General features: G+C 38.1%; 1 protein-coding gene across 18 annotated transcripts; it reads right to left on the bottom strand.

The window, feature by feature from the left end:
* Positions 1–7,224: 7,224 nt before the first annotated feature.
* LOC127637681 (protein phosphatase 1 regulatory subunit 12A-like) lies at positions 7,225–109,967 on the bottom strand. 18 transcript variants are annotated; one of them, XM_052118869.1, is made up of 28 exons: positions 109,637–109,967; positions 66,034–66,164; positions 51,295–51,413; positions 39,847–40,006; positions 38,850–38,994; positions 38,648–38,722; positions 38,486–38,577; positions 36,567–36,727; positions 36,286–36,410; positions 32,503–32,610; positions 29,915–30,136; positions 29,280–29,359; positions 28,476–28,592; positions 27,541–27,687; positions 25,323–25,436; positions 25,100–25,240; positions 23,659–23,749; positions 23,128–23,307; positions 22,762–22,933; positions 22,318–22,445; positions 21,469–21,534; positions 19,637–19,653; positions 19,125–19,218; positions 18,930–19,034; positions 17,470–17,523; positions 15,194–15,244; positions 13,142–13,342; positions 7,225–8,939 (listed from the first exon to the last, which is right to left on the bottom strand). In XM_052118869.1, the coding sequence occupies exons 1-27, from the start codon at positions 109,871–109,873 to the stop codon at positions 13,208–13,210; spliced, it is 3,267 nt and encodes a 1,088-aa protein (XP_051974829.1). In that variant the 5' UTR covers positions 109,874–109,967; the 3' UTR covers positions 7,225–8,939; positions 13,142–13,207. The 18 variants fall into 18 exon arrangements, with proteins under 18 accessions (XP_051974829.1, XP_051974840.1, XP_051974832.1 ...); XM_052118880.1 differs by lacking the exon at positions 13,142–13,342 and adding an exon at positions 15,986–16,022 and having other exon boundaries at positions 17,476–17,523; XM_052118872.1 differs by having other exon boundaries at positions 17,476–17,523.
* Positions 109,968–121,896: the final 11,929 nt, after the last annotated feature.

Genomic DNA, 121,896 nt, shown 5'->3' with positions numbered 1-121,896 from the left:
CACTCTAATTATTTGTTTCCTAAGGAATTATATTACTCCAAATTTTAGGCAATCTTCACAGGACATATTTAAGAGAACTACAGACCTAGACTAGCAAGAAATTTGTTGTTTAATGCCAGGAACACATATTAATGGAATTTTCTAATAGCTTGCCAGAAAATGGATTGATGAGTCATTGGCTCATTTTAGTCAAATCTAGTATCTTATACAATCCAAACCAATTTGTCAGACCAGTAAATAGTGCTTCGTCGTCATCCAACGATGGCAAGGAATTGCCCTTATGTCAGTGATACACAGCCAGTCAAAAGTTTGGACACTACTACACATTCTTACTATTTCTTCACATTTTGACATAATAGGAAAGTCATTCAAACTATTCAAAAACACACATGGAAGTATGGGAATTATGATATTAAATGTAAATTATTTCAGAATAATATTTTGGGGGGAGGATTTTCCCTCAAGTGAAATAATCCTAAAGCGTACAGGGCCATTGTAAATGCCATTTCCTTCTATGGTGCCATGTCTATCTGCTTGGTCTTCCTGATATACTCTGACAGAGATGATTGAGAAGAATCAGTAGGGAAAACAATAAGGCATCTGCTCTATAAATAGCCACTGATGTAGAGACTGAGGTCATTCTAAAGCATTTTTGGGATTTTTCAGCCTGCTTTTGGGAAACTGACTTACAGAGCAAACACTCTCATGTGTCACTCGTTGCTTTGGCTCTGACTCTAGCATAAACATTGCTTCCCTTTAAAGCAAATTCCACTTAACATTCTAATAACGCTTTCTCCAAAAGAGCAGATGAGTTGAGTTACTCCGAACTATTATTATTTTATTTTTTTGGATCCTGCTTTGAATACACAAGATTTTCCATGAAGAATATTTAAAAGAAAATCACAGCCATTCGACCATATATGGCTCTGCACAACAAATGGAACTGGCTCCTTGTCACTTTTGCCATATTTGTGTTACATTTCAACCCACCTATTGGCTTATATTAGACTGGAAATAATGGCTTTGTCATCGACAGAACAGTCACAGTGACAGACATTTTCACTAAGCCCTAAAATTACTTCCACATTTCAATTTGGAACTGAGAATCATACAGGACTAACATGACAATCAAAAGTTGTATGCCTACCAAATTCAGCTTTTACTTCAGGTGAACTTTTAATATAGTTTCATATAGGCACATTTATATTTGTACTTCTCTTTAAATGGAATAAAGCAATAAAGTAGATGTTAATGAAAAGGTTGATGCCAACCATAGATTTGAGTCCTGTCTTTAAAAGATAGCACAAACACACTTTTCTCACACCTGTTGGGGTTTTACTGATAAAACAATATATAAATTGTACAAAATGAAGACATAACTTATTTGAGTGTTTCTTAAAGGGATAGTTCACCAAAAAATGAAAATTCTATCATCATTTACTCACCCTCATGCAATCCTAGATGTGTATGACTTTCTGTCTTCTGCAGAACACAAAGATTTTTAGAAGAATATCTCAGCTCTGTAGGTCCATAAGTGAATGGTGGGCAGAAGTTTGAAGGTCCAAAATGCATATAAAGGCAGCATAAAGTAAACCATACGAATCCAGTGGTCCTTCAGAAGTGTTATGATAGGTGTGGGTGAGAAAAAGATCCATATTTAAGTCCTTTTTCACTATACAATTTACTCCTCTTTCACTTTCACATTCTTCTTTTGTTTTGGGCGATTCACCTTTTTCATGCATATCGCCACCAACTGGGCAGGGGGGGAGAATTTATAGCAAAAGGACTTAAATATTGATCTGTTTCTTACCCACACCTATCATATCACTTCTGAAGACATGGATTTAACCACTGGAGTTGCATGGATTACTTTTATGCTGCCTTTATGTGCTTTTTGGAGCTTCAAAACACTGGCCACAATTCACTTGCATGGTGTGGACCTACAGAACATTATAAGTCATCTTATAATGTAAAATAATTAACAGAGCATATGATTCATTGCATCACTATCTACTGGTGGACATTGACCATTCATATGATCGCTAAATAAATGTTGCTTAGTAACAATTTTGTAACTGACAAATGAGGATACATACAGTAGCATATTGCAACATTCTGCACACTATGAACATTTATCTTCAAACAGAATGCAACTGTTAGCCTTCTTGTATAAATTTTGTTCATTATAACATCTGGTTATGGACTCCCAACACCCTTGTAATCAGTATAAAAGCAAAGGCATGGTGGTTAGATTCCCTCTTTCTCCACTCTAATGGTAGACCATAACAATACCATCTGCTGAGATGGGTGAGGGGTGGTCGACAAAATGGGCCACTCAGCTTGTTCTGTGTGCCGCCCATATTTTAACTGGTTTGATCTGTCTGCACCGGGGGTAACTTTGTGTGGCTAAACATCATAGATGTTCTCTTAATCAGTATGTTAAACTCTTATCAGCATGTTTACTGGTTGAACCAAGGCATGGGAATGATTTAAAAATTACAACATATTAAAAAGAACCAGCTGTACTCTATATACACCCGAATGTCAATAGTACATAATTAGGACTTCCTCACAAACAACAGAACATAACTGAAACTTTAGCAAAGAATTCTTTCAGATAGGCTACTTTTCTTGATGTTCCAACACACAATTACGCACTCCTCAGGGTGACCATGTGATATTAGTCATAAAGCTGAAATTATTAGATCACTAAATGCTTCAATCAAGCATAATAACAGATGCCTTGACATTTTTCAGTAGTGTGACAGAAGCTCAGCTATTTTCACTATAGTGTAGCTTTTCCAGAACAAGCTACATTTGTCAATGATTAGCCTAGCGCTTTAGCATCACAAAACACAACTTTTGTCACAGTGTATTGCCAACGCAGCAATGGAGCCATGGAGTAATCAAACACACTCACTCACACTCAGTGAATCGGTTCTTTTGGATAGTTCATGTAAATGAATCATTTAAAATAAATGATTCCCTTAAAACAAAAGCTGTGTCCCAAATGACGCACTATACACTTACAGAATACCTTCTGCACTCAGCCATATAGTGTTTGAATTTTCAAAGTTTAGTATCGTCCCAAATGGAGCACTGAAGGTGTGTCCCACACCGCACACGTCACTATTTTATGTCATTTTGAAGTGTAAATTGTGCGAGTGTTTACACTGAAAATGCAACAAAAGAGGTGAACTACCGGATAATGCACTTTTCCAGCCGTCAAAATGGAGTATGTTGACACTTTTGTTTTATTGTAAAGGCAATATGTTGACACTTCATGCACTCAGCGCAGGTGGCTTGCCGTAGGCTACATAGTGAAAGGGGCAGAGTTAGCGGCAGCAATGGTGATCTGGCAAAACTATTAAAAATAATTGAGCGAAACTTTTGTGAAGACAGCACCTTACAAAAGTGAGTTTAATGCTTTACCATCATACCATGCTGTGTGAATGTATATTATTGAGATATAAGTGATGAACTGAGGGTGGATAGTGTGCTAAAGCTAGCGGTACTACACAGAAGCATGTGCTGTTTAACTGACAGAAGTGACGTTTCAAATGCATGTAATGTGTTAGCTTTAGCGTGTTAGCCAATCTCAGTTCAACACTTGTATCTCAAAGAACGTACATATTCACTCAGCATGGGCTGATGGGAAAACATTCAAATCACATTTGTAAGTTGCTGTCTCTACTGAAGTTTCCTAGTTGCTATATTCTCCATTATGTACAATTGTTTTGTCAGACCAGCAATGCAGCCAGGTAACTCCGCCCCTTCCACAACGTGCAGCAAGCCGCGAGCGCTGAGTGCATGAAATGTCCAACATTCCACACGGTCGAAGAATGGCATCATTTGGGCACTCCTAGGACACTTCCTTTTGTTACATTTTCAGTGTAACATACCTACAACTCGCACTACTTACACTTCAAAATGGCACAGATTTGTGTAGAAGTGTGCGGTTTGGGATGACTTTTAGCATAGGGAAATCCAATTAATTTGAGTGGTCTTTTGGAGGTTCTGTAAATGAACTATTTCACATAAATGATTCACTGATTCACTTGAGTCATGTGTGCAGTAATTTTGCCTTTGTTTAAAGCAGTTAATGTAGTAATCATGACTGTAGTAACACTTTAATTATTTGTGCATTAACTATGATTTTGATACAATTAACCATGGTGGAACAACAGTAATAATATCCATAATAATCATGATTTTGTTATTATATATTTTTTGTAAGGGAATGTCACATCAGTTTTTATGATATAATAAAAGTGGTTTTGTTTATCCGAGTGGTATAAGACGGTGACTTTTCCCTCACTAGCCTTCTGAACACACACACACACACACACACACACACACACAAATTTGGACTTTATCCTAGAAGTCTAAATGATCGTAAAAAAAAAAAAAAAACCTTTGCTGTTCGCAGTCAAAATTGACCGCCCATAGAAAATAAATGGGAAGCACTAAAAAACATAATTATTTTTATTTGTCAAATAAAATATATAAATCAGCCACAATGCAGAAAAAAAACACAGAAATGAAGTGAGATTTTACAACATGCAGAATGCAAAACAAACACAAAATGCTTATTTTGTGTCTTCTCTTTGTAACACCAGATTATGTTTGACTGCAAGCAAAATGTGACATTGCAAAAGATAAATAAATAAAAGCTAAACTTAGACAAATAACAGTTTGATACATTTTAAATATATATTTATATGCATAACTTGTGATAAATGTAGAATTGCTACACAGTGGGTGGCTGTATAGAACACTGCAGCCATCTACTGGCTATTATTGTCATAACATCATTTATGTTATTTTTACACTAGATGGCATAAATCTGTCCTCAATACAGGACACTTCTCATCTGTTCTTCATGCTTCAACTAGGGATTTGATGCAGTGATGTTTCATAAATTTGCATATGCAAATGAGGTTAAATCAATAAATGCATATGTAAATAAGATCTTAAAAAAAAAAAAATCCCAATAGAAGAGCATAATTGTATTGTTTTTACTTCAGAAAATAAATCTATATATTTTTTAAATATATAAAATCAGCACACAGCAAAGTGGCTCCTCTTGATCAGAATAGGAGGGTTAGGTTAGGTGACTGAACAATGATAAATGCCTGAAAATCCACATTACAAGACACTGAAGTCACCTAAAAGGCAAAAGGATTTTATCAATAGAAATCATATCAGCCTTATGCAAGTTTAGCCAATCACTCAGTAATGTATCAGGCCTAATAGTGAGGTAATATAAGCAGTCACAAACATCTTATGCATAAAATCCTTAGAGTAAGCCTACTAATACTGCAATAGTGCTACTAATAGTGCAACACCAAAAAGGTTTCATTGCAATTATTTTCATAATTTTATCAATTTTGTCCTTGTAAATTCATGCAATACTTTTGTTTCTATAATTATCTTTGAATTACATATTTTTCCCCTGTGTACTAGGTAACAATCCAACAATTTTTTTTTTTTACACATTTGTTTTGGTAATGATCTGATTAGACTAGTGAGCTTTGAGCTAGAACTGAAGAAATGTGGCGGACACCGAAAGACTCCAAGAGGGAAATGGAAAAATGCAATTACTGCCAATACCACCATTTATCCCCAAAGCATTATTTGAGCTGTTCATGCTTAAAAACCACAATGAAAACATGCAACGTTCTCTGCCAAGCTCATTTATTATGTAGTGCCATAAGAGAAGTTTGCAAATAACTTTGCTATTGTGGTGCAATATAGAAGAGCTAAAAACATTAGTTGAGATAAAATAATGTTGTTTTTTTTATGCCTTTGCATGAGAATGCCAATGTAATTTCAACCCCCAAAGGAAGGGGCAAGTAAACATTAGCAGACCTCACATACGGAAATGCAAGACTTATGTAAGACCAGCAAAAGTAAACTCAACTCTCATCAGGCAACATTTTCCTGCATTTCCTTTGAACAAAAGAATGCCAGGTTGAGAGCTGATTGGAGCAGAGCATCTGGTGCGACACTGTTGGAGTCTGTCATGCGCCCTCTAGTGACACTGATGCCACTGTCAACCTGGCATCAGTACTCGAACTCTGTAACAACTTCACTGTATTAGATGTCAAATGTCGATTTTTTTTTCCCGCAAATATTTTTGTTTAGGAAAAATAAATAAACTGCACACCAAGAAAACAAACAAAAAAAAAAGGTTTGAGTACAAGATATATAAAATAATAAAATAAAAAAAAACATTTGTACAATTGCATGAATGACATCACAGATCTTACTCAGTCTTGAGTTACTAGAAAAATATGTAGATCAAAAACAAATAAAGAAAAATAAGAAATGTATCATAAATATAATAATTTATGAAAATACTAATAAAATAAGGGGTCCAAGATCCAAAATTGTATTTATCTTGGACACCTCATTTTTTATATTTTCTTTATTTGTTTTTTATCTAAATATTAAAATCAACTTACACTGATTTCACCTTTAGGGTTAATCGCATGCCTTTAAATTTAATTCATGCATTCAAAAATAGTGACAAAGAAACCAAGTAGAATTTACATAATCACAGATTTTAGCCTTGCAGCCTTAATTCTTTAAGTTACTAGAAATATATACATATACACAGATACATACACACATACAATTATATAAAAACACCTTCAGGTTTTTCCTCATACATTTTTAATTCACAGGTTAAAAAAAAAAAGTCAAACTTTGACTGAAACCTTGTTTCTTTGAATTAAGTTCCTACAAATTGGTGTCTGTTGATTAAATATATAGTATATAGAAAAGCTTAATTTCTATTAATTATAATTTAGTATGCCATGATATTTTATAATTATTAAATATAATTAGTATATAATAGTTTTTGGCAACACTATTTTACAGTGTCTGTTACACATATTCTACATCACTATTAATTACTGTAGTAATAACAACAGCAATATGAAAGAACAAGCAGCACAATGAAATAATTACACAGTAAATACATGTAGTTTTATTCAGTAAATATCTATGTAAATACACAGTAACATGAACACTGTAAAATAAAATGTGACCTAGTTGGTTTTTTTTTTTTTGAGGGGGGCACAAAACAAGTTTACTTTTATTTTTCAAATAACATTTAACACCATGAAAATCCCCCCCAAAACGTATCGACTTCTCATATTTAAATACACCAAAATCTTCAGAGAAACCAAAAAACAAACAGGACACAAAAGGCGAAGAGATTTTTACAATGTACAAGTTTATTTTAATGAACTCTCAGTGGTTTGGTAGTCACAGCACAGCTTGCACGGATGAAGCCACACATCTATTGTACAAGATGATGGGAAGTTTAAAAAGGAAAACAAAACAAATCAATTTAAAACCTAAACCAAAGAGGAGACTGCTGACAGTCCAACTACAGCGACATCTTTTTTTTTTTTTCCCCCGACTACAGTATTTTAATTAAAAAGGCCACTGAAATGCATAAAACATGTTTCAGGTGCTTGGACTTCATCTTACGTGGTGGCAAAAAAGTTCGCTAAACCGGACAGCACGACTCCTGACATGGCATTGACAGTGCATGTAGACATTGTAAAAAGGACTGGGTTAGCAATATCTAGGCTTTTCTTTTAGTGACAACACCTTGGCTAATACTACAGCTTAAAAAAAAGAAAAAAAAAAGAGGGGGACAAAAAAGTGGGGGGAGGGGGGGATGAACAGCACTCTTCCAAAGATACTGAATAAAATGAGTGAAATGTAGTGAAACAATTATATTATTATCATCATCGCACAATTACCGTGAACACTTTTAAAACTGAAAAGAATGCACTGAACACCTGCGGCACCGTCCCTTCCAAGAGGGCGGGGCTCTATTGTTATTCAATGACTATTTAGACTATAAAAGAAGAAAATTGTTAAAACACACTTTGTTGTCCTCTGGAGTTGGTATATTTCAATAGTAACAGACAGGTAACCATAAACGCATGCCATGTGCCGTCTCAAACAATACATACAGGTATATACAACTTCACTCAGTACCTGCTAAAACAACGTGAGGAATACAAGATATAAACCAACGACTACACAACAAACTTAAAGAAACGGGAGAAAAGGAGAAGGGAAAGGAAGGAAATCGGGGTGAGCCATGGAAGTGGTCAGGAAGTGAACATTTACTAGTGATGGACTCATTCTTAAAGCATTTTTAGAAGAAATAAATGCGTATATTGCACATACAAGTGAAAGCTTAGATTCCACAAGGTCCACCTGTTCTGTAGAGCCAGAAGTCCATTGACTCGCTCGGACTGAGACGCCGAGCGAGACGAAAGTGTATAGTGTGTGTGCGCGTGCACGAGAGGAGAGTAAATGGGATTTGTGCGCCAACATTGAATGCTGGGAAGTCTTCTGCTGAGAGACAGTGCCTCCGACTCGGGAGCCGGACTTCGAGCGCAATGGGGAGGTCGGTCAGGAAGTAGGAAATAGAGGGCGAGAGCTGCACATTGTATACCACATCTATACAGGAAGAGAGATTAAAGAGCAGAGCAACAACAAAAAAAAAGTGTGGCACAAATAAAATCAGGTGTTCCGTGACAGCCAAGAGAAATTGATGCAAGTGACGTATGTACAACTAAGGCTTATTGGTTAAATAGTTTTTTCAGGCATTCACCGCCAGCAAAGGTTCAATGCCATTCACTCGTCTAGCGCTTTTCCTTAGTTCTGTAAACGCAGTGGTTCTGTGTGGGCCGTCAGGCGTTCGATGGAGCAGAGAAGCGTGGAAAAGCGAGGGACTGAGAAACAGAAGTTGCGACGGAGCCTTCTTGTTGCTGTTGTCTCGTATTAATATCTAGATGTGCAACTGGAGAGCTTCTTTTCTATTTGGAAAGCTTGCTAATAACTCGGATCAGCGCACCGTTTTCGTCCTTTAGTCTCTGGTTGTCTGCTTTCAAGTCTGGTAGCGTCTGAAAGAGAAGGAGAGAAAGATGGTTAGATTAACCGGACACAGGACAAGTGTTGTGTCATTAGCCCGGCTTTAGACATTGACGTTTGTTAATTGCCACCTCCCCACGTCCTTTAATCAGCACTTCCTGTCCAAAACAAGCCCCTTTTCCACCGACAGGTTGATAATGCATGATCTGGAACCATTGTGTGTATTTTCACTATAGAACAGGCAGTTCTGATGGCCGTAATTTTAACGGATAAAGAATGTAACATTGCTGAAGTAAAAACCTTGTTCTTTAGATGTTTTTACAAAAAACGAGGTTCTACTGAGACACTTACAATGGAAGTGAATAGGGCCAGTTTTTGGAGGGTTTAAGGGCAGAAAAGTGAAGCATATGATTTTATAAAAGCACTTGCATTAATTCTTCTGTAAAAACTCATTGATGTATCATATGAGCTGTAAAATTGCTTAAATCATCGTTTTTACATTTGTTTAAGGTTTACAGCGTTCCGTTATCATGTCATAAAATTTGATATAACTTAAAAGAGAACATTTTAGCAAGTTATTTGATCACACTACAATCATGCTAACGTGCATATTGTTTACATCTTGTGGCAACACTAAAAATAGTGAGAATTGTAATGTTTACGGATTGGCCCCGTCAACTCCCATTGTGAACGTCTCACTGGAACCCAGATTTTTCCGCACTGCTGGTGTGCAAAAGCCTGCTGGTCTCGAACCAAGAAATCGGTTAGCATGCTTACTAACGCTTTTGCATGTTGACTCTAAACTTGGTATGTCTCTTTGCCATTGCAAAGACATTTCAACTGCATGTTGCGGTATGTAAATCTCTGGAATAGCACCTCAAAGTTTGGGCGTTTGAATCGCCAAATTGAGTGTGGTTTTTAAAATTGTACGTCAGCTGACCTGCGAGTCTCCACATTAGGCTTACTACAATATAAGCCATACTTTACTGCATAATCCATACTTGCTTTCAAAACAACTTTTTTCAACATTTCAGGTGGCACCCTGGACTAGGACACCAAAGGTTGAGGTGTCGTTTGCGAGGTTAGTGACATAAAATCTTTTACATTTTTTCAGAGTTTCATTTGAGGCATGTAGCAGCACGTAAAACACGGCAAATTCTGCTTTGTTTTATTAGAATTTTCCTGTGTTTTCTGTGCAATCGCTAACGGAGACTGCCGCGCCATAATTTAAATAATGTTTTGCCCAACACAGGTCTTTTATTACGGTACAATATGTTTCAGGTACCCCCGCCTCTAAACAGCAGCTTAAGACAAAACCGACTGAGAGATTTATAGTTTTACTTGTCGTTTAATAGACAAATTTGGAACAACAACATTGGATGTGCATGTCAAGTACGTGTGTGTGCGGAGGATACATGCATTTGTATAACTCGAGTCTGAAGAATATAAAGACATCTTTATTTGTTTAAACTCCTGAGAAATACACCGCCTGTGTACGCGCACACGGTCAAATTAATTATAATTTGACAGGTTCGTGTTCGACTGTATGCAGACACTAAGGGTTTGCGTCAAAACCTAAGTATACTTTGCACTTAGATGATTTATACTGGGTGCCTGGGTAGCTCAGCGAGTATTGACACTGACTACCAGCACTGGAGTCACGAGTTCCAACCCAGGGTGTGCTGAGTCCTCCAAGACTAGTGGCCGTATAATACATGCACCAAGTTTAGATTTAAAAATAAATGGCAAGACAAAGGCAAAACTGAATTAATGTGGCATTGTGAGACACAATGTTCAACTCGCATTCAATGTACCGTGTGTCTTGATGCACACTTTATTTTCTAGGTCTAAAGTGATGTACAAATATCATGTGTGAATTGTTTGCAATGAATAATATTTGTTTTAACTTCTGACCATTGCAATCAAAGGTAACTCGTGAGAGGATTAAGCAAATTACTTGAGATGTTAAAATGTTCTCAAGACTTGTAAACAAAGACTGAGGTGACATATTTGTTTACGGGGAGGTGATGTAGTCACACATCAGTTGAACTAGCACTATCAGTGGAACTGTGGGTCGCTTCTGAAAAGAAGTTTGCAGATCCCCCAGGCCAAGCATCAGCTCTAGCATCATTTGATGGAAAAGGGGCCACAGACCCACACACACACACACACACACACACACACACACACACACACACAGCTAGCAGGCACACTGTTGTTCAATCGAAAACGGTAGCCATGCAACTCTCCACCGCAGTTCTCAGATACAGAGGTAAGATAAGGACGGTGCTAAGGCCAGGCAGTCCACTCTCTCTGAACACAGAGTCCCTTTGTGTGACCTCCAGTGGATGGAATAAAGGGGCTAGAAAACAAGAGTTGTCTGTATGAACTGCTATCAGTGGCACTTGTTACCAGACCCAATTCAATCTTCAGGTTAAAGTGTTTAGGTACTGCACTGCTGCTTAGATTTTGTGAAGGAGTCTGACCCACTGTCAACAGACTGATCATTTTAGTGATATCCGAGTGGAAAGTAACAACCTGGAAACAGTTTGTTCCTAATTGGACATAGACCCATGTAAACACATTATACACATAATTTAAAAGGGCAGATCATATACAATAAACTAACTTCCTTAACTTTAATGTAATAGATTATCGTGTTCAATGTTCACCCTTATGCTGGTCCAAACCAAGTCACGCATGAAACACAGAGTTAAAGTTGCTTTTTTTCTGGACAAAAAAAAGGTGGATGGTGACTGAGGCTGTTAAACTCCAAAAATGACACAAAAAAACCCATATAAGTAGTTCAAGTGACTTGTGCGCTACATCTAAAGTCTTCTAAAGCATGCAATAATTTCGTATGAGGATCCAACCGAAATTGTAATTGTTATTCACTGATAATCTACTCTCCAATCTCTTTTGTATGCATACATTCAAATTTGCCACTTCAAGACGTGTCTTGGCAGGTTTGCCATCAATGATACCATACGGCATGGATTCTTATGTGTTGTAACAAATCATAAGATATATGCAGAAAAGTGAATGAACGCTACAGTGGAGGGGAAGCTTTTCAGTGAATGGCTGCTGTAATATCAATAGTTTGTTCTTCACAAAAGGTTGTCATGGACTTAGAAGACTTATAGGTTACTTTTATAGTATTTCTCCAGGAACACAAAGAAACAACTTTTCTGTTATAGGATAGTAGCTGAACTAGCCATTGACAACTACATTTAACAATCTACTCATGCCTCCCCAGAGAGAGATTTACAGTCAGTAAGCACTGCAGTTATAGACGGGAAATATCCATTAAAAAAAAAATGGTGCTAAAATAAGACCAAAACAACAGAATTTTAAAAGGAACAGAACCAAAAAAAGCTCTTTATAAAAAAATAAAAAAAAACCATTGCAGCAGTTTAGTGTTTAGGATTGTTAGAAAACAGACAGCATCAAAATAATAATAAAGAGAGAGAAACTAGTTCTCATTTCTATTCAGTATATGTTGCCTTTGATTGCACAAGAGAAGCTCTGAATGTAATTGTGTTGCCAGCGACAATCTGTACATTAAAATGCATGAATTTCCAGAAGCCATGCAATCCAGATTAGCCTCAGGCAGAGCATACATGGCACTTCAGCACCAGAAATAAAATCTGAACTGGGATTGGGGGAAAGGGGGACATCTTCAAAGAAATAATTAAGCTGAAAAACTGTTTAATAAGAGAAAGAAAAACAAAAAGGCAAGCACCTCATGCAGGATCTCAGAACCATCCAAAATCTGCACTTCAAAGCAACATTTTAAAACTAGGGGCTGAAAAAAATAATTCACAAACTCATAAACAGTACAATTTATTGCTTAGAAATAGTTTATAAATAGTATGAACTGTGCGCAATGGATATGAGCAATATTTCATGAAAATGTGTTTTTTTTTAGGTGTCACGTTATTTGTAAAATTGATTCAATGTTATTGTAACAATTACAATAAATATAAAGTCATTTTTAATGTATGTTGCAAAAATGTATATTCTTGCTATTCAAAAAATTGTCAATAGTAGAAGTCTTTTTTTTTTTTTTAAGTACATATCAAAACATGGCATATTTTGTAGCTGTTTTGTTTTAGCAATAATTGTATTGCGTGAAAAATACAATAAAAAAAAAAGCCCCAAAATCCTCCCTTTAAGAAAAGGAGGGAGCATTAAGAGAGCCAGAGCATCAGCTCAGACACAGGCTGGCACCTGCCTTATATGGCCGTAGGTGGAGATGAATGGAGCATGAGGAGGGATGCAAGGGGAGGTGGGGGCGGGTCTACAGGTCTGCGGCAGGCAGGTGGCTGCAGCCCTGCGAGAGTTTGGAGAGCACGCGGGCCAGCGCCCTGTTCTCTGCCTGCAAACGCTCGTTATACTGACGCAGAGATTGTATCTGCTTTACCTGAGGAAGATTCTACAGAGAGAGACACAACACACAAAGAAAGAAAGAAAGAAAAGGAAGAGAAACAAAAGAAAACAGGAAAGAAAATGTAAGAAAGAAAGATTAAAAAGGAAAAAAGAAAAGGAGAAAGGAGAGAGTGAAATAAATAAAAAGGAAATAAAGAAAAAAGAGCGAGAGAAAAAGTATGAATAGAGGAAACAAAGAAAGAAAAAAAGAAAGAAAATGGAATGAGAGTGAATGAAAAAGAAAAAAGAAAGAGAAGAAAAAGGAAAAAACAACAAGGAAAGAAAAAAAGAGGAAGAAAAAAAAGGGAGAGATAGAAGAAAATGGAAAAAAGAGAATGAAAGAAAAAGACAAGAAAAAAGAGAAGAAATGAAAAAGAAATAAAGAGAGAGAAAGAGAAGGAAGAACAAGAAAGAAATAAAGAGAGAGAAAGGGAGGGATGAGCAACATCAGGTAAACAAAATAAAAGAGAAACGGAAGAATGTAGAAGAGTGTAAATGACAGATCGTAGACAGTCATAAAATGCAGATATGGGACCATCAAATTAATCAAAAAACAAAACCAAAAAAAAACAATAACAAGAGATAAAGAACAAATTTGGCCTGTCAATCAATTAAAATGACATTATATGCAGATTCATTAATAAAAAATTATTGCAATTAAGGCCCCAAATAAATACTGTAATATTCTTATAATTGAAATAATTATAATATAATAAAAATATTAAATACAATTATTCAAATACAATCACATTATTGTGGCAGATGAATTAAGCATTGATAAGACTACACAAAACGTGACATTAGAAGTAAATATATTGTTTGTTTTATTTCTATATCATTGAACACAAGCATATTATTGTCCTACTCTAAAAAGCAATTCATTTTCAGTTCAGTTCGTCAATCTCTCAAAAGGACACGCCCACTCAGCTCTATTTGAAATGCTTTTCTATCCATGTGGTCATGCATCAGACAGACACAATTGCAGCATCTCACTTTGGTTGTGTCACGTTTCACCGCCTCGTGCCTTTAACGTCGCGTTTAAGAACATTGTGTCAACTTAAAAAGTAGGCTGAAACTTTAAAAACTTGCTTGAGATCCATGATTCTACTGTGCTCTGTTCATGCTCATTCATTTTATGCTGCCTGCTCTCGCCGGTCTGACTAAGCGCGTTGCCTGTACAGCTGAGGTTGCGCTGACTGCCCCCTGCTGACTGCAGAACGCAAATATATCAAAGCTTATTACAGAATTTATGGACTGGTCAGGGGGCATGATTAAGGGGGTACATTTTTAAAATGCATTATTTGAACATATAAAAAGATACAAAGACCTTGTTCCAATACTTTAAATGAACACATGTTAATAAACTAAAACGCAAAAGGACTATGCAATAACATCCCACTCCACAGCACAAAAAAGCCAACTCATCTTCAGATAATCGAGAGAATAAAGAGATTCCAAACAGCTTGCACAAAACACGCCATATGTATACTTGTAGCTCTGTCAAACTCACTTTGGCTCAGACATAACAATGACAGGCTCTTTATAAAAAGCTGAATATGAAAGAGAATGACAGACTTTCCTAGTGGTTATTATGGTCTATTTATAGTCAGAGCAGCAGTTTTATTTGATGAAATGGTATTGTACTGTTAGCAGTAAAGCAGACTTCAAACCAAATAAAGGTAAACTCTTTTATTCTCGTCTAATATTGAGAGACCTTTGAAGTTCAAATAAAACATGTCAAACTAGGCTTGAATGTCAAAACAATTGTTCTCAATTACATATTGATTTTATATGCGGAAAAGGTGAAGTATGCACACAATACACACAAACACACATTTGAAAGCACAAACAAAAATACCTTCAGTTCCTCCTCCATCTCAGAGATCTTCCTTTCCAGAGCTCTTCTTTCCTGCAGACACACACAGACACACAAGTTAACACACATACCCATAAAACACACACATTAAGAACTGCATGATCCACTGCAACCAAAGATACACACACACACACACACACACACACACACACACACAAACACATAGAAAGAGGATGCATTAAATGAAAGGATGACAAAATTGAGAGAATATTGTGAAGAGAAACAAACTGCTTGGTGCCACAGGTAAAAACTAGAAACCTTGTCTAGTAGGTTATGAAAATGAGTAACTCACTGAGTGTAGTTGTATCCAATTGGTCGGTGTTATTGAGATTAATAAGTGATGAGACATTTAGAATGGGGGCAGATTACTGAGAGTGAGTTAACACATATAACATTCAATCCTTTTGAAACAATAGCTATTGTAATGTTTATGGGCTGGCCGCATTTGCTTCCACTGTAAGTGCCTTAATGTAACCACAAGTTTTCCTTCACTTGTATTGAACATTCCTTTAACAGAAGACTGCACACAAAGATATCTTCAAACGCATGCATATACAATACTTGAAAGAGAAATCACACAATAAGTGTAGAAAAATATTCGCTATTACAAATTTGAAAAGTGACCATGTGTTGCATTAGTGACTCAAACACAAATCGTGAAAGAGGGCTGTTGTGATTGGCTGACGGGGTTGTTCCACCCCCTGCGGCTGTGGCAGGCATGTGATTCAGCCAATAGCAGAGCTGTAAACACGTTAAACTCAGGTTAGACGTTACCCATAGCACTCAGGTGGGAATGAGACCTGCCTGCAACCTTCAGACATAAACCAATGGGCAACAGTTACCAACCACTTGGCGATGCAGGCCTGGATCAGGGTCATACTACACTGCCTGGCCAAAGAAAAGCTGCATACACTAATATTTTGTCAAATGGCCTTTAGCTTTGATTACGGTGTGCATTCATTGTGGCATGGTTTTGATAATCTTATGCAATGTCACAACATTTATATCCATCCAGTTGCATTCATTTTTGGCAGAGATCTTGTATTGAAGACGGGAGAGTCGAAACACTCCGTAAAGACTTCTCCAGCACATCACAAAGACTTTCAATGAGGTTAAGGTGAGGATTCTGTGGTGGCCAATTCATGTGTGAAAATGATTCCTCGTGATCCCTGAACCAGTGTTTCACAATTTGAGCCTGGTGAATCTTGGCATTGTCCTCCTGGAATATGCCCGTGCCATTAGGGAAGAAAAAATAAATTGATGGGATAACCGGTTCATTCAGGTATTCAGCTGACTTAATTTTACTGCCACATAATGTTGCTGAGTTAAGACCTGACCAACTGAACCAACCACAGATCATAACACTGCCTCCAGAGGCTTGTACAGTGAGCACTATGCATGATGGGTATATCGCTTCATGCGCTTCCTTTCTTAACCGCACCCATCGCTTTGGAATAGGGTAAATCTGGACTCAGACCACATGACCTTTATCCATTGCTCAACAGTCCAATCTTTATGCTCGCTAGCAAATTGAAGTAGTTTTTTCCGATTAGCCTCACTAACAAGTGGCTTTCTTGTGGCCACACAGATGTTTAGTCCCAATCCTGTAAGTTCTCGTCACATTGTGCATGTGGAAATACTCTTACTTCCACTATTAAACATAGATGCGAGTTCTACTGTTGATTTTTTACGATGTGACTTCAAGCATATTTGTGATCTCCAAACACAAGATTTTTTTGCAGACCACATTTCTTCCGCAGTGCTGACGGTTCACCACTATCCTTCCAGGTTATAAGGCGTTGGACAGTTCTTAACCCAATTCCAGGGATTTCAGTAATCTCCTTAGTTCACAGTAACATATTTTCCACAACCATGGGATACGTCTTCCGACATGGTTGTTTAAGAAATGAGAAGCTAACACTGCATCAGTTAAGGTTAAAAGAAATGCGGCCAGCTGAAACATTAATTATTGCAATAACAATCCAATCATAGGCTCTTAAATATCTACTTATCTAAATCCAAACGGCAACTTTTTTTAGGCTAGGCAGTGTACAATTGCATTGGGATCTTAGAGAACCTTGATTTCTAACCCTATCTAAACACAGCTAAAATCTCAACATTTGAGCAGATATGTTTTATGGATACAATGGCCCATGACTGAGACTGTGATCGATTGACTGAGATTGATGGTTGATACATAATAAAAAAACAAAACCACAAATGTTTCATGAGATATGAAATTAAGGTAATGATATTACTTTTACCCTTTTCTCCATTTCCAGCTGTGATCGGTCAGCAAAGCGCTCCTGCCTCTGTAAAAAAAAAAAAAAAATACAACAAGTGAGTTTGCTATCAACAGCAATAAGGCATGTTTGGCTCCGATCAGGGTTTCCACATGTTTTGAACACTGGATATGCATGTCTTTTCAAGTCATTTGTGATTACTGGATTTGAAGGGGAAAAAAAAAATCATAATTTTATAAATATTGCACTCACAGAGCAATTTGTAGCCTTTTAAATACTTTTGAGCTAAAAATGTAAACTTTCAGGGAAATTCTTTAAAACTACATTTTCATGACTTTTCCATTCCTGGAAATCACAATTTTAAAATTCCCTGACATTTCCAGGTTTTCCATGACTGTAGGAATCCTGTCAGATCCAACTAAACATATTTCACAAATTATTTTCAGATTAAAGAATAACAGTAACCACTCAACAATAAAAATAAATACATTTTGAAACCAACTTCGACAAAGAATTCCTCATTCTTTGGAAAAAATTAAAAACAAAGGGACCCACTTAATATTAGGTGTCTTTAACTACTATGTACTTAAGCATTTGATGCAATGTACTTAATATGTATATATGCGTTGATGCATTGTACTTACATTTTAAGTACCAGCATTTAATAACATCTGTAATTGCACTGTCAACCTTACCCCTAACCCAACCCTTATCCTAACCCTACTTCTAAACCTACCCGTACTTCAACCTGAGGAGCAGCAAATATGTATTACGTGAGAATTTTGCAGAACAACATGTAGTTACACAGTAAATACATTGTATTGTATGAAATTTAATGTTAGTGCATAGTAGTTAAAGACACCTAATATAAAGTGGGACCAAAAAAAAATGGTTGGTGAGTTTAAGGCACAATAATGAATTAAAACAAAGGACTATTGAGGTACACATTTTTGGGGACTCAGAGTAAAGGCCTTCATAAAGATTCATCTTACAGTTTTACAATCTTGTTGCGAATTTAATTCCCAAAACATGGACTTCCGAAAGAAGAGGGGGCCTGGGTAGTTCAGTGAGTATTGACGCTGACTACCACCTCTGGAGTCGCGAGTTCAAATCCAGGGTGTGCTGGGTCTCTAAAGCAACCAAATTGGCCCGGTTGCTAGGGAGGGTAGAGTCACATGGGGTAACCTCCTCGTGGTCACAATCGTGGAGAGTAGCATGAGTCTCCACATGCTGTGAGTCTCCGCGGTGTCATGCACAATGAAAAAGATGCATGGGCTGACTATCTCAGAAGCGGAGGCAACTGAGACTTGTTGTCTGGCACCCGGATTGAGGTGAGTAACCGCACCATCATGAGGATCTAGTAAGCAGTGGGAATCGGGCATGCCAAATTGGGGAGAAAAGGGGATAAAAAAAAAAAAAAAACAGTCAGAAAGAAGAACTGTACCAGGATTTTCTGGAAAGGAACCCCGACTCACCTGTGTGGCCTTCTCCAACTGCAGCTTCAGGTCAGACAGCTCCAGTTCTGTATCACGTAACTGAGCTTTCAACTTTTCGTTCTCAGCTAAGATCTGCTCATAAAGCTGCAAGTGGAGAAAAAGTGTCGAGTAAACGCTGCACTGTAAGAAAACTATTATTTTTCAGGGTGTAAGCATATAGGGATGTGTTTGTACCTTTTTATAGTCAGTGGTGTCATCTCTGTCGAGACGCAAGTACGGCCGACGGCTCTCATAGCGGTCGTAAGTGCTAGTAGAGACAGGGTCATTCCTGAGGCAAAAAGGGAAGGTCATTTAAAGTACCCACTAGTTTTCTAAAATCTCTTATAACTAGGGCTGTCAATTTAACAAGTTAATTCAGTGTAAATTATGTGAAAAAATGCTGATTATGACGCAACGCAACGCAAGTGATATGCTCCAAAAGCATCCGTCTGAGGCACGTGTATATAGACGTGTCCTACCTTGGACAGATGGACGAGTTGAATTTCAAAACGAATTGCTGTGGACTGTAGGCCAGTGATTTAATGATAGGCTTATGTTCACATGATTAAAAGTCAATACGGCTTGCCATACATTAACTAGTATTAAAGTGATGTCTTGGTGGAATAACCATCAACAATGAGTTAAAGGACTCCTACAATGTGGAATAAACTCTTATACAGTAAAAAGTGTATTAGTTGGGAACATACCTGGATAGTCTGTCGCTCTGTGAATGTGAAAAGAGAGAGAGAGAGAGAGAGAGAGAGAGAGAGAGAAAGGAGGTTGATACACTTGTTTACTTGTCGTTAATCAATCACATGCTCATAATGCCTTTACTGTCTCAGTTTTGCAGCGGTCAAGACTATTAGTGTGTCTAGAATGCAGATTATCAATTAGTTCAGGATGGATTGCGAAGCTCTTGTTCCCAACTCTGATGTCCTGCTTAATTCTGCTACTTAATGAGAATCTGTGCAGGTCAGCAATCAATCATTTCCCGTTCATCAAACATTAAACACATCTACGGACGTGTTTAAAGACATTAGGTGTAATCCTTTTTATTTTGTTCCTGCAACAATAAGAATTACATCTCAAAAACCTAGATTCAACTTCATCACATTAACCAAGGACGTACTGTCGAAAAGGAAGTAAAAGGATGCCTTCGTTTCCTCTTTCCTTATTCTTTGAGACCTTTCAGTTCGTATGCTAGAATTCCAGTCCACATATAGTTGCAACTGAAGCCTCAGTGCTGAGATAAGTGAACGAGCTCAGGGCATGGGACATTCGAATCTACAGCCCACTTACTGTAGCTGATTGCCCAGGAGGCGTACAGCAGCACTTAGCTTTGTGTCAGAACTTCCTCCATTCCTTTTCAAAGCAGCAAAGCTCACCGAGTGGAAATGTGTGCTATTCATCAAACAAAAAAGCAGCTGTCTCCTGAAGAACCTAGAACATCCATTAAACTTGATTTAACATTTGCAACTACCCAAACAGGAACTGATATTTAGCTCTATGGGACCATATGTAAGCTGATAACTGCATTTGAAAAAGTATTGAAATAAGAAGCCAACGTGAGCTGTCTGCTGGTATCTCTTCCTCTGCATACACACAAGGATAAAGGGCACTTCCTGTTCTTCTTCAGCTGACCCAGCCCTTAACAACAAAGCTACATTGTACTCTTTTGTTTTCTCAATCCTGCTCAATTTTTCTGACTCTCCCAGTTTAATTCTGTAACTTATTAGTCATTCCCAGTTTTCCACCCAAAACGTGTGATCTCGTTCCAGGAAAATGTTGGCACAGGATATCCGGGATATTGTCATATCCTCACAGTGACTCCTAGTATCGCCACTGAACAAGAACACTGAGCGAATCGGCACAATAACAGGCAATCAGAACATACATTTGATCTTTAGTAAACAGCTAAATTGTAAAGGATCTTGGTCCAATCAGATTTCACTGTGGGCGGGGCTTCCCTGCACAGCGTGATAAAATGTCCCGTTGCTTGTCACGTCACCCAGTTTATTTGGAAGAGGTAACCTTACAGTGTCAAACTGCAATTAGACTTCATTTTTGCTATCTGTTTATACTAGTGGTCAACTTTTGCGATATTTCTTACTCTTTCTTTACTACCCCATGTGACTACCTCCCTAGCAACCGGGCCAATTTGGTTGCTTAGGAGACCTGGCTGGAGTCACTCAGCATACTCTGGGATTCGAACTAGCAGACTCCAGGGGTGGTAGCCAGCGTCTTTACCACGAGCTACCCAGGCCCCCTACCCAGGACTTTTAAGCAAAAACTACACTGAAACACACTGGGAACTCTTATTTTGAAATTACGAAAAATCTATCGGCAACTATAGGCATAGATTTTTTCCGATAACCGATAGTTCCAAAAAAAATTGATCTGTAAAAACCGATATATCTGTCTACCTCTAGTATAGCCCATGAAAGTTGTAACTTTAAATACATTAAAGAAAGTTTCTTATCAGGCAGTAGTCATTCAGTACTACTCTCTGCAGGTAAATTGTGGGTGGACTGACATTCACCTGTGACTCTCCTTTAGTGCTGCCATCTTCTGAATCTGACGGCTGATCCGGATCATTCTCGTCACTCTGTAACACACAAAAACAGACATTCTTGATACAAAAACACAATTCAAATTACACACTTGACTGTTTTGGTTCAATCCAGTTTTTGCATTATCAAAAAGTCACAAAGTGACTGGGTTGTTCTTACTAATAATGCTCCAACAATGTCCAGGAGTAACAATCGGCAAACGATGGCTTTTATCTTTAGGAGTAGGGTTTGGATTGGTCTGTAGTAATTAAATATATTTATTACACAGCTCTCTGGAATACTCTATTTTGATTGGTCAATGGTGCCATCTAGTGGTCTGATATCTCTGAGAAACAACCGCACAGCCACAAATCAGACCACTCATCCGGGTATTGTGAGCAATCTTTCCTGCTTCTCGGATCACAGTGCTATCTCTACAAATTATTAAATATTTACTAAACAATGTTTCATGAGCATTTATTTTGTTATTTTGCAAGTAGTCTTGTAATAAACTGTATAATGAGCAGTCAGGCATTCCTTAATTACAAAATAAACCAACAGAACTCCGGAGGTGGATTTCAACTGTTCAGCAGTTGATTTCTTCTCGCATAATAACATAATTTTTATGCAAATCGATGTTTCATGTCCATTTGTTTGTTTGTTTATTTGGCAAGTAGTCTTGTAATAAGTTGCATAATGAGTCAGGTGGACATTTTCACAGAATAAAAACCAACAGAACTATGATGCAAACCGTCTGATCACCCTGTCTCGGTTTATTTTGCGATAACAAGCGGCATATAGAGAACTTGGTGTGTGTATTTGTAGTATGTTTTTATTACATCCTGGGTCCAGAAGGATACTCCAGTGGAACGTCTTTTCTCTCGTGGTCGTCTGCGGTCTCGTATGGAGCGAGGTTGAGACTTGTCCTCTCCGTCCTTGTCCTCATCCTTTTCTATTTTATCAGACCCTGTTTAGAAAACCGAAACATGGTGCTTTGAGTACAAAAATCTGTATAGTGTGACATGAGTTTTCCTTCAACTCTGAATGTCTGCTATTTTGTCAACTTTTACAGTACACTAGCTTATAGACGGCTTCAAAACTAATAGACATGTACTAATTTTTTGAATGTCAGTGCAAAAGGTCTTAAAAAAAGGCTTCTTTTTCTTTAAGCAACAATTTCCTATTTGCTTCTTGATTTTGGAGTGAAATATGACCTGGATATTTCTTCATAAGATTCTTCCATACAACTTTAGGACTGTAGTATGCGTGTTAGCATGCAGTACCTCTTTCAATGTCACGTGTGGAGAGGCTGTAGGTGGAGGTAAGGCCAGTTAGGCTGTTGGGCCTGTTCACAGAGGAGGTGCTGTAGAGAGAAGAGGTGCTGCTGGTCGAGGAGGAGGGCAGGGTGGAGGAAGCCGTGGTGGTGGATGTTAAGGAGGAAGTGCTACGATACTTCTGGAGGGACAAGAAATATGTTTGGTCAGAATTTTTCATTTGCGATAAAAAAACAAAAAGTAAAGCCATTTATTTAATTGCTGTAAAAACGAGGGAATATCATCAAATGAAATTCCACAAACTGTCATCCCTACTAAAAAAACCAATCCAGCTAAAACCAGCTTCTGATGGCAGCTGGTTTCACATGGTTTCACCTCCTCAAAGCTGCGGTATCGTGACCTGTAGTCATCCTCCTTGGTCTCAGTCTCTTTCTTCTCCTCCTGTTTCTCTTTATCCTGTTTCTCCTTTTCTTCCTTCTCGTCTTCTCGAGGCCGCGTGGGGCGAGGGTGACTGATGGTCTTCTTTGCCTCTTGGAGATCAGTCAGGGTCACACCCTGAAAAAGTCAAAGGATCAAAAGAGATGCTCTGCCATTCATTTCAGAGACTGGTAAATGATCCCACTTCCTAGAGAGACTTTCAAGATGTGGTTTCCAGAGTTGGGAAGTAACTAACATACTAGTAACTAAAAAGCATTTAAACCCAAGTCACAACCAAAGAGAAAACATGGCCTTGTTTAAGAGAGGAAACGCTACATTTTCTCTATATACTGCTGAAAAACTGATGCGTTTAAAGAAAACACAAAGCAATGAAAGCACCCAAAAGAAATCCTATGTAAACACCACTGTTTTTTCTCTCTGTTACTAGAGAATTCTTGCAGAGGTGTTTGGAGGAGAGTCTAGACTTGCCTGTGTGGACCTCCTGGACTGCCGCGCCTGTTTGGATCTAGCTTTCCTCTGAGACTCGGACTCTTCGTCACGCACAGGGGTGAGGTATGATCTGCAGACACAACACAAATGCACAAAAGCTCTTAATCCAGTGTAGTCATACCAGCTGCTGAAGAAACATGTTCTTGCCTGTTGTTGTTCATTAATCAGTAAATTCAGATTAATTTGTATAAAACACAAATGTATGTTTTTTTTTTAACACTTTTATTGTCAATATTTCTTGACACGGGATAGGTAAAGACTATGTTATAAATACTGCATAGTTTTGTCAAGATCATAAAAAAAAATAAAACAATTGTAGCTATATATTTGATATAATTAAGAGAAATAATTATTTAAATAAAATTGTTCCATCCATTGTCTTAACAGGTCAATTTTGACCCCGTATAGGAAGACCCAGCTGTGACCTTTCACCTTCAGAATTTCTGGATGTTATCCAGAATAGACAAAAATATTTCAAATTAAGCTCCTAGCCCCACTGTACCAAACATATTTGCAAAGTTTTACACACACTGTGTGTGTGTGTGTGTGTGTGTGTGTGTGTGTGTGTGTGTGTGTGTGTGGTCATCTCACTCCTTTGAGTTTGTGCATTTAGCATTGTGACTGATTTACAGTTTTATTTTGTTTTTTTAATAAAATAGTTTCACCAGTTCTGTCTGTGTGTGTGTGTGTGTGTGTGTTCACATACCATGCAAATAAAATTTTCAGCTCAAATTGCTCGCGCGACTTTGACCGTTGGATTTTAAATGTGTTTACACTTGCGTTCGTGCGAGTAACGTGATCCCGCGAGTATTTCCCTTCTCTTCCGGAAAAGGTCAGGAGGTGGGGCTTCTACGACTTGGTTCATACTAAAGTACAACCAATAGCTGGAATCAAGTAGACGTGCATATTTACAGAACTTCCTCGCTCACTTTCCTCCAAGCGATGTCTTTTTTCGTTCGGTCTCTGTACATGTATGACGTTGTGTCATACAATTCCGGGTGCCCACACACGGCCCAAATTCACGTATATTCGCATCTTTGCATTGACTTTGTATGTAATCATGCTTCGCGTTGTATGTGAATGCACCATACGTTTTTTTGTGGGTATGTGAGAGGGTGTGTATGTTTTGCACTGAAGATGTTTAAGAGTCTCACCCTCAGTTTTTTTTTTTTGTCCGATTTATTGATTGAGAAAATAAAGTTTTTTTTGGTCTCTCTCATTCATTTGTCTTAACGCTCCTTACCATATGAGGGCTAAGACAATAAGAAGGTTACATTATTTTAGACCAGTGAGACTTGTCTGAGGGTGGAGCCACATAATAAAACGTCTTGTCATGCTATATTCTATCAAGTCACATTTAACTTGAGAGATGTGATCACTGGCACCCATTGTGACATTGTTATGTTGTGTATTTGTGTACCTGCGTCTTTCTCGTCCATCAGAGCCCAGTACAGTTCCAGTAGTGGAGGTGGTAGTGGTGGTGGCTGCAGTGTTGATTGTGGGGAGGATTGTGGCAGACTCCTTCTCTTTCTCCTTGTCCGCACTCTCCTCTGCCCAATATCTGTGACATATTCACATTTGTCACTTACAAATCCTATTATGAATCACTTTTCCTACAGTCCGAAAAGTGTGTGTGTGTGTACCTGGACAACAGGCTGCGGTGTCCTGTGGGTGAGGTTACAGAGGAGGTGGAGGTTGTCGTCGTCGTGGAGGAGGTGGAACTTAAAGCATCGTCATGCCTCCTTCCATAGGAGCTACTATAACAACATAAGAAACAGTCAGAGTATGGGACACAGAGAAGAGAAAAAAAGAAAAGGGAGAAAGAGATGTTGAAGACCTCAGCAAGGTTCTTAACGCACAAATAAAAAAAATACCTACATTTACAGGTACAATTGTAAACAGTATAAGGAAAACAAATGACATAATACAATTCCAAATCAACCCAGGTTGATAAATTAGGGCTGGCTGATATACAGAATTTACAAAACTGATATCTTGTTTTCAGCCTTTAATTAATATACATATGGATATTTACTGGCATAACAGCGTTCATCAGATTACAGTAGGGCTGGGTAAATATATCTATTTTCTGATGCATCGCAATCTTTGTTTGAAAAACCTCAATATCGATTCTTAAATCCATATTTACACATTTTAGCAATACTTCTGAAACAGTGTGTATTATTTTATGATCTTGCCCCATTCACTTCCATTGTAAATGGCTAACTGAAATGTTTTTTTTTTATTAATGTGGGGCAAGTCAAAATTATTTTTTGTATTAATCAACATCATACCACAAATGCTGTCGATTTAGCTTAACTATTCAGAACCCAAAGTACAGAAAAAAAAAAGTTGCTACAAAAATTAAAGAATTTCCCACTCGTTTTATTTTTCTTTCATAGTAACAACTATCAATATTTAATTTGTTAAACTGGTAACACTTTACAATATGGTTCCAATTGTTTACATTAGTTAACATGAACAATACTTCCTTACATTTACCAAGATTAATAAATGCTGTAGGTGTGTTCACACTTATAGTTCGGTTCGGACCAAAATTTAAAATGATGCATTTAGTCCTGGTTCGCTTAGCGTTCACGCTGGCATTTTTAACACTGAACCTAACGATACAACACCAAAGGCATCAGGGAAAAGTCACAACCTGATTGGACCGCTTTTTTGATGTATATTTTTTGACAGAACTTACCGAACATCCAAAATAATGCTGGCTGCTGGGCGAAATGCACTCGTTGGATGTATATATGTATATATGGTGGTATTTTTACCAGCTGAGAACAAACAAAGAGCTAATAAAATGTGTAAAGTAGTCAAAACAGCACCAGGAATTCCTCCATTGCACACACAAACAAAGATATGCTGCAAGGACGGCTGACGCGGTTCCGACGCCAGTACCAAACTATAATGGGAAACATAGCTCCTATGATGAGAACCAGGTATGCTTGAGGTCAGTATTAGGGAAATTACTTCCTGTTTTTGGCTCGTTTAGACGTCTTTGGTCCACGTTGCATTCATATATCAATCAAACCACACCAGAATACGCTTGGAAGTGGACCGAGACCCACTTTTCAGGTGGTATCGGTTCGTTTGTTTGGTGCACATCAAGGTTCGTGTGACAGCGTTCACACTTGTTCAAATGAACCGCACAAACAGAGCAATCGCACCAGAGTTCATTTTAATCTAAACAAACCTGCCAAGTGTGAACACACTCTTAATTTAAATATATAGTAATACATTTTTTAAACCAAATGTTGTATTAGTTGCACTATGAACTAGCATGAACAATGAGAAATTGCATTTTATTAACTAACATTATGATTAATAAATGCAGTAAAAATATGTTTTTCATTGTTAGTTCATGATACCTAATGCATTAACACATTTTAATGAATGGCACCTTATTGTAAAGAGTTACCATTAAATCAAATCAAAAGGACAACAAAATGGCCCACTGGAAATTCTGTGTACACTTTTGAGTGATTATGCAAATAAAAACTTTTAACTGATTCACTGTTCTAAAGAATTGATTTGTGGAAATGTGTTAATATTCCCATATCAGAAAGTTGCAAAAGATAGGGTGTTTCTCAAGATCTCTCCATTTTTTACAATGTGTTTTAATTCTATATAGGCAACAAAATCATTGCTAAAGTATTGTAAATATAAGCATATCGCACAACCCAAAAATAAATACCTTCTTGTTTAATTAAAAACTGCATAAACCCCCAGAAGCCCTCAGACAAAAAAATAGGACAGTGAGAATGACAGGAATGCATGTGGAACACAAAGACACATGAAGGTCGTGTAGTGTGTGTGTGTTTGGCTGGGCAGAAGACAGGCAGGTACCTGTGGTGAATGCTGTAAGCCTGGTAGTAGGAAGAAGGCTGCTGCCAGGCTTTAGAGTTGTTAGGTTCCAGACTGGAGGCAGAAGGCGATTTGGCAGGCAGGTCGCGAGAGCTAGACGTGCGGCCTAATGCTAGCGTGTGAGACGTACTGCCGCGCAAGCGTGGCAGGGTGAGAGAGGCGAGTTAGCAGGGAGCGGACACACACACACACACACACATTAAACATGAACACACACACAGACAAAACGTTACACACATGTTTAAAACACTGACTTGCATGAGGTGGACTTGTTTTCTTATGAGGTCATATTTTGCAATCGTCAAAATATTTAAACGGCAAGCACAACTTGACTGCAGGAAAAACTACTTTTCTATAAATCATATTCATGCTTAATGAAAAAGGGAGCAACTATTAGCAACATAATAATGACTTTTGTACCAAAGAGTCTGAAACCAAGCAAAGTGTCACAAGTGCAGTCATGCAAATTCATCGTTAAACTATGACAGATAAGCACTTTTGCATGGTTACTTGGAAGCTTTTATTTATTAGACAAGCGCATGCATACTATCACCTATCAACTTCAAAGATTTATATAAACCAAAGTAGGAAAATACTGAGCAATGAATAATTGTGCATATCTAGAAGTCTACTAAAGTTAGCTGATAGTTGGTTTTGCACCTACCCTGCGGCATAAATGGTTATGAGGGTTAAGATGGTTGGAATAAAGATCAAAGCATCCGGTACTTAAACGTAAGCAAATACAAGCAAGCTACTCAAAACACTTCACAGTAAGACAAAGGGGGCTAGATGCACCTCAGAAGGTAGCAACAGTGACTGACCTTTGAAATGCACTTTGTAGAATTGTTTGTACTGTTAGCAGTTTTTTAAAGTAGTTCAGCAGTAAAACGGAACTAGTTACTGAAATAAAAGCTAACCTGCGCTGATAGCTGGAGGTTCGGTTTAGCAAGCCCGTTCCATCGCTGTTCTTCAGATCATCTTCATAGCGCCTCCTGGTGTAGGAGCTGCAACGTAGCAGACTAGCAGCTGAATCCCTGAGAACCACAAGCTTCAAATAGTATCTCCGATTCCAGAGAACAAATACTCATACATTTCTTTGGGGCGCAATTTTTTAATTGTTGGTCTATGCAAACGTGCCAAGATGAGATTCCAGCGACAAGCTTTTCATCTGAAATAAACCTGTCTGAAAGTTATGCACGATGTGGCACGATCACAGCCAACAGGAAGACATTTGATGCTAAACATATTGCTATATAGAGTGGGATTTTGTCCCAAAGAAAGTTTGCAATGGGCACTGCAAAAAAACAAATAATGTTTTGATCACGTCGCTCGACAGTGTTAAAAAAACACATCTCACAAACACTGCGCTTCATTTCACTGCACTTAAAGCTGTTTTTGAACGCAAGAACGTGTTCTTTGTGAACAGCCTCCTAATCTGCCAAAAAAAAAAAGCTTTTACCTACTGAAATACTGTCGATAGTAGTTCAAACGAAGGAATACAAATAAACATCTTTAAGACTTTTGCTCTAAATTATTTAAAATGCTTGTATTTATTGGACACCGTTTAACCAACTTAAATTTTATTCCACCAAAATCAATACGGGGCAAGTACAAAAAAACATGCCGCACTGGAGCTTGCGCTTCTCACACTGCAACACACAACATGGAGCAACAGGAGGCACTCTCAGCAACGCATATCAGAATTAGCATATTTTGCTCACCCGTTTTCTTTGTCGTCGATGTCTGATGTGCTAACGTGTCTCCTCGGGATGGGTGCAACCAAACGCGTCTTCTCCTCCTTCTGTTGTAAATACAATGAAATGGACACGTCAACTGACATCGCTGCAGCTCCAGAAAGATTTATCATTTGGACAGGATAAGGATGAAATGCAAACAGCTTCAAGGGTCACTATTCATTGACTGCTTTTTTGTTCGACAATATATAAATGCTCCCGTTTCTTCTTTAAACGATGTTTCTGAGAGCACTATGAAAATTACGTTGTTCATTTTGAGCAACCCACTTAGCCCCGCCCTAACAATTTTACTCAACCAATGGCGTGAGTTGTGGGTGGGACTATCTCTTTGTTTGACCAATAGCAGATGGGAAGCATATTCAGAAAAGTTCATTTTTGCAAATTCCGTTTGGTGGCGCAAAAATGACAAACTTCAGCTTTAAACTTAGCTGCAATTGCATCGTTAATTGAAAACGGTTTGTGTGATGCTGCATCCACAATGTTAGTTGTCAGTATAGGGTTCAAGATTCCAGTCATATCATCCAGTGCAACAAAAACAAAAAATTATTTAGCACTCCAGGATAACATATAAGCGATCGGTATAAATGTGAAAAACGACCAACCTTTTCTTTGTCCTTGTTGTCCAGTGAGGATGAAAGGCGAGGAGAAGATGCCGAGCGCATCACGCCGGCGGTATCCTTCACTTTCTGCGACTCTTTAGTTGTGCTGATTTCTGCCAGTGCTCCATAACTCCCAGTTTTCCGAAGGCCCAGTCGCCATGAGGCAGGAGATTCATCCTTCCTATCCTCCTCTTTAGGAGACATCTTATCTGCAGGTATGCTTACCTGAGAAGAAAAAGCAAAGACATGATTAAGTTTTGGTTGTGCCTCCAGGCTCAGTCACGCTAGCCTAATAGTTTCAAACAAACTCAAATTTCCGATCTGGGAATGTCAGCAGTGGAAACATTATTAATTCTTATTCTAAACCCAAATTCTAGCTTTACAATGTTATGATCACAGGAATTTCTAAAGCACACACTTGTGGAGTGGAAATCATTTCTAGATCAAAGAAGCACACTTAAATGTGTCGACATCAAGGGTTGTTTTGTGCAGGTGAGAAAACAGGGAATTCGGATCAGCTTGACAGGTAAAAGTGGGGCATAAACACTGGGATCCCTAAAAAAAAACAAGTAAATGAACAAACATAAAGGGTGGGCAATATACCAGATGAACCTGAAAAATTAGCTAGAGTGTTACATTTTTGAGTAACGTTTCTGTTTCGGCCATGAATTTTCTTAGGAATTATTAGTATATGTATTAACAATGCATTTTATCTAGTAGGCGTAATAAAACAGAGTACCCGAAAAGGTCTTTAGTATGTCATGGATGGCTACATCCAAAACATGAAATTCAGAAGATCTTCAACTAAAAATAAGAAGCCTCAATTTAAAATAAAATAAATATGCAAAACAGATGAAATGGTACTTTTAAATTGGTTATTGGTTAAAACAAACAAAAAAACATGGCTGTTAAAAATAAATCAACATTCTTTCAATGGGTCAAATAGGACTGTGAAACGATATTGTTTTAAAAATGATTTAATCAGTTTTCTGCGATTAAATGTGATTAATCATGGTACGTTGTACATTAAAATGAACATTAAAAAATTATCGAAAATATATTTACTTGATTGATACTTTGTCTGAAAGATCTCGCAAGAAATTGGTTGGTAATGATTTGTTTTAATTATTTAAAAAGCACTTTTTTGTTACAAAGTTGTTTACATGCCATAAAATCAGTGGACATGCTGTAATTAAATGTTGGCCAAACTCTTCTGGGGTTTTCAAGTGGACTTTTTTAATAATAGGATCAAATGGCCGATGCCGATAGTTGCCAATAGTTTTTTTATTCTAGTTCCTCTGGAACTTATTGCTCATTCAGAATGTATAGCCCATATGACAATGTTTATTTGTGTGTTTCTATTGTAGTACACTGTGCATGATTGTAAAATTGCCTGTTTTTTCCCCCCTTACGTGTTTGTGTGAGCTGGAATCAGATTCTTCAAAATAAGTGTCGCCGGTGTATTTTGGGCTTGTTTATAGTTAAAAGTCCTGCATTCTGTACCAAATCTGAATTATTTCTTGTTATTATTTGGATTTTGGTTGCACAATAAACTACATCTGGGATTTGATTCACTTTGGACTCACGGTATCTTTGGACAATCACAGTAATTAAAGACTAAGAACAAATGGACAGATTAATCGTTATCGCCATTTTCCATCACCTTACAGTCATCGGCAAAATCATCTATCAGAAAACCTCTAGTCAGATGAAAGTGTGCGAGCGTTTTCAGTGATTAAAAGAGATACAGCAGCTTGCATGATCTCTCCCACACCTGGCTCATGCTTGCGGGTGAAGTCTAAATCACTTTTCCATGTCGGATATACAAGTTAGTTTTTAATGACTTATTTCCCCTATACTTTGAGGCCACATTTTACAACATTTATGCAGAATTACAATTAGAACACTAGGCCTAGAATTTTATGACATTACAGCATGATAAAAATAATGTAATACTTTGAAACAGACTACAAAACCAGACATGCCGAAATTTTAGTAATTAGTTATTGCTAACATACATAACAGCGTACTGGTGACCTGTTAGGGTTTAGTGTGTAAATGTAACCGCCCTTATAAAACTGCTTATTGTACAAACAACCCTGATGACATCCTGTAATATATGATCCACCACATTCAAGCAAAAAGCTATGACAGATGGCTTTGAGCATCAGAAAATAACACGTCATCACATCTGCAACTGACAGCAAAAACACCATGCAGTGAGCCAGTAGCAGGAAGAGGTCTTGGATTAGGCAAGTGTGAATAGGAGGAGGGCGGGCCGAAATCGGGCTAATCAGCCGAGGCGGCGGGAACCGGACGAAGCATTAAAGTAATGTTATAATAAACTGAAACAAAAACACACAGACATAAACGCATTCAGGGCATCTGCCTGTAGCTCTCTCTCTCTCTCTCCCAAACTGCCGCATCTCATTGCATTTATCCCTCTCCTCGGCTGTTTAGCCCAATTTGGGCATACAGTCACTGCCCGGCCCCGCCCTCCTCATCACAGCAGGAGTTATTGGATTGGTTAGGTAAATGGTCATGTAAGGTAAGAGGGTGGAGTGACAATGCTGAACACACCGAGGCCTCACCATCACTTTTTTGGGCACAAGTGAAATGCCAGTTTTGCGCAAGCCTTGACGCCACAACGCAGGAAAGCCTGGCTCCCCCCCAGGCACAAGGTCAGAAAAGTTATCAGACTAAAGCCATCCAAGACAACAGCAGTGATGAGTAGAGAGAGAAGAAAAAGACAAGGCGATTGTGGAAAAAGAAATGAAGTAAAAATGAACCCCTGAATAAAATAAATTTGGAAGCAGTAGCAAAGAAAAAAAAAAAAACTACAAAAAGAAAAAGTGAGAGGAAAGAAACTAAAATGAATGCAATATTCCAGGTCCAATACAAGTTAAGCTCAATGGACAGCATGTGGCATTATGTTGCTTCCCACAAAAATAAATTGACTTGTCACTCCTTTTCTTTAAAAAAAGAAAAAATATTGGTAATAGTGAGGCAGCTACAATGGGTGTGAATGGGGCCAAACTGTAAATGTTAAATTTCTCAAAGTTTAAAATGTTAACCACTGCTAAATAGAATTGGATTGCTGATGCAACAGTAAACTGTCAGCAGGAGGTTAAACCACCGGAAGTGTTCGATCGGACATATTAGTATTTCCCAACTACCATAGAGCCTCAATAGCCACGTTTTCACTATTGGGCCAAATAAGGGTGCGCTAGAGCATTCCAAGCCAGTTGAGTTTCTACTGTCACTTCCAGGGCTCTACTGTCATCGTGCTTTCTCAGGGTCAACGGTCAAGAATATTTGGTTTGCCGATAATTGCGACCCTTAGGCCAAAGAAGGCCAACTGGGGATTGAGGTGGGGTGTCAATGTCAAACGCGGAGTTTCGCCAAGTAAGGTCTCGCTTTCCACCACGCAAAGACCAAAATAAGCAAACAAATGACAAATTCAGTCTCCATCATGTTCATTTTGAGTGCTATCTAGTCTCCAGAGTCTGATTCCTAAGCTTAAGCTTCCTTCTTGCTTGAGAAATGGGCAGGGTGTGTGACGATGGCACCATGGCGGCGTATTAAGGGCCGTTTTAGGGCACAGCAAAGATATAGGCAGCACCCAACCTAGAGAGGAAGTGATGCCTCTTTTTGGAGTTGGCGCAACCTCTTTTTGGAGTAACCCTTCCATCTTTTAGAGATTCCTCCCCTCACCCATTTGGAAATCTCTGGCCTGCAGCTATACATACTTACATTTACATTTATGCATTTGGCAGACGCTTTTATCCAAAGCAACTTACAGAGCCTTTATTACAGGGACAGTCCCCCCGGAGCAACCTGGTGTTAAGTGCCTTGCTCAAGGACACAATGGTGGTGGCTGTGGAAATCTAATCAGCGACCTTCTGATTACCAGTTTACCAGTTATGTGGTATAGACCACTACACCAAAACCACTCCTAGCTTGCAGCCCGAAGTCCATTGACACAGCTGATCAGATGATAGCCCTGGCCCGATAGTGGAAACGCAGCTAATGACTGATAGCCAACTTTCACTGTCTCCACCCTCCATATACAAAAGCACCATTTCACACCCAAGTGACAGTAATGATTGACTTAATTTGCACGTTATGAATAATATTCGCCACATGGGAGATGTACGTGGATCGCAATGTCAGAGCATCCACCAGCCCAGTGTGCACCATAATAATGCAGTACAAGTTTCACCAAGGGATGTAGCAAAATTGTCAAAGTTGAAATGCAAGTAGGAAAAGCATCCTCTTTTTCAGACCTTAGTGTGTTTATCATTTAAAATTCATCAGTTTAATTTGATCCATCTCAGAGAGAGAGAGAGAGAGAGAGAGAGAGAGAGAGAGAGAGAGAGAGAGAGAGAGAGCAAGCGAGAATGTGCACTCAAGTTTGAAATTAAATGTTTTCCTTTTAAGTCAATAGGCAGACTGGAATATTTGGGCATACAAATATGGGCGTGCAGTGGCTTCAATGTTACGACATCATCAGCAATCCAGTTCTATGTGATTTCAGTGTCATAAATTTGCTAATATACATAAATATGAGTTTATATAAATTAACTAACACTAAACCCTGTAATCCCTAAAAAATTACATTTTAAACAAGTTTACTGCTCAAATACTTGTTTATAAATAATGTGTTTGTCTTTTATAAAATTATAAGCTTTACATTTCTGCCTTTAAACCCTCCAAACATTGGCTTTATTCACTTCCATTGTAAGTGCCTCACTGTTACCTCGATTTTTGCTTTTTCTTTTTTTAAAAGGAGGGATGAGTTGAAATAAATTTGTGTGGTAATCAACATTATGCCCCAATTCCATTGATTGAGCATAACTTGTATTAAACCCGGAATATTCCTTGTCATTTAGAAGGCCAATGTGGCTTTAAAGGAATGTACCGGGCTCAATTCAAGTTAAGCTTAATCAATGACATCTGTGGTATAATGCTGATTACAACAAAAAACAATGTTGAATCATCCCTCATGTATATAAACAAGGGCACTTGCATTAGAAGTGAATGGAACAAGTCCATTAACATTAATATACATAGTTTCAGAACTATTGCACCAGACGTAAACATAATACGCGTTAACATAATTTTAGTGTGATAAAATCAATTACTAACAATTTCTGTGTAAAGTTATAGCCAATATTTTATCTTAGTTGTCATGATGATATAATGATGGCTAATCCTGTAATCTAGTAACCGCAGATTAATTCCTGGTTTTATCACACTAAAATCACGTTGACGCGCCTAATTTTCCCATCTTGTGGCTATACTGGTCCCGGTTGGAGGTGCTAGTTTGTGATTATTTTTATGTATTTTTTTATTTCTCAAATAAATGTGTTAAAAAAACATTATGCCACAAATGCTGTTGCTTGAGCTTAAATTATCGAATCAGGAAAATTTAAGATGAAATAAAAGCAGACTTGAATGCAGTATATGTCTCTGCCTTTTCAAAGAAAAAAGAATAAATGTCTTCTATGGTGTGTTTGACTGACAACAGTCATTCTGTTATACACATGATGTTTTACTTTATTTTTTCCATTTGGCAGAAGCTTTTATTCAAAGTGACTTGTGTGTTTAAGCTGTACAGTATTTACACTGGGTGGGAATCTAACCTATGACCTTAACATTGCTAGCGCCATGCTTCAGGAACTATATATTTATGTACATAATATAAATACATATGAGAAATCATAATAAGCTTAGCCTACACATTTAATGATAATATTGGATAAAAGCAAAGTTAAAATAACAGGACGTTTTAACCTGAATTATAACCATAAATAACAAAAACAAATCATGTTTAAAGTAATAATAGCCTAAATTGTTAACTGTGTACAGTGATAAAATGTGATATCGTTAAAAAAAAAAACAACAACAATTCCCCCATTATCCAGCAGAGGGCAGCAAACACATGTTAAAGAGATGTGGAAGACATTTTCTCCCATCTAGTCATGCGCAGTACCAGAAATCACTGCACACTTAAATTTCCAAATAAGAAAATAAGTTGACTTTTGAAGGCTATCAACCTGCTGTGCAGTTGCCATGTCTACAAACATTCTTATTAGTTTGCTACATATATTGCTTGCTAGCAGTCTGTTCACTTTGAAACGGAGACAATAATATACATTCTGAAAATTTTTCTCACTTCATGAAACATGCTATGCATGGAGCATATTTCTATGATGTCATAAATGTATATACATTTTTGAATTTTTGACATTTTATAATATTTCCAAGGAGAACCCTTGCTGTGTTCTGAGCGTAAAACATGGAGATTCTCCACTACACAGAGGCTGGTTGGAGGGGATGTTGGACAGCACTTTCAAGCGAAGAACACATACCTTTTTGGTAGGTGAGGTGGGGGTGGTCACCTGGTTGGTTGGGGTAGTTGGAGACATGACGGTGACACTAGCAGGTGTGGGTGCACTGTTGGAATTGCTCGTCGGTACAGAAGACTTTGTCTTATCTGAAAAGAGAGTTGCAAGTACAAAAATGTATATTTTCACAGTATTACTATAATTTAGAGGCTGTGACTGCCAATATTATTGTAACCATAGTTGCAATATCATCTCAACCTGAGCAGTTGTGCGTATATATGCATGTTTTTTGAGCAGGTCCGCACCTGCTTCGTTTTCAGACTCTGAGTCTTCCTCCTCCTCTTCCTCACTAGAGCAGCTGGACTCATCTTTCTTTCCCTCACCCTCTTCTTCATCCACCTTTTCTGGCTCCAGAGCCTCGATTGGAGGGGCAGTCTTCTCTGGCTCCAGAAGCGTTTCTTTACTACTAAAATAAAACATTGCAACATTCTGAAAATATTCCCCACACAACGTCTTCTGCAACTTGGGTGATTGGATCATGTAATTGGCCAATTCATAAGACCACCATCGGAGTCATAGTAAGTGAGTATCAGCCCATACCGATCATTGGACGATCAATCGGAGCATCCCTATGATGCACGCAACAAACTGCTAATGGGTTGTTCACACAGGATGCGTTCTTGTGTTCAAAAACACATTAATACAAAGCAAAGCAGAATGGAATTAGAATAAAGGGGTTTCGAAGTTTAATATCTGGTAAATTGACACCACGTCTTCAAAAAGTGCTGCTCATAGCACTGGAAGCAGAGAACAAAAACAGCTTGGAGAGATGGATCACAACAGTCAAAGACGTCCATCAAATGCAGGTTTACTTGGGTCTTTTTATGTAAGGGATAACATTCAGTGTTATCGCAAAATGAACCCGACAGTGTGATCAGGAATTGAAAGGTCCTGTATCACCCTGAAGGGGTTTATTTTATGAAAATTACCATCTTTTTGGCACCAGGTTCAGTGTCAATAGTGATGCCTTGCCTTGCCTGCTTCATCATTTAGAGAAATTTCCAAATGCCTGAAAGTACCTCGTTCATCTGTACAACAACAGTATGCAAGTATAAACGCCATGGGACCACACAGCCAACATACCGCTCAGGAAAGAGACACATTCTGTCTCCAAGAGATGAACATAGTTGTTCGAAAAGTGCAAATCAATCCCAGAACAACAGCAAAGGACAAGTATCTATATCCACAGTAAAAATGAGTCCTATATCAACATATCCAGAAAGGCTGCTCAGCAAGGAAGTATCGTTTGCTCAGCAAGGAAGATGCCACTGCTACAAAACCACGATAAAAAGCCAGACTACAGGTTGCAAGTGCACTTGGGGATACAAATCTTAAATGTCCTCTGGTCTGATGAAACTAAAAAGGAACTGTTTGACAATAATGACTATCACTATGTTTGGAGGAAAAAGGGTGAGGCTTGAAAGCAGAACAACATCATCCCAGCCATGGGGGTGGCAGCATCATGTTGTGGGGGTGCTTTGCTGCAGGAGGGACTGGTGCACTTCACAAAAAAAATGGCACAATGAGGAAGGAAATGTATGTGGATATAGAGAAGCAACATCTCAAGACATCAGCCAGGAAGTTAAAGCTTGACCGCAATGACCCCAAGCATACCTCCAAAGTTGTGGCAAAAATGCTTAAGGACAACAAAGTCAAGGTATTGGAGTGGCCATCACAAAGCCCTAACCTCAATCCGAAAGAACATTTGTGGGAAGAACTGAAAAAGCATGTGAGAGCAAGAAAGACAAACCTGACTCAGTTACACCAGTTCTGTCTGAAGGAATGGGCCAAAATTCCAGCAACTTATTGTGAGAAGTTTGTGGAAGACTACCCAATATGTTTGACCCAAGTTAAACAATTTAAAGACAATGCCACCAAATACTAACAAAGTGCATCTAAACTTCTGACTGACTGGGAATGTGATGAAAGAAATAAAAGCTGAAATAAATCACTCTCCACTATTACTCTGATATTCACATTCTTAAATTAAAGCAGTGATCCTAACTGACTTAAGACAGGGAAAGTTTTCTATGATTAAAGGTCAGGAATTGTGAAAAACTAAGGTGTATGTAAACTTCTGTCTTCAACTGTACATAACTATGTTATTTTTGGTGCAAAAACTCATCAAGATGGTTTCCCTTTAGTAAGCAGTAGTTTGTTTTACCTCTTCAGTGATTTCACAGATTGATTATTGTCCCCAGTGGTGGTGGTTTCAATCAAAGGCGAATTCTTAACATCCTTCTTTTCACTCTGAAGCTGCAAAAAAGGCTTTATTTAGTTTATGAATCAAAGATCTGATGCTAAACATAGAATTTAAAAAGATTACCAGATTCTGTTTCTTTTGCAGCTCTTCTAAATAACCCAATATATCTTCATCAGCTACATCAAACGCCGTCTGACCCTGCAAACAAAAATACAATCATGTTAGCATTCATTTCAAACCAGATACATCTGTAATTGTATTTTAACCTTTGAAATTGTACTATTTTCAACTTTGCAAGTCAACTCAGCAGCTAAATAACCCATACCACTTTATTGAGGACGTCCATATCACACAGATTCTCTACCAGTATCCGGCAAGCCTCTTCTTTTCCCCAGTGTGAAGCAGCATGGAGCGGACTCCAGCCATCAAAGTCTTTAATATTTACATCATACCCTGCTTGAATTAAAAGCCTGCAAACAGTCAGAAATCCACGTTCAATACAAGTGACAAAAATAGCATGGTGAGATTAGACAAATCTGGGTTTCATGGATTTTGGTGCCACAATCCAAGCTTGGCCTCATTTGCCAAAGGTCTGGGATATTGTGTGCACCAATGGGTCTGATTACAAGTTTATTCATTTTCCATTTCCTCGAAGGATGTTATGAATACCAACAGCACCTCAAAATGTAGGCGTTGGTTGTCAAACATAAAAATATGCATTAGGTAGGAGACAGATAGATCTTTCGAGATTCCACTACAAAAATTAAGTCCAATTACAATCCTGTTTTGGTGTAGTGGCAAATGAAGCAGTTGTCACAGACTGACAACATTCAAATATGACTAAAGGTATCATAAATGGAGACACAACTAGGTTGCCTAACTCCTACCACCCATCCAGAGTAGTGTTTGTTCAACAGCTCATGATAATCTACTCTTAAGGAGACAGATAAACAGGTTACAGTCTGTCTCACCCGGTGTACAAGAAACCTTAGGGATCATTCACATAGAAAGCATATTTGCATCCGTCTGCGCTGTTTTTCAATAGTTTTTCATATGCTTTTTTTTTGCGCAAGAATGCACTCAGTCTGAACTCCTCAGCATATAAAAATAATTAAGTTAAAGAGAAATCCTCTACACCTGGAGTACAAAAACAGATCAAGCCAGTTAAAAGCTCAAGTTTCATTTGATTTCACCAGCTTCTAAGTCACTTATTGGCAAAAGAATAAAGCCAAATAATATTATAGATGCACAACCAGTGAAAAGCAAATGAATCCCCTGGCGACAAAATACGGCACCTTTATGCTTAAAGAATAAGAACTTACTTTAAAACCTCAGTGTATCCCTTGGCTGCAGCGACGTGCAGTGCGGTCCCCCCAGACTTAGTGTGCCGAACGTCATTGATCTGGCCGCTGTTAAGCCACTGTCGTGCATCCCGCAGCATGATCCGCTCCTCCTCTTTCCTGGCCGCCTCGATATCAATGCCTGGAGCAAGACGGAAGGAGGGGGCAGATCCTTAGGATTAATGCTTATACTTAACCTGACACTCTCAAACCATCTGACAGTACTGCTAGAGACTGAAAAAAGTGCATCTTCTAATACACAAAAAAGTTACAAATTCAGAAGAGCTCATTACACAATATTCAGCTCCAGGTAAAGTGTTAATTACAAAGGATCACTAAATTGAGAAAACAAATCATTCCTATTGGGCTGCAAGGAAAACAATAATCGTAAAAATAACTGCAGACACAAATCATACTGGCCTGTAATGGAAATGCTAATGGTCCAATTCAAAAGAACCCATATCAAAAGTTTCTACCATATTCTGATTCTTAAATATTTTTCCTTATCACTAATTCAATGAAAGTTCATGGGACTTTTGCCCCATTTTATCGTTTGTCAGGTGAAAGATCACCTTGAAAAAGTTGCCTAACAGCACATCTCTATTCAAAAAGCCGCACAATTTTAGGTATTATTCATGGCCATAGCACAAACTATGCTTGCGAAAACTCTCAAAATAGCTAGGCAGCATCAAACATAACACTAGATAGTGTCATTTAGAATGTGAATTTGTTAGGAGCCAGAACTTTATGCTCATTTCAAAAATAGATTTTATGCACACTTGAATTAATTTTATTGTTCGCCAAGCAAAACAAGTAAAACAGTCCATCCTGCCAAATGGGTCACTGTGTCCCTACTCTTAGCATATACACTGACATTTACACAGGCATGTAGAGATCTGGCAACAGTAGGCTAGAAAAGGAATCAACAATAGAAAAATCAGAGTTTGTAACTTTGGAGAGAGCGACCACATTACGTGCCTCCAAACGCTTGGCAACATCACCATTGATTGAGAAAACAGTATAGGTTTCATGGATCAGTGAAAAACCCAAACAATATCAATGCTTTCAAGGAAACACTCATGACATGTTTGTTTTTGTCCAAGTGTAGGTAACAGAAAGCAGATTAACCCATTTATATAGCTATAGCAGAATCTGAATTTGACCAGAAAAAGGAAATTAATTGGCTATATTTATCCTATATTTATTCAATGTCATTTTATTTTAATTGACATTTTTATTAATTTTATCCACAAAATTAATGTAAAAGGAGGGATCATCTTGGATTACAAATGAAAAGCAAGAGGCTCATGCAACGTCCCTTATATGAATAAAGGGCCAACTGAATGGATGGCAGGTGCAGCCACTGGGGGAAGTGAACTGTGACGTGATGAAAGAGACAGATTCTGATCAGTTTAGCTGAAGATGAGAGGCCTGACTTTGACAAGAGAGATGGACATGAGCCAGCGGCAGGAAAAGACGGGGCCAAGGGACAGAGATCTGGTGACTCTGGAAGAATTTCTGTGCAAATTCCTTGACAGAGCTGTGCTTGTTTAACTACTAATGGTGGGAAGAAATTAAAAGACTCACAAGCAAACCCTTCTGGTCTAAATGGACGACCTCTACAAAAAAAACTACGTTTATGCACAATTAAATAAAGAAATTGGAATACACAATTCTTCTAAATGGACATTAGTGTGTCTGCAAACCAAACCAGGCCAGACAGGACCCGAGAAACAGTTCACACAGAACTTGTTTTTGTCTTCGTCAAATTTGTTTGTCCATTGTTTACCTTAATAAACATGTTAGATGAACGTCTTTAAATGTTGCACTGTCTCGCTAGTTCTTTGGAATCTCGTGCAGGACCAGCACATTTTTTAGAACAGCGTCTAACTCAAAAACGCTTATCTAGCTTGTTTTTTGCACAGGTGTCAAAAATACTTCAGGCTGAAGAGGAACGGTTAACATTGTTTCACATTGTTACATATTGTTCTGCACCAAGCACAGTATTGGCACTTAATTAACACTGTTTTTTTTCTTCTGCTCAAGTGTGATGTGGGGCCCATGCAGACCTCTAATGGACATCTATTTAACATGTTCGCTAATGCATTAAAACAATCTCTGAATATATTTCAAAGATGTCAAGTCACAAATCTGGCACATTTCCAGATTTACAAAGGCAACCTGAGTAAACACAAAACAGTTTCCAAATGCATATATTGTTGAAGTAAATGTTATCCAACAACTATCACCCATGTGAAAAACGAACTGCCCCCTTAAACGTAATAGCTGGTTGTGCCACCTTTAGCAGCAACAACTGCAACCAAACACTTCTGATAACTGAAGATCAGTCTTTCACAACACTGTGGTGGAATTTTGGCCCACGCTTCTTCACAGAGCTGCTTTAGTTCAGCCACATTGGAGGGTTTTCAAGCATGAACTGCCCGTTTTACTTCCTACAACAGCATCTCAATTGGGTTCAAATCAGGACTTTGACAAGGCCACTCCAAAACCTATAATTTTTCTTCTTTTGAGCCATTCAGAGGTGAACATACTCCTATGCTTTGGATCATTGTCTTGCTGCATAATCCAGCTGCGCTTAAGCTTCAACTCACGGACTGATGACAGCACGTTCTCCTTTAGGACTTTCTGGTACAGAACAGAAATCATGTTTCCCTCAATTATTGCAAGTCACCCTGGCCCTGAAGCAGCAAAGCATCCCCACACCATCACGCTACCACCACCATGCATGACTGTAGGGATGCACCGATATGACTTGTGCATTTTAATCAAAGCCACTTGAAGTGTGTCAGCCCTGAATCACAAAAGGCTGTGTTTAATAAGTAAATATATAAAATGCACGTACAGCTCCAGCGCGCCAGTGAATGGAGCTGCTCTGTTTACACACACACACGGCTATTTTTAGCCTTCACAGCGATGCGCAATATTTGAGCTTTACTCACAAACAACATCTCAGATGTAGATGCTCAGTTGTTCAGTTCACATACAATGTGCATTTAGAACGGCACTGGAGGTGCATTTTACCAGAATTTGAATGAGAAACGAATTAAACTACTGTGAACCTGACTACAAACAGACACATACAGGACTTCTGGAGAGTTCAGAATGTCAAAATGTTCGCTCCAGCATACCTAAAAACATTTATGCAGCGCTACGTTCCCACCAGAAGCCTGCGGTCGGCTAAGGAACGTCGCCTTGTCGTACCAAAACAAAGAGGCACCAAAACACTTTCCCGGACTTTCAGTTTCATCATACCACGGTGGTGGAATGACCTTCCCAACTCAATCCGGGAAGCTAACTCACTCTCTATCTTCAAAAAACGGCTAAAAACACATCTTTTCCAAAAGCACTTAACCAGTCACAAAAAAAATAAAAATAAATATACTTACATTTCTTGTTGCACTTAAATCTGTTTTGTATACTATTATGATGATAGTGAAACTTTGTAATATGGCACTTTTTGTACCACTGTCTCCCTAAGATGATTCGCTGATGTTCTTCCTCTTTTGTAAGTCGCTTTGGATAAAAGCGTCTGCCAAATGAATAAATGTAAATGTAAAATAAAAGTGTGAGGGTTTAAAAGGTTTAAAGGTGAGCGATTGAGATATCTTACTATATGTTACTATTATAATATAATATATTATTATTATTATCATTATCATCATCATCATCATCATTTGTTTACAAATTATAATAAAAATAATAATTTTTCACACACACCCAGTTGGGATTGGATAAGTTTTTTCCTTCAATAAATAACAATATAATTTGGAAACTGTATTTAGTGTTTATTCAGATTGCCTTTGTTTTATGCTAGATTTTGTTTGAATTTAAAAAGAAATAATTGTATGTGACATACAAAAAAACAGAAGAGCAGCACAATATTTCTAGAGAAACAAAACTCCTCGTATATGCATGCGCAGTTGATTTTATTAAACGTATCACAAGGCAGTCATACTGCGCATGCATTGAACACTTCTGTACGGGGATGAGGTCAAAAGAGTATATACATTGAAAGGCTGAGCGATCAACCGAGCACAAGTCGAAACAGCATACGAAAAATTAAGCATAGCCGAGCTTTAATGTTGCTGCACAACTGCCAAAAAACAGTATAATGAATGTTACATTTTTGAGAGACTTCTCACATAATACAGGTTACATCTAGACACAACCGTCTAAAATTGGATCCGTGTATAGCCATGCTGGAGAAATAATCTTCATGATTTGCTGTCTTTTGTTTTCAGTAGTGACTGGAACCTGAGAGGATTCTTAGTCACAGAGGACATTCAGTCCCAACACCATATTTCGCTCTAACAGAACTATGCATGTGCTGCCATTTGAGAGACTTGCAGCATCAATTAGCTCTTTATTTGGCTGTGCTGACCGGAGCAGCAGCACTCTTCAGCAATCTAGGACAAAAGGTTGAGGATATACTGCCACTACTGGCTCTTGGGATGCAGATTACTCAAAATGGTGAGCACGCAGCGATGTCACCAGTGGCTCTGCTGAATCAACAGAGCAAAGGGAGGAAAAAACAGCTTTGATTTGTCTTTCCTCCTTAATAGGTTTGAGTGCATTGTGTAACAGACAGCTGATGAGCATCATAACTCTTTCTCGCCTGAAAGACTATGGATGTACGTAACAAGGAAAAATTGGTAGAGCAAGTGTTCTCAGAGTGCCTGGAGACTATGCTGCCTCAATAAAACCAAAAGAAGAATTGACCTCCACAAGAGCACTAAAAAGCAGTGTACGCTGGCTGGCAGTTTCTGGATGAAGAACTTACTCTTAGTCAATCCTTGAAGTGTTCTTTTACATGAGGTATATTAATCCTCTCCCACCCTGAAAGTCAGTTTTCAGACAGATTATGTCACTGCCTGTGATGGATTTAGTGACTTACATCTGACATTCCAAGCAACAAGCGCTGTAAAAGGATGGCGGGGGGACCATAAATCACCTGATTTCCAAAGAACTGAGCAACGGCTAACAGGTTTGAGGGATGACCCTGTTGAGAGGGGGTGGTGGGTCCCTGCTTAATAAGCTTAACCTCATGACTGGGGTCTCGTTCATAAGAGAACAGGAGACAGTGAGTGGGAAAACAGATAATCACATTAGAAGAGGTACAGGGTGTTATATAACACACTCGGTTATGCAACGGCATCTCTGAACTTTCAGAATAGAGCTGTATCTAACATTGTTGCATTGAAGAAGCTTTTCTCCTGATGTATCAAAGATGTTTGATCCATTTCAACCGTTTAAATATTGAGGTTCAATAGTCAGGTGACTTAGTCAGTGCAGGCAGCATGCAATGCATACAGTACTGTGTGTGGGAGCTCTTCTAGGTTTTGCATCTATAATGCAGGATGACACCTCTTTTCCAAAGTTGAAGCATGTCCTTCAACCCTAAAACCAAATCTGACAGCAGCCAATGACTAGGCCAGAGGTCGGCAACCTACGGTATGCGGAGGGGTAATCACTGACACGGCAGCAATGGCGAGTGAGGAGTAGACCATTTTATTTATATGGAATTCCACACCTGCAGTCCAAACTACATCTCGATGTAATCCTTCCTCATGATCACGCAGCTTGTTTTCAAGAGATGAATGGGAGGCTAAAATGTGACGAGACTGCAGTATGCCCAACAGACTCGTACAGCACGTGCAAGCCATTCACGCATCACAAGCCGGCAGTGTTTCACTTTCGGTTAATCACACGAGTAAACACGGCCACTTTAATTCGGTCAGGCTGCGCGGATGGACAGCCTACATTCAGTGTTTCATTTGTTTCTTTTTGCTTTCAGAACACCACATGATGTAATAAGGAAAACACCACTATTGTATAAAAGGACAGGTTTTCTTTCATTAAAGCACTTTTACAAGATGCTCCGTGAAAATTCACATGCAGGATCATGATTCTATCATAATCATTGGGTAAAATGTTTTACTCAAACTGTTATGCTGGTAATATCATTTGTAATGAAAAATAAAGTATTAAATTAGAAAAATGTCCACAGCCATTAACCAGGAAGATTAAAAATGGCACTCCATGTCAAAAAGAATTGCTGACCCCAGGGCTAGGCCATGCTGGATTCCCATGGGTGTGGGCTGAATTTTGCATGTTATATAATATGCTTTTAGAAACTGTGACATGCAAATAACAAATTCACTCCGCATGTTAATCCGTTAGGAGTGAAGTGATAAAGGATGATAAAGGATGGGCTTTGACAACAGCACAGGCTTTCCATTTATATTGTACACTTGTGCTTTTGACAGTGACTTTGGGGATGTTCACACCGAACTTGTTTTTTGCACCATCTGCATCATTTAAAAATTATGTAAACAGGCGCTAGACAGATGTCTTTGACCGTTACGCCACGTCTCAAGCATGACAGTCATGTTTATAGATGCTGTAAAATAACTTTTTAAAAATCCATCTAGAGACAGCTGCATTCTGTTCCATTCGTTGTGCAGCATCTTGCTTTATTAATGCAAAAATGTTTGGCCTAATCGGCCCCTTACAGCAAATACATTATATACATTTCCTCAATTTGTGTGTTCTCTGGGAAACAAACCCTTGATCTTGACATTGTAAATGCCATGTTCTAAAAACTTTGATTTGCTCTCAGAGACTTGACTTTGCTATCAGGACTTGGCTCAGTTTTCTGAAGCTACTGTGGGCTTACAACTGGCCACAAAGCAGCCGCAAGGGCTGCACCTAGTGGAGCCCTATAATTGAGAGACTAGAACAACAGCATTTGAGTACATTGGTTGACCTACTTTATATGGGGGATTTTTAACATTTCAGGTAAACTTGGATTTACACTTATCTTCTAGAACATTTTGGAACATGCTCAATTGTGTTCCAGAATACGGTTTGTAGATTTCTGCAGTGTAGAGATGCAACACTTCCATCACTATCCACTCTTGCAGCCTTGCCTGACACAGCAAAGTCTCTTATCTGCAGCAGATGCATCCTGGTGAATGGAGTCGTCGTATGACGCCTTGAGCAGTTTACACATGTCTGAACAGGGCCTCTCAAGTGTAACTAGCAGCAGGGTTCCGTTTCATCATCTCAAGTATGTCAAATGTAAAAAATAGTAAAAACACTTCCTTTGAGTTTAGGATCACCACAATGGGCGCCGGGTTAAATGGATCATGTTTCTCCATTATGTAAGGCTCCCCACTATTTCAGGCCACACATTGTTGCTCAGTTAACTCCCTTAAATCCTTTATGACTTTGAACACGCATGATATACCTTGGACATCAAGTAACCAGCCAGACCAATAGGAGGGTTAGAGTGGACGCAGGAGAAAGGGTGTTGTGCGCGGTGTTACTGGTTGAGCATGGCTCTCATTTTAATTCTGAATCAGTGCACCTCTTGGAGTGCTGCCAAGACTTGCAGACAAATATGACTCGAGGACAGTTCAGCAGGGAAATTTAGTATGAGGAACAAACAGAACGGTGCACAGTGGAAGCGGAGTTGTGTGATTGTGCCTGGGGCAACCACAAAAAAAAACATTGAGGTATATCTCTATATCTCAACTCTTGTAATCAGAGATCAGAGATAAAAAACATCTGGAGGTAGTGTCACATTTTCACCAAGACTATTTAAGATCTAAGCATGATTGTGTCATAGTATTTGGACCGTTTCCGTTTTTCAGGAGCATCTGCGGTTTATATTCCGTTAATATTTCATTAAGTTACAAGTGAAATCGCAACAAAAAGACATCCATTTAGCTCATCTTATAAATTGTGCTTTTTACTCTGGGCTTGTACTCAATATATATATTTGGTATTTGAGTGAAAATATTTGTTGTATTCTACTCAAGGCCTTTCCGATATGAATGAGGTTTTTTGAACATGTTTTACAGTATGGTGCACTGTAAATCATATTTCATCAGTTACGAAAAAGGAATACTTTCAATTTGTCAGCAAATGAAAAGTCACCTGTTAAGGGTTGGTTATATTACCTATATGCATTGTATATTCCAGCTCCTAATCTTTAAAAAGACACATATTTTGTGTTGGTCAAACCTCAATTGAATAGCTATTTATTAATTTTTTTTCCACGCAAGGAGTGTAAAAATATTTATTTATTATTATTGAAGCTACTCAAGAGAAAGCTAATGTTTATGCCAGATTTATTTCCTCTCTACATAGCAGACAACACGTATAATACATAGTGCTGTCGGTCAAGATATATGACACTATATTCTTTTCCTCTCAAATTGAATTTATTTTCATCTTAGGAAAGTAAACGAAACAATTTACAATATAATGCTTTATTAACATTTGCACTAAAATAATAGAAATAGAAATTCACTAAAATAGCACCAATTCAAGTAACATTAAACATTTCCCAAAGTCTAATTGGGAGGTTGACTAATTGAAAGAACTTCCAATAGGTTGCCTTTTCATTGCAACAGGCATAAAATCTCTTTAACTCTCCTCCTGCACAATATTAATCTACCTGTTGCTATCCACTTTGCTACAGCAATCACAAAGCAGTGTTCAAAATTGACGTCAGGGTGTCAACTAGTGCCCAACAGATTTATCGGCCACCCGATATTACCTATATATTGTATCAGTGTATATGTTATCCAATATCAGCAGATATGAAAACACAGACACCTTTAGAGTTGGTGTCATAACATAGTTTGTCCAGCAGACTGTACTCCGAATCCACTGAAGGTGGTTCTGCTGATGGTGCGGAGTTAAGCGGTGTCTTCACAATAAGTTGCTAACTAGTGCTAAACACATACTGGAAAAAAACAATGACCCCATCATTTTCCCTTTTCAATATAACGTTAACCCAGTCCCTGACAACCATGTCAGTCATGTTTATCACATCTGTATGCTGTGTCAACCAGCTATAGTTTGTCAGTTCAGTCAGTAACAGAGCAGATTAAAAAGCAGAGCATCTTTTTGCAGCTCAGCAGACAACGGTGTGATGGTGAATTGTGTCTGAGGAGTGTTGATTTCATGCTACGTTGTGATCTAGTTGGTGAGACACAATGCTGGAAAGTAAATTAAATATGTCCGTCTTTAACTCTGTGACAACGAGATTGTAGTTAACTAGCTACCGCTACTTTCATACCTTGTCAGCTGAGTGGAAGCTAAAGTGTAAACATGTACCAAGACCAGCATCAAGCGCCGTTTTGATCTCCACATGAAAAGCGATTGCAGACAAAAATGTCTCATTCTGTGTTTTGATGATAGTTAAGACTTAACATGCTTCTGTAGTAATTAAAATGTGCATTACATATAGATGAAGTCAGAAGTTTACATACACCTTAGCCAAATATATTTCAACTCAGTTTTTCACAATTCCTGACATTTAAACATAGAAAACATTCCGTCTTATGTCAGAATAATTGTCGAGAGAATGATTTATTTCAGCTTTTATTTCTTAAATTACATTCCCAGTGGCTCAGAAGTTTACATACACTACCAGTCAAAGGTTTAGAGTCACTTACTCATTCTTTATTGTTATTATTTTTCACATTTAAGGATAATAATAAAGTCATAAAACTATGGAAGAACAGAAATGGAACTATAGGAATTGTGTTGTGACTAAAGAAACCCAAATTAAATCAAAACTAGGTTATATTTTAGCATCTTCAAAGTAGCCACCCTTTGCCTAGAATTTGCAGAAATGTACTCTTTGATGTATCACCATGGGATGCTTTGAGGAGTTCCCATCAATACTGGACACTTATTAGTTGCTTTTCTTCATTATTCAGTCCAAGTCATCCATTTAAAAAAAAAAAAAAATACAATTTTAGTTTTGTAAAGAAATAAATATGTTAGGACAAATATTTTTTTGTCTACAAAACTAATTTCAAACATTTCTTCAAACGGCTTCAAATCAAAAGGATTTTAAGGTCATGAAAAACATTTCAATCAAGTGACACCAAACTTTTCAATGGCAGTGTACACTTAGTATTTGATAGCAGTGCCTTTAAATTGTTTAACTTGGGTCAAATGCTTTGGGTAGCCTTCCACAAGCTTCTCACAATAAGTTGCTGGAATTGTGCAAACTGCAGTCTGGCTATTTTATGGCAATTTTGTAGCAGTGGCTTCTTCCTTGCTGAGCAGCCTTTCAGGAATGTCGATATAGGACTTGATTTACTGTGGATATAGATACTTGTCAACCTGTTTCTTCAAGCATCTTTACAAGGTCCTTTGCTCTTGTTCTGGGATTGATTTGCACTTTTCGAAACCAAACTACGTTAATTTCTAGGAGACAGAATGTGTCTCCTTCCTGAGCGGTATGATGGCTGCATGATCCAGTGATACCTTCAGGCATTTGTAAATTGCTCCAATGGATGAACCAGATTGTGGAAGTTCAAAATTTGTTTTCTGAGGTCTTGGCTGATTTCTTTAGATTTTTCCATGATGTCAAGCAAAGATGCACGGAGTTTGAAAGTGGGCCTTAAAATACATCCACAGGTGCACCTCCAATTGACTCAATTAGCCAATCAGAAGCTATTTGTCTAAAGGTTCGACATAATGTTTTGGAATTTTACAAGCTGCTTAAAGGCACAGCTAACTTCTGACCCACTGGAATTGTGATAGTCAATTAAAAGTGAAACAATCTGCCTTTAAACAATTGGAAATATTGTTATACCTCAGACTTCAACTGTAGGCTGAAAAATACTAACAATTTCTACCACAAGCCCGATCTGGTCTTGTTTTGTACATTAAATAGCATTAAGAGATCCTTTCTCCATCATTTCATCACAGACATGTTAGCGCTGTTGTGTGTGTTATGAAATGTGTGTTAGTGTCATGACTCGGTGTGAACACATTACAAAAGGTTCCACCCTTCCAGCAGGGGTTTATGCTATATTAACGGTAAATGCGTTAACTGCAATTCATATTTATATTTATGTAAATTAATTGCATGCGTTAACATGTAAATTCTGTCAACTCTAATAATACGTACCTGAACACTATGAACTTTTTTTTATTCCTACAAAAATCAAATAAATACTTCCACAAAATACATTGCTTTTATTTATGAAATGTATAGCTATTTCAGAAATGAAGCGTTTTCTTTCAATATACTGGTACTTGGCGCAAATCTATGGTGTGAACACAGAGCAGGATTTCTTCCAGTGATGGCTGAGAAAATGGAACACCTGGAGTAGCGTTGGAGCGGATTGATTAAAACTGCTGTCACTCCAACCTGCTCACATAATCATGCAAAACACGTATTAGGCAATTCATTTTAAAACTCTGACTCATTATGACATGTCAGAAAGCAATAATCTCAACTATAGCATGACATGGACATGACACTAAGCTTTGTACACCCTTGCCAAATCAGGTGTGTGTGACTGTTAGTAAAGACTGAACTGCCAGAAGTTTGATCTGCCAGTGAAAATTCATATCAAGGGGAGGTAGCAGTACCTTGCCGGTTGATCTCGTTTTGCAGAAGCTCCTCCATGGCCCCCTCCTCGGCGATATCCAATGGTGTTTCTCCCTCACTGTTTACTACACTGACATTTGCACCTTGACTGATAAGATACCTGCAAAGACATGACAAGATGTTTACAAAGACAACAGGTGCGATTAGCAAGATCACTCAAAACTGTGAATTGAACTGACAATTGCTTGCACCACCTCACACCTGAGGTTTTGGAATGGAGAAAAGCAGAAATAACAAACAATCATGAAAGTGAGCTCAGTTATAAAGGATGAATTGTGCACTTGAATGGTGATTTGCATCTTAAATCAAAATTCAGTGAAGTGGTCTTCCACTTTTGTAACTGGTTAACAGCTTGGATTCATGTCATCAAGTACACAGGCATGAGTGTTATGAAGGAGTGACAGTGTCTTGTCTGAAAGGCTGTATCAGATTGACCATGGTGGGATCTGCACAATGCCCTCACTAACCTCACTGCTTATTTGTCTGATTCAAGAACCATAGCACTAGGGACAAGATTACACTAGCCAGCCTTTACTATAGTCCGTTTCTTCTTACATATTCAAGGCACCTCAACAAGCATGTTCTTACTAAGAAACAAACACACATGCAAACCTTCCCCAGTATGCAAAAACACATTCTGGGTGACATTTTTAAAAGCAGATCATCTTGAGATCAATTGAAAACCCAGCCCTCAACTGATAAACTACTTCTGAATTGCCGTTCCCCGGAATTTTGCATATTCTTTGAAACCTGTCATTCACACAACCCTAGGAATTCTGACATTCCCTTGTTGCTCTAAGGGAGGGTTTTGCTGAGCCTATTTCTGAGACAAGATCAATACACTTGTGGTCAAAGTCCACTGTGATGTCAGATGTGTTAACCAGAACACATGTAAATTGTGTGCAAGGCATCAGAGCGTGTTGTGTTCTTTCGGGCAAACTGCCATGACTACATTTTGAAAGCGAAATTAAATAAGTACTGAAAATATTAACCAATAATTAGTGAAATTTACCTTAAATACAAATTCGTAAAAAACAGCTGTTTTCTTTTTAAACCATAGCCTACTCTTTTTTTTTTTTAGAAATGTTTTTCTTTTCACAACACACTCGCTCTAGTAGATAGAGCTGAAATCTAAGAACTCATGTGTCTGTGTATGTATATTATTTATATATATATATATATATATATCTCTCATTTAAAAATATTTAAAGATAACTATGTAGCATTATTTCATCATGTAGCATTATTTCATCATTATATATAGAATTACTGTTATATGAGGGGCTTTCTCAGCAAATATTTGTATATGTAATTAAATTAAAAGTTTTAATCGATTGACAGCCCTAATATATACACACACACACACACACACACGTATATACACACACTCACCTAAAGGATTATTAGGAACACCATACTAATACTGTGTTTGACCCCCTTTCGCCTTCAGAACTGCCTTAATTCTACGTGGCCTTGATTCAACAAGGTGCTGAAAGCATTCTTTAGAAATGTTGGCCCATATTGATAGGATAGCATCTTGCAGTTGATGGAGATTTGTGGGATGCACATCCAGGGCACGAAGCTCCCGTTCCACCACATCCCAAAGATGCTCTACTGGGTTGAGATCTGGTGACTGTGGGGGCCATTTTAGTACAGTGAACTCATTGTCATGTTCAAGAAACCAATTTGAAAATATTCGAGTTTTTAACATGGTGCATTATCCTGCTGGAAGTAGCCATCAGAGGATGGGTACATGGTGGCCATAAAGGGATGGACATGGTCAGAAACAATGCTTAGGTAGGCCGTGGCATTTAACAATTGGCACTAAGGGGCCTAAAGTGTGCCAAGAAAACATCCCCCACACCATTACACCACCACCACCAGCCTGCACAGTGGTAACAAGGCATGATGGATCCATGTTCTCATTCTGTTTACGCCAAATTCTGACTCTACCATCTGAATGTCTCAACAGATATCGAGACTCATCAGACCAGGCAACATTTTTCCAGTCTTCAACTGTCCAATTTTGGTGAGCTCTTGCAAATTGTAGCCTCTTTTTCCTTTTTGTAGTGGAGATGAGTGGTACCCGGTGGGGTCTTCTGCTGTTGTAGCCCATCCGCCTCAAGGTTGTGCGTGTTGTGGCTTCACAAATGCTTTGCTGCATACCTCGGTCTAGCATCAACAAGGCATTTTCGCCCACAGGACTGCCGCATACTGGATGTTTTTCCCTTTTCACACCATTCTTTGTAAACCCTAGAAATGGTTGTGCGTGAAAATCCCAGTAACTGAGCAGATTGTGAAATACTCAGACCGTGAAATACAACAACCATGCCACGCTCAAAATTGCTTAAATCACCTTTCTTTCCCATTCTGACATTCAGTTTGGAGTTCAGGAGATTGTCTTGACCAGGACCACACCCCTAAATGCATTGAAGCAACTGCCATGTGATTGGTTGATTAGATAATTGCATTAATGAGAAATTGAACAGGTGTTCCTAATAATCCTTTTGGTGAGTGTATATATACACACACACACACACACACACACACACACACACACACACACACATATATTAGGTGCACAATTAATCGAACACGGCTGCCACGATTACGTAATCGTGAAAATTGACGATTACAGTGTTCAATTCAAGTCTGCTCCTATTGTGTGAATGGTTTCTATTTACAACGTGTTTTTGCAGCGGTTGAGTATTCAAACCAATCACTAACATGAGCTAACAACCGCTGAGCAATGAAATGGCAATGGCCAATCAGAGGCGCTTAGATTAGTCCTCCGTCCTATCTTTAATGACAACTGATCCTAATGAGCAAGTTTTAAGCCGTCTGAATGCCCAGATGCTTTTTTTATGCTCTTGCTCTGGTCGCGCAGCACATGAAAATTAATACTGAAGAAACATCACCTGACACTAGGGCTGGTATCGTTCAAAAATGTTCGCTATGGATACAGATACCTTGACTTCGACACTGAAAAATAAGTGCATTTAAAATGTGTTCAACTTTTTGAAAGTTGACTTTACAACAGTTTAAAAGATGCTTAATTTCGTTATCCAGGAAAATATATCGTGTGAGAGATAAATTAGTTTAGTTCCCTCCTTCACAAAGATATATATATCTCCAATTACATCAGAAACCTCGGGGCTGAGAGATTAGTGAATATTCTTGCTTTAGTGATTTTGCATTGAAATTTAAATCATTTATTTAAAAAACTAAACATTTAAATAAATCAAATACATTTCTAAATTCAAATTGCACTCCAAACGAAACAAAAAGGCAAATAAATAAATAAATAAAGTGATCAAATAATATATATATATATATCCGTAACCACCTTTCCATTTACCATCAGGCAAGAATAAGTCTAAACATGCAGGTGGAAAATGACTTACCCAAATGAAGACAAAAACAATTATAAATGTAAAAATAATAAGTATAATGATGATAATAATCACTGAAATATAAATCATGGTTCGAGGTGAACGTATTTTTGTATTATTTTATTAATTTTGTATTATTTTATATATTTTGTATTATTTTACAGGCTGCAGTGTTGCCTTCACAATAAACTGCTCTGTGGGGAAAAAGTGAACTGAACTAAAAACACCTCCTGAATGGAGATGTCTGAGGTCATTTGCAGCACCCATAACAAATTAAAATCATAAGGCAGAAACAAAGAGTGAGATCCTTAGGGGTTCCACAAGACTGCGCGCCTCTGTATCAGCACGTCATATATGCCCATATACAGCTGTTCTGTCATCTGTACTTAATATAATAAAGAGTGTTTCTTCAAATGTGTGTCTTTGTCTATGGGCAAATGATTTGTTATATTAATTTGATGATGATAATAATAGTCTAATAACAATAATAATAATTTAAAAGATTAATGGGAAAACGAGCCAAATATCGTCATGACATGGTCAAAGGCATCAGCTATTTGTGATCACTCTGACCATCACTGATTCTGAGATCATCGTCTGTTTGCTCAACCCGAATGTGCATATCTCTCTATAAATTAACAAAATGTTCAGACAGTCTCTTGCTGGTTTTTCCGACACATTCAGAATTACCACATTTGCGGAGTCGCTGCGGCTCGCTTCACGCGTGGGCTTGTAAAATTTATATTTTAAAGGCTCATTATTACGGTTTAGTATTTCTCTGTAATGTAGAACAGTGTAAACAATGTTATTTGTAACATTTATTTTCAGCCCAGGAACTCAAACCATTTTCTGAAACTAGTGTTTTTCCTTGATGCCTAAACACAGCCAATCACTAGCACTTTTAGATTTGGGCACATCTAGCATGCTACATGATTATCACTGACGTTGACGAGATTAATCCCTTAGGTATAGAAATTTGGTACCAAACGACAAGACATTTTTCAATTCTCGATTGTTTAGAGGCAATAATAATATAAGCAATAATTCAATTTATTCTATACCATAGATATCAATTTACAATAATTCTCATTTGCCTTACCTTAAACATTATTACAATATAAAATGCAATGCAATATAATGCTTAAAAGAAACTGGAGCGCAGCTCAGATCCACCATTGAAATCTGCTACTCTGTAGAACCACACGGTTGCTTTGTGACGTCGCGGTAATGAAAAATTTTAAAATCAACATTAATAACCATGATTACCATATCAACAATCGACAATTATGATGTTTGCTATAATCGTGCAGCCCTAATACACATATACATACATATATACAATACAAATTATATGAGCTGTATAATTTAGGTTTCATAATTTAGTAAGGGCATTGGTAAATCACATTCAGTTTATAATGTATGGTCAATACTAAGTGTTAAACCCATAAATAAACATATTGAAGGCAGGTGCGCAATACAATGTGGCAAAGTATATTGATTCTTCCAGTTGCAAGTATATTACTGTTGCCATTAGGGATGCTCCAATCGATCATCTGATATTCACGTCCTATGGATGGCTCCTTAAAGATTTCAGAAGCACTGTTAATGCAATGGCATCATGGAGAGTGGGGAATGCTGGCATAGTGTTGTAAGACAACAAACGTGATTCAGCAGTTAAGAATGATGCTGTGGGAGAGGTATGGCGAATAGTGGTCGACCGATACGTGTGTTTTTTTTGTTTGTTTTTTTTTTTAAATGGCCGATGCGATATCCAGAGAGCAGTGCATCCGGAAAGTATTCACAGCGCTTCACTTTTTCCACATTTTGTTATGTTACATTCTTATTCCAAAATTTCTTAAATTATTTATTTTCCTCAAAATTCTACAAACAATACCCCATAATGACAATGTGAAAGAAGTTTGTTTGAAATCTTTGCAAATTTATTTAAAAGAAAAAAAGAAAAGGAAAAATTTGTTTTTTTTACAAATGTACAAAAGTATTCACAGACTTTGCTCAATAGTTTGTTGAAGCACCTTTGGCACCAATTACACCCTCAAATATTTAGCTTGGCACACCGATTTTTGGGCAGTTTCTCCCATGAGTCTTTTTGGGAAAGATGCAACAAGTTTTTCACATCTGGATTTGGGTATCCTCTGCCATTCCTCCTTGCAGATCCTCTCAAGCTCCATCAGGTTGGATGAGAAGCGTCAGTGCACAGCCATTTTCAGATCTCTCAGAGAGGTTCAATCAGGTTCAAGTCTGGGCTCTGGCTGGGCCACTCAAGGACATTCACAGAGTTGTCCCGTAGCCATCTTGGCTGTGTGCTTAGGGTTGTTGTCCTGTTGGAAGATGAACCTTCGCCCCAGCATTCATCTTTCCCACGATCCTGACTAGTCTCCCAGTTCCTGCCGCTGAAAAACATCCCCACAGCATGATGCTGCCACCACCATGCTTCACTGTAGGGATGGTATTGGCCAGGTGATGAGCGGTGCCTGGTTTCCTCCAGACATGACGCTTGCCATTCAGGCCAAAGAGTTTAATATTTCATCAGACAAGATAATTTTGTTTCTCATGGTCTGAGAGTCCTTCAGGTGCCTTCTGGCAGGCTCCAGGCATGCTGTCATGTGCCTTTTACTGAGGAGTGGCTTCCATCTGGCCACTCTTCCATACAGGACTGACTGGTGGAGTGCTGCAGAGATGGTTGTTTTTCCTGGAAGGTTCTCCTCTCTCCACAGAGAAACGCTGGAGCTCTGTCAGAGTGACCATCGGGTTCTTGGTCACCTCCCTGACTAAGGCCCTTCTCCCCCGATCGCTCAGTTTGGCCGGGCGGCCAGCTCAGAAGAGTCCTGGTGGTTCCAAACTTCTTCCATTTATGGATGGAGGCCACTGTGCTCATAGGGACCTTCAATGCTGCAGAACTTTTTCTGTACCCTTCCCCAGATCTGTGCCTCGACACAATCCTGTCTCGGAGGTCTACAGACAATTCCTTGGACTTCATGGCTTGGTTTGTGCTCTGACATGCACTGGTAACTGTGGGACCTTATATAGACAGGTGTGTGCCTTTCCAAATCATGTCCAATCAACTGAATTTACCACAGGTGGACTCCAATGAAGTTGTAGAAACATCTCAAGGACGATCAGTGGAAACAGGATGCACCTGAGCTCAATATTGAGTCATGGCAAAGGCTGTGAATACTTATGAACATGTAATTTTTTTCGTTTTTTATTTGTAATAATTTGCAAAGATTTCAAACAAACTTCTTTCACATAGTCATTATGGGGTATTGTTTGTAGTATTTTGAGGAAAATAATAAATTTTATCCGTTTTGGAATAAGGTTATAACATAACAAAATGTGTAATAAGTGGAGCACTGTGAATACTTTCCAGATGCACTGTATAACACAATTTAATATAGTAAATAACAAACATGAAATCGCAAAAAAAAAAAAAAACCTCTTATTTAGCACTATATTTACTCAGTTTCACAAAAATGTAAATAAAATAATCAAAAAAAAAAATTATATTGTATTTTAAATGGTAGACAGCAGTTTCTTCTGATTTTTGTTTAGTCAAATTTTAGTGATTGATTTGCACATGAAGAAATTGTAAATTTTTAGGAAGGACATAACAGTACACACAGTCCAGCAACCACAAATTGTTCTCATTAGAATCCGCTTTATTGCCAAGTATGCTTACACATACAAGGAATTTGTCTAGGTGACAGGAGCTTCCAGTCAACAACAATACAAACAATACCAAAAACAGCAGCAAGACATAGGTAATTAAAAACAAAAAAGAACACAAAATAAATAATTATACATATACGTACATACACTCACCTTCATACATACCCACATCAGAGTTTCCGCTAGAAAAAAATGGTGCCGGTCACGGTTTCGTTTTACGGACATTTTGATGATATGCCGGTCAAATATATCGCCTCTTAATTAGTCAAGTTGAGGAAAACTGGAGGCAGTCTATGTAACTTAAAAAATGACATAATCAGGCCGTATAGAATGCAACATATTATTATTAGCTTAACTTTCAAATAGAGCGAAAAAAAAACATGAGCGTCCGATTGAGTCAATCAGCAATTGTTTTTTACTGTGGTTTCACACACATTCACTTTTTGAAACATTGAGGCACGGATGTACCTAATACAAATAAATAAAACATCTCCAGTTAACTAGCAGATCATTCATTTAGTCCGTTATTAAATAAGAGATCTAGCGCTAAAATCTGTTGTTTTTGAAATCAAGCTGAGTGCTCGTGTCCGCTGCTATCAGTTGCATGGACGACGCTGCGCTGAGTTGCGCAATCTTCACTAGGGCGGCGTTTCAATCTATCGCCGTTCGCGGAGACTCTATTAATTCGGTGAAATCACAAAATAAAATGCACACAAACGTGTCCCTGCTTGATATAGACTGTAACCATGCACTGATGAACATAGGCTATTCAGTTTTGATGATAGAGAAAAAAACTGCACGAATCGCGCGGATTAGAAGCACTGATCTATCTATAATGAGATGTTCCTGATTCACCATCATCTGGCCTCTGAAAAAGCTTTTAAAGCTAGTCTGCCTGGGCCTGGCCATATTTGAAACGTCTCACTCAATCGTTCGTTGTTTAGGTCTATATTGCAGCCGTTTTAGGCGTGCGCTTTATTTGAAATGCAGCATGCGATGTTGTTTCATAACTTTCAAACGTAGAGCCTGTTCCTTTATAACATAGCAAGAGATCGGTGTATTTTTGCTTTATACATTTTAGGCTTATTCTGAAATTCAGATTGTGTTAGGGGACGGGATTATTAGGCAATTTTAATTGGACAATTTGACCGGAGAGATTTAATTTTGTCGGACATTTAATTTTTTTACCGGCCAATGTCCGGTAATTACCGGACAACGGAAACCATGACCCACATACACACACGTAGTGCAAATCTAATACAATCTGTATATATAGAACAAAAAACAGTATATTATGTACAGAGCAATGTAAGTAATGGCAGAAGTGGATATGTTGGATAATATAAATTAAAATTAAAATTAAACTGTGTATTGCACATAATTATTGCTCAATGGTTCAATTTAATTGTTCATTAGATGGATGGCCTGAGGGAAAAAACTGTTCCTGTGTCTGACGGTTCTGGTGTTCAGAGCTCTGAAGCGCCGGCCAGAAGGCAACAGTTCAAAAAGGTAGTGGGTAGGGTGAGTGGGGTCCAGAGTGATTATACCAGCCTTTTTCCTCACTCTGGAAGTGTATAGTTCTTGAAGGGGGGGGCAGGGGGCAACCAATAATCCTCTCAGCAGACCGAACTGTCCTTTGTAGTCTTCTGATGTCTGATTTCGTAGCTGCACCAAACCAGACAGTTATTGAAGTGCAGAGGACAGACTCAATGACTGCTGAATAGAACTGTTTCAGCAGCACTGGTGGCAGGTTGAACTTCCTCAGCTGGCGAAGGAAGTACAACCTCTGCTGGGCCTTTTTCACAATGGAGTCGATGTGTATCTCCCACTTCAGGTCCTGTGAGATGGTAGTGCCCAGGAACCTGAATGACTCCACTGCTGCCACAGTGCTGTTTAGAATGGTGAGGGGGGACAATGTTGGGGTGTTCCTCCAAAAGTCCACAATCATCTCCACTGTTTTGAGCGTGTTCAGCTCCAGGTTGTTTTGACTGCACCAGAAAGCCAGCCGTTCAACCTCCTTTCTATATGCAGACTCATCATCATCATCATCTCGGATGAGGCCGATGACAGTGGTGTCGTCTGCAAACTTCAGGAGCCTGACAGAGGGGTCCTTGGTGGTGCAGTCATTGGTGTACAGGGAGAAGAGAAGTGGGGAGAGCACACATCCCTGGGGGGCACCAGTGCTGATGGTACAGGTGGTGGAAGTTAATTTTCCCTGCCTCACAAGCTGCTGCCTGTCCATCAGAAAGCTGGTAATCCACTGACAGGTAGAGGTGGGAACAGGGAGTTGGTTTAACTTAGTCCGGAGTATATCTGGTATGATTGTGTTGAAAGCCGAGCTGAAGTCCACAAAAAGGATCCTTACTTATGTCCCCGGTCTGTCCAGATGTTGCAGGACATGATGCAAACCCATGTTGACTGCATCATCCACAGACCTGTTTGCTCGATAAGCAAATTGAAGGGGGTCCAGAAAGGGTCCAGTGATGTCCTTCAGGTGGGCCAACACCAGTCTCTCAAATGACTTCATGACCACAGATGTCAGGGCGATAGGTCTGTAGTCATTAAGTCCTGTGATTTTAGGTTTCTTAGGGACGGGGATAATAACTGAGCGTTTGAAGCAGCTTGGGACTTCACACTGCTCCAGTGATCTATTGAAGATCTGAGTGAAGATGGGGGCCAGTTGGTTAGCACAGGAACGAAGGCAAGCTGGTGAGATGCCATCTGGTCCTGGAGCCTTCCTTGTCCTTTGGTTCCGAAAGACACGGCACACATCGTCCTCACAGATCTTGAGTGCAGGTAGTGTAGCAGGAGGGGGGAGGAGGAGGGTTGCAGGAGGTGTTAATGGTTGTGTGAAATGAAGGTCCGAGTGCATGTGGGGTGTGAAATCGGGCCTTTCAAATCTGCAGTAAAACACATTCAGGTCGTCAGCCAGTCGTTGGTCCGCCACAGGGTTGGGGGTAGGAGTCCTTTTCAGCTTCTCAGAGTAGCTTCTTTTAGCCACTCTGATTTCCTTATTCAGTGTGTTCCTGGCCTGATTATACAAGACTCTATCCCCACCCCTGTAAGCCTCCTCTTTGGCATGACGAAGCTGTCTGAGTTTCCCTGTGAACCATGGTTTATCATTGTTGAATGACAAAAATGTCCTAGTAGGGATGCACATATCCTCACAGAAACTGATGTATGATGTAACAGTATCTGTGAGCTCATCCAGGTCTATAGCTGCAGCTTCAAAAACACTCCAATCAGTGCAGTCAAAGCAGGCTTGTAGTTCCAGCTCTGCTTCAATAGTCCATCTCCTTATAGTCCTTACAACTGGCTTTGTTGATTTTAATTTCTGCCTGTAGGTCGGGAGAAGATGAACCAGACAGTGATCAGAGAGACCCAAAGCTGCACATGGGACAGAGCGATATGCATCCTTTAATGTTGTATAGCAGTGATCCAATATATTCCTGTCTCTGGTGGGGCATGTAATGTGCTGTCTGTATTTGGGCAGTTCGCGTGAGAGATTTGTTTTGTTAAAGTCCCCAAGAATAATAATGACTAAGTCCGGGTATTGTTGTTCTGTGTCTGAGATTTGATCAGCCAGCTGTTGCAGCGCTAAGCGCCAACTTTCGTTGATGTAAAAGCATGTTCCACCGCCTCTCGTTTTCCCCTTTAACTCCGCGATGCGATCCGCTCTGAATAGCTGGAAGCCCGGCAGATGTAATGCGCTGTCCGGAATGGCTTCACTCAGCCAGGTTTCAATGAAGCACAGTGTAGCAGAGTTTGAAAAGTCCTTATTAGTATGTGTGAGGAGATGTAGTTCGTCCGTTTTGTTGGGAAGAGAGCAGAGATTTGCGAGATGAATGCTCGGCAGCGTTGTCGCGACGCCCGCTGACGGAGTTTAACCAGCGCCAGCTCGTCTCCCTAGCCTGCGTCTCGTAGCGCATCTAAACAACACAGCAGCGCCTCCAACTAAAATGTCCAGCAAAACGTCTGAATATTGAAAAACCGGGAAAAGATGATCTGGTATGTGCTGCCGAATGTTCAGCAGTTCGTCCCTGGTAAAACTGATTGGTAAAAGATTGCTAAACACAGGACAAACTAACAAAAACAACAAAAGAATTGAAGAGCTCCACACCGAGGCGGCCATCTGCGGCGCCATGTTGTATTAACATAGCAATCGCATTTTCTAAAAAAAATACTGAATCAAACCAATTGTACATACAGTACATAGTAAATAAAGACATTTACTTGGTCCACATGAAGTGCTTTTACCTTGAACTTGCACCAGAAAATATTTTGCAGAGAGGGATCTATTAAAATGAAAGGGAAATATTAGAAAACTCAACTGCAGTCAACGAATATACAGTGGGTACGGAAATTATTCAGACCCCCTTAAATTTTTCACTCTTTGTTATTATTGCAGCCATTTGCTAAAATCATTTAAGTTCATTTTTTTCCTCATTATTGTACACACAGCACCCCATATTGACAGAAAAATTGTTGAAATTTTTGCACATTTATTAAAAAAGAAAAACTGAAATATCACATGGTCCTAAGTATTCAGACCCTTTGCTGTCCATTTCTTCTGATCATCCTTGAGATGGTTCTACACCTTCAATTGAGTCCAGCTGTGTTTGATTATACTGATTGGACTTGATTAGGAAAGCCACACACCTGTCTATATAAGACCTTACAGCTCACAGTGCATGTCAGAGCAAATGAGAATCATGAGGTCAAAGGAACTGCCTGAAGAGCTCAGAGACAGAATTGTGGCAAGGCACAGATCTGGCCAAGGTTACAAAAACATTTCTGCTGCCCTTAAGGTTCATAAGAGCACAGTGGCCTCCATAATCCTTAAATGGAAGACGTTTGGGACGACCAGAATCCTTCCTAGAGCTGGCCGTCCGGCCAAACTGAGCTATCGGGGGAGAAGAGCCTTGGTGAGAGAGGTAAAGAAGAACCCAAAGATCACTGTGGCTGAGCTCCAGAGATTCAGTCGGGAGATGGGAGAAAGTTGTAGTAAGTCAACCATCACTGCAGCCATCCACCAGTCGGGGCTTTATGGCAGAGTGGCCCGACGGAAGCCTCTCCTCAGTACAAGACACATGAAAGCCCGCATGGAGTTTGCTAAAAAACACCTGAAGGACTCCAAGATGGTGATAAATAAGATTCTCTGGTCTGATGAGACCAAGATAGAACTTTTTGGCCTTAATTCTAAGCGGTATGTGTGTAGAAAACCAGGCACTGCTCGTCACCTGTCCAATACAGTCTCAACAGTGAAGCATGGTGGTGGCAGCATCATGCTGTGGGGGTGTTTTTCAGCTGCAGGGACAGGACGACTGGTTGCAATCGAGGGAAAGATGAATGCGGCCAAGTACAGGGATATCCTGGATAACCTCAGACTGGGCCGAAGGTTCACCTTCCAACAAGACAATGACCCCAAGCACACCGCTAAAATAACGAAGGAGTGGCTTCACAACAACTCCGTGACTGTTCTTGAATGGACCAGCCAGAGCCCTGACTTAAACCCAATTGAGCATCTCTGGAGAGACCTGAAAATGGCTGTCCACCAACGTTTACTATCCAACCTGACAGAACTGGAGAGGATCTGCAAGGAGGAATGGCAGAAGATACCCAAATCCAGATGTGAAAAACTTGTTTACATTTACATTTACGCATTTGGCAGACGCTTTTATCCAAAGCGACTTACAGTGCACTTATTACAGGGACAATCCCCCCCGGAGCAACCTGGAGTTAAGTGCCTTGCTCAAGGACACAACAGTGGCATCTTGGTGGTGCTGGGACTTGAACCCCCAACCTTCTGGTCAGTAACCCTGATCCTCAACCACTGAGCCACCACTGCCCCATTGTTGCATCTTTCCCAAAAAGACTCATGGCTGTATTAGATCAAAAGGGTGCTTCTCCTAAATACTGGACAAAGGGTCTGAATACTTAGGACCATGTGACATTTCAGTTTTTCTTTTTTAATAAATGTGCAAAAATGTCAACAATTCTGTGTTTTTCTGTCAATATGGGGTGCTATGTGTACAATAATGAGGAAAAAAAATGAACTTAAATGATTTTAGCAAATGGCTGCAATATAACAGAGTGAAAAATTTAAGAGGGTCTGAATACTTTCCGTAACCACTGTAGATATGAAGTCCTGCCTTATAGGTTAAAGAGCCAATCAGCTCGAGAATGTCCATGCACAATAGCTATAAAAGCTGGGAAAATTGCTATTTTAGTGTAATCTGAGGCAAAGCAGCAGGGAAATGTGTCAACAGATACAAATTTGAGTTTAATCTCATATTGCAGTTAATAGTTATTCTGCAAAATGCCATCATATGGTACAATATGTGCATTCCAATTAGAAGTTGTGCAACAATCAATCACTATCCGTTACTCTGACAGAAACGAGTTCTCAAATTTCCTTAAAGGTCTAATTTTATCCATCATTAGATACTTTGATATTTTGCATTAAAACGTGCCCTTTTCTCAGAATCACTTGGATGGGAGTTCACGTTGTCACAAATACAGCACGAGCACAGTTTTATTTGTCAAAATGATGAACAGAACACAGAATTACAATGAAGTTAATGTTTTAAAATTTGGTAAATTTCAAAAATATATGTTTAAAATAACCTCTTGTTCCAATCACTTAAAGAGCTTACAAATAAAAAGTTCCATCCTCCATTGTGTGGAACAGGAATAACAGTAATTTGTATATCCGAGCCTTGGGGTTCAAAAGGAAGTAATTTTAGGTGGTAACACAGAACAAATCAAAAGCAAAGTTTGAGAAAATAAATAAATAAATAATGCTATTCATGGCTTATGATGACTTTGGGATAGTGGGCTACTATCAACCTACTATCTCATGTAAAATTTGTCTAATCAAGATATTAACTAATAAGCCATTACCAATTGCTAATTCTAGGTTCTGGAAAACTAGCCCTATAAACAGACACAAAACAGGTCAGAGTACTCACTTAATTCAGGACAAAGCAAGCCTGTTCCGATTTACTGTTTGGCCTATTTAAAAGTCAGCTGATATTTTCTCTAGAGTGTTGTGTTCCCTATACAGATTTCAACCCACCAATTTAGCTCAAGCATGACATTCCATATTAAAACGCACACTTTTTCAACACTATAGGAGTGACTGAAATCTTGTGAAGACAGAAACCGCAAAAGGTCATGAACTCCAAACAATAAATGCCAAAGACAACAGTTAACCTATCATAACTACACCCATGTCAAACTACATGGTTTATCTGCAACTTTACTCCCTTTTAGACAGGCAAATTTGTCATCAATTAATTGAAGAGGACATGCTGATCAATTCTTAGAAAAGAAAGAATGACTCTTTTAATCAAAATGTCATTTCCTCAAGCCAAGTTGCAGATTATAAGCACCCTAGCTATCAACTAGGCAGCTGCTAATCCATCACTAGGGTGTAAAGTGAGAACTGGGGTCACTTGGTTCTTGGAACCTGGGCTGCCCTCTTAACAAAGTTACACATAGCTGGCATAATAACCTATGAACGGATAAACCACCAAGGAAAGAAACCTGGCAAGCCAGCAAGTGCTCAAATATTTCAAAACTGACTATGGCTGAATACCCTGAAAGTTATTTTGTCTGTGGAGTAGAAGCAGCACTTACTCAGCGATGTCAATGTATCCGCAGGAGGCAGCGGCGTGAAGGGGGATCCAGCCCTCATTGTCGGGCTGGTTGATGCAAGCACCGTGCTCCACCAGGAAGGTCACCATGTCCACATTATCATCTATGCAGGCCTAGAAACAAGAAGACATGGGTTAGCATCTTAACATACCATCTAGTTGAGTAATCTTTTAATGTAAACAATTTGACCCCACTACCGAAGAGCCACAGTCACATGGTGCACCTCCACAGTGTTGTGACCAATGCTTCTGTGACTGGTCCACCCAGATTCTGCTTTCAAGGGACATAGGAATCAATCAAAAGCAAAGGCATAATTAAGGCATCTGGGATTCAAAACAGCAAACATTTGTTTTAGGGGAAACCGTTTTCACCGGAGCTCTGTAAAATCATGACATGGTTTGATCCATGTCACAGACATGCCTGGCAGGTAGCATACATGTTCCGACTCATTACACGGTGATGCTGGTCCTTGCGGCCAAAGTATGAAATCAAGTGTGTATTCTTTTCCTTGATCAATTTTAAGGGTCAGAGATGGAAAATGGTAGTGTAAAACTAAAACAACTTTAAAGCTGAATGGCTTAAGGACAACAACGTCAAGGTATTCGAGTGTCCATCACAAAGTCTTGAACTCAATCAAATAAAAAGAAATTGTGGGCAGAACTGAAAAAGAGTATGCGAGCAAGGAGGCCTGCAGACCTGACTCCATTTCTGCCCACAGTTACACCAGTTCTGTCTGGAGGAATGGGACAAAATTCCAGCAACTTATTGTGAGAAGCTTGTGGAAGGCTTCGCAAAACGTTTGAACCAACGTCAATGCTACCAAATACAATCAAAATGTAAACTTCTGAACCACTGGGTATGTGATGAAAGAAATAAAAGCGGAAATAAATATTTTTCTCTACAATTATTCTGACATTTCACATTCATCACAGTAGTTATCATAACTGACCCAAGACAGGGAACGTTTTCTACGATTAAATGTCAGGAATTGTGAAATTCTTCAACTGTAGTTGTCTCCGAATATTGCTGGGATAAAGACAAACATTTTAACATTGAAAAAAAAAGTTAAACATCTGATTTAAAACATTAACTTAGCAAAATGTACTTCCTAAAAAAGTGAAATGGATGAAAATAACCTATACTGAGAAAAAAACAATTTACACCCTTATGGACAAATACTATGAATTATTTCTTCCACTGCACTGCTGGCAGAGACAGTTTTAGGTAATTATGATCATTTAAACTGCCTAATTATATTATATTATATTTTGAGGGGCCCTTTGAGTATATATTATCATCACCAGCCTCAAACATCTCACTTTAAAACTCACAACCTTGAGTCCTGTCAACTACCTGTGGTTCTCCATGTGCTTCCCTCTTGAACACCTACCCATTAAATCTCCTCTTACTGCTGGTTGCTATGACAATACCATAGACATACACAAACCAGCCTTGCATTCAGGGCACACGACTATCTGGTTGAAATCCTTGCCCAAATTTGGACTGTTTACAGTACTGCAGTACAAATGTGTGGGCCTCTTTGCTCTTATCAGAGACTGGTCAAACTAGTGGTAGAAGAAACCAGGACTGTCCAAACAGCTTGCTTACAGCAATTTAGAACACCTTTTACAGGTCTGTTGTGGTATCATGACAATGCGCGATATTGCATATTTCTCAAAGCAGTTTGGGGACAAAATTAAAATAGCGATTTATAGGAATTGGGACTTGTTAGTATTTAACGATTCTGTTTCCGATTTTGGTCCCACTCAACAATTGTGGTTCCTTGATTAATTCTTGCAACAATTCTTTAAGTACTTTAGTACTGAGAAAGAACTGTTCAGAACCCAATGTCATAGAAAATCATACTAACTCTAATCCAGGGACCATATTCACAAAATTTCGTAACTATTTTCTTATTTTATAACGTAACTCCGTACAATTCTTGTTGTTCTTTTTTTAAAGAGTCACATTTATATCTAGATACCTTCTTACCAACTTAATTATCCCAAGATCTTTCTACAATTTTGTTCTAAAGATATTCATGAATTGGTCCCAGGTTCTGAATAAAAACTGGTTCTCACTTCTGAACCCCAGTGAGTGACAATTCCAATTTCATGTAAGGTACCTTACACAAACACTTAGGGCAGTGTAAAAATAAAGATTTCCAGATTAATCGTGATCGCCATTTAAATGATCCTGATATGGATTCCTAAAATACCAAGGTTGATTTTTTTATTTTCACTTAAAATTTTACTTTGGTTTTTGCTGTGTTGATTACATCGGTTAAATAGCTATATATAATTCTCTGTATAATGTAAATCTCAGAATGAACTTCTTTTTTTTGCAAGTGTACATTATTAACAAATACACCCAAATGAATGAGAATCTTGATCAAATTGAATACAAATTAGAATCAAAGCGAATGGAGAACTTGTGAATCATAATCAAAATGGGAATCTCCATCAATACTCAACCCTACAAACACAATTTGGGATGATGTTTGCTTGGTGAAAACAATGGTCCAACCAACTAGTAATTTTGAATCAGTCTCCAAATGTGACATTTCTTGCAAACATCAGTCACTGACTTGGTAAAGTGGTGCAAAATGTAGATAATGTTTAGACTTAAGACTTTTCAGGGCACCCAAATAAGTACCAATGCCTAATTTCTCTCCTACATGTGCCCTAACCAATCACCTTAAGGCAAGCAAGCCTTCCCTCTTCCCTTAAAACACACCATGTTTATTATAAGCCTAACCTAGCAGTTCCCACAGCCCGACATTGGCAATCCCTTAATGGCTGTAATTGTTCAGGCCTGACAGGTGCGAGGCAGTGACCACATCAGGGAATGTGGAGCTGGACTTTATGCTACAATCAAGGGACAGAAAAGGGTAATAACTTTTGGAAAAAAAGAAACTCACAGAGGGACTTGTACCGTAAAACTAATACCGTAAATGGCGTAAAGAGACAGATTCTTTTCCCAACATAAGCAGGCACAGGGCAAGTTGAAAACGGGTGGTTCACCCACAAAATTAGATGTTAGGTAGAATGTCACATGCACTTTAGTTGTATAAAAAGGTGCAATAAAAAAAGTGAATAGTGACTCATTCTGCCTAACATCTCCTTTTATGTTCCACGGAAGAAAGTCATACAGGTTTAGAACAACAAAGATGAGTAAATGACCATTTAAAATTTTCGGGTGGATTTTCCCTTTCAGAACATCATCCGTGTGTACTGAAAAGAGATTTGGCATACAGACGTCAAACAGATCCAGACACACATGAAGGCTGTTGGAGACTTTGAGAGCTAATCTGACTATTGAAGTTAGTAATAATAGCTCGGACTGCATCCAAATCCCACTTCATTGCTGGTCGGACAGGCACGTAAACAGACCACAAACATATAATGACTCAATAACTTACAAGCAGAGATGCACCGATACCATTTTTTAGTGACCAAATTCTAGTACCAATATTTTCCTTTTGGTACTTGCCGATACCGATATATGCATTGTATTAATGTTGTAATTTTCAAGTACAATACAGTGGGGTTAATAATTTTAGTGTAGCAGGTTTATCAGTATCGGTGCATCACTGCTAACAAGTCATCACACCTCTGTTTAAACCAGTTTGGCCAGAGCTGAGAGAGATTCATCATTGATTAGTAGGCCTAACAGACAAAAGGTTCAGCAACAAGGCCAGGTAAAACCAAATCTGCTCAAGAGCAGTCTAGCAGAGGAGAGCATCAGCTATATTGTTAGTCTGTAAATATTTTATTTAGGTGTAAAAATCGAAAAATTTATAAATCTAAAGAAAACGTGCATGGTGCATGCACATGCTTATCTTGCAACAACATTCCTAGGGCTATGAAGTTTCTAAGGAGTTCTGTGGTCACTAGGTGACAGCATACTAGTGCCCAGTAAAAAGAGCCCACCCCTAGTCTCTATAATATTCCGATTAAACATATTGCTTGGGTCCCTTCTTCAATACTAATACAAGTCTATTTAGCCTGTTTTATTCAAAAGTCTCTTACAATAGTGCAGATGAGTTATGCACAAAGTTTAATATTCAGAGCTGGAGGTTTAAATTCCTTAGTATGTGCACCAGCAATAGTGAAACTTGTCCAAGCAAGCACCACTAATAACTTCAGGAAATGACTCATAGCACCTTGGCCACAGTAGAATTCTGCAGTCGATAGCCAAGTAGCCAAAAGAAAAACCATGGATCTACAGATATGAATGATGTTCAATTGAACTCAAAATGACTCTTGGGTAAAAGTTCCAAAATAGTGCAGGCTAGTTAAGCTGCTCTTCAGGAGCCAGATGAGAACTTCAGAACATAATACACAAGCGGCTGCTAATTTGCCTTGTAACCAAAACTTGTCGATGCCATGCAGGATCAGGTCTGTGACGCACAGCTAAATATAGAGCTCCAGATATGCTTCAAAATAGCTCAGGCCTTGTTTTAGTCTTACAGTAAATGTTATGATAACAGATATGAGTAATTTTGTTTCAAAGTTCAGGTGAAGGTACTGCATCATATTTTAGCAGAAAGACATGGCTTGAAAGAGTTACGAGAAACCTATACATGCAGAATTCAGTGAGAACAGTCCCAGCAGCCAACTGAGAATTTATATACTGCTGAGTGAGAGTTTAATTAGTGGCAGAATCGGTGTTCAAAAAGCAGGTCTGGCTGACCCAAGACTTTCAAAAAGTCAAAGGTCAAATATCACAGACCATAAAGCTTATTCAGACATACCCCAGACAACACACTCAAAACCAAACTATGCTTAATCTATGCTTGATTCTGGTAAACTCAAAACAAAAAGATGGAAGGGTTACAGAAATAACCAAAGCGGACAATTGCTTTCTTCATATACCTTACTCGGGGTAGACGCAGACACAAAAATCAGGCTGACAATGTGGGACAGTCCATTCAATAGGTTATACTGTTGTGTACCTTGGTGTCCATCATTCATCTGACAATAAATTGAAAACAACTCTTTCCAAAAAATATTAAGTAGGTTTTGCTGCAGGCCAAGAGACCTCCAAATGGGGGCAGAATCTCAGAGGGTAGGGCTACTCCAAAAGTGTGGTTACTTCAAAGGGGACGTCACTTTCACTCACGGTTAAGGTTAGGGAAATACTTAGATTAAGGGCTCCCTACTGTATCTTTGCTGACAGTTTGAGCACTCGCCCCTTTTAGGATCTCTGCCTAAAGCTATATCCTTCTCAAAATTATTGAGTGGATAAAAAAAAATAGCTTTTTAGCCACTCGCAACCCAAGAACTGAGCGAGAAAGAGAACGCCATCCACACATTTCACACAAAGCACTGTTCAAGTGGACTTCTAAACACTGCAACCAAGCAGGAGCAAAAGTGCTCTAAATCAGGCCAACACTGTCGGAATTTCTCGTGCCTTGGGCAGGGTGTTAAACAGCCTGCAAGTCCTAGGAAATGACTGGCTGTTGAAGAACCATATCACTGAGAAAAACAAGTGCCACATCACAAAAAACAGGAAGTAAAGCCTGTGAGCAGAACTGTACACTAATGAAACCTGATCCCATACAAACACAATTCATTAACAGATAAGCCACATCCAGTACCAACAAGTTAAATCTTAGGGTGCTTACACACTAGAGCCAAGGTACTCCATCAGGTGGCCCATCTTTCTGTGGCCCGTGTGATCGGTCATCTTATAAAATCATTGAATCTAGAGCATTTATGGTAATTTTCAGTATTGATTAACTGTTGATTAACAATAAAAATGGCATTACAGATAAATCTGGGGCAGTGGTGGCTCAGCGGTTAAGGCTCTGGGTTACTGACCAGAAGGTCAGGGGTTCAAGCCCCAACACCACCAAGACACCACTGTTGGGCCCTTGAACCTATCTGCTCCAGGGGCGCCGTATCATGGCTGACCCTGCACTCTGACCCCAGCTTAGCTGGGATATGTGAAAAATAAATAATTTCACCATGTATATGCAGAAATGTATGTATAATGTGTGACAATTGATCAATTTATTTATTTTATTTATTATAAGCCACGTTATATAAAATGAGTGTGGTGTCAGTCTCTGCACGCTCTGTCGCTTTAAACAGTCTAACACATGCTCGCCACTGCCACAGCGCGAGTCAACGAGTGTCGAGTGACAAACAAGCTCAACAGAGACCTATGCTCATCGCAAACAGTTATAACAGAAAAAAAGGTTTATCCTGCAACAACGGAGTTGAGCCATCTTCTCTCAAATGATTATTTCTTTTAGTGATTTGTGTTACTTACCTAAAAATAACTCTGAAAAGAACATTGAAGTGCTTTTGGAGCTAGTTTTGCAATTATCTTCTATATATAGTCTTGTTTTGAGGGTACTGTATCTCGTGTGTGTGTGTGTGTGTGTGTGTGTGTGTGTGTTCACTAGGTAGCCAATTAGTCAAGACAGTGAAAGTGACAACAGAATAGATAATCCTCTTTCGATATATGGCAAAAAAATAAATACATTTCTCAAAATGTACATTTAAATTTTACATTGTAATTTTTAGAGTGGTGCATTCTACTGGTAAAAGTGTGGATCTTTTAAAACAAACAAAACAACATATAGGCCTATATACATGATCATTATAATAGTATATCAGAGATTGTATTTTTTAATGAACCACACTTTTACAAGAATTTTGCTATACATCTATATATAATAGGGATGGATATTAGGGCTGCAACTAACGTTTATTTGTATTTTTTATAATCGACTAATCTAACGATTATTTGACTATTCGGACTATTATTGCAACGATTAATCATTAGCTCTTAAACTATTAAAAGGTTGTATTAAACGTGCTTACTAACAATAGAGGAAAATAATATCTTTTAAAAATACATATAAAAGACATTCACTTAAAGGGGAAAAACTTTTATTTTTATTGATTAATTACAAATTTCACTGCAAAAAATCTTATTCTTATCAAGTGTTTTTGTCTTGATTTCCATTTAACAGTCTAAAAATCCTTAAAATAAGATACATTTACTTGAGAAGCAACATAACGATATTTCTTCTGCAGTATAGCTGCTTAAGTAAATTTACAATAGAAATTTATATTAGAAAACAAACCAAAAAAATATTTGTTTTGCATTGTATAATGTCTAAGACTACACCCTCTCACCTTTTTGCTAACTTGATTTCGATCCATCTTTAACACACAAAAAACAAACTCTTTCATCTTTACTGAGCTGCAAATCGCCGATTTTCTTGACCATAAGATACACACAGTGATACACATATTATAATTTAGTATGTCACGAGCAATCGCTATAAACAAAATCTAGCTGCAGCAAGCGTGCACAAGTGATGAGCGTCTCCGCTTTTTGGTCATTTTGTTTACTCAAGTACTCACTTATATACATAACTGTATATATAATAACATGTCTGACAAACGTCTTTGGATGCTGCATTGCATCTTGTTGTTCCAGTGCATTGTCTATTCATTACTATAGTCTGTTATAATATAATCTGTTACAAAATGTACAAACGATTGCATAACCAAAATATAATGCATCATATTTTGTAATTGTGAAGAATCGCTGCCCAACTCTATGAAAGAATGTGCACAACACGCATATGTCTGTTCTTCCTTCAGGTTACCGTAGTAATCTTAGGAAGCACACACCCGTTTTTTTAGTGACAGTGTGAACGGTCTATTTTCAAATCGTGGTTGGCACAACAGGAGACGCCGTTACCATCCCGTTTTTAATATGCGTACTCCAACAGCTGTTGGACAATAGAGATGAAATGATAGAAGCTCCCTGACAAACCCAATACCAATATGGTCACCATGTAAACATTATTGTCTTAAAGGGACTTTGGATAAAGCCTTGCTTGTCTCCTTGGAAGCACTCTTTATAAATAAAAAAAAAAAGACAAGACATGGGTTTGATCACGTGTGCCCTTTGTAACTACATAAATAAATAAAATAAGGGAATTCATTTAAAACACACCAGGGGTGTTCCAGCTGCCCCTGGAGATGGACTTTGCTGATGGAGAGATGAAAAGCCAGGCTTACAGCTGAGGGCCAGAGGGGGTCCGTCTTCTTTTGGAATTGTGCTGGTTGTGTTTTTGAGCCCTTCAGTTCAGCTTAACCAGTGCAATTCTCATGGCCCTTTATGGTCAAACGCTCTACATATGATTACGGATCCTTGAACATGGGGTAAAAATCTGGACCAGCTGACGACATCTCTCCATAGTAGGTTAAAAGCCAGAGGGAAACCCTCTATCGAAGTCAAGCAATGACTGCCAAATAGTAGACCACGGTATGAATGGTCACTGAAGGTCTTCAGTGTCAAACTTTTAAAGGAACATCGATTTTAAATCGGACTATGTTCGTGCATGTGTGTGTATGCATGGACTTCAATGTGTGAAACAGCAGCAAACCCATGAGTGATTATCTCCCAAATCATCAAGCGAAGCATTTAGAGCTAACTATAGCAGCACTTCACTTCAATGGGAAAAGACACTTGAGGCCCCCTCCCCTCTCACTTCCTCTGGTAGCCCCTGAAGACTCGCAGCTCAAACACCAGGCCTCTTTCCCAATTCTGCAGCTCTCTTTGGCAATTCCTCCATGTGCAAAACTCAAACTACCAAAGTATGCTGCAAAAAAGTCTCACTCAGATATTGTCACCGTAATGTCATCACATTAACATGACTGCCCACATTAAGGATATATAATCAATGACTTCAGTATTCAGTAACTAGGCCTGCGTTAATTACCATCAGTAAACTACACGGTTTTGATTGTCTGACTAACCTCTGTGTAACAGAGATATTTTCAAGGTACCGTAGCAAAAACATGCCATGAAATTGAAAGGGCAGGAACAACTTTCACGCAAGTTCATCAACACAATGCAAGCACGCCATAACACTGTAGACACTTAAAGTGCATTAATGTGTTACTGTGGCAGTACAAACCATAGAACTCAATGGGAAGATCGGCTTGCCTTCAAATGTCTGTGCCATTAAAGTAGATATTACTTACCTAGCAATAAACAGGTTTATAAGATCTACCTTAAACAGCAATATTCTCTTGTTGCTTCAACGTAACAAACAGTTTTGCCAGCTGTACTGCCCAATGTGGCATTTTGCAAAAGCAACACATACTTGCACTGCATTATGAATTGCACTATGACTCATTTCGGGAACATGGCAATGCATGAAATTGAGCTTACAGTGCTAAAAGCGTTTGCATTCACATACTTGCAGCAAGCATGTTTCAGGGCTATGGCTCCAAGAAAGGGTGGAAAACAGGTATGTTTGTTAACAAATTTTTGTCCATCTGCACTCTTTTTCATTGTTTTTCTGTTGATATGCGCTATATGGACTTCATTCACCATTGCACCATATACAGCTGTTTTTTTCAGCCTCGTGAAAGAGCACAATGTTTTAGATGTCATATCAGGAGAAAAAAAACTGTTAAAAGCAAAAAAATGTGTCTCCCCTTTTCTCCCCAATTTGGAAAGCCCAATGCGCTCCAAGTCCTCATGGAGGTGAAGTGACTCAACAAAAATCCAGGTGGAGGATGACTAATCTCAGTTGCCTCCGCGTCCGAGACAGTCAATCCGTGCATCATATCATGCGACTTGAGCGCGTTACCCACCGAGAGCGCAAACCACATTATATCGACCACGAGGAGGTTACCCCATGTGACTCTACCCTCCCTAGAAAACGGGCCAAATTGGTTGCTTAGGAGACCTGGCTGGAGTCACTCAGCATGCTCTGGATTCGAACTTGTGACTTCAGGGGTGGTAGTCAGAAGTGTTACATATGTTGCGCTTTGTCTAGCTTTTGTTAGCACAACGGCCCCTTAAATTATATTTACAACTGTTTTTGGTGCAAGAAACCTTCCTGTCAAAGATACAGATGGCAAAACAGCAGTCCTTTTGTTTGTGTTCTTCTGGTTTGTGTCAGGACAAAACGGCTCTAAGAAACGGAGTTCTCAAAGATACAAAGGTGCTTGATTCTTTATTGCATGAGAAATGTTTGCAGCTGGCAGAGTGATCAAGCCCAGAACCAAAGGCAGTGTGTGAAAATGCTGCCAAGTGCCAACGTTCCTTGGCATACCTGGCCAGCTAAGTTTCCATTAAATTCAGATCAAGTGTGCACAAACATACTCTATTCCCTTGATTCTTAGAAAGGAGCCATGGCTATGGAGTGGGGAACTCCTCAAAAGGGTCACAAAATAAAGTGCATTAGGCTATGACAGCTATCAAAGACTTTAAAGAATATTTCACCCATAAATAAAACTTCTGCCATCATTTAGGAGTGGTGGTGTCCTTGAGCAAGGCACTCAACTCAAGGTTGCTCCGGGGGGATTGTCCCTGCAAGTCGCTTTGTATAAAATCGTCTGCCAAATGCAAAAAATAAAAAAAATTAAATTTAGGCCTTTTCACCCTCATGTCATTGTCCCCATGAATATGTCTACACGGTTTACTAACAAAATAGTGATACGATTAAAATTATACGATTATGATATTATATTTTTGCTCATTAATCCAGTATGCATTTGCTAAATTTTACCGGAAATTACATTTTTTAGATCAATGTACATTTAGCAGGTAATCAAATTAAAATCTCGATATGACCAAGTGTGATCAATAAACAGCAAAAGGAGGTCATTTAGTTAAATAATATACAGTTCTGCATGCACTGTGTGCTTCAGAATGAACAAGAGTTGCCGCTCTGCTCTCTGTGATGCTCATGCAGTGTGTTCAGAGAACGAACACTCACATGAACTCGTCCAATACAGCTCTAAAATTTCAGGATTTCATTTGGAATGAGGGGGATTATTGAAAACTACCTTCAAAACCAAACCGGAATTCAAAGGTCCGCTAAAATAAAAGCTCTATTTATCTGGATGCGTAAAACTAAAGACTACTATCTTGAAAAAAAATTATATTGAGAGTAGCAGCAATAATACTACAAACAACAATATTTTTATATTAAATGGTATTATTGTTATTACTACTAATCAATATCAGAAAAGCAAAGGTGCGGAATATCAGCATGTTGTTATTCAGCCATAGTTCCCTTGTGCCACACGTAATCAGATTTTCAGAAATGTTTTCATATATACTATGAAGCACTGTTGTGCAACATTTTATTTGACCAAAAATAATGATGACATTGATGAAAAATGCAATATACTTGATTTGATTGAAGTTTTATGTATTCATTTGATGACACAGTTTTGATGATAACATTTAATTAGAACATAAAACATTTTATCCAAATAAAATTTTGTTAAACACATAATTTGTAACTGCAAGACACTATGCAGTTTTCTAAATCAAGCAATTTTCTGTGAACTTTTATCAGTAATCTGAGGCCATATGTTTCCAAAGTATCGCACTGAAGCCAAAATTTGTGTATCTGAGCTACGCTACACCTGAATAATTTTGCTTTCCTCACAGAAGACAATAGTATGATTTGTTTTATACAATATTTAAATGTATATATTTTTTTTTTATTTGAAATTATATAAAATCTAAAATATATTTATATAATTTTTTTTATTATACCCATGAAATACCGAAAAATAAAATAAAAAAATCTTATCTTGTGTTCCACAGAAGAAAAAGTCATTAGTTTGGAACAACATTATTTTCACATTTGTGTGAACTATCCCTTAAGATTTTATAATTAGTCCTCGCACAAAGAGTTATTTTAAACTAAACCCATTGTGTTAATATGAACACTCAATAATATATATATTTATATATGTGTGTAAATAAAAAAAGGCTTTGGAAATTTAGACGGGCATGACTATAATATAATGATATGATGAATAATATCATGAGACATGATGCTAAGGCTTATTTGAATCCTCAAAAACATTCTGGTCCTTTACATAATTAGATTTTCTAGTTTCATTTCAAAGAAGCCTGACTTTAAAGCAAACAGTTCTGCAGGCTGTATGCAAACTTTCTTGTCATGCGTTCTCATATCTCAAAGCAATACGTTCCAGCAATTGCAAAATCGAAACTGATTAGCTCGCTCTAAAAGTTTATTACCAAATGGAAAATGGTATCTGAGTATCATGACAAACCCAAACACAGTCCATCAATGGACTGCTCCAAAAATGATAAATATCACCCCCCAAATGCAGTCGTCTTTTATGAGCATGCATAAGCTAGTGCAATAACAAAAGATAGGGAATACAGTCTAAGGTCAGATAGCGCAGCACATGTTTTCTTTACAGAGAAATCCAAATCACTCCCTTATAAAGCAACAGCATTGATGCTACTGCAACCCTTTCCCTCTCCGTAGGGCTCGAAACCTCCCGCAGCAGAGGCCACCTAGCGAGGCTGCAGATGGGCCAGGCTCTAAACCACTGGAGAAATTCCCAGACAAGACTCCACCACTCCGAGCCCTGAGCAAGACAAAGCCCCGCCTCCTCTAACTACATCAGAGAGACAGCACACAGCCACTTCCACAAAAGGAATTCCTTCTTGCAGTGTACAGAGAAAGAGAAAGTGTATGTAACAAAAGAAAGAATTTGCAGGTGAAAGTGAGATGGTCATATTTCACCAGGTCATATTTCATGCCAAAAATCAAAAGAAAACAAAATTGTAAAAGAAAATAAAAACCTCTTTGAAAGACCATTAAGATATGTTCCATTGTGACATAACTGAATGGCAATAGAAGTCTCTTCAATGTGCAATAGCAATATTATATATACACATATATATACACACACACACAAAAGGGAGTACACCCCTCACATTTTTGTAAATATTTGATTATATCTTTTCATGTGACAACACTGAAGAAATGACACTTCGCTACAATGTAAAGTAGTGAGTGTACAGCTTGTATAACAGTGTAAATTTGCTGTCCCCTCAAAATAACTCCACACACAGCCATTCATGTCTAAACCGCTGGCAACAAGTGAAAATGTCCAAATTGGGCACAATTAGCCATTTTCCCTCCCCGGTTTCATGTGACTCGTTAGTGTTACAAGGTATCGGTTGTGAATGGGGAGCAGGTGTGTTAAATTTGGTGTCATCGCTCTCACACTCCCTCATACTGTCCACTGGAAGTTCAACATGGCACCTCATGGCAAAGAACTCTGAGGATCTGAAAAAAAATTATTGTTGCTCAACATAAAGATGGCCTAGGCTATAAGAAGATTGCAAGACCCTGACACTGAGCTGCAGCACAGTGGCCAAAACCATACAGCGGTTTAACAGGACAGGTTCCACTCAGAACAGGCCTCGCCATGGTCGACCAAAGAAGTTGAGTGCACATGCTCCGCATCATATCCAGTGGTTGTCATTGGGGAAATAGACATATGAGTGCAGCCAGCATTGCTGCGGAGGTTGAAGGGGTGGGGGTCAGCCTGTCAGCGCTCGACCATACGCCACACACTGCATCAAATTGGTCTGCATGGCTGTAGTCCCATAAGAAGCCTCTTCTAAGAAAGCCCGCAAACAGTTCGCTGAACATAAGCGGACTAAGGACATGGATTACTGGAACCATGTCCTGTGGTCTGATGAGACCAAGATAAACTTATTTGGTTCAAATGGTGTCAAGCGTGTGTGGCGGAAACCAGGTGAGGAGTACATAGACAAGTGTGTCTTGCCTACAGTGAAGCATGGTGGTGGGATGGTCATGGACTGGCGGCTGCATGAGTGCTGCCGGCACTGGGGAGCTACAGTTCATTGAGGGAACCATGAATGCCAACTTGTACTGTGACATATTGAAGCAGAGCATGATCCCCTACCTTCGGAGACTGGGCCGCTGGGCAGAATTCCAGCATGATAACGACCCCAAACACACCTCCAAGACGACCACTGCCTTGCTAAAGAAGCTGAGGGTGAAGGTGATGGACTGGCCAAGCATGTCTCCAGACCTAAACCCTATTGAGCATCTGTGGGGCACCCTCAAACGGAAGGTGGAGGAGCACAAGGTCTCTAACCTGTAACCAGCTCTGTGATGTTGTCATGGAGGAGTGGAAGAGGACTCCAGTGGCAACCTGTGAAGCTCTGGTGAACTCCATGCCCAAGAGGGTTAAAGCAGTGCTGGAAAATAATGATGGCCACACACCACACAAAATATTGACACTTTGGGTCAAATTTGGACATTTTCACTTAGGGGTGTACTCACTTTTGTTGCCAGCGGTTTAGACATTAATGGCTGTGTGTGGAGTTATTTTGAGGGGACAGCAATTTGACAAAAAAATTTACACTGTTATACAAGCTGTTTCTCTTTACACTCTAGAGACCATTGCTTGAGGAAATCCCAGGAGATCAGCAGTTACAGAAATACTCAAACCAGCCATCTAGCATCAACAATCATGCCACGGTCCAAATCACTGAGATCAATTTTTTTCCCCATTCTGATTGTTGATGTGAACATTAACTGAAGCTCCTGTCCATATCTGCATGATTACATGCATTACACTGCTGACACACGATTAGCAAAATAGATAATCATATGAATAAGTTGATGTACAGGTGTACCTAGTTAGTGTATATCACAGTATTGAAAATTGGGAGGAATATTTGCCTTGTCATGAAAATAAGGTCAACTGTTAACAAAACAAATAAAATCGTAATTATCCTAAAATTGACTTTCTTTGAGCAAAGTAACATATTGAAGTGAAATATGATTAGGACATGTTCTTGACAAGTTTTGTGAGATTTCCCCAGATAGGTGTATGAGACAGAAAAAGAAAAGAAAAAAAAAAACACTACCGGTCAACTGCAGGAGGCCATAAAAAGGGATAAAGCTTGACGAGAGAGAACAAGCAAAAGCCTGCTTTGCTCGCCAACCACCGACGACCATATATGTCCCTGGGATTCCCATGGAAAAAGAGAGGGCAGGGTAGAGAGCAGAGGGAAAATAATGAAGAGATTGTAAGTGTACGTTGCACTCCGGCTTACGCCCGACAGCCAAAACAATAGCAGCAGGCAAGAGCCAAGTTTGTTTCTGTGAGCTGTGGCCATAGAGGGGGTTGGTATTGGTGGCTGGTATTAGAACTAAAGCACCAGTGTGAATAGTACACTTGTATAATGCGGTAGCCTCACTGCCCCTGCCCTGACATTTAGACTATGGTGGAAAGAAATGCAGACCATCTGCAACAGTGCCACATTTATCTGGAAGTGTCAAGGGGGATTCACACTGACAGCGATGAAGTGCACTGACACACTAGAAAAAGCCCTGACAGAGCATTTGATAGGAATCGTAAGGATTTCAATGATCCAGGAAGTTCTAAATAGTATTTCATGTAACAATTCTGGTACCATAAGGCCAGAAACAAATACAAGCAAATATAGATGTGAGCACTTAGCCAACACATTGCCAATATGCGGTCTGGTTGAAGGTGTTTTTTTTTTTTTTACTATGGTGGTAACAAACCTCAGTACTCAAGAGGATAATTAGGCCTACCTTCAAATGTTTGTGCAAATAAAACTTGTAATATTATTCAGGTAAGTTGATATAAATACATTGCTTTTACCTTAATTACTTAGCAATATTTTCTTCAAACTGTTTGAAGCCATGATAGTATTTGGCTTATTTTTAGAAGAGAAATCCTACCTTAGAGGCAGAGAGTTCAAACTATTGTCCACTATAGCGCCCCTTGTGGCAATGTTGAGAATGCAATATGTACTTGCAATGTGTTATGAATTGAAGGTCTGACACATTTTGAAAAGCAAAAAAAAAAAAAAGCATGAAATTACGCTTGTGAAATTGAAGAGAATGTTTTGGTCATAAAAGTTGTAGTTCACCCAAAAATGAAAATGTCATCATTTACTCACCCTCATGCAATCCCAGATGTATATGACTTTCTTTAGCAGAACACATTTGAAGAAAACTAGAAAAATATTTTAGCTCAGTAGTAGTGGTCAACAGATAAATCTGATGATATTCTACCTTTTTTAATTATCGCATTGGACGATACATTTTCCCGTTTAGTCGATTTTTTTTCCTTTAGAATGGTGAAAATCGCCTACTTGCATGTGAAGCGATGAGCCATGTAAATGACCAGTCACGGTTAGGTTTGTTATGTGCCATCGTGTTACTACAATAATAGACCAGTGTGCAACACAGTGTCATTTAAACGGTCCACATATCAGAGCTCACAATGTTAAAGTGCTCACCTAATGTAACTGTAACTTTTCTAATGATACACGTCAAATAGCAATAAAACTTTATTATATACCATCTGCAAATATGCAGATATCCAATTTAAAAAGATGTAATTCAAGAACCTCACGAAATGTCCGCATTTTCTTCCCGTCAAGCGCTCATCTAATATCTTCCTCTGAAGTGCATATTCTATCACCCAGAATCCAAAACTTCAGGATCAGGATCAAAAGTTCCTCTTATTCACAAACCATGACAGTTCGTCTGTGACAATCCAAGTAGGCGATCCAGGCCATTTAAACTGTCAGGAGATGGATCTGCAGGAGCGATTGAGTGCAACTTCTAGGCTGCATCCGAAACCAGGAAAATACTGCCTCCGGAGGTAGGATGAAAATAAGGAGTTTTTCAAACTGTTTGGAGACCAGTTTCCTTAATGAGTTCCATTCATTCAAAACAGCTGACAGATAAGCCATTAACTGATTAGGCAGCAAGTCAGCTGCCTATGTTTTGGGATGCAGCCCGAGGTAAAAGCACTATACGTGTGCTAAAGAAAATGTATTACCATCACTGCATGTACAATTGGTTTGAATCAATATTTTTTGAGTGAATGCGATTGCTAACGTGGACATGCCATCCATGGTTGCTGGACTACGGTGTGTAATGTTATTTCCTTCTAATATATTAATGATTTCTTCATGTGCAAATAAATTACAAAAACGTCATGACTAAACAGATATCAGAAGAAACTGCTGTCGACCATTTAAAATACAATGTTATTTTTTGTTTTGTGCAAATATTGTAAATATAGTGCTAAATAATTTTTATTATTTTAAGCAATTTTATGTTATATACTATATTCAATTGTGTGAGATATATATATATATATATATAGGCATTGTATCGGCCTACCGGCTACCCTGCTCTCTGGATATCGGCAATAAAAAAAAAAACATATCGGTCGACCACTTTTCAGTAGGTCCTTAAAATGCAAGTGGATGGTGATCCAGCATCCCTCTTACACCGTTGAAAACAGGGCTGCTAAATTTACATTTATTCAATTGGCAGTGGAGTCTTATGGATGACATTTATGCTGACTGGCTGTGATTATTGGAGCTTCAAATGTTCAGATCACAATCCGCTTGCATTTTAAGAACCTACTGAGCAAAGATATTTTTCTTCAAATGTGTTCTGCCTAAGAAATTAAGTCAAACACATCTGGGATGGAATGACGGTGAGTAAATGATGGGAGAAATTTACATTTCATTTAATTAAAATGATTCCCGGCTTATTTATTGCTACAAGCCGCTGTCAGTGTGATAATCTATCACATAGCATTTCATCACTTGATCAAGTCCGGTGGAATAAATGGTGTAATGGGTGAACTTTTCCCCATTGGTGAACGATTGGGAACACTTCATCAATCCATTTCCATTATCACAGGAAATATAGATCAGCTATGAAGACACCAGGGTGGACCCGACAGAGTGCAGTTTGTTTGGATGTGGACCGTGTTAAGTTCCCGGTCAAGTTTAAGGGCTTGTAGCAACATCAATGCACATGATCCGTGGTACTCCAGAGAGCTGCTTAATTACACGTCCCTGAAAGTAGCGGGTTACGGAGATGCCAAGAATCAGTTGACAGTGTGAAGGAGCTACTGCAGATGACAGAACATAGATCATCGAGAGGAAGCAGGCAATGAAAGAAAGTGAGATATTGCTGGAATGAAAGCAAGAGTGAGTATTTTGTATGCTTAATAGTTATTCAGAAGTGCTTCAACAGTCTTGATTAAAAATATCTCGAATGTGTGGGAAGTGTATAAAATTTGGAGATGTGTGCATGTGTTCTAAGGGAGTGGATGAATATCATGTTTTAATGCGCATGCGGTGGATGAAGAGCACTTGTAAAGCCTTGGTGAGGAAATGACAAAATAAACACTTGTTTCCTGTTCCTCCCTGACAAAGGGTTTTTTCAACACCCTTTTCCACTCTCTCAGCTGACCCCCCTTACTGTCCAATAAGCCCATACAAACAAAATGACACACCTTAAACCATCTAATGAACAAAAACAAAGAAACAAAAGCAGATCAGAAACAGCTGTCCCATTAAAGGGATCGTTCACCCAAGATTATAGTGACGTCCCTTGTGGAACTACTTGTGTTCCTCACCTCCAATCTGTGAAAAATCCAAACAAGAATGCCGACATCTGGTGACGCAAGCTATTGCGTTTGATTGGCTCCATCTGGGCAGGAGCACGATTCACGATCAAGTCAGCCCGCATGACTTTCCACGCCCACACGCATTGACAGTCATTAGTTAATTGCTTAGATGCTGACTGCTGTTGACGTGCATCCACTGTGACTCAAACTTCATTGGCAGTAAGTAAAGACCCCAGCAGCGATTTCATGCCCACCATCTCAAGGCTGGCCATGATACATGCTGTGCTTGATGTTTTTCATAATGACTGACAGTAAGGCTTAAAAGGGTAGTTATTATGGCCTCTCATTTCCTGTTTTCCATTCTGTAACCTTCAATTTTACCTTCAAATGCAAAGAACGTATGTAACAGTCGCCACAACATTCCTATAGCCCTGAATACAGGGCTCCAGATTAAAAAAAATTACTTCTGAGCCATTGGCTCCTAAACTGAAACTTTAGAGCCAAATGGCTGATTTTAGTCGCCAAATCGCAGTTTTTTTTTTTTATTTAGATTGCTGTTCAGAAACAAGATAGAAAGCCGAAGAAAAGGAAGTCAGATGATAAACCATTAATCGGAGGTTTAATAAACCGGATATAGTTGAGAAGATAAGTTTGCATTCCCATTTGTCTCAGAAATGTTCACAACCCTTTCATAATTTATAGAAATATAAGAGACAAGATTTTTTTTATTTAGTACTGCTCTTCAGAATGTTCATTAAAGATATTTACATATAGTATGCATATATTAGTTTGTTATCGTCTTGAGCATCAATGAATGTTTGCACCTTGTGTCATCGTTGTGTGTTTAGTCATCAAGTCCCTCAATTGTCAAAATTTGAGAGAAAATAGTCATTTGATCCAATTTAACGTAACATGAGATCAGATATGAAACTAATGATGGCACACGAGAGCAGCACTGCAGCTCATGGATGACTGAGGAGAGGAAGAAACAGCTCACAGTGCAGATGCACTCTAAACTTTCCAAACAGCTACAGGTGATGTAGATTGCAAAGTATGATGGAATTATACAATAATATAAAGTTAGTTAATACAGAAGCACTCTTGTTGTGGAATAAGCGGAGCCGCCGCTCCACTTAAGTAAAACTTACGTTTCGAGCATCTCTGAGCAACTCATAGAAGAGGTTAGCGCCTCTTCTATGAGTTGCGTAAAGTGTCCCGATCTAAGGGGGGGAAGAGATTGAACCTGCACCCGGCTTATGCACACAGTCGCGGGGATGCTCGTACCGACAGTGCATGTTTAATGCAGCTAGATTATAACGTGATGGCCGTGACTTATTAAATCATAATATGTATGTCACTGTGCATTTCTTATCTTGAAGAAAATTGGCAAAATTCAGCTTTATTAACAAGTGAGAGTGGTTTTTTTGTGTGTTAAAGATGGACTGAAGTGAAAAGAGAAGGTGAGAGAGGTAGTCTTCGCCCCATTATTCATTGCAAATGTTTTGTTTTGGCTTTTCTTCCAATATAAAAGCTAAAAGTCCTTTAAAACAACGTAAATGTTTTTAGCAACTATACTGCAGATCAACAAATTGTTATCTGAGAATGTTGTAGATTCATTATTAAAAATGCTAATATTTAAAAATATCTAAAGATCCTTGCAAAAGATGATTTCACCTGTGAAGCAGCATATAAGATATTTAGTAGAGATGCACCGAAATTTTGGCCGCCGGAAATTTTCAGCCGAAAGAGAAAAAAGGCCGAAAATATATACCTCCTCGCCCCACCCCTCAGTGCTCTGATTTCACTATGGATCGATCTAGCCCTTATCACGGCGCTACCGAACAAAGGCCGATCATGTCAGCGGTGTGGAAATTCTTAAACGTTTCTGATAAGGACATCAAATTTGCGATCTACAGTGTTTATTCAGCAGAACTTTCAAGATTGTATGTATATATATATATATATATATATATATATATATATATATATATATATATGAGTACAGTAAGAGATTCTACAGTAAAGTGTCACAACTAGCGCAGCTACAACACAACTTGAGGCGTATCTAGTGGAACTACGCCAGAAGCGACAATCCCCTTGACTACTGGCGCATAAACAAAGACCGCTTTCCTTTGCTTGCGCGGATTGCGCACAGGTATTTATCTGCCCAAGCACTAGCACAAAGAGTGAGAAACTGTTCAGTGCAGCATCTCATGTTCTTGATGAGCTTTCTGACAGGAGAAACTGTCAGAAAATTTAGCAACTTTTGTTCTTGAAGAGAAACCTGTCACTTGTAGTTAAATAGAAAGCGGTCCAATATGATGTGTATAGCAATTACATTACACTTGTTCTTCACTTGAGGATACATCTGTCGTTTACAGTTGAGGTTGGATTTAGTACAATTACTGCTGTTTTGCACAATCATTTTCACTTAAAGTGTACATACATTTACATAAACAGAATAGAGCACTGATCTACATATATAATTATACATTATAGTTATATATAGATCAGTGGAATAGAGGCCCTCTGCCATTCTGTGTTCTGCCTGTTGTTTTAATTAAAATTACTGTTGCATATTTAAACTTTTTGAAAGATGCTAGCTAAGTTAATTACTTGACTGTTGTTTTGCATATAAATAGTTTTCTAAAACTTTACATTATTTGGATAATTGTTAATAAAATCTGTAAAATTAGATTTTTACAGAACTGAATGAAGAATAATATTTAATAATGTTTTAATATATTTTTTGTCCAATATTGGTGTTACTTTCAATAAAAGTGTGATTTATTTTATTGGTTTGTAGTTTTTCAATTCAGATTTATTAAATTCATGAAATTAATTAAAAAGTATAATATTAATACAATTAAATAAGTAAAAAAAATTAATTTAAAAAAGTAAATTTCGGTTTCGGTTTTCGGCCAAGTGCATCCTGGATTTTCGGTTTCGGCCCAGAATTTTAATTTCGGTGCATCCCTAATATTCAGACTTGTTTTTAGAGAATAGATCTTCAATAAGTATATTTTGTCTTTACTGCACTGGCAGAAGTGAAAAACAATAGAACAATGAACAATTACACTTATATGCAAAATACATTCTCCAAAAACAATTCTTAACATCTTATATGTTGCTTCTCAAGTGTATCTTGTTTGAAGGATTTTTAGGCAAATTTAAATGGAAAACGAGACAAAACACTTGATAACAATGTTTTTTTTTTATTGAATAAATAAGGTTTTTTATTCCATTAATTCAGTGAATATCATGTATAGATATATTTAAAAGATGATATTGTCCTTGTTATTGTTAGCAACAATGTTTAATACAACTTTTTAACTCTGGTCACAAGCTGAATAATCAGTTAAGAGATAATGATTAATCATTGCAATAAATCACTGAATACTCAGATTAGTCGTTCAAAATAATCATTAGTTGGCCTAGTTACGACGTTTACCAGATTACAAGGTTTACCTGAATTTAATCATCATGAGAAGTTAGTTGTAATTTTGGATATATAACATTACCCAGATAAGGTTAGTTATCACATTAAAATCATATTAACATTTCGAAATGTTCACGTTGTGACAAGTTTTGAAATGGTGTGTATTTTAAATTTTTGGATTTGACATGCATTTAAATCTTTGAGTGAAAATATTTGGGCCATTTCATGCGGACAAAGGCTAATGTAAATCAGTATACGTCATGATATGTCTCCCTGATGAAATTAAAGTAAATGTTGATCTTGAGTGGGCCGTGAGTGGCATGTCTTCTAAAACTATTGGTTTTTCGCTATTTAAAAGTAAAATCTTTGTAAACACGTTCTCACTTTTTTCAAGTTTGTTTGAGCTCTGCTCTAAACACATTAGAGGAGTAAATTTCAGGTAGGCTGTCCTGTTTCTCTACAGTAGTCATTTAAATATGCTTCTTTTGAACTCAACCTGCAAACATTTAACAGCTGGTCTTTACTTCGCTTAGTTGGCCTCTGCAGAAGCAACATCTAGCAAGACCACAGACCTGCTTTAAGCCACAAAAAGGCAAGAATGCGCTCATGATATTTCTCACTATCCCAAAGACTCTTGGCCAGCCAGGGCAGGATAACCCTGCCCTCAAAGCATGGTGTGAAAAGACAGGCATGCGAAGGAAACCTATGATGATGTCATTCAACTTGGACCCAGAGCAGAGGACATACCTCACATCTGAAGTCTAAACTGAGATTCCTTGGCTTTTGCATTTTTTTGGAGTTCTCTGCTCTGAATAAAAGGGCTTGGCAACACAAGAGGCCCCGTAAAGTATTTCAGCACTTGATTTTCACTTAAACTCTGTATATCATTGATTTATCCTATATTTACAATAACAAAATGGTGGCATTTGCAATCAAATGAAACTTATTTAAATGTGTTTTTTGCTTCGTATTTGTGCCATATTTCTTTAAAAATAAATGCCACTTTTGTTTGATATTTTGCTATACATTTTAAAGACTAGTGGTCGACCAATACATAGCAGAGGCTGATAAATCGGCTAAAATTAGACATTTTTTAATTTATTGCATTGGCCAATACGTTTTCTCAGATTTGTTCTTGAGGGTGCTGAGAATCACCTGCTTGAATGTTAAGTGACTGATACATGTAAACGACCAGTCACAGTTTGTTTTGTTGTTACATGCCATTGCGTTTCTCATTAAAAGGTTTGCATATCAGAGCAGCGACAGATGCGTTTGAGCTCATAATGTTAAAGTGCTCACAGTAAAATTCTCCCTCTCTCTTCTCAACAGTTCCCTGCAACTTTTAACGGTCATGTCTAATGATAAAAAGGCAAATATCAATAAACTAATATCATACACCATCTGCAAATATGCACATATTTCATTTAAAAAGATGTAATAAACCAACCTCACACAACTTCAGCAGATATAGCATCCCATGGAGTACTCATAAATCTTTCTTTGAAGCACAAATCAACTGTCTCTTCTCAACAGTTCCCTGTAACTTTCTAATGATATAAAGCAAATATCAATAACATTTCTATTATACCATCTGCAAATATGAAGATATTTTGTATAAAAAGATGTAATTCACGCACCTCATGAAAATTCTGCCTTATCTTCCCGTTGAGCGCTCATTCTTTTTTACAAAGTTAAAGTTTAGTGTGAAATGGAGTAAATATAGTGCTAAATAAGCATTTATTCATTTTTATGTTATTTACTATATTAAACTGTGTGATATATATCAGCATTGTATCAGCCACCCCGCTCTCTGGATATCGGTATCTGCCTTTAAAAACCATAGTGGTCGATATCTGCCTTTTAGATTATATTGACTAATACACACACACACACAAGTACATCCCTCACATTTTTGTAAATATTTGATTATATCTTTTCATGTGACAACACTGAAGAAATGACACTTTGCTACAATGTAAAGTAGTGAGTGTACAGCTTGTATAACAGTGTAAATTTGCTGTCCCCTCAAAATAACTCCACACACAGCCATTCATGTCTAAACCGCTGGCAACAAAAGTGAGTACACCCCTAAGTGAAAATGTCCAAACTGGGCCCAATTAGCCATTTTCCCTCCCCGATGTCATGTGACTCATTAGTCTTACAAGGTCTCAGGTGTGAATGGGGAGCAGGTGTGTTAAATTTGGTGTCATCGCTCTCACACTCCTTACTGGTCACTGGAAGTTCAACATGGCACCTCATGGCAAAGAACTCTGAGGATCTGAAAAAAATTATTGTTGCTCAACATAAAGATGGCCTAGGCTATAAGAAGATTGCAAGACCCTGACACTGAGCTGTGGCATTCATATAACATGATATATGCTCAAAACATTTTCAAATATTTTTTTCCATCAAAGTTACATAATTCATCTTTCCATTTGATTCTTAAATTCTTAAAAGTTTTATAAAATAAACTGTTAAAGAACACTCAATTCAATTTGATGGAAATTTGTTTTAAATTAAAACGTATAAATCTTAAAAACAAATTAAACATTTATAGATCAAAATATATCAATACACCCCTAATCAATGCATATTCAATGCCATAGCATTTACAAAAACATACCAAAGTTGCAATATAAACTAGCTAGCAAATTCTCCAAATATATCATTCTAACTGGAAGACCATTTGGTTTACAAGAAACGTGTTCAAGAATGTTCAATACTTTCTCTTGAACTGTTTCCTGAAAACAGATACTGATCTTCCAGTGTAAACTGCTCATCACCATTCATGACTAAGCATTATAACATTCTGAAAACTGGCACTTATTGCACAGCAACCAATTAGAAAGACAATCAAAAGTTCAGCTGACACTTGTTGTTGATTGGATAATTGCGGCAATCACACGTAAGAAAGGTTAAGACAATAATTCAGTTTGTGTGTGGGTTACATGGTGGGCTTCAGGCTCTATAACATTCTTAAAGGATTCTGGCATCTGCAATCCACTGATAAACCAGTTTGAACCTGCAGTGATGCTTGTCTGAAACAGTTCACCTGCTCAGCCATACAGACAATCAAATGGATGACGGACATTCCAGAGTTTGGTGGCAGCTCACCACTTGTGAAATTAGAGATCAAAAGTATTGTTCAGAAAACAGGCAAAAATCTCAAAACTCACTGGACATGGAATAGACTGGTGACTGTTCATCAAGACTGTGATGTAACACACAAAAACCAAACCTTTTATATAGTTTCATGTTACATCACAAAACCAAGGCTTGGCTCTGCAATTTTTCACTCCCAATCCCACTTCAGTATCTGAATGGTGAGTCAACATGTTGAAAGACAACAGATGACAAGTCCATGGCTCTACTTCCTGTACTTGATTACAGGTTTCTTTCAAACATCCAACGGAACAGAATTGACTGCCTGTCTGACGGGGCCAAACCTGCTCATTACAAACTGTAAAACATGAACTGTTGGTATGCTGCTTTCTAATATTAGCATGTCAATCAACCAGTGCACAGACTGTTATGACGATAAAAATCTGTGGTGACGGCCAAGTATCATTTTATTTCCTGCCTAGCAAAAACAGCATTTTAAAAGAGCAACACAATGACATTTCTTTTAATGTCTTTGTTGTGTCTAAATAGCACCCACCCATTCCCCAAAAACAAAGAATAATTTAATGCAAATCACATGCTCATTAAGTATTCATAAGAAGCCTGGTGATGGGACGGACCCCATCAGAAACCAATTTAAAAACAATAAACATGAATTATTTAATTTGAAACAGCATTATAACATGTGCTCTTACTGGACCAGAGCACAATTGAAATGACATTACAGTGCAATAAACCACCCATGGTAAATTGAATTCATAAATTATTTGGTACCTTAAACACAAAGCCACTCCCATTGAACCAAAACAGTCTCCAACATTTACAGTCTCGCTTAACCACAATTCCTTACAGTAATGGCAAAGCCAAAACACATGTGCTGACATCAGTTTTTTGGCTGTGTAAAAGCAGGCTCTAGCACCAACCAAAAGGAAATAAGGGCCCACACAACTAATTTATGTCAAGACTGATTACTAGACCTCTCTTCATAAGCTAGTTGGATGCTCATAGCTAGAACACTGACCAAGAGCAAACATGACTCTATCTCACTTTACGTATCACTGACACGCATTTATGTTTTGAGAGTCATTAAGTCATGGTGTCATTATGATTTAGCACAAACATCAATCAAGTTGCCCAGTGTAAATGGGAAAATAAGGGGAAAGCATGTTATTTGATTACTTATAATATGGCTGCAATGTTTATTGCAGAAAAGAACTGTTAAAGCACACTTTGTCAAACCCCCCTGTTTCCCAGAAACATGAACTAATTTAAGGTCCATTTAATTCCAAATTACCCTGTGTTTTATACGTCAGGCCTTGATATAATCGGTCTCACAGCTCAGATCAGGTAATGTGTAGAATACCAAAACACTCCCGCTTTTTGATATTATTTTCAAGAATTTAAAAGCATTTTCTGTGAGCATATCTTACAACAGTTTATCAATCTTGGGCACGTGTCCTTCAGAATCTTCCATTTTTGCTACTTTTAGTTAGGGTTGGATATCTAGACACGCACTGTCAATTAGGCGACAGTAGGATGGAAGATCTGCTGCTGAAATTGGTCTGTGCTGACCGAAATTCAAACTTACCTTCCCCGTGCCTGAAGCTTAAATTGTTGTTAAACGTATGGGCACTTGTCAGCTTGTTTCTGGGTGAAATGTCAACACAGTCCAAAATAGCAAGTTGTATTTTTAGAAAAAAGAATAGTATGAAAGCATTTAAGCTTAAGAAACCGCTAATGAAGTAGACTGACGCAGTTAACGTACAGGACGAGTATAAACACTCGGCATATAATAGTTATTATGTTTATGTTGTATCTCATGTCATGTTTTTGTTGAGAAAAACAAGCTCAGAAAACTATACTCATTTATACACACCAGTTTATTTGATGTAATGTCCCTTACCTCCGCTAGCATGGTCTTTCTCGGATGCCATGTTTGTTGTTTACAGAAGCGTTGCGGGGATTACGTCGCTACGGGGACGCTGCTTTCTGACGAGCTGCACATGTACAACAGTAAAGTGTACAACACTTATCCAGTACATTTAAACAGGAAACCAGCTTTCTCACAGTAAGCCACATTCTCGCAATAACCCGCTTTTCTGGTGTCCATCTGAACGTACTGAGAGAACAGTTTGCACAAATGTGATCAACTTGTCCACACTCAACAGCGCCACCCAGTGCATTCTGTTATAACTGCCCGTTTTAGTCTGCATGTTCACGATTTAACATGAATCTAACTGTATATATGGCCAGCAAAGTAAAAAAATTAAAAATTTAAATCGAATAGTATTTACTATTTAAGTAGGATATTTTTAGATATTTAAAAATTAAATATTGTATTCAACTTTCATAGTTAATTGTTTTTCTTGTACAGTATAGCTACTAAATGTATGTTGTTAGATATTATTTTTGAAAAACAAGCCAAAAAAGTCTGATCAAAAACGTTGTTGCAGTGTATAATGCGCTAAGACCCGAGAAGCAACATAAGATATTTAGACTTGCTTTTAGAGAATATGTGGAAAACAAGACAAAAACTCTTGATTACAAATTACTCTTGATTACGAATAATCATTAGACTAGTTGATTATCAAAATAATCGTTAGTTGCAGCCCTAACTGAGGGAAGTAGCTAAAGCAGTGTTAACTTTGTGAGAGATTGAGGGGACGGGGCATGTAGTGACAAATTTTGTTTCCCAAGTTACGTTTGTACTTGTGATAAACAAATGACGAGACATGTTGACAAGATATGTTGCTAATGTATATAAAGTTACGTTACATCAATGTTAGCTAATGTCAGCTCTGACACGCCGCGGTAACGCTCTCTAACTTGGGTGAGAGTGCAAGAGATGTGACAGCAGAAAGTGGAGACAGAGTAATGCGCCTGCACTTATATGAAACATTTACATAATAAATAGGCTGCTTTGTTAAACGTTTTATTGTTTTAGTTGGATGGTAAAACTTGGAAAAGGAGTGTTGAATAAATTTGTTTGTATTTGTTTGCTCACAGAAAACAAAGGACAATTCACACACATTATTCACCTCTGCAATGCCTTTTGATTATTTTATCAAGACATTACTCATGATACACACACATACATATATGGCAATAAAAGAGGAATCTTCATTTGATTGCTGTAGGTGTTTTTATGGGCATGTGGATCTTTCAGGTCAATTTTATTTTAAATAAATGACTAACCAATTTCTTGCACCTTATTTAAGACAAAGTATAAATGAACTATATTTATGATGATTTTTTTTTAATGTTTGTTGTAATATCATGTACCATAATTTAATTGCGATTAATTACAGATAATTGTGCGATTAATTAGTAAAAAAAAAAAAAAATGTATAGACTCCCAGCCTGTCTGTGTTTGTTTGTTATATATACACACACACACACACACAGACAGTGTAGATTCAGCTTTTGACACTTGTACACAACTATTACACAAGGTGTAAACCTTCACGGATGCTCAAGACACCACACTACTATATGCATACTTTATGTAAATATTTGCTTATGTAGATTCTTAAGAGCAAAAAAAACATTTGCTGCTAGTCATATCACGATTTCTATTTTATTTCGATTAATTGTGCAGCCCTACTCAACAATGTTTATTAGCAGCAGACTGTGGCTATCCACTTTGCTGCCGCATTCATTATTCGTGTCATCAACATCAGCGCCGAGCACCCCTTTGAACTCCACATGAAGTGTTTGCAAATGTCTCGTTCTGCTTTTTTGTATAGTATAGTAATTTGCAATAGTAAAGATTTGCCATTCTTCTGTGGTAATTCAATTGTGCCTTACAGAGTCTGCAAAGTACTTGATATATCCATTCTGGGCTTGTTTTGTACAACAACTAGCGTTGAGAGGTCCATTCCCAATCACATGATCACGGACACGGCTGTTGTGCATGTTTGTGACGAGTGCATCAGTGTAATGACTCCGGGCGGACACATCCCAAAGGTTCGACCCTTCTTTGACCAGCGTAGATGTTAGTTTATGCTTATTAATGGTAAATGCGTAAATCGCGATTGAGCAAAAATTAAATTTTGAAAATGAAATTGCACAGGTTAACGTGTTAACTTTGACAGCCCTAGTAAAGACCTTTGAATTGGATAATACAATTTCAGATGGGGGATGGAGCTTGTCAATAACTCAGCAGAATGGGGTCCATTACAGGAACATTTGGAAGCAAAATGTCAATTTATTGAGTATCATCAATGAATAAATCCAAATCATGAGTCACGTTTCAAAAGACATCCAGCATCATGAGAGCTTGATTCATTTCAAATTCTCTTAGGTGATTTTCTTTGCGTTTATTTAGTCAAATCTGGAGACAGGGATCGAAGGTAGTGGTTCTCAACAGTGGATCACAGGTCTTTTCAGATTGGGTCTCAGACAGCAGGGAAAGAACAATGCTAAAGCAATGCATTGCTAGGATGGTAAAATTCATGCTTCCCAAACCCGTTGTTGTAAAGGTCAAAGGCTGTGAGTCTAATCAAACACAAAAAAATGCCGTCAACTTAATAGAAGCTTGACAAATTAGATAGTTACCAACAATGAACCGTTTGCTTGACATGCCATCATCCTTGACCTAGTCGACAAAAAATACAAGTTCACACAAGTTGTGCCAACCACAATGCAGTGGTTTAGTAGCTCGGGAGCATGAAACCATACAATTTTGCACAAACCAATTTTGGCAACTTGATGTCCAATGTAAAATCTTGGCTCTGAAGCAAAACAAGTTGAGAGTATCAATGCAATATTGTGAGAGAGACTGCCGAAAAAAAAAAAAAAAAAAAAAGTTTACATTGGGTGCAGGTGTGCTTTCTCATACGCACAGCCCTACACACACTTCCTAAGGATTAAACACAAAAACTCTCTGGGCTTTCCATGCTGACTCACAACATGCAGAAAAAACAAGACCTCTCACGAACAAAAGTTTGCATCACAATCAATTCAGAGCAGTGCGCCATGAGGATCTCCAGCAGATATCAGCTCTGACATGCAAACTGGGTGGCTCAGACTAGGGTTGCCACGATGTAAATAATAGTTGGCTAATGAAGAGTTTGCTACCCACGATAAATAAACCTAAATAACACACTGAAAGTCAGATGTTCTTTGCCAACATATCAAATTACGCAGGCAGCAAAGTGTGCGCACTGACAGAAGACGTTTATTTGAAGGTAGCGAATATAATGTTCATGACGAGTAACTGTAATGCTGCGTTCACATACAACGCAAAGAAAAGAAAATTCTCAGCTCACGCGACTTTGACTGCTGATTATAAATTTGTGTTTAAACTCACTTTCGCAAACCCGCAAGTATTCCCCCTTCTCTTCTGGAAAAGGACAGGAGGAGGGGCTTCTACGACTTGGTTCATACTAAAGTACAACCAATAGCTGGAATCAAGTAGACGTGCATATTTACAGAACTTCCTCGCTCACTTTCCTCCAAGCGATGTCTTTTTCATCTGGTCTCTGTACATGTATGACATTGTGTCATACAATTGCGGGTGCCTACACACCGCTACAACAATTCTTTCATCCATTTTTCCAGATTTCTTCTGCTACTGTCATCCGTGACAGTAGCAGATAGTGACATCCGGACAATCTCAATGCTGCTAGGCTTTCACGACAACGCGGCATTCGAATTTCTAACTTGAGTTGAAAAATTTCCACTCACGTGAATACATGAATGAAGCAATTTTGCGTGTTCGAGTTGTGTCATTCGCCTCATTTGCGCCGCCCTCTGTCTATTTGCGTCTATTCTTTGCATTGACTTTTTGTGGAATTGCGTAGCACGAAACGCTCCCTTAGCGTTGTATGTGAATGCACCATACGACCTCTCGGATTCGGAATGGCACAACAAATGCTGTTAGACACACAGACACGCACTTGAAGAAACACACTTTATTATATCTTTATGAACATATGACAGAAAAACAATGCGCATGTCCGATTCACTGTTTGTTCTGAGGCGTGCAGTCTCGTGGAACACACATATGTAAAGGGTTCACACACACTTTGTTGTGTTCTGAATTGTTTTTTGCAAGCATAGTATCGTCTATGAGAATGCTGCAAATGACCTCTGCTCTGAGTTCAGTACGCTTTATTTCCACAGAGCAGTTCGTTGTGAGGGCAACTCTGCAGGGTCACTTTATATATAGCGGATACATATGTGATTAAATCATAAAATAATACAAAAGCACGTTCACCTCAAAACATGGTTTAGATTTCAGTGATTATTATCATCATCTTAAGTATTGTTTACATTTATAATTGTTTTAAGATCTTAATATGAATTCGTAATTTCCCACCTGTTTTCATAGATGGATAGTTGTAAATGGAAAGGTGGTTTTACATGATAAATTTTTTTTGACCACTTCAATATTTTAAATAGCTTTTTCATTTCATTAGAAATGCAATTTTAATTTTGAAATTTTGAAAAGTTGGGAGAAGTTTTTATAAAAAAAATTAAATGAATTACATTTTTGATGCAAAACCACTAAAGCAAGAATATTCACCGATCCCTCAGCATCGCCAATTGATGATGTAATCGGATATTATGATAGATTTTTTAATAAAAATATCGTGAAGATATTTCATACATATCGCCCAGCCCTAGGAGGGAACAAAATTAATATATTCACAGACATCCAAAGTCATTACCCTTCCGAAGCAGCTAAACTGGGTCCTGGGATGAAAGGTAATCAAACACCAACATTAATGTAAACATTATGATATTGTGTCTAGCTCAGACACAGATGGGTCTCTTTTGATTGGCCTATGGTGTGTGTTGAGATAATTTTGTGTGAGTGCTATGCACTATAACAGAGACGTTAACTTCAAACGGCAAAACATTGTGATGGCATTTTACATCAAGATCGAGTCCAAGCTGTCAAAGTTGAGTCTGAAGGTGGTTGCACACCGGGTGAGAAGAACCACACCGCGGCACGGCTAGGACACAGCACAAGTATCGAACACAGGTCACGTCAATGCGGTTCACGTGGCAGATAGTACACACAAAAGGGTTGTCCCTTCTTAAAGAATGAACAAGGCTAGAGTAAATAACATGTGTCCACTGATAATTGTTTGGGTCGAATTTAATGGAAAATATTTTAGTTACGCTTCATGGCGCTTCAGAAAATTTGAGCAGCCTCTGGAGTTGTAGACGTGTGTACATTCATAGAAAACAATGGTTTCGAATTTTAGAACCAGATGCCTCCAGTGTGCGACCCCCTAGGATACAGTATTTACTTGTACTTGGTGTTGCTTTGCTATTTTGCTTGCTAATTTTATCAATTAATTGTAAAGACAAGAGTGAACCGCCGTGACCTGGGAGGTGGCGGCTGTTTTGGTGGTGGGGGTGTAAGTGACAGCTGAGGAATTCTGGGTCTGCATGGTTTCCAATGTGAGACACGCCAGGAATGCAGGCACAGGACGACACAGCCGCAACCCTTCACACCCGACATGTAACCACATATTTTCACCTACCTTACTACTCAAAACAATCTAAAGCCTGACCTCATAGATGAAAGCACTGCAGATTCCACCAATGTTGTAAATGACACATCATTGACTAAAAATGTTGCCGCCAGACTGTGCTTCCATATCAAAGCAAACAGGCTTCAAAATGACATAGGTAAAGCCTAAATTTGAACAGATAAAAATAAATAAATAAATCTGCACTTATAAAACGCATATTCTTGGAAAATGATGAGGAACAGTCTTTGAGACACCAACGCTACAGGCCTTAGGCGCAATCTGCTGTTTCTCGCCCCCATTTGCATACCGCCTCCACAAAGCCATTAATGGCACAAAAAAAAGGTAAGGCAAACTTCTGTCTGGGTCATATTTCATCCCAAATCTAAATAAAATAGGCTAATTATATTTAGGCCATGTCCACATTAATCCATTTTCATTTGAAAATCTACTGATTTCACTATGTTTCCAACTCTCATCCAAGCTAGAAGCCACAACATTAATATGTTTTTGCTTGAAAACACCATTTTCAGTTTCCTAATGACAGAGTTTACCAAAATATGTGATAATGCAATGTGTTTTCGAAACGATCCCTTTTCAGTGGGGGAAAACGTATTAGTGTGGCCAGAGACTTACGAAAAACACTTTATTACCATATACAAGTTTTCAAATTAAAACGGATTAGGTGAACGTGGCTTTAGCACAAATATGTTGACAATTTTAAGGATTTTTTTGCATTGCATTTAGGCCCATTTTCCTTCCACATACTCATTTACGTAAAAAGTTAACTCTCTCTCGCCAGCTCAGGTATTTGTTACATTCATGCACTACAATGGAAAAAGGAGCTGTAACCATGTAACTGGCCTAGATTAGCACAGAACGGCACGGTTTCACAACAAGAACCATTTGACCCAAATGGTGGAAAAGTGGCTTTTGTTAAAAAGAGTTTCACGGGTGTCGAATGAGAACACATAAAAATGCAATTTCAAAACATAAAAGTTGAGAGAGACAGGAAGTTAGGGGAAAAAAAGGGAAATGGAATCAGGACATGATGGAAACCAAATTTGAACCAGAGTTCCCATCAGTACTGCCATTGAGCATGAGCACCTACTATGCCATAGCGCCGAAACAACGTGAACAATTTCTAAGTTCAAATCAAAATCACATTACAAACCCATGCCAGGTTCCTTAACTTCAAAGTCGAGCAGAACGTGGGTTGGATGGGTGCTAAAATTAGCGTTTTGCACTCGCCTCCAGGACAGTCTGCACGTGGTATTTTTAACCCAAGCCATACTGCTACAACGGTCACTGGAATCAGCACACGGTGTCCCACTCTGGATAACCGGAGTGGTGGTGGCGTAGTGGGCTAAAGCACTGAGCTGGTAATCAGAAGGTTGCTGGTTCGATCCCCACAACCTCCACCATTGTGTCCTTGAGCAAGGCACTTAACTCCAGGTTGCTCTGGGGGGATTGTCCCTGTAATAAGGGCACTGTAAGTCGCTTTGGATAAAAGGTCAATACATTACTTTTGATGCACAATAAAATATGACTGTTGTGTAAAAAGGCACGAAAACAAAAAAAAAACTCTGGCTCCATCAAAACATTGCAGCAAAACATTACGTAGGGGACGCACGCAGCTGTCCATTTCCTGCATCTAGAGCCAGCGTGTGATCTTACTGTTAGCCGCGAAAGCCAAGGGTGAACAAAACACTGACTGATTTAATTCTTACAACCATGTCTTTTGTAGAGGTCGACCGATTAATCGGCCGATTTTTAGCATTTTTTACATAATCGCGTCGGCCAATTTCAAAGTATATCAAGCCGATTATTAGGCAGGCGCATCTGTGGGCAGCCTAGTGTTGTTGTGGAACACGTGTTCGACGCACACTGCCCCTAGAGTCATTTTCCAGCAGAGTGAGCAGACCTCATCCAGTGCCTATAAGGAAGGAGCTAAGTTCCTTGGAGAAAACAGTAAGGATTACATTTGTATAACTTCTTTAGATTTAATTAAAAACTTTTGATATGTTACTGCCAACTTCAAGAAAAAAACGTGACAAACGCGATAGTTGACATGACGTTCGGCTACTTTGGATATTGATAGCGTAGTTGAAGTTGCATTATCACAGCAGAAGGGTTGCTATCATGTCACAATAAGTAAGCAAGAATTTTGCAATTACAGACAGTGAATCTGAGACTTTTATTTGTTCTGTTTGTGTGTCTTATATTTGAGAGGGTTGTCACTCAATGCAGAGAAATAAGTAATAAAAAAGATACCAACGCGCTACATGCTATTGAAGGACTGGCTTTGGTAAGCTCGGACGTTATCGGTTCTGCTGTCGGTACTGGAGAAATAAAGAAAATACATTCTTTATTGCTATAAAGAGAAAGTTATTTTATCTCACCAGCCATTTCTATGTATAATAATTCTATGAAACCATTTGTCTGTGATGCAATTTAGCTATTCGCAGTCAGAGAGAGAGAGAGAGAGAGAGAGAGATCTCGCTCACGTGGTGCCACAGCGAGCACAAAACGAGCCCTGCTTAATGAGTGACAGAACTAAACATTCAAACATAGCCTGGTTTAGATCTGTGATATTAGTCTGATTTTATTTTATATTTCGCCTTCCAAAGATTATAAAAAGAATATTTATACATAAGCCGCATTCTGTCTAGCACAACATCCTTCCCTTCACAGCGGTGCACTGACATTTCTCCCTAAAACTCAAACTTAACGTCAGAATCAGCACGATCGGTGATTGTTGTAAAATGCTACTGTTGCTAAACTGTGGGACGCGTTTAATAATAAAATAGCGCAAGAGATACCGTTCCCAAGGCGCGCGCTCCGAAACAGACAGCAACGAGACACAAAAATATGTCTAAACGACCAACTTGGAGATTCACTTAAACACAGTTTATGTCTTAAATGGACGTAGTTATGGAAATAGTTGGGAGAAAATATGCTGCATCAGGAGTCTATTAGATCTGAACTTCGGCCTTAAAGGGAAGCATCCTAATAAACATGCCGACGATTGAGCCATTACTGCGAATCAAACAACAAAAGGCAAAGAGAAAATCACTTACAGCTCTTGAATGAATAACTTATGCATTAATAAGCATTAATCTATCTATGATAAACTATGCAGTGTTATTTTACAATTGATTACTTTATTAGATTTCTTTTTAGACCACACCTGAACAGTAATGTTAGTAGACCTTCCTGAAATATATATATATATATATATATAAAAAAGAACCGTTAAGAATACAGTTGAAGTACCGGATCGATTAGCAGTATTGGTAAGATAGTAATACCATTAAAACCTTAACGATACCCATCCCTAGTTATGCCTGTGCTTCTCTTGGATGCTCTGAATATTGGATTACGTGTCTGGATTGCCCCTTAATTAAAGCTGCATTTGGATCTCAACCTTCGTGTCTCGGAGCAGTTCGTAACAACTGCTTTGTTTATTTAATATATTTGTTATACATTATTTATATAATATGTTTTTACATTATACATTTTTAATTTAAGTGTCAAGTGTTCAATAAATGTATTTGTTGAGAAATTTTGTCTATCTTAAGTAATTATTTGTGTTACATTTTTTCTTTCAAATAAAAGGTTCAAATAAGAGGTTAAAAACAAGCACATATCGGCCAAAATAAATCGGCTGCATTAATCGGCCGACCCGGATTTCAAAAGATCGGCATCGGCCTGAAAAAACCAATATCGGTCGACCTCTAGTCTTTTGTTGTCATAATGACGGCTGGAAATAAACTTATGTAACTTGAATATTTCAAAACACAACACTCAAATTGCACATGCCTAAAGTAAAGTTGTATTTCCTACGCTCAACCACCTACACTTATTTTAAAGCACCTTTTTTAATAAATGACCCCATTTTCTGTCAATAAACTGGACAATATGATTACACTGATCATATAAAAGGCCTGAACATATAAAAAGGTATAAATGATTCCTTTTAATACCACAAAATAAGCAACTCCAATCCCACATACCTAAAATCAAGTTGCGAATTGTAAACCACCATTCCGATCATGTAAAGTGCAAATTGACAGAAAATAAATGCACAATAAGAGCACAAACACTGTATTTAAACAGAAACCCTTATAAAAGGTGTAATGAATTGTTCAAACGCTAAATTGAGTAACACCCAGTCGCGTAGCTTCTGAAATGTTTCTCAAGCAGCTTGTAACATGTCTGTTTCCACAAGTTCAGGTCCATAAAGACAAAACATGGCGCATCATGTCACAGTGCAACTCTGAACCCATTTCCTTCCCTTTAGTCTAAAAGGTTGTTTATCCTTTGTCGTGAGTGTCAATGATCCTAGCAAACACTGATTTGTTTGAGCAAATACTATATGTACACAAGGGGGCAGGTCCACACATCAGTGGTTCTCTAAATGGTTTTGCTTTAAGGCATGATTTTACATTGGACATTAAGTGGTGACCCAACAGAGTACCAACATTTTATAAAATCACACAAAAGTCAACAAAAATGTCTTTACAATAAAACACTGAAATGTATTAATATTTCCATGAACTACATGGACCCAACATTATGCAATATTATTAACGTGACAAAGGGTGAATATGAAATTGAACAATTTTGCAACATAAATAAAAGCAGAACTGTGAGAAAAGTGCCTACTTTTATTAGACTACCACATGAAACCAACACTGGGTCAAATATTGTATTAGTATACGCCATGTTAGCAGATGACAGATGAATTTGCGTCAAAATAATGCAGTTTGTTTGGATGCATAGCCTTTAACATCAACAACAAAAAATAAGTAGAGTTCTCTCCAACTTAACATTTCATTGTCTAGGTGATTGAAAAGTAAAAGGCTACTTACACAAAAAAACAAAAAGATTTTTGCTGCTGGTTTAATGTACGTAATTAAAATGAACTAAAGCAACACAATTCTAAAATATTGCCACAACTTGATTTTTATTATGTTCTATACATTTCAATTTGTAAAATGGAAGTTTACTTAATCCATTTGAGTCTGGACTACATGAATACTTTTTGGTGTTGATGACCACGTTTACATGCCCTTAAGAAAACAGTTTACTCCAGGTGGTTTTTAAGAAAGCAGCGTTCTGAAACGTCATGTAAACGAGAACACTGATTGCCTTACTCCGTTTAAGGAATTAAAAGAAAGCGGTTTAACACACATAGGTTTCTCCTGGAGAACACAGCATAATGTGTCCATGTAAACGCATAAGCAGCGCTGTTCCGGTATTTTGAAGCATGTGGTATTTACGGCATGTGCGTGAACAGTCTGAATAACACATGTTATAGGATGGAGCTATATAACAAGACAACACAGTAGAAAGATTTCAAAATTTTTGGGATAACAGCGGGGAAAGTACATGTTCTATTAACTACACCCATTTATAGACACCAATGTAAAATATTGACGTTCGTGTATATGCGCTGATACATCAAGGGAATCCCAGAGTTTTAGGTTAGAGGAAAACCCCATTATTTCAGCACAATTCCACTGCATATCGCAATGGAAAGGAAACAAACACAGCATCAACTCTGTAATATCTGGTAAAAAAGCAAAGCAATGTGGATTAAAATAAGGCAATGAAGTCTGCCTCGGATACTATTTTTGTTACTTACACAAGTGTTGCAGGAAATTACATTGCTGTGGAGAAAGCTGCCTACTGACTGAGCCTCATGTATATCGGAGTAAAGTGTATGCCGCTTATACAGTGCATGTAAATGCTGTTTTTCCCCACTTTCTCGCAATAAGCCACTTTCTTGTGTCCATATAAACTTAGTCAATGTAGCACTGATGATATGGTTATATCGTGTAGACATGGTTAGCTGCATGTCAATTTGCAGCATTTACATTTAGCATTGTTTATCCCTCCATGACCAGAGGCTGCACTTTTTTTTATTTGTCAAAATGAAAGACAGCATTTTGAATTAGAGGTCGACCGATTAATCGGCTGATTTTTTGCATTTTTTACATAATCGGCATCGGCCAATATCCACGCATATCAAGCCGATTATTAGGCAGGCGCATCTGTGGGCAGCCTAGTGTTGTTGTGGAACACGTGTTCGACGCACACTGCCCCTAGAGTCATTTTCCAGCAGAGTGAGCAGACCTCATCCAGTGCCTATAAGGAAGGAGCTAAGTTCCTTGGAGAAAACAGTAAGGGTTAAATTTGTATAACTTCTTTAGATTTAATTAAAAACTTTTGATATGTTACTGCCAACTTCAAGAAAAAATGTGACAAACGCGATAGTTGACATGACGTTCGGCTACTTTGGATATTGATAGCGTAGTTGAAGTTGCATTATCACAGCAGAAGGGTTGCTATCATGTCACAATAAGTAAGCAAGAATTTTGCAATTACAGACAGTGAATCTGAGACTTTTATTTGTTCTGTTTGTGTGTCTTATATTTGAGAGGGTTGTCACTCAATGCAGATAAATAAGTAATAAAAATATACCAACGCACTATATGCTATTGAAGGACTGGCTTTGGTAAGCTCGGACGTTATCGGTTCTGCTGTCAGTACTGGAGAAATTAAGAAAATACATGTATTATTGCTATAAAGAGAAAGTTATTTTATCTCGCCAGCCATTTCTATGTATAATAATATGAAACCATTTGTCTGTGATGCAATTTAGCTATTCGCAGTCAGAGAGAGAGAGAGAGAGAGATCTTGCTCACGCGGTGCCACAGCGAGCACAAAACGAGCCCTGCTTAATGAGTGACAGAACGAAACATTCAAACATAGCCTGGTTTAGATCTGTGATATTAGTCTGATTTCATTTTATATTTCGCCTTCCAAAGATTATAAAAAGAATATTTATACATAAGCCGCATTCTGTCTAGCACAACATCCTTCCCTTCACAGCGGTGCACTGACATTTCTCCCTAAAACTCAAACTTAACGTCAGAATCAGCACGATCGGTGATTGTTGTAAAATGCTACTGTTGCTAAATTGCGGGACGCGTTTAATAATAAAAAGAGCGCAAGAGATGTCGTTCCCAAGGCGGCGCGCACTCCGAAACACACCGCAAAGAGACAAGCAAAGTATAGACTACTTTGGGTTTCATGTGCGCGTCTAAACGATCAACTATACACAAAAATATGTCAAAACGACAGGCTTGGAGATTCACTTAAACACAGTTTATGTCTTAAATGGACGTAGTTATGGAAATAGTTGGGGAGAAAATATGCTGCATCAGGAGCCTATTAGATCTGAACTCGTTCTTAAAAAGGGAAGCGTCCTAATAAACATGTGACGATTGAGCCATTACTGCGAATCAAACAACAAAAGGCAAAGAGAAAATCACTTACAGCTCTTGAATGAATAACTTATGCATTAATGAGCATTAATCTATCTATGATAAACTATGCAGTGTTATTTTACAATTGATTACTTTATTAGATTTCTTTTTAGACCACACCTGAACAGTAATGTTAGTAGACCTTCCTGAAATATATATATATATATATATATATATATATATATATATATATATATATAACAAAAGAACGTTAAGAATACAGTTGAAGTATCGGATCGATTAGCAGTATTGGTAAGATAGTAATACCATTAAAACCTTAACGATACCCATCCCTAGTTATGCCTGTGCTTCTCTTGGATGCTCTGAATATTGGATTACGTGTCTGGATTGCCCCTTAATTAAAGCTGCATTTGGATCTCAACCTTCGTGTCTCGGAGCAGTTCAGTAACACCTGCTTTGTTTATTTAATATATTTGTTATACATTATTTATATAATATGTTTTTACATTATACATTTTTAATTTAAGTGTACAAGTGTTCAATAAATGTATTTGTTGAGAAATGTTGTCTATCTTAAGTAATTATTTGTGTTACATTTTTTCTTTCAAATAAAAGGTTCAAATAAGAGGTTAAAAACAAGCACACATCGGCCAAAATAAATCGGCTGCATTAATCGGCCATCGGCCGACCCGGATTTCAAAAGATCGGCATCGGTCGACCTCTATTTTGAATTATCCGTCAATGTTTCAAAAATAAAACAATTTTTATTACCTGTCCTACACCATAACAGAACAAATCTGTGACCCATTTTTGAGTAGCAACCCACCAGTTGAAAACTATTGCTACAGAGTGCATCACATTATTTTAATGTATTAATCTTCAAAGCAAGTATAGGTGATTTGAGAATAAAGTAAAAAAAATGATATGCATTGGATAACTTCAGCACTGCTACACCGGTCTGTCTTTAACTCTTTCCCCGCCAAACACGGAATTTTCCGGGTTTCCGTGTTTTAGGTGTTATACGGTAAGGAAGACTCCTGCGCATGTTTTGAAAGAGTATGCAACTCTTTGATCAAAGAAACAGACTGCGATCGTCTCAAACATGAAGAAGTGGAGTATGAGAAGCTCAAAATATCAGACATAAACATGCCTTTTTCTCAGCTTTTTATCTGAAATGTTGTTTTTTGACAAAACCTACCTCTGTTCAAGTCGCAATAAAAAAAGAACAAAAAAACAAATATATCAAACTTTTTGCCTGATAGTCACATGACAAACTCTCCGCTCCCTCACAAGACAACATATACAAACACACACTAGATCAAACAGAGAGAAGCTTCTCCAGTCTTGATAAGATCTCAAGTGCATCCAAATTCTTTCCTCTCCAGCCTGAACAGCAGCCCAAAAAAAGGCAAGTGATTTTAAACCAGCGAGGCTGTACAGAGAACCTACTGTAGTCCCACCAAACCCAGAAGAGTTTTGAAATTGTCTCATATCATGATATAAGATTTGTCATATCGCCCACTATTAATACAATGAAAACTGCTAGTTTCATTTAGCTTTACTTCACCAAACGTCAGTGCTAATTAAATTCATTTAGTCGCAACACATTGAATGTGATGCCCAAAAATGGACAGCACCCTGGGTTTTGAGACAATGCAGATGTACTCACAGGTAAAAATAAATAGGTTTGCAAATGATGAATATATCTTTTGCGAGAAACCTTAGTGATATGCATTAGTGTGTTAAACTGTTCTAAGAGCTCAAACTTAAACCAAAGTGACATCTTTCACAGTTGTTTATGGTCAGGCCAAGCGCATTCCCTAGAAAGTCTAAATCGTGTACAAAACACACATCCTAGCAACATTTTTGGAATGTGGTTCTTAAAAATAAGCAACCTCCGTCCTGTTTATGTTGATATTGCGTGACGTTACGCTCTTCAGACATGACATCAGGCATTCTGACAATCAATCGTCATTGATATGACCTTACATGAAGTCTTCAACCTTAATTCATATGGCATAACACTGTCGCACTCCCCATTTCTGCTTAACCGCAGAATGTCTGAGAACTTAAAAGAAAATGAATTGTTAGCAATTATTATCCCACATCCAAACAAATTGATCAAAAGCTCCAGGTGCATTCATATCCAGAGATGTTTAATATTAAACTTCCAACACAGAAATTATTTTGGTCACATTTTACAATATGGTTGTATTCGTTAAGAAAGGGAACAAATACAGCAACTTCCAGGTCAACTTCCTTTTACGCACTTTCAGTGTTATTTAACTGCATTTCAGAAAAGAGGACAAAAATTAAATATGGAATATACATACACTTGTGGCCAAATGTTTGGAATAATGTACAGATTTTGCTCCAATGGAAAGAAACTGGCATTCAACTGATCATAATTTATAGTCAGGACATTAATAATGTGAAAAATTACCATTACAATTAATTTTTTACATTTCAGAACTTCTTAAACTTTTATGCCGCAATGACATCTTTGCAGATCCTTGGCATTCTAGCTGTCTGTTTGTCCAGATACTCGGGTGACATTTCACCCCACACTTCCTGTAGCACTTGTCATAGATGTGGCTGTCTTGTCGGGCACTTCTCACGCACATTACAGTCTATCTGATCCAACAAAATCTCAATGGGGTTAAGATCCATAACACTCTTTTCCAATTATCTGTTGTCCAATGTCTGTTTCTTTGCCCACTCTAAACATTTATTTTAGTTTTTCTGTTTCAAAAGTGTCTTTTTCTTTGCAATTCTTCCCATAATACCTGCACCCCTGAGTCTTCTCTTTACTGTTGTACATGAAACTGGTGTTGAGCGGGTAGAATTCAATGAAGCTGTCAGCTGAGGACATGGGAGGTGTCTATTTCTCAAACTAGAGACTCTGATGTACTTATCTTCTTGTTTAGTTGTAAATCTGCCCTTCCACATCTCTTTCTGTCCTTGTTAGAGCCAGTTGTCCTTTGTCTTTGAAGACTACAGTAGTGTACATCATTTATGTCAACTTCAAGCACTGTATAGCCTTCATTCCTCAATGATTGACTGATGAGTTTCTAGAGAAACATATCTATTTTTTTGCCATTTTTGAGCCAATATTAACCTTAAAACATGCCAGTCTAGTGCATACTGTGGCAACTCAAAAACAAACACAAAGACAATGTTAAGCTTCATTTAATGAACCAAATAGCTTTCAACTGTGTTTGATATAATGGCAAGTGATTTTCTAGTCCCAAATTAGCAATTTAGCATGATTACTCAAGGATAAGGTGTTGGAGTGATGGCTGCTGGAAATGGGATCTGTCTAGATTTGATAAAAAATTCCTTTTTTCAAATAAGGATGGTGCTGTTTTTTACATCAGTAATGTCCGGACTATAATTTGAATGCACTTTGGTGAATTAATGTACCAGCAAAATCTGTACATTATTCCAAACTTTTGGCCGCCAGTGTATATGATAGCTACAATAAGATGCCCATTTATAAATACAGACTGCTATTTCAGTGTTTAATGTTATCCGCTTGTCACGACTGAAATGCAGCACCTGGTGTTGTGATGATCAGACTGATCTGACTTTGAGCTGAGCGGCTAACTGGCTAAAGCAGCAGCTAGCTTCCCAAACACACCCGAGAATCAGACAGACAGTCCTCTTCCTGCCTTCACACATTCAATTAAACAAACACACACACTCCACGATCATAGATCCAACACAATGTGCATTCAACAAACGGAAATATCCTGGATCTCCCGCTTCAATAAAAGCCCATTTAGCTTCAGCGGCTACATGGTTCTGCAAAAACAGCCCGATGATGATGATGATGGAGGTGATGATGTCGGTCTGAGTAAACACACACACATACATACATACACCAACCGCCAGCGAGTCATTCGTGCACAACAGCCCCCGACCCGACGCTCGAAGACCGAATAAAGCCGATCTAACCTGGTGCAGGGCGGTGAGACCGTCCACGTTAGCGTAGTTGATGTCCGCGCCACGGTCGAGCATTCGCAGCACCTCCTCCGTGTCGCCGCTCGAGCAGGCGGCCAGAAACACGGCGCCATCGTCGAACTTCACCTTCGTCTTATTCTTCTTCAGCACGGTCGGCTCGAGGTCCGTCTCCGACCCTATCCACCTCTTCAGCTGCTCGTTCCTCTTCTGCTTGGCGTCCGCCATCTTCATCCCCTCGAGCCTGGCGCTTCTTATCGCTCTCCGATGGAAGATATACTTTATACTGCCACTATCACACAGTGAGCGCGCTGCTGGGGCGTGGGAGGAGACGGGGCGTCTAGCTGCTTAGCCGAGATATCGCGAGAGGATGCGACGTCATGTCCCGATCTGCAGCATGACGTCATCTTTGAGGGGGCACCAAAGCAATGGAAAAGAGTAACAACCATGCAGTTTTACACATTATTTAGTTTCATTTTTTTCTGCAGTGTTAAATATTTTATTCACATGAGCAATGTTTTAGATTCTTTAGATTCAGATTTGAGGTCTTTATGGTTGAATTGTCTCACATTTTACACTCTATTAAAAGAATATTCCCTGTTCAATAAAGTTAAGCTCAATCGACTGCATTTTTGGCATAATGTTGATAACCAACTAAATAAATTTCCACTAGTCCCTGTGGTGGAAACAAATCCAGATTACAGATACTGCCACTATCTGCACTTACAATGGAAGTGAATGGGGCCAATTTGTAAATGTTAAAAATATTAACTTTTTCAAAAGCATAGCCACAAGATGTAAACAAAATGTGTGTTAACACACTTACTAACCTTTTCTGTGCAAAGTTATGTATAATGTTACTACTTTGTTGCCATTACGACATAACGCTGTAAACACTAAAAGCCTAAAATGACTGTACAAATTATGATTTAAATAAGCATTTTTAAATAATACACAAGTTTTAACTCAAGATTTAAAGTGCTTTTATAAAATTATCAGCTTCACATTTCTGCCTTTAAATCCTCCCAAAAATTGGCCCCATTTACTTCACTGTCACCTGGGTTTTTGCATTTTTAAAGACAAGGGGTGACGAGTCAAACATGTGTTTTGAGGTAATCAACACTATGCCACAAGTGCTGGTGATTGAGCTGAACTTTTACTGAACACAGAGTATTCCTTTAAACTAGTTAATAATGGCAAAAATGCCACATTTCTAAAACATTGTAACCTTGTTTTTCTCTCTGGGTGAATTTGTTTGTCTTTTCCTTTTTTCTATTATTGTCTTATGCAGTGCTATTGTTCATATGTAATGTGCAATAAATAAATAAAACAATGGATTATAGCTACTAATGAGAAGTCATGCACAGCACTTTTAGTGTACTCTAACTTATGCAGACAATACAAAGCAAGTGGCATAGTAAGGGAAAAAACAGATTATATAATGAGAAAAATGACAATAGTTTGATAATGGTTGAGTTATTGCTATATACAAGTATATCGGTCTCTCGCAGTCAATATAAGTAAAAATACTGTATATGCACAAGCTACTAATTTTACTAATAAACAGTAGATAAGTAAATAAAAAAGACAGCCCTGCTGAAAAAACCCCAGCCTGACGTGGTGGGCTGGTTTTAGAAGGGATTTGAATACTTTTTCACTGTTCATGCAGAGTAACCTGCTAAAACAAGCCAACCAGCTTAGACTGGTTTTAGCATTTCTTTTTTTATTTATTTTTTGCAGGATAAATGTTTAATTGAAGGGAGGAAACATTACCTTAATAAACCTTAATCTTTGATACTTTTAATATGAGGATCATTATATTGTACTCCAAAGTACTTAACCATGCTATTACCATGATACCATATCCAAAAATACTTAAAGTACTTTTTTGTTATTGGTATATATTTAAATTGTGACAAATAAAAGTTATACAAATAATAGTTTAGAAGCCATTTTTTACATTGAAGTAGTGAAATTTTGCAGAAAATGATCTGAAAAATGTATTAATAAATACATATATATTAAATATGTGTGTGTGTGTGTGTGTGTGTGTGTGTGTGTGTGTGTGTGTGTGTGTGTGTGTGTGTGTGTGTGTGTGTGTGTGTGTGTGTGTGTTTATAAATACATATTTAAAATTGACAGCAATATATCTTAGACACCTTTTCTTTTATTACACTTTTTATGACATTTCTATAATGCATTACATGTTGAATTGACCATTACAAAAAGTAAAAATATGCAATATTATATTAGAAATATATAGAATGCATGAAATGTATTTCAGCAACATAATAAAACAATTTATTATCCATTCACAGCAATGTGTCTTTGAAACTTTTCCACATATCACTTTTGAAATGCAGGACTAAAACAATCACCACATGTCTGCAGATGGGATCTTTTCCATTGCATTCTAAAAACAGATTTATTGTCCATATTTATTTAATTATCATTCCTCTAAATCTGATTAAATAGCACTTTGAGCTGCATGTCATGTATTCAAATTTGTGATTACAAGTACATTTTAAAAATCACTTCATCTGGTTACTTGAATGAATCATTAATGTATTAATTTATCATATGCTTTTTGAACAGTATTTCAGGTAGAAAAAACATTGCACAAATATTCCTACACATACTGGTTTATTGGGAATTTACTAATTGTTTTAAGCGATATCAAAACCGCTTGCTTTTATCTGTTTATTCTTGTATTTTTAATGTGACATTCACAAGGACTGGAATTATCATCATTAGTACTTCCCTTATTGATCATTTTTTGTATTAAATGTGGAGAACAAACTTTTTATAATAATCGCACACCCAAGGACTTTTAAAGGAATAGTTCAGCCAAAAATAAATGAAAATGAAACTGAAAAATGCTCTTATCATTTGCTCACCCTCATGCCATCCCAGATGTGTATGGCTTTTTTCTTCTTATGAACACAAACAAAACATTTTAAAAGAATATCTCAGCTCGGTAGGTCAATACAGTGTAAGTGATTGGTGGCCAGAACTTTGAAGGTCCAAAAAAAGCATGTAAAGGCAGCATAAAAGTAATCCATATGACTCCAGTGGTTTAATCCATGTCTTCAGAAGTGATGTGATAGGTGTGGTGAGAAACAGATAAATATTTATGCCCTATTATCTATAAATATTCAAATTTGAAATTGAAAACTGTTGATTTAAATGATGCTGCATCCAAGCCGCTATAGTGTCAGTGTAAGTCCAAGACGACACAAAGAAAAAATGTCTTTAGTGCACCTTTTAAATATTGATCTGTTTCTCACCCACACCTATCACTACCACTTCTGAAAATGTGGATTTAACCACTGGAGACTTATGGATTACTTTTGTGCTGCCGTTATTTGCTTTTTGGACCTTCAAAGCTTCAGCCACCATTCACTTGCACTGAATGGACCAACAGACCTGAAATATTTTTCTCAATATCCTTGTTTGTGTTCATCAGAAGAACAAAGTAATGCACATCTGGAATGGCATGAGGGTGAGTAAATGATGAGAGATTTTTTGTTTTTGGGGGAACTATCCCTTTAACAAGGGGTCCCTGAAGGTATTCCAGGGGATCTTTGGAAAATATATATAAAACATGGAATTGTCTTTAATTTCCTTGATATTTCTAACTATTAACTTTCAAACATATCATCCTTTAAGCATTACTGTATATGATGTAGCAATGTTAGTTCATGTTCTTAATGAAGGTTATTATAAAGTGTTATAGAGAATATCTTGATGTTGTTATACCAAATGATCCATTGCTCAAATTGAAAGTGACTTTGTTGGTGACAAACGCAACTTATCACAACTGACTACTTTGAAAGGGCATTTGCTCCCTTTCTAAGGCTTTTAGAAGTCTCCTCATCTGAGTTATCGAGTTCATTTTAGACTGGGGTGGTCCCGCTCTACCGCACCGGTAAAGAGTGTTATTTTTCTTTTGGCACCATGGTGCATTATTGTCAGCAAACGCCCGTGTGTGTGTGTGTGTGTGGTTTGTGCAGGTTGCGGGGCGCTGGCAGAGCAGGCTCAGATGTTTGTCATCTCTTTTACTAACTATAATCATCATGATGAGGTGTATGACTTTAAGTCCAATACATGCCAATGTAATTACCCAACTAATTTGACTGAGAGACGATCCAGGTGTGTGTCACCACAGATTTTTGCAATGAATGACAGACTAGTGTAAAACTTGGTTTCTTGGTTCATTATGATTCTGTATATGATGACTAAATATGACCTGTAATTGATACACTTACAGTGCAATTCAAAGATCTAAAGTCATACTGAAAATTCTTTTTATATATATATATATATATATATATATATATATATATATATATATATATATATATATATATATATATATATAATTTAAACCTGGATAGAAACAAAGTTTTAGGGTTTTTAAAAATGTAAACAAAGAAAAGATATGATGTAAAATGAAAAATAGTTATTAAGATTTCACAGTTTTTTGGTCACTAATCAAACAAGAAAAGCTCCCTATCTGGACAAGGTCAGATTTCCTTTCTTCCACTGAGTAACACAAGACGATCTTTAGAACATTTTCAAATCATGTTGGGAAAACATGGATCATCAGGATTTGCAAAAACATGTGGAGTGCATGTTGTCATTAAAACAAAATATGGACATAAAGAATGCTAAGAAATTCTGAAATGTGTATTTTAAAACTCACATTTTTATGTTGATAATATAATTTGTAATGAAACAAAAATTTTAAGAAACTACAAACATTTAGCCCCCAACGGTATGTTTCCACTACCCTCACGACACAGAAACCCTTTTAAGAGTAGGAGTAGGACAAAGCAAGGAAAAGTCATTCTTCTGAGCTCCAGAAATCAAAGATTGCTCCTCACTCCTCACTGCTATGTTTTTACCATACTCAAATCGAGCCCATCTTTCAGCTCCTGTGAACTTTTCAAGACAGGAGTTTTCGGTTAATGGATTTCAGCACAATCAGTGCATGAATCAGCTTCTGGCATGCCTGTGTGTGTCTTGATCTTTATAGTTAATGAAAAAAAAACATCTTTTGTCCAGAAACTGGGGCAAAGATTCTCTCACTGGTTACAAGTCGGGTTCCATAAATTTACTGGTGCACCAAAACCAGCTGGCTATTTGAGACACATAAAGGCCCGTTCACACCAAGTATGATGACTATAACGATAACTATACCATAAAGTTTTAAAAATCGTACTAACTCAAAGAGAAGTGTGAGCTATGATGATAACGACACAGAGGAACGACATTGTTGGGATACCTTTCAGAGCGATCTTTTTCCCAGGTGATGAACGATATAAAACACTGACAGCCAATCAAAATCCATCCGACTTCAAAGGGGTCAAGCATTTAAAATGGCAGACAAAATACCAGATAGCACACGTACATCATGAGATGTCAATTTTAGATTATTTCATCTGGGAAGTATCACAATCTAATTAACATCTGCTAAACATAAAAGATCACATTTACAAACATTCTAAATCCTAAAAGTCTCAAAGACATCTGATGGATGTCTTATTGACATCCGAGACATACATATTGACATACGTCTTATAGACAGGGGTGGACTGGGAAGAGAAATCGGCCCAGGATTAAAAATCAAAACTGGCCCAATGTTGGGGGGGCACATATTAATGGTGGGAGGGAGGATATCGGGGGCATATCACTGCCCACTTCGGCATATCGCGGCACCGTTTTGTGGCCCATTCTAACGTGGCGGCTCATTAGTCCCAGTTCTCCCAGTGGCCAGTCCGCCCCTGATCGGCCCGGGAAAATGCCCGGTATGCCAGATTACCAAGCCAACCCTATTTATAGACGTATTGCAGATGAGAAAACGACGTAAAAAAAACACGTCTTCACAAATACGAAACATCAAATAGACATCTGGGTGATATACGTGGACCATCAGGGATTGGTTCAGCAATACATGGTTCAGAAAACCCCATCGCTGTCTGACAAGTCAAAGCCCCTTTTCAAAGATGCCTTAAAGAAAAGGGATATCTGAAACTATTTGGTTTACCCTCAGAAGTAATGGTCAGAAGTATTAACAGAGATGAGATAGTGAAAAGCTAATGCTAGCTGGCAGCATAAAATTACCTCAGGTTAATATCGACAACATTGTCCTACCTCCTTTGAAGTTGCTGTGAAAATGTCAAAGTTAGCTAAATCTTGTATCTAATGTAGTGAAGATCTACAGCCACATAACTGCAGCTCACGCACAGAATAAACAGAATTGCATAGTCCGCTGGTGTGGATGCTAATATAGTTATCATTATAGTTATTGTTGAAGTTAAGTTCTTGGTGATAACGGTCCTGAAGGGGTCATGTCTGTGATGTCAATCATTTATGTTTAATATAATTCATGCTAATTGCAATATTCGTTCCAGTACTATCCTTACAAAAAATAGAGTTCTGGCAAACTAGCTGCAAATGTGCCACAAATTTGCCACACTACTTTCACACTCATTATTTTCACTTGTGATTCACCGCAAATGTGTGCAAGATGTTTGCAGCTCTTCGCTGGTAGCGGTGAACATGTAGCAAACCTTTGGCAACAATGGACAATTTGCCGCAAGTTTGCCGTTTGTATGTGAAAATAATCAGTGGCAAGTTTATAGAAAATTTGCCATGAACCCTCAATTTTTGTAAGGGTAAATTTGAACAAATGGAGCAGATTCAAATCTCTGAAGATTGTCACTTCGAAATAGTGCTGTTTTTTTATTCTAAATCTTTACTCTAGCTTATAACTGAAGCCAGATGTAAACAAATTGTTTCCATGTCCATCAAAAGGCATATTCATCGGATTTTAAACGAACAAAGAGCGCAATTGGCCTTTATAGTTGAGCAGGTGGAGAGAGTGTTACAGTATATCCGTCTGTGGGTACCTGGTCTGCCAGTGTTCTCCATCCTTAGGGGATACAAATTCACCAAAAAAAAATAAATAAATATATATATATATATATATATATTATTCATATTTTTCTCCCATTTCAGCTCAGTGTGCAGAGACAACTATACGTAATCCATTTGCAATATGATTTCCCCGAAAAGTGTAAACACTGAAACGCTATACAAATATGTTAGTTTGAGCATCCCAGACTGCCTGGAATACTGTAACAACATTGGCCCAACAAGTGGTGTGTGTTTGTGATGGGACTATCTTTTTGCCCGACCAATACATTTTATAAACAATTTAAAAATCTGTTATATTATTCAAGGTCAGTAACGTATTCTAATTACTTTGGATTACTTCTTCAGCACTGGTAGATTTTTTTCACTTGTTTTGACTATAAAAACTCTGCCAGTACAGAAAGACAAAATACACATGTTAAAAATACCTTCTCTGAAAAAACAAAATATCTTATTGATAGTTGATTCTAAAACAAGATAAATCAAATTGATCTTATTTTAAGGATTTTTACAGGAAAACAATTCAAAAAGTATAATCATGAATGCAATTTTTGACCTAATATCAAGTGAATTTTCTTGATAAAAAATAGAATCGTGTCTGGTAACATGTGCATGTAAAATGGCTAGAAATAGCATTTTAGCTTAGCGTAAAGCTGATAATTTACATAAGGTTTATTTATATTTCTTCTGCTTCAAACTTACTTCAAACGTACTTCTCTGTCTGCTGGTATGAATGTGACACATCATAAGAAAGTGTTTCACCGCTGTTTAAATGCACTTTGGATCGCATCATTTATATGTATAAATGTTTTCCATCTGAAAGGACTAAATATTAAATGAAACAAATTACAATAAAATGGAAAGTAATCTATTCAGTAATCAAAATACTTTTTGAATGTAACTGTATTCTAATTACCAATTATTTAAATTGTAACTGTTGTGGAATACAGTTACTTATATTTTGTATTTTAAATACGTAATTCTGTTGCATGTGTTCCGTTACTCTCCAGCCCTGTATATTTAAGCAATATCACATGAGTAATAGTGTTATATGGCCCTACATTAGCATTGTTGTGATTCGGCCATAGGTAATCACAGCAGTGCTGATTTAGGGCCATATAGCACGATTGCGAGTGTGATATTGCCTATATTTAACAGTTCAATGAACAAGTACACTTTTAAAAAATAGAAAAAACTGAGTACAGTCATAAAAAGTCACAAACTTTCTTACGCAATGGATCAGAATCTGCCATTTCTGGTTCAAAACAAATGAGTAGATCACAATAGAAACCGCAATGTCCTCCGCCATTTTAAACAGCACCCATTGTGTAATTAATCAGTCTGTAGTGTCTCTCAGCTGTGATGAGCCGTAATGCTGAAGTTGTTCGTTTAAAGCTATTTCCTAGCTCCTAGCAGTGTAGTAGTACACTTGGATACAAGATATCCAAGAGCAGAAATGTATATTAGTTAAGTCCGCTCTTATTACATTTGGACAGATAGAAATTCTGAAGTCGACTGCAGATGAACCATGCTGTGTAACTGTTTGAATAAAAAAATTTCCACAGATGTCTACTATTGTGGTATCAGTTATTTCAGATAAACACACCCCTAAAAAGCATGCAAACACCAAGCAAACTGTGATTGGTCATTCTTCTTGTCACTCACACATAGAACTTTCATGTAAAGCCCTGTTCACACATGCAGCGACTTCTTCGCTTGATGTTGATAGTCTCTGTACTGTGATGTCGCTAGTGGGCGTTCCTACTGCTGTCACTCTTTCTGGCCAGTCTGGCCATATCTTTAAAATATGTGATCACAGATGAGACATATTGCCAGTAAAACTCTAATTAGACAAGGAATTAATTTTCTTGCTAAAAATGAACATTCTACAGTGGAGAGTGTTTTTATATAAACTATAGCAGTACTCAGTGTATTAAATAATTAATAAGATGTGCTATCTTCTACCTATGTAAACTCATTCAGACTGCTGATAGTTTTTGTTCCATGCATCATTTTATTTTCACATCCATGTATATGGTTACAGACAAATTATATGGAACAATGAAAACTCTCACAGAATCTTTAACATCTACACTTGCCAACACTTGACTCCAGTATCTCACAGGAGATGACATGGGCTCCACTGACATCATCTTCTTTCATATTGGTAGTCTAGCGAAAGCCGCTCCTTCATTTGCATAAAGTTCAACTTTGCTCAACTTTCCAAAGTTGCTGGACATGCCCACATCTAGTCACCAGAAGTCACTTTTTCATGTCGCTGAAAGTCGCTAGCTCTCATTGAAAATGAATGAGATCATTCATCGCGTTAACGCTAGAAGTTACTCCAAGTGTGAATGGGGTTTGAGTGGGTTCTTAGCCAGAATAAGCTGCAAACTGCAGCAGATTTATGCCAGTAGTCAAAAGTCTGGCTATGCTGGTGCATTGTCTACCAAAATGAATCAAACTGACAAATCTGGCTAAAAAAGTAAGCCACTGCAGTAAAACTCTTGCAAACTGTGAACATTGCTGATCTTATAAAAGCTGTCTGTCTGTGTTGTTGGTGTAATGCTGAAAACCCTCCCCCTAGTTTTAGGGTCATAGTGTCTGCTCAATTCAGATAAATCTTGTTACTCTGATCTCCCATTCAGAGATATTGTTAACTATTGCTTACCAGTAACAGTGGTCTAAACCCAAGCACATCACAAAAACAGTCTCATTGCACTTTGTTTAGCAGTCAGCTGTGTTCTCTCCTCAACTTTCTATCACTTAGCCAAGACCCTGTAACAGTTTTTGTCAGGGTATACAATGTTAAATCATGCATTTGACCTTCAAAATCCATTGATTGGTAAAACCTTATTAAATATAATTTAGTGTACTAAGATTGAGTCCTATGTACCAAGGCCTGTTAGCATCAGTATTACTTTTTGACCAAACCCCTAACTCTAAATATTAAACTTTGGAGTGTAACTTGTACCACAGACAGGGTCGGATCTAGAGGGGTGCTAAGGTGGGCTTAAACCTAGGTATGGTTACAAAGTTTGAGCAACAAGTCATGAATGATACCTCAAATCATGTGGCTTTTTGAGAAGATATGTGTTATTATTTTTGTTAGCAATCAGGCTTATAATTTTCACCTTGGAGACAATAAAACAGGTGAAAAAATAGCTTAGGGTGCATTCACACTAGCACTTTTGATGCACACCTGGGTTTAAATGACATCAAAATTTGGTTTGCTTGTGTGATGTGAATGTTATTTTCCGAACTCGTGCGTGCACCCGGGAACTGCACATGAGTCTGCTTGAAAAGGTGGTCTGGGCTACGTTTCTGAACCAAATAATATGATGTGAACAGAGACCAGCTGGGCAGGGGGAGGTGGGAGGAACAAACTCAGGTTTAGTCCAAGCAAACAAACACTTAGACTTGCATTAAAGGAGGTAGCCGATCCATACCTAAGGAGAATTGGAGGTGGACTCTTTTAAATTTGGACCAGTTAGCAACTAGCCAATAATGCCTTAGCAACCACCCAGAATACCTTAAAAAGTTAAGAATCACATAACAACACACCATCAGTCACTGAAAACATCTTAGCAACCGTATAGCAACACCCTTGCAACCACCCACAACACTCAAGCATTGTGGTGGTGAGTTTTGCACGGGCAAGCTACACTCACATTTTCTTCAGAGAATGTAAAAATCTAGTTTTGTGTTACTAGATAAAAGTATTTATTTTTCAGTAGCATAAAAAAAATCAACATTTGTAATGGAATGATCATTATTTAAAGAATCCTGGTGTTAATGAGTGAACTAGTGCACTAATCAGACTTACTCTGGATGGGGTGACCAGTGGTCTAGTGATGGCAAATCACTACATTTTTTGCCAATTTTTTGCCAATGTAGCGTATTTTTGCCAATGTAGCGTATTTGTGACTCAATCTCACTCCCAGCTGGCTCAGACTCTCTTGCTATCACACTGATGGAAATATCCAGCCTTTGATCTTATCAGGGATGTAAGTGCAATGGCAATACACACAAAGATGCCAATGGCAACACAATGCAGCAAGCCTGCTCATTTTTAACCCTCTCGTCCAAGATCAACATGATTACCAGGATGTCATCTACATGTATTGTTTTAAGATCTAAAAACTTTTTTCCATTGAACACAAAAATAAATTGTTAGCAGTATGTTGGTTTTAATATTCAATGAAAGTGACTGGTGACTTTCAGGCTGCCAATTTGCCTAACATCTTTTTTTGTGTTCCCCTGAAGAAAGAAAGTCTTATGGGTTTATGGTGAACTATCCCTCTAAAAATGCCATGCTAACATTACTAAACACTCCATTTGCAAACAACCCACATTAGCAGCACTTCTGAAAGGGGAAGCTGCCACACAATGGGCAAAGCTCATGTCTGAAGTAACATTCAAGAGTGGTTGCATAATGAGCACTGTGCATTATACAGTTCCTCCCATTCAAATGAATTTGACCACAAAAGTGATTTAATATACTGTTAGCTGTGTTGAGCAATGGAGGAAATCTTTAGTCATAAACAGCTACATGGAGGTATATGCATAAATCAGCTGATCAATCTATTCATGTACATGTATGCATTAATGTGTAGGCTTTGTTTACCTACTGAACGTGTACATACACTGGCGCCAAAAGTTTGGAATAATGTACAGATTTTGCTGTTTCAGAAGGAAATTTGTACTTTAATTCACCAAAGTAACATTCAACTGATCACAAAGTATATCCAGGACATTACTGATGTAAAAAACAGCACCATCAGTATTTGAAAAAAGTAATTTTTGATCAAATCTAGACAGATCCCATTTCCAGCAACCATCACTCCAACACCTTATCCTTGAATAATCATGCTAAATTACTAATTTGGTACTAGAAAATCACTTGCCATTATATCAAACACATTTGAAAGAAATGAAGCTTAACATTGTCTTTGTGTTTGTTTTTGAGTTGCCACAGTATACACATTAAGACTGGCATGTCTTAAGGTTAATATTAGGTCAAAAATGGCAAAAAAGAAACATCGTTCTCTAGAAACTTACTATACAATGCTTGAAACTGACAAAAAACTGAAGATTTCATACAAAGGTGTACACTACAGTCTTCGAAGACAAAGGACAACTGGCTCTAACAAGGACAGAAAGAGATGTGGAAGGACAGATGTACAACTAAACAAGAGGATAAGTACATCAGAGTCTCTAGTTTGAGAAATAGACGCCACCCATGTCCTCCGCTGACAGCTTCATTGAATTCTACCCGCTCAACACCAGTTTCATGTACAACAGTAAAGAGAAGACTC

The sequence above is a fragment of the Xyrauchen texanus genome, chromosome 45 (genome assembly GCF_025860055.1).
Source record: "Xyrauchen texanus isolate HMW12.3.18 chromosome 45, RBS_HiC_50CHRs, whole genome shotgun sequence".
NCBI lineage: Eukaryota > Metazoa > Chordata > Actinopteri > Cypriniformes > Catostomidae > Xyrauchen > Xyrauchen texanus.
Note: the sequence above shows the minus strand (reverse complement) of the source record. Positions and strands in the feature narration are given on the sequence as shown.

What these genes read in the sequence shown, in the direction of transcription:
- LOC127637681 (XM_052118869.1), bottom strand. Translation starts at nt 109,873, where the DNA reads ATGAAGATGGCGGACGCCAAGCAGAAGAGGAACGAGCAGCTGAAGAGG. An exon ending in AAACGAGATCAACCGGCAAG is followed by an intron (nt 40,007 to 51,294) that starts GTACTGCTACCT and finishes GTCTTGCTCCAG; the next exon opens with GCATTGATATCGAGGCGGCC. An exon ending in CCACCTCACCTACCAAAAAG is followed by an intron (nt 32,611 to 36,285) that starts GTATGTGTTCTT and finishes GGATGGCTTTAG; the next exon opens with TCTGATAACTTTTCTGACCT.